General features: G+C 37.5%; 7 protein-coding genes across 15 annotated transcripts; 2 read left to right on the forward strand and 5 right to left on the reverse strand.

The window, feature by feature from the left end:
• Positions 1–1028: 1028 nt before the first annotated feature.
• On the reverse strand, positions 1029–6758 carry c21h2orf68 (chromosome 21 C2orf68 homolog). The gene is made up of 4 exons (XM_053480428.1): positions 6600–6758; positions 6247–6362; positions 4535–4680; positions 1029–1939 (listed from the first exon to the last, which is right to left on the reverse strand). Exons 1-4 carry the CDS (start codon positions 6707–6709, stop codon positions 1817–1819), a joined length of 495 nt encoding a protein of 164 aa, XP_053336403.1. The 5' UTR covers positions 6710–6758; the 3' UTR covers positions 1029–1816.
• Positions 6759–7223: 465 nt separating this feature from the next.
• Positions 7224–17617, forward strand: usp39 (ubiquitin specific peptidase 39). Its single transcript, XM_053481105.1, has 13 exons — positions 7224–7379; positions 9225–9306; positions 9418–9512; positions 10013–10149; positions 10358–10510; positions 12578–12803; positions 12906–12980; positions 13326–13393; positions 14819–15007; positions 16048–16190; positions 16353–16488; positions 16700–16786; positions 16875–17617. The coding sequence occupies exons 1-13, from the start codon at positions 7331–7333 to the stop codon at positions 16926–16928; spliced, it is 1494 nt and encodes a 497-aa protein (XP_053337080.1). The 5' UTR covers positions 7224–7330; the 3' UTR covers positions 16929–17617.
• Positions 17618–17744: 127 nt separating this feature from the next.
• Positions 17745–24405, reverse strand: sftpbb (surfactant protein Bb). Of its 3 annotated transcripts, none has more exons than XM_053481107.1 (10): positions 24250–24405; positions 22979–23037; positions 21206–21280; positions 20813–20935; positions 20571–20711; positions 19579–19659; positions 19305–19488; positions 18532–18674; positions 18338–18418; positions 17745–17995 (listed from the first exon to the last, which is right to left on the reverse strand). In XM_053481107.1, the coding sequence occupies exons 1-10, from the start codon at positions 24302–24304 to the stop codon at positions 17969–17971; spliced, it is 969 nt and encodes a 322-aa protein (XP_053337082.1). In that variant the 5' UTR covers positions 24305–24405; the 3' UTR covers positions 17745–17968. The 3 variants fall into 3 exon arrangements, with proteins under 3 accessions (XP_053337082.1, XP_053337083.1, XP_053337081.1); XM_053481108.1 differs by having other exon boundaries at positions 17745–17992; positions 20571–20714; XM_053481106.1 differs by having other exon boundaries at positions 20571–20714.
• Positions 24406–27483: 3078 nt separating this feature from the next.
• Positions 27484–30129, forward strand: spaw (southpaw). The gene is made up of 3 exons (XM_053481326.1): positions 27484–28072; positions 28784–29541; positions 29722–30129. The coding sequence occupies exons 1-3, from the start codon at positions 27802–27804 to the stop codon at positions 29872–29874; spliced, it is 1182 nt and encodes a 393-aa protein (XP_053337301.1). The 5' UTR covers positions 27484–27801; the 3' UTR covers positions 29875–30129.
• Positions 30130–37740: 7611 nt separating this feature from the next.
• On the reverse strand, positions 37741–47670 carry LOC128509162 (ankyrin-1-like). Its single transcript, XM_053480775.1, has 5 exons — positions 46917–47670; positions 43500–43583; positions 42206–42346; positions 39900–39997; positions 37741–37971 (listed from the first exon to the last, which is right to left on the reverse strand). Exons 1-4 carry the CDS (start codon positions 47133–47135, stop codon positions 39923–39925), a joined length of 519 nt encoding a protein of 172 aa, XP_053336750.1. The 5' UTR covers positions 47136–47670; the 3' UTR covers positions 37741–37971; positions 39900–39922.
• A 4925-nt stretch (positions 47671–52595) lies between these two features.
• LOC128509073 (ankyrin-1-like) lies at positions 52596–65932 on the reverse strand. Its single transcript, XM_053480644.1, has 11 exons — positions 65891–65932; positions 64304–64508; positions 63411–63507; positions 61170–61398; positions 58242–58370; positions 57997–58116; positions 57783–57867; positions 57600–57674; positions 56852–56983; positions 54752–54889; positions 52596–53991 (listed from the first exon to the last, which is right to left on the reverse strand). The coding sequence occupies exons 1-11, from the start codon at positions 65930–65932 to the stop codon at positions 53984–53986; spliced, it is 1260 nt and encodes a 419-aa protein (XP_053336619.1). The 3' UTR covers positions 52596–53983.
• On the reverse strand, positions 64878–91645 carry LOC128509160 (ankyrin-1-like). 7 transcript variants are annotated; one of them, XM_053480774.1, is made up of 29 exons: positions 91498–91645; positions 86808–86909; positions 84150–84248; positions 83898–83996; positions 83572–83670; positions 83213–83398; positions 82996–83094; positions 82812–82910; positions 81470–81568; positions 81036–81233; positions 80802–80900; positions 79676–79774; positions 79379–79477; positions 78710–78907; positions 78454–78552; positions 77750–77848; positions 74287–74484; positions 73712–73810; positions 71678–71776; positions 71494–71592; positions 71070–71162; positions 70012–70084; positions 69849–69869; positions 68457–68553; positions 68150–68228; positions 67940–68058; positions 67352–67576; positions 66911–67065; positions 64878–66418 (listed from the first exon to the last, which is right to left on the reverse strand). In XM_053480774.1, the coding sequence occupies exons 1-29, from the start codon at positions 91519–91521 to the stop codon at positions 66156–66158; spliced, it is 3417 nt and encodes a 1138-aa protein (XP_053336749.1). In that variant the 5' UTR covers positions 91522–91645; the 3' UTR covers positions 64878–66155. The 7 variants fall into 7 exon arrangements, with proteins under 7 accessions (XP_053336749.1, XP_053336748.1, XP_053336747.1 ...); XM_053480773.1 differs by having other exon boundaries at positions 67940–68055; positions 68430–68553; XM_053480772.1 differs by having other exon boundaries at positions 68430–68553.
• Positions 91646–144179: the final 52534 nt, after the last annotated feature.

Raw genomic sequence — 144179 nt, forward strand, 5'->3', positions numbered from 1 at the left:
ATTTGAATTATTTAAACAACTCTTAAATCTACACAATAACAGTAATATTTCAAACATTTTGCAGGCTGCCGTTTGGTCGAACCAAAGAATAAAGAATGAACCAGTTTTTGGGTCAAAATAACCCAACCTGGCGTTCATTTGTAAATCACTCACTACATCTCTTAGAGACTACATCAACATAGAGCAACCCAACAATGTGTTTAAAGTACCCAAAATAACCCAGATTTTTAACCCAGCATAAACAACCCAACAATGTGTTCACCAAAACAACCCATTATTTTTAGACTGCACGGAAACCTATCAATGAATGAGCTTTATTAGAGAAATCTCAACTCACCTGAACAGCTATGGGAGATTTTGGAGTGACGTGTTGGATGTTGATGTATTTCCACCACCATCAACAAAATCTTACTGAGGGAATAGCATTTGAAAGAATTTTGAAGCTTTGTCACTTCTGTTAACATGTATTTTATTATCTATAACAAGGTGTACTAAGGGTACTTAGGTGGTGTTTGAGTTGTTTTTCGTTAGTCAGGTCGAGTATTCAGGACTTGGTAATGTAATAGGCTGACAAGGTTTGATTCCTAAATGATATAGCAACTGACTTAATGAACAAACAAAAGAAAGCCATAAAGTCGTATCCAACTCTTCGTGACAAGGCCCGCCAGACCTTTCTAGATTTTGTCCACTGGAGTACCATTTCCTTCTCCAGAGGACAATCTATGGGCAATTTGGAAAAGCCAATTACTCTAATCTGCAAGTCTTTGAACAGTGGGAGAAAACCGGAGTGCCCGTAAGAAAAACCCACCAAGCACAGGGAGAACATGCAAACTCCATGTAACAGACCTAAGGTGGGAATTGAACCCAGGACCTGGAGGTGCAAGGAAACAGTGCCAACCACTAAGCCGCCGTGCCGCCGACTTCGTGATTTAATCTACATTAAAACCTAAAGTATATCCTTAAGTATAGAAACCACTAGAAGGGCAAAATCTTCAGCCTGTACACATACAACCACCCACACACTAAAATAACAACTTGATTCTTTAGCATGCTTTATATGTTTAAGCACAGAGGACATGGTTACAAAAATAAAAATCTCTTTCTATAACAAAACGATGATGAATAGTTAAAATAAAAAAAATTCACACAGTTCAATGCTATAAATCAATAAGACAATTTTTTCACAAACACAACATGATCATCATAAATAAACATTAATAAGACACATGTGTATGAAAAATGCTGAAATAACCTCTTAACACCACCTGTACAGGGACACCTCTTCCTGAAACATGATGGGATTTGTGGTCTACTCTGCAAAACTACTAAAATTGAAAAACTATAACTGTTTAGTTTCTGAAATTGTTTGTTTCTAATCCTGAGCTAAACATCATAAGACTGCATAAAAGTTTTATAATAAATCCGCAATGTGAAATGATTCATTTAATGTGAAATGATGTGCAGTCACTGCATAAGATAGAACTCCAGATGTAACAGGATGAGCTCGGATCACTCTGACCACTTAGAGCTTTAATGCTGTTCACTCTGCTTCTTGTTTTTCGGCGTGTGTACATTCCACCACCAGATATTCCTATATTGAGGAAAGTGGTGCTTATTTCAAGTGTGAAACGTCCCTCCTTCTCTTTATATCTGTGTACAGAGAACATCTGCATGAATTGCTTTCTTAGTGCTCCAGTAGTTCTTATCAGTTTGGGGCAGCCTCAGTTATGTATTACTGTGTGTATCACATGTGTATCACACATTACAAGTCGTTATTGTTGCAGAAGGCCATCCATCATCCATTTTCCTTTAAACCTCAGCGCTTGTCTCGCCGCTTATCCATTTCTCGGCTGATTCGTGCCAACAGCACCGCCCTCATAGCTGTGTCCAGAACATTCTTCTGCTCCACCCGTTCTACTACACTTTCTGGCTCATCCTCCTGAGAAAATCAGCAAAAAAAAAAAAAAAAAGTTACATAACATGATAAAGATTACTGATTTACTGGTTTAGCCATGTGGTTCTGATGCCACAAAGTTGAAAGCAAACATTTGTAGAGAATGTCTCTGTATGCTGTAGCATTACAGTTTGCTTTCACTAGAACTAAAGGGTTTTTGCAAAAAGCATGAACTATATTTCTTTCTATTCTATTAAATTATGTGGATTCAATTTAAACAAATTGGAACAAATGTTTTACTGCAAAGCATCAAAAGGTACACTTTTAAAATTTGTGATATATGCTTCAGCAGCCACCGCATTTTTCCTCTCATCTGTTCCAACCACTCAGCATTCAGCATCACCAGCATACTAATCATCAGTCTGATCATCTGTCATCATCTGCACCTGTTTCTCCTGGGATTATGCTTCAATTTAAATAGATTTTTGCTTGGGGAAATATTCATTCGGGGAATCAAAACATTTCCACAGTATTCCTTTTTACATGAAGCAGATTCAGTTGACCAATAGAAAAGGAACTCAGTTCTTTTGGGGTTTACAGTCGTGGCCAAAAGTTTTGAGAATGACACGCCTCTTGAGGATTGACCACAAGTTCTCGATCGGATTAAGATCTGGGGAGTTTCCAGGCCTGGCCCGGGCCACTTAGTTATCACTTTTTCCTTATGGCACGGTGCTCCATCGTGCTGGAAAATGCATTGTTCTTTACCAGACTGTTGTTGGATTGTTGGAAGAAGTTGCTGTTGGAGGGTGTTTTGGTACCATTCTGTTTTCATGGCTGTGTTTTTGGGCAAAATTGTGACCCCACACATGAATGGTCTCGGGATGCTTTACTGTTGGCATGACACAGGACTGATGGTGGCGCTCACCTTTTCTTCTCCGGACAAGCCTTTTTCCAGATGCCCCAAACAATCAGAAAGAGACTTCATCGGAGAATATGACTTTGCCCCAGTCCTCAGCAGTCTATTCACCATACTTTCTACAGAAGATCAATCTGTCCCTGATGTGTTTTTTGGAGAGAAGTGGCTTCTTTGCTGCCCTTCTTGAGACCAGGCCATCTTCCAAAAGTCTTCGCCTCACTGTGCGTGCAGATGCGCTCACACCTGCCTGCTACCATTCCTGAGCAAGCTCTGCACTGGTCGCACTCCGATCCCGCAGCTGAATCCTCTTTAGGGGACGATCCTGGCACTTGCTGGACTTTCTTGGACGCCCTGAAGCCTTCTTAACAAGAATTGAACCTCTTTCCTGGAAGTTTTTGATGATGCTATAAATTGTTAATTTAGGTGCAAAGTAGCCACAATATCCTTGCCTGTAAAGCCATTTTTATGCAATGCAATGATGGCTGCACGCATTTCTTTGCAGGTCACCATGGTTAACAATGGAAGAACAATGATTTTAAGCATCACCCTCCTTTTCACATGTCAAGTCTGCCATTCTAACCCAATCAGCCTGACATAATGATCTCCAGCCTTGTGTTCGTCAACATTCTTACCTGAGTTAACAAGACGATTACTGAAATGATCTCAGCAGGTCCTTTACTGACAGCAATGAAATGCAGTGGAAAGGTTTTTTTTGGGATTAAGTTAATTTTCATGGCAAAGAAGGACTATGCAATTCATCTGATCACTCTTCATGACATTCTGGAGTATATGCAAATTGCTATTATAAAAACTTAAGCAGCAACTTTTCCAATTTCCAATATTTATGTAATTCTCAAAACTTTTGGCCACGACTGTATATTTAAGTTTTTTAAAAAATTTTAAAGGATTATTAATATTGAGATGTGTCTGCTACTTAATTTTACTCATCTGTTAAGCCTTCATTACAGCTCTAATTTGAGGTGCTGGTTGTTAATCTGTGATTTCTGAGGCTGATAACTCTAAATGAACAACTTCTTTGCAGCAGAAGTAAGTTTTGGTCTTGCATCCCTGGGAAAATCTTCTTGCGAGCCAGTTTCATCATGGGGCTTGAAGACTTTTGCAAATGCACTTGACAATGCTGTTCTTGCAAGAACTATTCCAGAACAGCTGACCGTCATATCTTAAAATAAAAGCTGACTGTTGTTGTTACTTTATTACCTAATACCTAATGCACTGAAGTACTTTATACTATTTATACACTTATGTCCGATATTATAAATACTTCTCTGTATTTGTCCTATTTTAAAACATTTTATAAATATAGAAAATAGAGTGATGGCAAGCATCTCACTTTTTGTTTTGTATTTGCTGATTTTGTCTCACTTTTTAAGTCAATTATTAGTATCCAAAGAGAAGTGCTCTTATTCACGTGTGCTATCTGCATTAGTACATAACCATACTGGACAATCCTTCTGTTTAAAGTTTTTTTCTCCATCCCTCCTTCTCATAGTGCACGGTACAGATCAATTAAATGATTTTTAAATAATTAGAAAAATGTAAGGAAAAAATATAAATTATAATTATCAATTTGTCCTTGATAAGCAAATGGGGGCGAAAGTTGCAAGAAAAAACTCCCAAAGAGAACTCAAAAGGGTTCTATCCCTATCCTCGTTTGGGTGATATTGGATAGGCGGAGCATATCCTTTAATACTACAAATACTTGCCTTATAGACGAGGAAGGACGTTACGATCCCGCTGTCAGCCTGGTAGTCGAGCCAGAAGAGTTCAGTGCCAGTGTTTTCCTGCTCTGTGCTTGAGCCGCTCTCATTCCACTCCTCTACCTCACCACCAGCCCCAGCCTCTGAGCCACCTGCAGTACAGCATTCACACAGACAATTTATTGATTTTAACTTTTAACACCAATGAGCAACAATGTCTTTCTGTGATAGACATAACACGGTAAAGAACTACAACTACTCTGGAAGTAATCATTGAACATGGTCCAATCTGACCCCTATGTGGGGAAAAAAAATGTTTCTTCTACCAGGTTTGTTTGCACTGGTCAACACATCAGCACGCTTATACTAGACACTGTAAGCAGATTATATAAGTGGACTTTGTAGGTGGATCAGTCTCAGCACAGCACTGACAGCAGGTCTGTTAACCCCCAACTTTACCAGGATTTCTCAAAACAATTTAGCAACTTCAAATATTTAATCTGTAGCCATGCTTAGGTCAGAAACTGACACATTTCAGGAGTGTGAAGGTCAGTTCAGATAAAATTCCATGCTGAAGTTCAACTGACTGGTGGTAAAAGTTACCTTTTACTGCTTAACTATAAATCAGTCTATATGATAAGAGGAGAGAAAGCTTCATTATTTTATTAACTTTTGCTACTTTAGGTCCACCAATCCAATGATCGTAGCAGTCTCCTATTGTGATCGATATGCAGATTGAAAAATTTAATCAGAGGTTGTGAATGTACAGTACAAGTCAGAGGTTTGGACACACCTTTAATTCAATGATTTTTGTTTTGTTATTTATATATATATAAGAATTTTAATTTCATTTACAGCACCTCAGAGTAGAGTCATTATAAAGACTTCACAGAGCATAAGTAGCAGACACATATCAATATCAACTGTTGAAAGGAGATTCTGGCATACTTTGGACATCAACAATGTAGAAAGAAAAAAAATCAGCATGACCATGGAATTAGAGGTGTGACCAAACTTTTGACTGGTAGAGTACAGCACATGAGAAAAATGTGCTAAAAACCTTCAAAGGTTATAGTGGCATCTGTTTTTTGTGGACTGATTATTGAACTAACATACACTGCAGGGCCAAAAAAAGGCACTTTTCAGAAGGTTTCAGAAGGGTCAAATTATTCGCCTGCATTAACTAAAGAAGAAAACTGTGGAATGTGGTTAAGAACTGTTATTATTATACATGCATATGCATTATTATACGCTGGAGGTCCATTGCTGAACTATTATTTTGTATGAAAAAAAAAGAAATCAGAAAAAAAAGGCTTAAATTATATAAAAATTATATATGGACTTTGGATCTTTGGATTTTCTTCCCTGAGAGTGAAATCATTTTCACACATGAACTGCATTCATATTATATACACACACTCCATTGTGTGCTTTAATCAAAGCTAAAGGTGACTGAATGAAATCTTAGTGTGTGCAACTTTTTTTTGACCAGGCAGTGTAGATGGGTGTTTAAACATTCAGTATCAGTGTGAGGATGATCTGTAACACAGATAAATCTGGTCAGTGGTTCTACACTGCTCCATTTCCTCTGACACACAGGAGAAGGTAGAGATCCAGTCAGTAACTTTGCACCTACAAAGTGACCCACACAGCAGCAGACAGTAAAGTGAGCGCTGAAAGTCTCTCTACTATGGAGTGGTAGTAAGTGAGGCTGTTACTGCGGTGGCGGGGATGGTACACCTCCCGATCCGGTCTGCGGGGTCGCCGCGGGGCCGCTGTGTGTCTGCGCTTCTGCTGCTCTTTGGCCTGTTTCACTTCCCGGTCATAATCATCCCTTCAAACACACGCACACACTGATTAGAGAATGGTCAAAAGCACGATCACGGATTAATTACGTTGGGTAATGCTTATTGAATTAGGTTAAACGACTCCTGTCCGCACTTTGTATTTGTCTCAGGTACTGCAGTGAGAAAGTTATAAATCCAAAAGTCTGATGTACCCCATTAATAATGCTAATGTTAGCCAGATAGCTACCTTCTCGTTTAGTAAATATTACTAACTCATCAGTTACCTGGCTATCTGGTTTCTCCGGATATGGTGGAGAAAACCGTGATTCATGTCCAAACGCCCCCCTGGCTTATATTTATGAGTTTCGCCATCGGGATTCTGCAAAACTTCCATATCCTAAAACGTCAAACAAAAAGAAACAGACTGGGCAAAACACTCCAGAGCACTGGGGTTAAATGTGTTGACCAGAGAAAAACTCACTCGGAGTTTTTTTTCACAGGGGCAAAGACAAAGCAATAAGAAAATATCTCTCTTCATTAAATATGACTTCTTGGACCTTAATATATTAATATAAAGTGAATAAAAATTTTAAGCAACGATATAACTTTACTAGTCAAAACTTAACAAATATTAACAAATTGATTTACGTTATAGAATTCAGGGTAAGTGTACTATCGTCCATCTTTTTTTTTTTGTCTATCTGGGGTAACCGGGAAATTCTAGCGCATTCGAAGTGAACGCAGTACTGACGTTTAATCCACACCCGTATTAAGAAAATATCCCGCCTCCTGTGCCAGGATTGGTCAAGACGTTTCCTCTGTCCGCGTATCAATTGGACGGTGAGATTGGTTTTCTCAGCTAAGCCAATCCTGTGAAAACCGGAAACTACTGGATACTAAACCTGTGCAGCACAGAAGGCAGGCTTGTCGAAATATGGGTGGAAAAATCCGGCGGCGCTAATTCAGTGTTCTCAGTTTGTAGTGTTTATTTGGTCTTAAAAACAAACGAAACGCAATGGCGAACATTAAACGGGAGAGGGATATCGATAATGAAGAAGAGGAAGGTAATATACGCAGGTTTTTTATTCCTATGTAGGCCATTTTCATTTTTCCATGCAAGTAAATGTGGCTAGCATGCTAAGTAACCAGCATGCAGCCTATTTAGGTTATAGCTGTGGCTAGTTTATAGTATACATAAACTACATCTGATAATTATCTTTTATAAAAAAAAAAAAACAGTACTGCGTCATAAACATGCAAAAAAAATACTTGGAGTATTTTATTATTATATAATATTGTACAGTGTATGATATGGTGTTATTATTATTGTTGTTATTACTACTACAATTAGCGTGTGAGTGTGTGTATGTGTGTGTGTGTGCCCTGCGATGGATTGGCATCATGTCCAGGGTGTACCCCGCCTCGTGCCCTAAGTCTCCTGGGATAGGCTCCAGGCCCCCTGCGACCCTGAATTCAGAGATATAAATCGGTATAGGAGATGAGTGAGTGAGTGAGTGATTACTACAAGTCGTAGTAACTTGGTAATAGAAGTATTTTTGTTTTGCCAATTTAATAAAAGCATCGTCCAGGTTCACAAAACGCTGTCATGGTGTAATGTCCAGAAACAATAACACATTGATATTAAGTTAATGTAATTAATTAAATTAAAAAATCATACTCACCATATACAGTTGCGTTCAAAATTATATCAGTCCCATATCAGTACCCAAATCAATCACTGTTTTTAGTAGAAATTATGTTTCTACGTGGCAAATAATTGACTGGACTTGAATACCTGTTCACTCGATGCAACACAGATAAGAAGAAGTTCTCAGAAACAGCGGTTATACAACTAAATAATAGTTTAGATCAAACAAAAAAGCTACATTTTTAAATCATTTTTAAATTTATACAGTTAATGTTTGAGTTTGTAAAGAGAAATGCGGACACTGCTATTTTTTAAACAGCCTTTTTTCACTTTCTAGAAATTAGTAACTAAATTGATAAATTTTTCTTCATGTTTAGATTTGAAATTGAATGTTTAGGCTCAAGAGCTGAAGACTAACGTCAGACACTCAGCTGTCTCTAAAATGTGACAAATTTGATTTAGTTAATGTATGATTTTATATCTCAACATAAAATCATGCTGTAAGAAACTGATCAAAGAAGGTTTTCCTCAGCAGGACTTCCAGGAAATAAACTTGCAGATATTTGTACATCAATACTCATACACTCTCTAGTAACGTGAATGTGTTGTGTAAGTTCTTTCTGTGGAAGACAACCTCTTCACCACTTCTCAATTACTCACTAGAGATTAGGGTAAATTGACTCGCATCATAATTCTAACTTTATTTACACACATTCTAATCATAATTTTGTACTAACTCCTAAATCGTTCAATTGTAAAATTGATTTTTAATTGGTTACTTTTTTCTTCTTCTTTGTTGTTTAACGGTTGTTGGAAATCAGTAGGTTTTATTCTCCCTCAGCTTTCTGGCAGCTTAAAGCCAATTTGTCGGTTCAGCCTTCCTTAAAAGATCACTAATGCTTCCTTTCCTAATCTTGTTTTTTATTAATATCTATTAGCGTTTGAGGTGGTAAAATTGTGAAAATAACTTATAAGCCTGCAGGTGGCACACTAAACTCTTCACATATTGGCAGGCAGCACAATATCCTGTGTGGTAGAAGTGAATTATTCCTAAATTGGTTTAGAATTTTAGTAATCTGAAAACTCACACTGCTGTACCAGAACCCTCAGTCAGCTGCATTGCATTCTGGAAGTCCAAGTTCAGTGTCTAAGCTAGATTTCTCTAACAGTGTTACTCTTAAGTGTTGCTGCTTTTAAGCGATGATCAGTGCAGCACACCGTCGCTTTACTAACCGCTGTATTTGTGTGTTGTGATTGTCAGAGGTGCGAGTGAAAGTTCCCAGATCTCATGACACTGAAGACAAAAGAAGCAGACACTGTCCCTACCTTGACACGATCAACAGGTTTGAGTATAAAATGTTTAATCATTATAATCAAGTATGAATATACTTATAATACATACCTTCATACATGCAATGTTCATACAAATACCTTTTCCTATTTTCTGTTTTTAGAAGTGTCTTGGACTTTGACTTTGAGAAACTGTGCTCAATCTCTCTCTCACACATTAACGTCTATGCCTGTCTTATTTGTGGAAAATATTTTCAAGGTAAGAACTTATATGCCATTATTAAAAAAAGGCAGCGTTAAGGGTTATTCTCAGTGCAATTATTGTTTCATGATAAATGTACACCAGTAGAGAGGTTAGAAGACCAAAGCAATGCAGGTCTATCTGCAGAAGTATTCATGCACTTATTAATATTCTGCAGTGGGTCTGGACCACATAAGAAAGCTAGAACCCCAGGTGTGGGAGCTTGTGAGCTTAACTAATGAAAATATTAATGTTAATACAAACCGTATCACAAAGCAGCTTTCCTAAAACATTGTAAGTTTAGGTATTGTATGAGCAACTCCTAGGCAATGCTGACTAAAGCAATACTCACTGAGACGACATGAGGATGAAATCCTCAGGGTAGACAGACTAGACTAAGTGTCTTGAAAAAAAATGTTCACTGTGAGAATTATAGTCTCCAAAGTTTTGAGGTACAAGTTTATAATTTCCAGGGATTATCTACTAATGAAATGATGCTTTGTGCTAATGTGTTTCAGGGAGAGGGTTAAAGTCTCATGCCTACACACACAGTGTTCAATTTACACATCATGTCTTCTTGAATCTTCACACCCTTAAATTCTACTGTCTCCCGGATAACTATGAGATCATTGACTCATCTCTTGAGGACATCACTGTGAGTAATCAGGAACTTTGCAATAGACAGCTATCTTGGGACTATAAAGAACTTTACGCTGTTTTACTCTGTAAGGCACTTAATTACCGGCCCCATTTGCCTGTAATAATTCATATCTTAACCCAGTCAACTCTCCCTTCAGTGGTAGATTACTTTAAATCTTATCTGAGTGTGTTTTGAAGTCTTAACAAACCTTTTCTTTCTGCAGTATGTGCTGAAGCCAACTTTCACCAAACAGCACATTGCTAATTTAGAAAAGCAGGGGAAACTGTACAGGGCGTACGATGGCACAACCTACCTGCCTGGTATTGTGGGCCTCAACAACATCAAGGCCAATGACTATGCCAACGTAGTTCTACAGGTATGAATTTGACTTCATCAGCCTTATCTGAATAGGCTAGAGCAGTGGTTCTCAAACATTTTCTGTCATTTCCCACTTAAGGGGGTGGGCGAATTTTCAAGCCCCACTTGTTAACAAAATGATAACGAAATCGGCCAAGTCTATTTATTGAAATATCAATTTCTAAACCAATAAGATCAAATAACACCAAGTTCAAAACAGATAAAATACATGTGCAATTGTTATAACAGGCTTAGTTTGTCACTTATCTAGAGCTTACTTTCAAAGAAGTCGAGTGGCTTATTAACGTGACTGGGGTGTGTAGTCTCTAAGTGTCTTCCTACTTTGTTGGGTCTCATGCTGTCTGCTGCCAGCGGTTTAAGACACAAAACGCACACGAGTCTCTTCTCTGCCCCCACCATCCCCACCATGAATCCAAGCGCAACATACAAGTAGGCTTCATCATGTTTTCCTTTTGGCTGGCTTTTTGGTTGATTAGGCTGATGGTGCTGAATCACCTGCTTTTTTTTGTGGTCCATGTAACAAATGTATCCATTGACATTATTATGCCCACTATGTACAGTACGCTACTGACACGGTTTGTGTCCGCAGTAAAGTTAGTTTTATATTTGCATCTCCGAATTCAATAGCTGCGTAAATAAACCCGCAAATAAGATAACCACATATATTTCCTCTTTACATTGTCTTTAAGCTACATTCGCCTTAAATAATACATGTTTAAAAACATAAACACCATTATTCTCTACAGCGCAACGAATGATTTAGGGATTATCGCAAAATGCCGCACACCAACAAAAAGCGTAGAACGATATTGATCTTCCCTTCTGTTCAGCGCCTGAAGGATCAAAAAGCAATTTTTTTGCCACACTGGAAACTAGAAATGCCAGAATAGTACTGCCTAAAAAATATAAATTTTTAACAAAAATACAGAAACATCAGCGCACACACTAAAATAAATGAAATTACATATATAATACCAAATGTTTTCTTATATATTGTTCCTCTGCAATTAACATGCCGACATTAAACCGTTATTGTTGCACTATTTATTATCACTATGGTTCCACTTTTTCTCTGATGTTATTTTAATGTACTTGTATTAATGATCCATTTTTTTTTGCCTGTGATTGTTTAGTTTGAGTGTCCGATCGTTATTGTCAATAAAGTAAAGCATGAATTAGAATAGGTACTTTCCTATTATTTTCCACTAATTCCCTCCCGTTCATTTCGCCCCACCTGTCATGTCTGTATTCCCCACTAGTGGGGCGCGCCCCACACTTTGAGAACCACGGGGCTAAAGAGACGAGAGATTTCTTCCCTTAATGCGATCGCAGTATATGAAGAAAGGAGACCAGGGAAGAGGAAGGAAAACACCAAAATCCAGACTGATTTCTGAGATGGCACCTTAAAATACAGAAATGAGAATGAGACGACACCTTCAGATACAAAAATTACTCCATATTTCCATGTAATTCTCATCCTATACAAATAGGGTTTGGTTTAGCTTTTGTTTTTGAAAATTGGGGAAAAGTTTCAAAAACAAAGAAAGATGAGATTTTTTTTCCCAAGGTAAAAATAAAACCTGAGATATATCTTCTTCTTTGTCTTTCGGCTGTTCCCTTTCAGGGGTCGCCACAGCGAATCATTTGCCTCCATCTAACCCTATCCTCTGCATCCTCTTCTCTCACACCAACTAACTTCATGTCCTCTCTCACTGCATCCATAAATCTCCTCTTTGGTCTTCCTCTAGACCTCCTGCCTGGCAGTTCCAACCTCAGCATCCTTCTACCGATATATTCACAATCTCTCCTCAAAACCTGAGATATATGGACTATAATAAATGGACACTGAGGGCTACTCGGCTCTGCGTTGCATTTATACAGTTTTCATATAGATTAATGTTTTAATTATAGTTCTGACAGCATTAAGAGTAAAGCAAGCTTTTCAGTGCTTTTTGAATGTAACGTCTTCATAGTATAAGCATTTGCTCTGGTTTTGTGAACATTTACACAAATCTGTATCTATAGCAAATGCAGTAAATTTCTTTGCCTCATTAATTTCCTAAAGGCTCTGTGCAACGTGCCCCCACTTCGTAATTACTTCTTGGAAGAGGAGAACTATCGTGGGATTCGTCGGCCTCCTGGCGACATCATGTTCTTGCTGGTGCAGCGGTTTGGTGAGCTAATGCGTAAGCTCTGGAACCCGCGCAACTTTAAGGCCCATGTCTCACCACATGAAATGCTGCAGGCTGTAGTGCTTTGCAGTAAGAAGACCTTTCAGATCACCAAACAAGGTACTAAACACAGAGTGATTATAGTTTATTTCTATTCAAATGAGAAATGAGAGATAGAAAGTTAGGTTAATAGCTAGCTGTTATTCTCTTTTTGTCCTGCAGGGGATGCTGTGGACTTTCTTTCTTGGTTCCTAAATGCACTGCATGGAGCTCTGGGTGGAACCAAGAAAAAACCATGTGAGTTTCAGTATGGCTTTTTGTTTCAAAGACTTATTAATGTAATCAATAATGCTCTGTAAATCTGCCATCTCAGTATGTTACAGGATAATGTTTTTTATGTAAAAGAGATGTACAGATGTACCACTACATTAGGTTCACCATGCTATTACTGGGTTGCTATTCCCCCCCCCCCCTTTTTTTTTCTTGTTTTAAAACTTCTTCTACATGGCATATATACAACAAGGTGCGGGAAACATTCCTTTGAGATTTTGGAAGTGGAGGGGGAGCAGTGTTCTAATTTTTGCTGTGTTTAAATTTTGGTATGTTCTATTCAATATGTTGCTCCTTTTTTCAACTTTCCAGCTATTGTCACAAAAGTCTTCCAGGGGACCATGCGTATCTTCTCAAAGAAACTTCCTCATCCTGATTTGGTGAGTAACACATAAATAGTTTCTCAGTCATGCAGTAGATTGACTTTTGTCACTATTATAATTTGCTAATCACATGTATGATTGGCTTCCCAGTAAAATATAATGATGATGGAAGTAGAGTGGTGGACAAAACGGTTACAGTGTGTGGGCACTGTGGTACGAGAGAGACGTATGAAAGCATCAATACATTGAGCAGAACCACGCGTCTGAAGTGACATCACCCTGGTGTGCTGTCAGAATGCAAACCTCAACAACCACAGCAACAGCTGCTCACCACTGCATTTAAGCAGCCCTTTGCACCAGTATCAGAGCTGGCTAAATCGATTACCAAATCTATTGGGATGTTTATCTCTGGCCATACTCTGTTGTGGAAAACAAAGGATTGAAAAACATGTTGAAAGTGCTTGAGCCATGCTATGACATAACCACTTTAGCATGAAGATCGTAGCTGAACTATACAAACAGGATCAAAACAAAATTCCTGCAGACTTATCAGATGCATCGTCTATTGTGATCACCACAAACAGGTGGACATCAAGGTCTACAGAACGCTACATAACTGTGACTGCTCACTACATCATAGTGGGGTTGGGCGGTGCCGACCAATTTGGCATTGTACAATGTCTAATGTGAAACATCGCGATGGACGATGGCATGGTTGTTGTTAAATAATTAATTCATAACGAATTAATTAATTGTAGCCTACCTTTTCCACTACCTGGCCCATCTGGCCTTTGTTTTACCCATAACCAAACCATAAATAAATAAAAATAAGTTACACACGAATTACCACCTGTCAGTCACTTTTTCTGTGGGATTCTGGCATAAATAGGCACAGTGATCTGTGTCATTATAATGGCGTCGACAAACTTGGTAAAAAAGGTGCAAATTCACCTATCTGGCAATACTTTGGCTTTAGACCGAATGAAAGAGTACAGCCACGAGAAACGTCTGAAGTGGTGTGTAGGATTTGCGATAAAGTTGTCAGATGGTGTGCATGTTCATCATCCCGCAGGTTAGGTTTATGTTATTATTATTATTTTTTAACCTGCATTTACTATGTTTATGGATCCTCTCTCTTCTGATAGCAAGGGACAATGAGGAACCCTTTCCCCTTGCTCACTTGCTGTTTGCTTTCTGCACTCCCCCATCCCATTTCTTCCAGACTAGTACTAATAAACATCTTTATTTTTTATTTTTTTGCGAGTACCATTGACGGAGCGGTGCTTGATTTGCACATGGATTTTATATCGGTCAGATTGGGTATTTTCTTAGAATTTCATCACTAGAGAGAAAATGCTGTTTCCAAATTATTTTTTTTTTGCACTCATACTGTATCTAATTAATAAAACCCCTGGTGTACAAGGCAAAATTGAGACTTACAGTTTAATAAACACTACTGTTTACTGTTTCTTTCCATTACAGCCTGCCGAGGAGAAAGAGGCGCTGCTGCAGAAGGAGGATTATCAAGAGGAGATGCTGGAGTCCAGCTTTCTGTACCTTACCCTTGACCTACCCACAGCCCCACTGTACAAAGATGAGAAAGAGCAGCTGATCATCCCTCAGGTTCCGCTCTTCAACATTCTGGCAAAGTTCAATGGCATCACTGAAAAGGTACCAGCTATAAAATTCTATTAAATGCACTAGCAGGTACCTGCATGCTACCATTCCCTGCGAATGGAGTGTGCGGTCAACTCTCTGCCACTCCTCAAGCTGCTTCAATGTTTCAATAGCCCCTTTATTTCTGCCTGCCGTATGCGCTATTGCTAAATATGCTCTGCGTCCAATTCGGAGTTGAGGCCATGAGCTAGGCCTGAAGTACCGTCCGTTTTCCCTACTCTTGCATTCACACCTGTGATGCGCTCCCAGTATGTCATAAAATAGTGACATACTGTTAAAGGTAATTATGACGCTGCTTGCTGAACCATACATTTGACATAAAAGTAGCCTACTGTTACATTCAGCGAGTATATTTTGCCTGCACATTGGGGTCAATCATCCAATCTTACTGCAGCATCACAGTAAATAAAATCATGCTGATAATGTTTAATAGTTTCAGTTATTGTTCAATCATCAGAACAGAGGGGCAAAAGGTGTGTTCTCTGTGACTTTATCTGAAGCATGGTTTTTGGCACCAGATGTGCTGTTTTGAGTATTTGAATAGTATTTCTAAAGTTTACACAGTAGTGAGAAAAACAATAAACACTGAATGAGCGACGATTCTGTAAATTAAAACATTTTATATAATTTTATACATTTTATGGCTGGCAGGTTAAAACCATCTGGCCATTCTCCTGTGATCTCTTACTAATTACTCTTTACCAAGGTGGTGAGCAGAAAAGCATGTCATGTACATACTTTAAACCTTGCATCTCTTCAGGTGGATGAACTACAACAGAAAACCTATTTTAGGTTCCATGCCTGTCAGCCAAAAATGACTCAATTAAACAATATACATGAAAAGTATACCCCCAGTCACCCAATGTGTCCCATTCATGGTCTTGTTGCATAGTTCCTTTGATGTTTTGCCAAAACCATCCTTTAATTTTCTTTACAATGAGTCCATTAGAAGAGATACAGTACAGTACAATACATACAGAATACATGTTCCATATGCTATTATTTTATGGTTGTCATTTTATTCTCTTTCACAGGAGTACAAAACTTACAAAGAAAACTTCCTAAAAAGGTTCCAGTTAACCAGACTTCCTCCATACCTTATCTTCTACATCAAGCGATTCACCAAGAATAACTTTTTCGTTGAAAAGAATCCCACGATTGTCAATTTCCCCATCACGTGAGCTGTTTTCTGATGTTTATGGACATGTTTGAGGTTTTTAATTGTTTAAGATTCTGAATTTGAGGGGTGAAAACTTTTTGCCATTTATACCTCTGAGTCAAACTTTTATTATAGTTGCCTATTATTTGATTACTGTATTTTTACGTAAATGTTTGTTAGTAACGTCGACCTGCGTGAGTATCTAACAGAAGAGGCCCAGGCTACTGAGAAGAACACAACCTATGACTTGGTAGCCAACATTGTGCACGATGGGAAGCCATCAGAGGGATCATACAGGATTCACGTCTTACATCACGTGAGTGCTTAGAAACCACATCCAGTCAAGTTTGGCTCGTATGTATGTAAAAATAAATGTTGATTATTTTTTTTAATAATAATAATAATTGATTTTTAATAAATAAATGTGGATAAAAATAAATAAATATGGATTTAAAAATTTGATTTGATTATGTACTTTTTAAATATTGTTGTGGTTTGTCTAAAATTTAAACTTTGAACACTCTCAGGGCACAGGGAAGTGGTACGAGCTCCAAGACCTGCAGGTAACTGATATCCTGCCTCAGATGATCACACTATCAGAAGCCTACATACAGGTCAGTGTTATTAAAAGTATATTGGAAACAGTCGATAAAGCTTGATAAATTTAAAACTTACTGTAGTGTAAATTTTGCTGAATTTCAGATCTGGAAGAGACAGGATGTAGATGATGATGGAAAAAGCCACACAGGAGCTTGATCATAGACTTTTAAAGACACGATGGCAAACCAGAACTGGACCATGTTTTCACTTCACTCTTCAGTAACATAAATATTAATTCTTGCCCCCAATTCAATTTTATTTCTGTGTAAGTGTGGTGCAGGTTTGTTAAATTTGTTGATTAAACATTTTAATAATATACATAAAGTCTATTGCTATAATTTCCATTCTGGTCAAGAAGGCAATATGAGGAGAAAACGCTTTGTCTAAGGTGTAGCATATACATTTTAAGGTAAATCCTCCAACAAGTTCACCAGATTATGCAAATAAATACCGGCCACAAATAGTTTCTCCACACCAAAGAAAAGTCACCACCCCTAACAGCCTACTTGGGGGGTTTTGTTCCTCAATATACACAAATTAAACTACTGGTGATTCACACATAAGAGGAGAACAAGCAGTAGGACAAAATGTAGCTGCACAGGGGAGGGTCTATATTTATATTAGATATTTTTACATATAATACAATCACTTTTTTACTTTTGTCCTTTTTGGAGAAATAACACGTGTTTTTGGACCACAAAAATTTGCAGTAGATTTGTTTTAATCTAAAGAAACCGATTCTTCAAGAGCAACATACTGTGTTAATCTCAAATATGGCTTAAATTTCTGTATTTAAAATTACATTATGATGATGAAAAGCCATATGTCAGTGAATGTGGCCAAAGCTGACAACTTCGTACAGATGTGTAAGCATAAAGAAAGAAAAAGAAAATAAACCGCATTTTTTAAAGCAGTAGGATTATTCTCAAATAAAGCAAAAGATTGCCTTGTCAATTGTGTAATCAAGATTTATAAAAAAAAAAAGCAATTTATCACAATTTTTTTGTAATAAATGTTTTTCTACATGATTGTTTTCATTACATACATACATGATTGATTACATGTGTATGAAAAAAGAACTTTTATCTTGTCTGGCTAACAATTACTTTAGCCTTATTGAGTTTAATATTGTAAAAGGCAAGATAGCAAATTGAGGAACAAATGTTTACAGGTTCTTTGTTTGAAGGTCCACCATGTTATTCTTGTCCCACACAGAAGATCTTCTAATAAAGTAGAGAAGGAAATATTAAGATGAAATGAAGCCTTACCAAAAACAAATTTTTCTTTTATATTACAAAAGGCATAACTGAGGTATAAAAACAAGTTTGTGAAAAGTTATTAAATATCAATTATCTCATTTATTATGGTTCTTTAGCATGTCCCTCTCCTGGGAAACACTAAACCCGTAAATGTTTGTATCAAATATAGTTCACAGTGGAGCCCTGTACCAAGCTGAGAACCCTTAAGAATTGTTCTCCAAGTGTACGGTTTATGTACACGCTCACTGCTGTTATTAGAGAAGATATAAAACTGAAAATGCAGTTATTGCTTTTTTGGTAAATTACCTGGCATGCGTTTACAGCTTCTTCATTTTTGCTCAGAATGTTCACTAGTGCTGTGACATGACCCTGGATAAACAGCTCACACTAAGACAACACAGAGAAAAAGTTGATCATCAATATTCCCTTAATTTAACAATCATGACGTTCAACAAGATGTTCATTTTACAGAGCTGAAATGCCATTATCAGGACTGTTACCCCTGGAAGAGCATTTGGGTGAAGGTGGCATGTCCTCCAGAGCATAGACATCATCTGAGTCTCACTGCTATTGTGGCCCAGGTGAATCTGAGTCAGGATCATCAGAGTTCTGCAGGTTTTACAGTCTGATGGCAGAGAAGGCACTGAAACAAAGCAGAACAAATGCACACGCGAGTGTAACCATACAAGGCATAAATTATAAGTGTTATTATGGGACAAATATTATGAAGGACTCAAAGATATGTAATTAAATAATACATAAGTTGGTTGTCAATTAAGTAGAAATTTTATGTGCATACACTAATGGAAAAACAAAATCAAAATATTACCCCTCTTTTTTCCAGGTGAGGAACTACCTGAGGTGTTGATTTGTTTATGTTTTATTTCTTTATACAACAGCAAACTGGAAAACTGTGATCTTTTAAATGAAACCTCACACATAATTTTTATTTGTTTATAGTTAAACTTAGCACTGCAAAAAACAAGTTCTGATTTAATCAGGTCTAGACATATAACAACGAGACAGATTTTTATTGTGAATGAAGACATGCAGCTTTGTTGGTAGTGTTCTTTACAAAAAGATCACTGGGGGTTTTTGCTCTGGGGTAAATAAATAGGCTATTATAGTTATGAGGATACACTGGGAAGTAGAATAGGAATACATTTTCCTATTTGTCCCCCAGATAACACTGCATAGTAAATAATATCTTTATTCAGGGTGTGTATTAGTTTTGATCATGTAATGTTACTTCAGTATTTTTTTTAAGAATTACCCAGAGCAGGAGTGTCCTGGCCGAAGCACAAGTGCAGCAGTGTGCATATTGTGTGCGGAGTTGCAGAAGTGAGCAGGAAGTCAATGATCTGCTTGCCGTACTTTTCCAGGAAATTGTTGCACTGCTCTTTGTAGTGATCAGGCAAGTGGTCGCAGATTTTCTCCAGAAGGTTCACCACACTCTCCTAAAACAGTTCTTATATTTTAACATTTTCATTGCAATTTTTAAGGTACTAATTTAATTTGTTTTTAAAGAAGAGCTACTGAAGTCTCACTTCGGTTCTCTCTTTGGGCAAAAGGTCTTCCAGTTTTTTGATGAGGAAAAGGCAAAAAGTGCACTGGGGGCTGATTTGTAACTGTGGAGTAGAAATTTACAGGAAGAGATTTAAAAAGAGTTTGATCAAAGGACAACAAAGCACATGTATTAAATAACTGACCCAAGAATTGATCAACGGAAGCAAGGCCAGATCATAACACTGCCTCACTGGCCACACTACATGATGGGTGCATGACTTTATGCACTTCCCTTTTTATCCAATCCTTATGCTCCCTATCAAATGGAAGCCATTTTTTTTATGATGAGTCTCACTAATGCTTTTTTATGGCCACACTGCTGTTCAGTCCTATCCTGTGAGTTCTCATTGTCCATGGGGAAATGCTCTGTGATTTATAATGTCAGTTTATTTTTCTTCTGCCACTTTTCTTCAACAAAGTTGACAGTTCTGCACTATGCGGGCCAGGGGTAGCTCAGTGGACAAGGCTGAGCTTGGAAGATCCCAGGTTCAAACCCCACAACCACCAAGTTGCCACTGTTGGGCCCTTAACCCTCAACTGCTCAGATGTGTAATGAGATAAAAAAAAAAAAAAAAAAGTATGTCGCTCTGGATGAGAGCGTCTGCCAAATGCATAAATGTAATGCTTCTGGGTTATTTTCTTTATTGAATGCAGGAAAATTATTGGACCTTTCTATAGCAGCAACCTATTTTTGCCCAGGCAGTGTACTACAGTTCACTTGGGAACAAAGATCTTGGAAACACAGTGTGATATGGTCTGTATGGGATGCCAGTCTACTGCACAGCAGCATGCACACACTTCTTAAAAAGAAAAAAAAGAAAAAAACATTTACACTTCAAGGCAATTTCCCATAGTCAATCGGCCTACAGGCATGTTTTTGGGGGGGGTGGGATGAAACCATGCAGCCATTGCGAGAACATGTGAAGCCCCCACATACAGACAGACATTGTTACTCTTAAAGTCAGCTGTATACCTCATGACTGGTCCTTGTCGAAGGCTGCAACTGAATGAATTCAGCTTCCTGCAAACCAAAATTAAGCAACTCCGGAGTTTTGTGTTCTGACTGAACCGCACAGAGTCCAAGCACCATGCATATCTCTCCTTCTTTATGTGCCTGCTGGGCAAATAAGATTATTATTATTTTTTTTTTTTCCAGTACAATTTTAACATTTGGTTGCATTTGGCATTAGCATTTGGAATGGTTTATGGACTTACAGTGAATGTAATGAATCCTTGAATGAATACTGGCAGATACTTTTCCATGAAATTCATGCAGTCGTTAACAGATTCAATGGGGAGACGTTGACAAAAGTCATCAAGAGTCCCTTGGATCAGGTGCTACAAATAAGGCTAAGATTATTATTCCTGAAAGTTTGTGTAATTTTTTAATAATCTTTAAAGAACCTGAATAAATATATAATTTTCTGTGAAAAGTGAAAAGTAATTTCTATTTTTAACATAAGTCTTTACTTGCAATACTTGCACTTCCTTAAAACCTAGCAGAAATGGCAATTATGGTTTTACTTCTGCAAACATGACATTGGCTATACAAGAGTGGTTACTTACATGTACAATTACCATAAACACACATACACACACAGTACGCACCTGTGTGTCTGGATGGGACAGCATATCTGAAAACAGCTCCATGATCTTGGTACAATCAGAGCACGTGTTTTTGGTCTACAAAGAGAGCTAAATATCAGTTTGGTCCCAAATATACAATGACTTTATTATGTGCATCAATCAAGAAATTAATAAACTGTGCATTCATTTATAGTTTTCATGTGCCACCCATTTTGTTTGCCATCATTCTAGTGGATAACAATTACTAAATGTTTTTGAAGGTGTAAAATGTTGTAGTTGTTTTCCAATCCTATAGATGACGCACTCAAAACTATTCATACATGTGCAGGCAGCACAACATCTGGAGCAAATTAATTGCTTAGTTCCTTAGAATTGCAACCAAAAAAAAAACCACTTATATATATATAAATTAAATTAACTGTAAATAGTGATAATATTGTTAATATATTGATAATACCAGGGAAATGTGGTCCCTGGTAATTCCCTTTCCTGATAGTTACATAGCTCTAATAACCAGCCGACTCGGTAAGGGAGCAGCTGGCAGAGATGTGCTAAGCCCATCTTAATCCTAAGATAAAGTTTTTCATTATAATCATTTTTGGACTCTATATTGGTTTCTTTGCTGTTAAGAAATGTCTGGACATTGTTGCATCAAGCAAACCACCACCACCATCAACAACATTCATGATAAAACACAGTGTGAAAGAATCACTTTCTAGCCCAAAGCTTTAGATTAAGCATATGCCACACATTTACACAAAACCTATGGGGTATAGGTTTGAACTCCATTTGCTCTGGTATTTTTACTATGGTAACAGGTCATCTTCAATAATAAAGAAGTTGCATGTAATTTATTGTCACAAGTGTAACAAATACCAAAAAAGTGCAATATTTACTTTATCCTTATCACTGCAGTATAGTATTATAATGTAGGTAGTGTTTTACTGAGTAAATGCATCTGCAAATTGTAAAGGCTACTACCGTGTACTGTGTGTTATTAAAAACCAGAAATACACTTGTGTACCACCACACACCAGTGATAGTTAGAATAAGGTTTCACAACCTTTTTTCAGGTCCAGAAATAATGTAGAAGTGTGACAGCAATGTAAGCCAAACAAGGTTTCAGGTCTTCATTATAGTTTTATTTCTCAGAGAAAAATCTATATGTTTTGAATTCTTACACATGCATTAACAAGACAAGTAAGTCTATTTATGTATTTATAAGGTCTTTAAGTTTTGCCCTATTTGACTGACACATACGTAGATTTATCTGGAATCTGAATTAGTTGTTTTAAACAGAAACCTTTCCTGGTTATTTCTAAAAGATTAGATGTACAATGTAACACAATAATAACCAGTTCTTTTTATTGTAATAACAAAGTTACTTTATCCTTTTATACTAAATATAAAATTACATAAAAAAATACACAGATAAATCTTTTAATCCCAATTTTTACACTTATCTGGGTGTTGAAAAAGGCATTTTATCTACATTTACATATTTGGCAGACGCTTTTATCCAGAGCGACTTACATTTTTTATCTCATTACACATCTGAGCAGTTGAGGGTTAAGAGCCTTGCTCAAGGGCCCAACAGTGGCAACTTGGTGGTTGTGGGGGTTGAACCTGGGATCTTCCGAACCGTAGTCCAATGCCTTAACCACTGAGCTACCCCTGGCCTTATATACCATACCTTATTCAACACACAGTGGTTTATTTATTACTTATTTAAAGTTATATGTTTTGTCACTTCGGGTTACTAACAAGAGAGCTGAAACAACAAAAATCACTTACCACTGAAAGACTGGAGGTTTTAAAAAGTGGACTGAAAGGCCTGATGATTCTTGCATGTCCTGTAAAGAAAGAAAACTTCCGTAAGCAGTTTTGAATGGATTTTATATCAATGAAATAGTTCTCCGGGTGTCATTTAACAACAAAAAATAAAAGTAGATAGAAATGAATCGTGGAATATTGGAATGCAAAACCGCAAACTGGCTGCATTCAAATCTGTGTATAAAAAAAACACATTCGACCATATATCGAGGGTATTTATTTATGTCCACTTATCACCCAAATAAGGACAGGTTCCCTTTTAAAGTTCCTCTCAAAGTTTCTTCCTCGTGTCTTCTCAGGGACTTTGTCCTTGCCATTGTACCCTCTGGCTTGTTTAAACTGATAAAGTTATAAATCTATACATTTGAGTTTTTATTTTATTAAATTATGACATTCATTCTCTTATTATATTTACCCTAAATTTGTTTTTCTGTAAAGAACCTTTGTTCACGAAATCTGTTGTTTATTTTAATCCATTTAAATAGATAAATGTCAGGTTTACATAAAACTCACAAAACATAAATACATACATTCATAAGCATCATTTTTATGTAAAAATGACAATCTGTAAACACATACGTAACATGTAAACATGTATGTAGTTACTACATAAAATCACTTTCCACAGTGTGATCTGATTTAAACATATTTTCTCACACTTTTTAAACTAATTTCCATACATTTCTTTTGATTCTGTAAAGCTGCTGTGCAACAATCACCCTTGTTAAAAGTAATATATAATAAAAACTGAATAGAATTAAAGTAAAGTGATCTGGATTCATATGTATTTTATCTTGTATGAAATCTGATCTTGATTTTCCCCCCAGACCAGAGATGGCTCCAAAACTAAGAACAGAAGATGGATTAGAGTATAATAAAACCCTTTATTATTATTATCTATATATTTTTTATGATTATTTTCACTCATCAAACAGACTGTATATAAAAACAGTTTAAGAAATCTATAAGCTGAATGTTTAGTGCAGCAGAAGCACAGGGAGGGGTCCAGAGGAAATAAATAACAAGAGAGAAGAAGAAAAACTAAAGACGATCAGTTACGGTTGTATTTTTGTGGAATGTTTGCTGTGATTTTATTTTACGCTGATACCCACGAATGCGTTTTTTTTTTTTTTTTTGACAGATATTACTATAACTGGTTGTTTGTTTTTTAGGCGTCAGTGATCATCATAATAACAAACCATGCGCATAGAGAGAGAGATGCTCAGTCTTACCGGCTGTCAGGGCGCAGGTGAGGATGAGGAGGGAGACAGCAGATGCAGCAGACATGATGAAGGTGTCGGGTGTGAGGCTGAGAGCGACTTGAAGCGCTCATGTGAGCTCTGCAGTCTTTAAGCCGAGCTGCAGCTCTCAGTGACGGGAATAAGGCGGAAGAGGAAACAGAGCTGTTTATGTCTCATGACTTCATTCTAGCCAATCACGAGCAGCCTCTCCGCCCCTGTGCGGGTGCGCGTCCGCCATGTTGGAGAGGTCAGGAACTGCGCAGATGCAGACTCCTTTGTAAACAACTCGATTGTAATTGATTACATTCGGTGTCCACGTTAAACTCGGTTACTCTGTTATTTCTTTTATGAACACAAACACACACTTACCATAATTAAAAATCAAAGTAAATGTAAAGTTAACATTTTTTCCTAATCACATAATTTGAATGCTTTACCAATTGGGAGGGTTGTGTTGGGAAGGGCATCCAGCGTAAAACCTGTGCCAAGCTTGTGTGGACCTGATGGTCTGCTGTGGCGACCCCTTGTAGTCGAAGGCCAACAACAACCAATTTGCGGCAAGGTAGCTTAGTGGTTAGCACTGTCACCGTGCACCTCCAGGGACAAGTGGTCAATTCCCACCTTTGGTCTTTATGTGTAGAGCTTGCATGTTCTCCCTGTGCTTGGTGGGTTTCCTAGAGGTACTCTGGTTTAAGATATGCAAGTTAGGCTAATATCTATAATGATGTTAAACTGACGAAAACTATAGTGAAATTGCCTTGAGACCTTGAGAAAAGTTATTAAACAATGGCTGTTTTGAAAGGATCTTCTCTTTGTACAGCCAAACGCAGCACAGGCTTGCAGCATTTTTCTAACCCTAATTGACTGTCAACTCTTGACTTTTGACTGCCCCAATATGGTAACCAAAAAAAAACCTGCGCAAACCTAGGAACCCGGATCTACAATTCAAATATATATGAATATTCCTACAAATGACAGATAGAAATAAAGACAGACAGTTTTTATTTGCTCTGAAATGATCAAAATACTAGCACTCCTTCACAGAGAACAAATTAAACATGTGAAATTCAATTACTTTATCTGCAATTTAATCTGGTTTTGAGTTGTTTTCTTTGTTCTTTTTATTTTACAATACAAAATAACATTGCCTGTTGTTACATTTCCTGAATTCATATATATTTAGACAGTTTCCAACTTCTTTAAACTTTATTGCCATAATTAAACAAAAACCCCTTAACACATTATACACATTTAAATATTATATTATATATACTTTTTTAAAACACATGCATTACACTTTTGTCAAAACTGAATGAAATCTGTAGGCCTTATGTCCGCTATATTTGCCTGCTTCTTTCATCTGCTCCATAAACCAGTAAAATGCACTTTAAATCCATCAATTCATAATTTATTCTATGACCTGTTTCATGCATCCAGTCATGCATTTATTAAATTTTTTCTCCTTGTCACTGAGTATATTGTAATCTGATTCAACCTGAACCATGCTGTGGTAATTTACCAAAACATCTATCACTTCATAAATTATTATCATGTATATTTTTAAGATTAGACACTGAATACTCTGTTTCTTCACCTCTTTATACTGGACATCAGTGATTTTTTTTAATTGAGACAGTATAGGGAACATCTTGAGCTTTTTTTTTTAAAAGGTGTCCTAAAAAGTGTCAGGAAATGTGTGGGACAAAAATGTGTCCCACACTAGAAATGTTTGTCTTAGGCACATAATTTTAATTTCTTTTTTACCTTAACAAACTCATTGTGTTAAAAAAGAAACTTGTGGCATTTTATAATTTCACAGTTTTATAACCATATTATTTGGAATCAACTTCCTGTTTAATGCTGACCACACCCCTTATATCAGTTGTTCATAACTACTCATAATATTGAGGACTCCCTGTGCTACAGATGTCCTGTACTCCAGGCCCTTTAACACACCGACTTCAATTCACAAAATACTATTTTTAGCTGATTAGGTAAATTACATGTTCTAAAAAATTTAGAAAACACTCAAATGTGCAAGACAGGTACAGAACAGGAGGTCCTTCAGGACCTGGGTTGAAAAATACTGCCTTATATCACATTACATCACCACGAAGTCATGTTTTCCCTTCCACCAGTGTTTTTGACTTTTACCAGGCTTTACCCATTTACCATTTAGTGTTAATAATGTAACTCCCAATATTTCTGTATTTACCCTAGCTAAAGTGGTTTAACATAAACAATTTATCATTAAATCTGTACAAGCCAAAGATCATGATTTTTGGAAATTGTATAATAAAAACTAATGTCCAAGTGATAATAAATATTGTTATAAGGATTGCACTAAAATATGTTGTATTGTATTGTACCCCAGCCTCCTAACATAGCTGGAATAAATGAAGAATTAATACACTGGGGTGTCATATATACACTAGGGTGTTCTGTGATTTCAGGCGCTGGAATATTAACAGTGGATCTGTTAGGTGCTGTGAGCTGGGGTGCCCGATTGGACTGAGATTTAAATGTCAGGTCAACCTCCTTTAACTTTTTGCCTGCTGTACATGTTCTGATACCTTCCTGTAATGGCCAGCGTAGACTTTTAGTTAGATTTTTAAAATAATTTTTGGTAGATTGGCTTTTCCCTGGGATTGGGCCAGGCGAGCTAGCCCAGTGGTCACTATGAGTAAGGATAGGACTTCAAGGCAATTCATTGGTGTTAATGTTATGGCCGATAGGTGTATATGTGCAAATTATATATGCTGTGTATATATATATATATATATATGTGTGTGTGTGTGTATATATATATATATGTGTGTGTGTGTGTGTGTGTGTATATATATATATATATATATATATATATATATATATATATATATATATGTGTGTGTGTGTGTGTGTGTGTGTGTGTATACAATACAATAGGGGTATGATTTTATAGGTTATACCATGGGGAATGTAATATTTATAGATATGTTTTTTGTTTGTTTATTTGTTTCAATTTTGTTCATTTTAATTCTATTCATTTATTACATATGGTATTAAACATTTTATAAGGTTTTTTTTAATTACCTATTGTAATAAATTAATCTAAAAAATCGAAATCTATCCAGCTTTTCTGGACTTTGCACGCTAAACATGCTGCAGTTTGTCCTGTTTGTTGAACCACACTTCTGGTGAAGTTGTGTGCAGAAGTGCTCTGCTTTGTGTTTGGGTGGCCGCGTATCAAAGGAAGCGCAGTGCATGAGTGGAGCTTCGCGCCTGGCGCATATTAAAGCCTGCACGGTTTCGAGAGACAGTGAACTTGACAGCTCGTCTCTTGTTCCTCCTCAGATCTGCTTCAAGGATCAGAGGGATTCCTCGGAGGCTGCAGAATGACAGGGGTCATCAAAGGCCACCTGGACCCTTTAAAAGCTCCGTGTAAGTCCTGGACTCGCACAAAACGCGTAGTCCTGAGGAGAGCTCATCGCGACTCTGTTCAGACAGCAGCAAACTTTCGCTTGGCAAAGAATCGACTTTTATTTCGATAAGCCGATAAAAAGGATGAGACCACTTCCAGTCGCCTTGGTGCTTGCTATAGCGAGTCTGAACTGCCTGGGGATGAAACAGCACAGCCATCAAAACTCCGGGCACCACGTAGAGCACTACAGTGGAGACGAGCACAGTGCAGGAGTGTACCATACTCACAGATACCCACTGTACATGATGCAACTCTATCGCGACTACAGAGCAGTGGACACGAGGAGGACAGCTGCCAGTGTGAACGGTGATGATCTGCATCAGACTGACTCCATACTGAGTTTGGTGGCCAAAGGTAGGAGCGTTTATATATATATATATATATATATATATATATATATATATATATATATATATATATATATATATAATGTCATACCACTGTGAATAATGTGACGTCGCTGTTGATGCATTTATTGACTAGTTGCAATTCAGTGAGGGATAAATTCTTCCCATGCTGTATGAACACGATGATCGATCTCCTGTACTGTACTGTAACACCTTTGATGTTTTATATCTGCGCTTCATTTATCTTTATACGGGCTGAATTACTGGCTCTGAGCCAAACTCAGGGTTTCGTTTGTGGAAATGATGAGGGCTAAGCTAATGTCAAATTAACGTGTAGTCTCATTTAAGGCATTTATTTAAAAGCAAAAGTCCGTAGCAGATACTCCTGTCGCGTATCATGGAGCTTCTCGCTCACATCTTATCGGCTGTTGTCTGATCCTCCCCTTTTAACAACTCACTAGTGTCAGTGCTTATTCGACTTTAAAGAGCTGCTCTGTTTTATGTGCACGGGTGTGTGTGTATTAGCCCATCAGACGTTCAATACACATCCAGCTCCGGCTCGCCCTCCACCCTCCCTTGGTCACATTTGGCTGGGGTTCTTTGCTCCTGTTGAAGCTGTAGGCTGCACTTGTGTTTATTGCACTTGCATCTTGGTTTCTCTGAGTTAATGGTTTGATTGCTTTGACTTTAACGGCTACACGGTTTCCCCCACTGCCAGATTGCCATCAGGTCGGAGAGAGGTGGAAGGTCACTTTCGACATGTCCTCGCTTTCCGGCAATCAAGAAATCCGGCTTTCCGAGCTCCGCTTGCGCGTCCCTGCCTTCGCCGCATCTGTGCTGGATCTCTATCACGCACGCAACAGTGCACCCGATGCACGCGTCTTCCTCGGCAGCATCAAGGTCACGCCGAGCATCGCCTCCTCTTCCTGGAAAGTCTTCAACGTAACTGATCTCCTCACGCGCTGGCAGCGCGAAGTGGCCGAGCAGCAGTGGCCTACAAACGAGTCGGAGGATGAACAGAACGTCGTGGAAGAGGGCAGTGGGAATGAAGCGACCGAACCGCCTTCACGCCGCAAAATTCATCACCTCACCACAGACCGAGTGATGATTGTGGTGTTCTTGAAGAGCGTATCGACCCAAGGTCACCAAGGCAGCGCTACTTTAATGCAAACAGTCCAGCACTCCAAATACGTGCTCCCGGACCGACCCAGTAACGCGAGGCGACGCAAGAGGAACCGGGCGGAGTCGGGACACGTTCGGGAGGTGGCGAGTGAAAACGTCACCCTGTCTGGCGCAGGCACAGAGTCCGCGCAAAGACCGCTGTGCAGGCGAGTGGACATGTGGGTGGATTTTGACCAGATTGGATGGAATGAGTGGATTGTGCATCCAAAGCGCTACAACGCGTACAGATGTGAAGGAGACTGTCCCGTTCCGCTCGATGAGTCTCTCAAGCCTACGAATCACGCCTACATGCAGGTAAATCAGAGTCAACTAATTGTTTGTATTGTGATGCACTTGCACTAAGGCATGCGTTACCAGTTTACTGTTTGCGTGGCTAAAAGAGACTTGCTTTTGATTCATTTAGCAACTTTAATGTTTTCATTTCATTTCACTGAATGCTGATGTGTGGCTTTCCCCCTTGTTTTTGCACAACAGAGTTTGCTGAAGTTTCATCATCCCGAGCGCGTCACCTGCGCGTCGTGCGCGCCCACGCGCCTTAGTGCGCTGTCCATGCTGTATTACGAGGGAGATGACGTAGTGCTGCGTCACCACGAGGACATGATCGTGGAGGAGTGCGGCTGCCAGTGAAACTGTAGTTCTCTTGGATTATGAGGACACTTTTTTACCTACTTACTCTTCTTACCTTGCACACTTCGTCTCTGATAAGAAAATTCTATATTCTATCTAATATCTTTAAGAGCAACTGAATAGAATAAATTCAGTGGATGATGAAAAACACTAGTCCACTGGGAGAATTGAAATATTTAATATTTAAAATAATTTTTAATATGTCATTTTGAAGTGGAATCATTTCTAATAATTTTTATGTGTATAAAATGTATATATGGGCAGTCTGTGATTAAAATATATATTTTAATACAAAATATTTGTTTTGTAAATGTTACTGATCTTTTATATTTTTGTTATCAAAATCTATTATATATAGTCTACTGTCTGTACAATGCAAGATCATTTTTGTTTGTGAATAAATCAAAATATATTTGTAAAAAGGTGGCAATTCAGAAGTCAATACAGAGCTCAAAAGTGCAGGTCAATGCACAATGAAACTTGATATGAACTCAAACATTTAGAATGTCTATGAAATGACTGTATGGAACCAGTGTCACTCATAAGTAGGTTTTATATTTGGCTGTGCAGCTCAGTTATTAACTGGTTATTTACATTTTTTATGTTTCTGTCCTTTTCATGATACATTCAAGTACATGTAGGCTGTGATTCACTGTGGTTATGCCCATAAATTTAAGTTCTGCCATTTATAGCAGCAAGAGAGGTTATTATAATCATCCCATCTAATATCCTCTTAAAATAACCCAATAAAATGCACTTAAGCATCTACAACTTATTTAATAAATTTTTATTTATATAGCACTTTTAACAGTGGTCATTGTTGCAAAGCAGCTTTACAGAATAAAAAATAAATTAGGGAAAGGAGCATGAAGTTTGTGAGAAAATATGTATAATCAAAATGATCAGATTATCAGCAGACAGAGGAGGACCGTGTCAAGGAAAAACTGAGATGACAATAGGACGAAACCTTGAGAAGAACCAGACAACATACACCTATGTAGGATTTTACTTTGAGCACTTTTTAACATACATTTGTTCAACTGTATGCAAAGTATAAAAAACACTTGGGTTGCCAGGCTACAACTACATTTCAAAAGCCACACAAAAGAACTTGTGTTTATATACTTTTTTGTATACATTCCATAATCACTTTTTTTTCTCCAAGTTGTTGTTCTGCACGTCATAGACACACTGTCAGCATGTGCACTTTGTCATTTTGGGAAATTTACTTCCTATTATTTGCTATAAATTATGATCTCAGTGGTACCTTAAATGATTAAGGCTCTTGGTTACTGATTGGTTGAGATTTCAAGCCTTAGCACTGCTGCTAAACTGCCACTTCTGGGCATTTGAGCAAGGCCTCAACCCTATCTGCTTCATGGGTGCTGTATCCTGACTGACCAACCATCAGTGTTGGGAATAATACTTTTTAAAGTAAAATTTGCAAAATTACTGTCTTAAAAAATGAATCTGTTACATTACAGCGTTACTTTCTAGTAAAAGTAACAAGTTAGAGTACGTTTCCATTGCAGAAAAAAAAATCCTTTGTTTCGATCTTTCTGTGCGAAAAATTAAACGTTTACTTTTTTTGGTGGCCCTCGCGGAAGCTTGCAGATCTTACAGAACTTTGCGGAACGCCGGCGGGAAATTGCAGTGGCTTACGGTGCCTAACACCAAATCTCAAACCGCATAGGTTACATATGTGGTTTCACATGATTTATAATTCACCACAAGTTTTGGTGCTGTAATTAGGTTCCCATCTTTCCTTGCATTGGTTCTTTGCATTTTGGAGTCAATAAAAAAAATATATGGAGCTGTGGGTAAGGATTTGAATTTATTGAATGGTTGATTTTAAAATGGGAAGTTTCCCCACTTCCTCTATGAGCTAGCCACAGGTCTCACTTGCATTACTGAAATAAATGCTAAAAATTGCTTTATGTGTCCCATCTGACGCTGACCTGTATGTGGCCTTTAGAAATCACATTACAGAGAGAAGAGCTTCCCACAGTGACAGGGTGGAATAGCCTGCCGAAAGCAGGTCCCAAACTGGAGCAGATACACAAAGTCCAAGAGGCCACTGCCCCTCCCAGACAGCAGTTACAGCCACTTTATCAGTCCAACAGACAAGTTTGACCAAAAACATCTGTCTCAGACTGCATTTAAGACATATGAGAGCATAAAGATCAATCAACATCTCAAATACACAAATGAATGCCTGACTTTTCCTGTATCTTTGTTTAATATACTGTACATGTAACTGTGTTTTTACATAAAAAACTTTTTAATTACTTCACACAGCAACATTCTCCTTTCATTAAACTCAAGTTAAAATTTTATTTGTCACATAAACAACCATATATTATGATATGCTGCTTATACGACTGCTCATTACCTAATAAAGTGCAATAGGATAGAATAGAAGGATAGAAAAAATTTACTGCAACGAGAAATGTTAAATGTAAACATTTGAGCTGAATGTATAAATCTACATCATAGATGTACCTTAAACAACTGGGGTAAAAATTAGATGTTGAAATTTTGGAATCAACAAGACATGAGTGCTTGCTATGCTAGACTCTGGCTATAAATCTGTCAAGAATGCACGATTATCACATGTTGATTGACCCTTTAGATGCAGTCAGCTGTAGCCCTGTTTAACTCCAGTCATCCCTGTACTCTGAAAGATATTATAAACAGATGTGTCGTGACCAGCTTACAAAGGAAACTGAATGTCATGAAAAGTTGTCGGTCCCATTTGCACAGTTTCAGTGTTTAGGATTGCAGGGCCAAGTGCAAATCCTGACAAACTGACACGAGACAATAGAGGTGGAGACGTTTGTTTGGGGGTGGGATTGGGGGATGGGTGTTAGGAGCATTTGAAGAGTGGGTGGTATCTTGAGGTGTGCGAATTATCACATTGTAGAAAGTAGTTGCAATTTCAGTTGGGTGGTCTGAAGAAAGGTTGTTACAGAAAGTGACAAACAGGAGCTACTCTTGCAGTGATAGTCTTTGTGTGAGACAAGGGGCACTTTATCAGTTTAACTTGATACTTGCAGACTATCTGATTTCATTCACCCATGATGCCCATATTTAATCTTTTTCAACACCCTGAAAACATCTTGAATTGAGAACAGAAAAAAGAAAATTGTCTCATAACCACACTGTCTGGTGTCACCTAGCAGAGGATGGTTTTGCAAAAGTCTCGTTTCCTTCAAAGTCTCCTCATATTGTCTCAAAGAGCTTTTCATTGCCAATGTCACCTCTGCTGTGCTCATTAGGTTTGAATCTAAATCTATATCTGGAAATATGTATGCTTATGTAAAAACATGAATCTAATGATAAAGAACTGATTAGAAGAACTCTCAATTTGTAGCATTCAATGAAAAATACATTATTATGGAGCATCTGAAGTAAAACTTGAATTTTTTAAAGATATAATTTTGCTGGCATTAGAACGTTTAGAGACCACAAAAAACAATTCTCTTGTGATTCAGAATTTGGTTGTAAGAATGTCATTCTTAAAACCTGGCCTCCAATTATTTATAAATTCCTGCCCTAGAAACATTTTTCACCCCAAATTGATAAAAAAACTAGCCCAATATTTACAGAGAGAAACCTTGATGGTCTCGATAGAAACTCGATAGATGGTCATGCTTGGTTGGTCTATTTTACTTATTGCATTTATGTCAGTATTTAGTAATCTCATGCATGCATTTCAAACTTGTTCCATGTTAAAAGTAATTTGTGAAATTACTATGGTTGACATACAGTAGTATCATTTACAAAGTGATTTTTACAGAATAAACACATTTAGACATAAAACCTACCCCATGAACTCCAGGATGTTATCAGAATATGTGCTCCAAGTTTCTTTTCGAAGAGAGAGATTATAAAGAATTAGACATTATAACATTAGAGGATGATATTAAAGAATCATATAAAGGTGAACAACATGATAAGGTTGTTACACAGCTGGTGCCTGTAGCTCCAGATGTAGTTTGAGTTTCTTAACCTGCTGCTAAAATAACCCCACCAAGGAGAAGATAAGTGGAATAAAACTGTTAAGCAATAAGAAATGATATTTAAGTGAAACAAAAAAATAACAATACCAAGCAAATTTTGAGTAATAATTTCTTTATTAATCCTGTAAATATTCACTTTTTTAGCTGGTGTACAGGGTGAGTTGTCTACACATATATCTTAGGTCAGATCAGTTCTGAACCACAGACCTGTGTATAGGTATCATTTCATTATTTTCCCATCTCAACAGCAGTAAAAATAAGATAAAATAAATCAAAAGACCCACAAGGCCTCTTTATTTCCCAAGTTGCAGGCATACGTCTGAAGTCTCAGTTGCTATAAGTGCATCCATAATAGAACTGTAATCCCCAATAGTAGGTTATAAATTCCCATTAGCAATTGCAAAGCATTCTAATTAAATATAGATATACGGATATATTATTTTATATATATTTCTTTGTGTATATCAAAAAAAAAAATAATTCTGTGCATGTGTGCAGTCCGCATTCCTTTCAAGGTTAATATGCTACTGAGTGACTAATTTTAATCCGTTCCCTAAAAGTTAAGATTATATGTGTTTCTAGTTTTTGCAAAGTTTATATTTTGTATTTAATTGGTTTTTATCGCTGCAATGACATCAAACAACTGTGTCGTTTATTCGGAATCCCTCTCTCTTACACTGGAGTGGACTTTCCTAAGTCCTACTTTTTCCACATGCAACTCTGTTTTTTTTCTTTCTTTTTAAATTACAGGTAAATGAATTTCTTGTAAAGGAGAAATCCTGTATGAAAAAAAGAAGTAAATATTTCAAATCCTACACTGCCACGTCGGCTAATTTCAAACCGCAGATCAATGTCCCACAAACGTCCTCAAATTCATCAAGAAAACAAAGCAAGCACCATTTATGAGTTACTTCTGGTGATGTAAAATTCTCTAGCTCCTAATCAAAACAGCTGAACACTACCAAATTGCCATTAAAACTACATCTTGCCCTCTACAGAGGCCCATAGGCCGATACGACAAGAATAAATACCACATTACCACATTAAAAAATGACAATGTAAATAATCTCAAAAGTGGCTCATATTTTTGCACATTGCTGGTTCATGACCTATTCATCTGAGACATCAATTCATCTTTGAAAATAAAAAATGTAAATAAAATAAAACATTGTAACAATTAAATAGATTGAGTGTGTCTTGCTGCATGTGACTGTAACAATGGTATAAAAAGAATGATGAACTCCGAGCACCGTTTCACTGTTTCCCTAACATTTTGGATTTGCTGTTTGGTATTTGGATTTTCAAATGTAAAATTAATCAACTGTGTGGAGAAATTTATTTTAGGCATATATTTAAATAAATATTAGTCAACATTTTTTCTTTGCTTTTAGTGTTAGATATTATAGAAAGTAGGCCTATATTTTATTTTATATATTTTAAAATATTAAAAAGAGAACTCTGGTGTATTTTGGTTTAATAACACGTAACATTCTGCATCTTGACATCTTGCCTGTTTTCCCCATTATAGATTCATTGACACATACTGTACACTGTCTCTAACTTGTGTAGATGAAGATTAATGAATTAACACAAACATATAATAACTTGGATAAGAAACGTTGATTTTAGGACCAATGATCTAAACTACCTCTGTATCATGGGGCTTAAAAATGGGTAAACACTGTTTTGGTTACATCATAAGATCCTGGCATTATTGTTAAAATTAACAACAATGTTCAGTGTATTTGCAGTGGCATGGCAAGTGTGTAGCTACAGAACATATAGAAACAGCCATGTTCATACTGATACCTTAAATGTCCAGCCAGTGAGACGTATGGAATTGTAAAGAAAGTAAAAAAAATTGTCTGAAGTTTAGGTGTTTTAAACAAATTTAAACAAATAAATGAATGTTATATTTTAGGCTTGAACTATACAAAAAAGGACTGTGCCTAAGTGAACAGTAATGTGTGTTTGTGTGTACTTGGGAAAGTTGCTTAGACAGTGCTACAGTCTAATCACAGTGTTGTAAAGTGTCTTTGTTGAGCTCTAAAGAGGATTCCACAATATCTGCAGGTATTCTGTTGCAAAGTCACTCATCAGGCTTTAAACTTCCTAATAACGGCTAAAATTAAATGGCAAAACAAAATACAAAAAAGGAAAGGCTAATAAAACATTGTAGAAGAAAATATGAGTTTTGTCATGTGTCTATTGCTTATCAAGTGTGATAAAAGTTAATGACAATCGTTTCCCTCTAATATCAATTCAGCAACACAACATCTGGAAATTTGTCTACAAAAAAAAAAATGCAAAAATTAAACCAATTAACCAACCAACCAACAAACAAACAAACAAAAAAAAACAAACAAACATCAAATGCATTATAAGTTTGAATAATAGTGACACTGGTCTGCTTGCAAAGTCAGTTTGCATTCTTGTCACAGTTAAAGCTTTTTACACCAGCCAAGGAATTTGAAAAAAAAAAAAAAAACATTCCTTAATCCACTGATAATGTATTCTCTTACAATAATGTCCATTCCTGCAAAAGTAGTAAAAGTTAAAGAAAAAAAAAAAAACTAAAAATGTGCATAAGAAGTACACCTGCAAACAGCTGTCTATTGCTTTCAAAGTGTTGCTTATTGCAGCATTTATGTGGGATCTGGTTTCCGGACTCGATCATGATGTTTATGATGAAATGTAATAATGCTCTCGAGTCAATCCAACATTCTGGTGTTGATATGGAATATTCCCATGCATCAGATTTGAGGTGATAGATTCGCTGATAAAGTTAAAATATTTCCATTTGGTTTCATATTAAATAATAAATTGTGAAAAGATGAGTAAGGAAAGCAAAAACTAACTCCAGCCTCTTGACTATTGTAACAGCTTTTCTTTACTGTTACTGGTAATAAGCCACAGCATCTTTTACAGCAAAACTAAACCTGAGCTACTAATATTATTTGAAATGGAAGACTTGGTTGCTACATTTGCACTTAACACAAGTGTAAAATTCATGTGTGTGTGTGTGTGTGTGTGTGTGTGTGTATATGCACTCAATGTTTAATGGCTGGCATTTTGTCACATTCATTATGCCATGAGCAATTACTAGTACCTCAGTAAGTCATAAGTCACAAATCTAATAGTTAAAAGAAGCAATACTCTGTCCAAAAATAAATATCTTTTGAAGGCCAAAAGCCCTACTTCTTTTCCATGAGTTAAGAGACAACAATGTGAAAAACAGCAAAGAAAATAAATCATGCTTCAATTACAGGAAAAAGCAAACCCATCTAGCTGTAACACTGATGTTCTGAGAGTGACATCATAAGTGCTGTTGCATTAGACTAAATTAAAAGCACAGGCAAAGAAGTAAGTCAGCAGCAGTATCTTTGCATACATTACTTTTTTCCTGTTCCTGTTTTGGGCTGTAACATAAACCACAACTACAGACATAACACACACACACACCTAATATCTCAGTGCGTACACAGTATTATGCACAAAACACTAGGACGAAAAAACTGGTGTGTAGTGAAACCTTGTTTAAAATTTTGGATTAAACTGTAACATACAATATATTGGAAGACTCAAAACTTGTGAGAATTGGAGGGGAACTGTTGACTACACATGTGTCGGCTTTTGCATATATGTTATTAACCACTCTTTTCTGAAACACAGTATTTGGGGCTAAGCTATAGGTTCAATTATACCCCACATCCACAAACTCATCCCTCGGTTTATGCCCCTTATATCACCAGGAGCCCCATAATCCTTTGCTTTCTGTGGCGTATGTAAAGGCAGGCCATGCGACAGCACTCTCGCATGCTGATACAGGGATTACAGGAAGCACTTTTTGGATGCTTTTTTTTTTTTTTTTTGGAAGTTTTTTCTCCTAGGTTTCATTTTTCACTTTTATATGAAATCATGCTTTTAGCCTAGTTCTTACTGTAGGTTTCTTTAAAAAAGAAACCTAAAAGCCATCTTTAGTTACTGATGTCCTTTGCCTGGTTTTCCACTTTCTTTCAGTTCTTGATGCTCATCATGTGTCTATGAGAGAAGGTTTGGGCGCAGGGGACAAGTCCTAAAGTGAAGAGAGAAAGATTAATTTCAGACAAAGCACAAACATTAACATTACTCCTCATGATCCCTGTTAGGTATTGTATTGTTAGGCTTGCAGCTCATTTCTATTTTGCTTTTATCAGTAATCACATTCACTCATGAGCCCTGCATATTTGCATATCATTTTAACATCCATTTGAAAATGTTCTGGTTTAACTGCAAACAATCCTTGTTTTCTGGAGTTTGCATTATAAAAAAAAAAAAATCCACATGCATTGTTAGGTTAAAATTAAATACTATATATATATATACGATAGAAGACTAGAAATATGGATTGATATACATTTTGCGTGGTTCTGTATTGAAATTAAAATGTATAAATAAAAATAAAATAATAATAATAATAATACAAAACAAATAAAGTAAGTTAATATCTTGTTATTTAATATTTATATTTACATTATTTTACTGGATAAAATGTATAAGTTTGGCCATGAATACCGCAAATTTTACCGCAAATGTCAAATTTTCCTCATCCATAATCTCTCCTTTTTTCCCCTTATCCATATGATGGTGATAAGATGGCACTCTTTTTAAATTTAAAATCTAAGGGTTTTGCAGAAACTTGTGGAGCCCATACCAGCTCATGTGCACACTGTCTTTAAAGAAAATAGTGACAAATCAAATACCAATTTCTTGTAAACATTTCACAGATTCTATTTTTTACTGGTTGTTGTCAGTAATAAAGTCTGTAAACAAGATTATAACTTTAAAATCTATGGAAGTTTCTATTTGCATGTCGGAAATGTTGGGAAACATTGTAAAAATGTAAAAAAGTAAAAAAAAAAAAAAGTTTAAAAACAACTTTTTTTTGCATATTAGAACATTTTTAATAATTTTAGATAGATAAGACTGTATGCTGTTTCTATATGTGTGCTTGCTTGCTGATTCTGTGTTTCAGTTAATTCTGTAAAAGTATTCTTATTCTTGTAGTTAATCAGATTTTGTATTTAAAATAGATTATATACAGTATATGAACAGCAAACCTCCAAAAACCAACGCATTAACAGGAAGTGGTGTAGTCTTCCAGTACAATAGTGCACTCTTCGTTCCCCTTTTAATCATGCAGCCACAATGCTATCAAAACTTACCCTTCCTATTAAGCATGTTAACCTCTCCTCTTATTGTATATTGATACTGATTTACATTGGAGACTTGTTCAAAAAATACAAAAACCCATTTATTTTATTATTAGCATTAGTTTCTGTGGTTTACTGTACATGTGAATGTATTAGCATCATTTCACGTCACTGTATTTGGTCAGGCCCATAAAAAGCATAGTGCACACTACACGATTTAAGCACCAGTCACTGACTATGATATGCTTGGTGAATATCATACCTAAATGGCTATTAAAATGAGCAAATACTTAAAGGTCATAATTCCTAGTTTAAAAAAATATATACATTATCTCTGCACATCCTTTCCGATACATTTGCTTATCTTTGCAGAACTGACATTGTGCCCACAGCTACCATCACCTATACATTCCTCTTTTTTGTTTTCATACAAAATCATGTGACAACATCATATAACTGATAGCTTCTGTGTTTATTTTTATGAGATTAGAGGGAGGCATTTACCGTACTTTCGGAAGAGTGCAGATTTAATATAAGGCGATTGGGGGAAATACTTAATAGTAAACAACAATAAGGGTCATGAAAGATTGTGTAGCACATGCATTTTCGATCATTTTGTGTACACTCCCTAGATCCACCGAACACCAGATCACAAATGTTTCAAATGTTTAGTTGTTCCTCACTAACCGTTACTTTGGAGCCACTTTAAAGAAAAATTTGAAAGCTTATTTCTTAAGTTGTACTCAAAAGGCCAATTAATCCCTGTGGTTAGCAGGATTAAGTGAGCCAGGAGCATGCCGTTAACTTGTACCTGGACGGCTGAACAAGTGCCGCTCACTGCTTTACTCTCCGCAAAGTGGCACATTTCACTATCTGAGCCCCTCCCTTCTTCACATCCACAACATCCGGCTATAAAGTGCGAGGAAGAGGAGAAGGTGGGGTGACGAGCAGCGGAGTGCAGCACAGCGACAGCAGCAGATGGGACAGTCCAGAAAGTTGGAGGGTGAAAGAAAAGTGGCAAATATGCAGAAAGGATAGGTGATAGAGGAGTGTGTGAATCGGAAAGAGAAAAGAGGGAGAGGCATCAGGTGAAGCCAAAAGATAAGGATCAGTTAAGGTCAGAGGGAGAAATGCGAGAGATGGAGAGATAGTGTAGTCCATAATGAGGTGGAAAGTGTGGGGGAGAAAGACATAGAAATGGAGACAGAAAGGAGAAGCATCAGAAATGTGTACAGGTAAAAAGCAGTGCTGCACGCAGAAGGACAAACACATTTATAGTTTACAGAAAAAAAGAGTTTTAATGAAGCATACATGAAAAGGGTGAAAACAAAACCCCACAAAGAGGAACCAGAACATATTAACTGACTAAAACTATTACAATTTACCAGGAAACACAAATCAGACCACTGATACACAGCAGGTATGTTGTGTTATGTATAGGTTGTTGCTTGTCATCACCTCAGATTCATTGTCTTTTATGGAGGCATGATTTAATTATGATAAATTTCATATGATGAATTCAACTTTTATAAAGCAACTGTCTTGCCTGTAGAATTTAAATGCATGGTTGTGTAAATCCATATTCTAACATAATATCTGTGCACTGGAAAATCGGTCTTTAAACTTTCACTGTAATTGGTTCCTCCTTTTGGGACAGAATGAAAATGAGGTCATGAAAAAAAAAATAGTGTGTGCATGCAGGAAAAATATAACCATGATTCATTTAAGATGTTTAGGAAAATCAAACCATATTTTAATTCAATCATATTAACAAACCTACATTAATGCTTGTGTTATGGATCTTAGAATTTAGAGAATCCTTAATAGAACCTTAATAGTTGGTAGAATTTTATCATCTGTTAATGATGGGTAGTAATGATTTCAAGATCATTAAATCACTCCATTTGGCCTCAATCCTTTCATAGTGTTCAACTTGTTTACAAGTTGTTTATCTGGAAACAGAGTTGCTCAGTGTTGTAGGGTATTACATGCTTTGTTAATAAGTTAGCTTTAGCATCAGTCTAACAGGAAAGTCATTCTGTAACCTTTCTTTCAAATTAAATAGTTGTTATTAGCTTTAGTTCCACTGTTTGACAGAATAACATTACAACCACAGAGAAAATACAATTTCTTTCATGTCAGATTAGCTTTTATTAGGAACTGTATAAGGAACACTTGTATGTCTGCACTATCACATAGCTGTCAAATCGGCCAATGCAGAAAACCATGCGGAAACAGGCCAAGAACTTATTTTTGTTCACATCAAACACTAAAGAAAAAAATGAACTTGAAGCTAAATTGGTACAAGATCTCCATAACTGAAGGTTGATTATTCATTTATTTATTTGTCAGTCTAAAAACTTTGTTGAGTCACCCATTGTAATCTTGGAGGCTGATGTGGTCTTCTAATGTTCTGTGCATTTTGCGTCTATGCTTTACATTCTGTGCAAACAGAGCTGCTTTTCTGCTCAGCGTACTTGTACAGAGTGTTTATTTGAGATACAAAAGACTTCTTGTCAAATCAAATTATTTCCTGTTGTTTTTCATTAATAATGTGTTTCTGCCTGCAGTAATGTCACTTGGTATTTTTTACACCATTGAACAATCCTGTCAATCAGCCTGTTAGTCATTCTGTTAGAAACTTGGTGGGTTTCCTCCGGGTACTCTAGTTTCCTCCCAAAGTCCAAAGATTTGCAGGTTAAGTTAATTGGCGTTCCCAAAAAATTGCCGTAGTTTGTGAGTGTGCGTATGTGTGTGAGAGTGAGTGCTAAACTACAATCACATGTGCAGATGTACAAGTGTTCCAAATAAAGTGGACAGTGAGAGAAATATTTTAATGTTTCTATTTGCATGTTTTACAGCACAGAGCTTATTTTAATACAAATAAATAAGTAAATAAATAAAAAGCCACAACATGTTCTTGGACATTATTAATTTTATAAACTAACCTAAATATTGTGCTGTTGAAAGCAAAAGATGAATAAACAAGAAATTCATTGTGCTGCTTTTCAACATGGCCAGCTAATCGACTACACCATTTTTGTTTTTAACAAAAATGCGGCAGTACAACTTCGTCCATAATGTGAAGCCTAGTTCCAGGCCTGCTCAGAAGCCCACCTTGCTTTCACGGCCAAGGATGGCGTAGCCCATGAACTGCTCTGCATCAGCATCCAACTCATCAGCTTCCTGTTGCCCATCTATAATGAACTCCTGACCCTCACCCTCACCTTTTCCTCTCCGAACCACCTTCCTCACGACCTACATCACCCGATGAGAGTCATGGAGACGGATAGGTGGAAACAAAGGGAGCAAACAAGAGAAATAGATGAAATGACACACAATGAAAAACTAAAATAAGAAATGTGAAAAAGTACAACCATGAGAAAAGAAGTTATGTTGGATGTAAGCTTTAATGAAAAGGAATGGAAACAGGAATGATCTAAAACAACGTTTTGTGGCAATCGAGTGGATGTGAGGACTCTAATGAATCTCTTGTTCCTTTCTTGCATACTTTTAAATGATTTAAAAAATAACTTCTTTAATGCCTTTGCAACACCCCATTCCCATTCTCTACTCTACTTCTCTCTTGTTCTAATTAGATCTGCACTAAAAAAATGAAGGCCAAGATTAACCAAGTGCTGAGTTCTTGATCTTTGCAATATTTGATTAGACAAACATTTGCAAAGAGAAATAAGCAAATGTAACAAACCATTTGAAACATGAAAATAAATCAGTGTCAGTCCTACACAGGAAGGCTGTTCAATGCCTGTGCCACACTAATGAGATGACTGAGATCATTTTCATACCTCGCCCCTTATCATTTTAAGTGTAGTCTTAAAAGATGCTTCTCAGATCATTAAATCATTAAAGTTTGGGCTCAATACTTTCATAGTGTTAAGCTACAAACTGTATCATGTGGTGTGAAAAATCCTAGGTTAACATTTCTATCCTGCTGATAATCCAGTCATATAAAAACACAATCTTGGTGTTTCACATAAAAAGGAATATAAAAGTAAGTGTGTCTATTTTAATCAAATGCCACTTCTTTTTATGAGAAATTCTGCCAGATGGAATAAGTATTGCTGACCAGAACAAGCATAATATGAAAGTGGGTGGAATTTTTATTGAGGGGTTTGACAAAGAATACATGCCTTTAAATATTGTTAAAAGAAATTTAGTGTGGACCAGGCATTGGTTATGTAATTAAGCCACTCAGGACAGACATCAACATTTGGACATCATGAAATGTCACTCAATCAAGGATAAAGAGAATAGAGTAACAGTGAACAAAATGATTATTTCTGCAATTATCATTTTGTCACAGCTGTTCAATGTTGATTATTTCATTTGAGTTGATGAATGCTTAAGTGACTTTGCTGCAAGCAATAGGCGGTAGGATGGAAAAGCTGACCTTTTTGGTGACGATGTTGCCATGCTCATCTGTAAACTGCTCCTCACTCACTTGCTCTCCAGGAAGATCCACAGCTTCATCACCCTATGTAATATATGACAGCATAAAAGCAGTGAGAAAAGCCTAAAATAAATAAATAAATAAATAAATAAATAAATAAAATAAAAACCCAGGGGAAGTAGATCAAAACTGAGAGTAAAGCTACTGAAAAGTTTAATTTCCAAGCAAGCTTACTGCCAAATGCAATGCTGTCTTGCTTAAGGTAGCACAGCTGATGAGTTATGTCATTTTACGATGAATATAATATAATGAACGTGCAAAAGCCAGTACATGTCAAAGACTATAAACACGTTATAGTTAGACACAGTGTATTTTTGTCAGATGTAATTACATGTCATGCTTATTTGGTAAAGCCACTGAGCCATATTCACATCATGTTCCCCAGTCACTGGATTCATCCAGAACAGCAAACATTTGCCATGAGAGAAAATATGGCAGGTCAAACACATTAAATGGCTTTTTTCCCCAGTTTTTTTTCCAAGTGGTGAGAACTCAGTCAGAAAAGCAGTGCGACAAACAAGAACTATTGAATGTGTTTTCTTAAAGTGTCTTGCACACATTTTGGTGGAACTTTTTTTTGGTAAATTTACATTTGGTAGAATTATATCTACACTAAATTGATAGTTCCATTATGGGCCCCTAACCTTTTCCCCAAGTTAATCAATTAATTTTCTTACTAAGAGAAATCACTACAGCAGGCTAAGTTGAAAGCTTTATTTTCTTAAACATTTATATATTCAACCTTACTTAATAATAATGAGCATGTTCAATTAACACCTTTTATGAAATTCACATTTTCTTCTATTTTATTGTTAGACATAAATAAAAAAAACGTACTTATATGTTCTTAAAAAACCCTTGAAAAATCACTTGTATGTTCATTTTTCTAATTTATGATAATCACATCCCAGATTAAAAAAGAGAAAAGAATTCTTCCTAATTGCATCCTATTAATTTTCCTAAAATCTATTTTATTATAGTTTTTAGAAACACATTCCTTATTTAACTTGATATACTGTAGTGCCTATTATTCACATTGATTTAACATTAACAGTGACAATTTTGTACATAAATGTGACAAAAGAACAAACGACTCAGGACTTGAAGACTCACTGAGGAGAACCGTTCAATTCTGTTTTCTGTGTACTCCACTGCATGGGAGTCACGTGACAAAAGAACGAACGTCTCAGAGTAGAAGAGTCATTAAGAAAGAATCGCTCAATTCTGTTTCCTGTACTTGATCTATGGATGTTTTGCGATGCGCACCCAGTAAAAAATAAACTAATCACTCTCCGAGACTACTAACTCTTCTGAGTCACCTTTAAGATTCATTCAAAAAGAACGAATCGTTCATGAACGACCCATTACTAACACAAAGTAGACTTTCACTGAACATAGTGAACATAGATCAAGTGTGCTCCAGTTTAAGCAGGCCAATATAAAATAGTGATAGAGATGTGAACGTGATGACTAAGCATATAGGTTAACTAAAAAAAGAGTAAGTCCGTGATGTTTCTGAAATTTTATTAAAAACCTAAAACGTAATGTTTCAGAAGGGTCAAATTATTTGCCTGCATCAAGCAAAGAAAACAACTAATGACATTTCTGAAACTACTGGAATTGGGTTAAGAACCCTTCAACTGAAAACTGAAAGGATAGCGCTGAATCATCAGCAAGGAAAGTGGTCTGTAAAAAATCTGCCTTTGGATATCTCTTAAATGCTTGGTGAAGTTTAATATGTTGAATAGTGAAAGTAAGAGCATTTTCACACACATAATACAATGAGAACCCACTGGACTGGGACTAAAAATATGTGTGGCCATAAGAAAACCACTTTTTAGTGAGACTTGTACCACTTACTACATACTATAGCACATATAGTAATTTAAAATCTGTAAGGAACAATGTAATCGAGCCACATAATTATGTCAGGCAACAAGAGTTCTATAGACCCATGGTGGAAAACACTGTACTAATAAATTGCCCACACATGTTGGTCATTATTCCTACAGTATTCTGTAAAATGTCCCTGAATTTGTAATTGACATTTTATACAAATGAATTATGCAATATACTACAAGACATTTATACAATTAATATTAAAAGGATTAGGGTTTTATGTGAGATTTTATTTCACTGGGTTTTCAGTTTGATTACACAAGTGACAGGGTAAATCTGACTCTAGCACAATGCTATTGCAGCTGGTGCAGACCAAAATGATTTGAAACTAAATGAGGTCTTATGACATGACACCTGATACTATGATCCTGGAGAGCATACGGATGAAGTTGACACTTCTGGTAAACCACATTTCCTTTAGATGTTGACCTGTTTTTACTTCGGTTAACGTTTTCTTAAAATGTCCTTTCACTTCATTGCTTCAAAGCTCATGAATCACCTCTATTAAGAGGAATGTAGCAGAATTTTGACCTTTATGTGCGCCCAGCTCTCTCACCTTCTCATTTGCACACACTGATCAAATATTTAAGATTCTGCTTCCAGAGCTTCAACTTTCACACTAATACTAACCCAACCCAAACTAACTCTGCCAAGTGTCATAACCCTGTGAGTAGGATGAACCCTGTGATTGTCTCCACTAATCTTATACGGGATTTCTCATTATTAAAATATTGAACATAGCTGGAAAATAGAGCAGCTCTTGCTCATTTATTTTTAGGACATAATACAGTATTGTGCTACTTCACCCCCCAACCCCCCACCCACAATGTAGTGATGACAGTTGCTCCACATATTCAATATAATATTTTTGAACATTTAACATGTTACTGTTTTCTTTTAATACCACAAACCATAACCAGAACATTGGCCCACATCATGGAGATAGAATAGCAGGAGCCATATTGGTATGCTTGAAACATTGCAATCTGCCATTAACTTCAATGCTGTGAAACATGGTTGTTTTAAAATGTTCAGCAAAAGCTACAGTGTGTCTAACACCAACAATCAAATAGTATAACCAAATACATGTTGTCATTGTGCTGGTTCGTTTGCCTATGCATGCATGCCTGAAAGGAAACATATTCAGTAAACATTTTCATATTCAGTATATTGATATACACAGAGAATGTCAAACAATGAAATCTTCTGCATTATCACTTTACTAAATGTACGTATGCAACAACATTACTCCTGAAGTAATTGATTAATCCTTTTGTGATTTCTAAAGTGAAGCCTTAACAAAAGCAGACAGTAGTGGTATAGCTCCTGCTATTACACCTCCATACAGAGCTTTCATTCACTGTTAGCTCTTAGCTGATATATTTTCTTAGAATAGACAACAATCTCCCCTTGTACTCCTATTGCACCAATGTTCCCTCTACACACATTTTTGGATACCTTCAGAATAACTCTGCGGCGCACCACTCGAGTGGTGACATTCTCCTCTTGGTCTGGCATGCTCTCATCCTCACCAAGCTCCCGGTCGAGCTGTGCATGAATGTAAGTGAGCACTGATCTCACCGTGCCACTGGCAATGTGCAACACACTTTGGCAGCTGAGCACCAGAAAAGCCAGCACCACAAAGCTGAAAAGAAGCTCTGTAAACAAAGTCCACATCACGTCTTGCACAGTCAGAGCCACGTAAACTTGGAATTCCTTAAGTCCCACTCCAGGAGTTGTCACAGGGTTTGCTTAACTTTTCCGTTTCCTCATTACTGTCCTTATCTAAAGAGATATAGTGGCCATTTGTCAGAGTCCATTCCCTCTCTACCTCCTGGGGTCTAATATCGCTTTTTTCCCCTCTGATGAGCTCCCTCGCTGGGTGTGGAAAGTGTCTAACCAATCTCTCTCTCTCTCTCCCTCTCTCTCTCTCTCCCTCACTCTCTCTCTCTCTCTCTCTCTCTCTGCAGCAGAGTTATACTTTTAAAACTATGTCTAAATGGCTCAGTAAAACTCTTTGTTTTGAACATAAGGGGAAATAATATGTAAATGTAATAAAAGATTTATCCACTCTTTGTATGTTTGTATGTAACTGTATGCAATGACCTTATTGTCTATTTATTCCAATCCAAATATATCTTATATAGTCCCACCCCCAACAGCAAATGCACCAACGGTGGCCATAGTGTGGGTGAGAGAGGGGAAAAAACGACAGGTGCTATATCTGGCACTAACTGCTTGTGTCCTTCTTGGGTTGTCTGGTCTGGTGCATGTGCATGTGCGTGTGTGTGTGCATGCATGAGTGGTTTGGTGAACAATCTGCTTGAACTATTTTCCCTTTGACCCCTTAGTACAGCTTTATCTTAAAATAGAAATATTAGGCTCATTATTGAAATGTGTCCAATAATGTCCTGTATATTATTTAGAGCCTTTTATATTCCTGAACTTTCCACCAACAGATAGCATTTTAAGTTAGCATGGTGGCTTAATGGTTAGCACAGTCGCCTTGCATCTCCAGGGTCCGGGTTTGATTTCCGTCTTGGGTCTAGGTGCATGGAGTTTGAAAGTTCTCCCCGTGCTTGCTGGGTTTCCTCTGGCTACTCCGGTTTCCTCCCACATTCCAAAGACATGCAGATTAGACTTATTGCTGTTCTCAAGTTGCCTGTAGTGTGTGAATAAGAGTGTGTGTATGTGTGTGTGTGCGCTGCAAAGGATAGAAACCCTATCCAGAGTGTACCCCGCCTTGTGTAATGAGTCTCCTGGTATATGCTCCAGCCCCCCGACCCTGTATACAGAAGCAATGTAGATGATGAGTGAGTGACTGGTCATGGTTGTAATTTACATTACTGTAACAAACAACATCATGAACCTCTGGTTACATTTCATGAACCCCTGAGTATTTCTGTTTCTGCCAGCAACTTGTTGATAATGCTACTTTCTAGCGTCCACTGTTATCCATTTGCATGTCACACATGCTAACGTGGGAATGATGTTATTGCAACTGGCAAAGTACCACTTTCAAGGCACCACGAATGCAGCATTACAATTGCTTTAACTCAAATTTAAGCGGGTACTGAACAAAAGCATCAACGTTGATTCAAATAACATATCCATGCACTTTATGCTCTACCGACAGCTGGAGTTTAAAATCACTTACAGGCTCAGGTAGTGGAGCACAACATATCATTCTCTTTCTTCTTGGAAAGACTTTCTGGTCTAGCTAAACCCAAAGGGTGCAAATGAGCTACCAAATCTCTTTTTGGATGTACCATGTTTAAACAAAATTGTTGCATCACAACATAGCTCTGCAAACCCAACAAATTCCCAAGCTCTTACTTGTCCTCTAAGGCGCATATCTTCCCATCCTCGAAGGTCTGGTACTCTGTGGGGGAAGCCTAGGCCCTTTTCAAAAGGCTGGGTTCCCCAAAAATGCCCGCGTAGGATCTCTGAGTGCCCCATGTCTCGTACAGGTTGGAGCAAAGCTTCCTGAGACAGATGGGACTGACTCAAATCTCCATCTACTGCTGCCCTCACTGATGACATCATGGACTCCTTGGCCTGTCTAAAATTCCCTGGCTGCGAGGTTCCTGCCCAGTTTTGCATGGGATCTGGAATGGGATGCCACCCAGGGCCAGTCTGGTCTTGGAGGTAGGACAGGAAAGAACTACCACTTGATCTGAGAGGAAAAATAAAGAATTAATAGAAGAAATTGTCAAATATTTTTGCTTGATATTTAATTTTTTTTTTAAAGTTTTTTCTCTTTTTGTCAATTTGTAAATTTTTCCATCATGAGAGCTTTTTTAATATTAGTAGAAAGTAAATAATAATAATAATGATAAAAAACTCACCTGTCACTGTTGCAATCAGCTAATCGGCTAAGCCCAGGAGATTCACACATTCGAGCATAAACCCTCTGCTGCCCTGCAATGACAGACAAGCCTTCCACTAAGCCTGTGTCATTTCTTACTTCCAAACCTTCAGTGTCTCCTTCTGAAGCATTCCTGCCTGCACCAACCGCAACCTCCTCTGCTTTCTCATCCGACTCCAACTCTTGACCTCCGTCCAGCCCATTAATGTTGACCCCTGTTCCAGGAGTGGTGGTGGTGTATTCTGAGTCTGCCCCAATAGACTGGTCCTCTAGCAGCTCGATGGACCCACTCAGGCCAATAGGGCCACGTCCTGTACCTGGTGTCGCACTGCCTGGTCTGCCCATACTCCCGTAGGAAAGACCTTCTGAGTCCTCAGCGTTGCTACACTCCAGTGAGGAGTCCTCGACGGCCACCAGACATGGACTTTTGCCTGATGGCCACACCTGCACCTCGGACATCTCCATAAGCGTATCTTCTTCAGTGGTGGCTATGGGAGCACCCTCCATGCTAGAAACTTCCTGCCAGTAGGGCTCAAGCCCCATTGGTGAGGCCAGGCTGTGCTGCCCAGAAGCTGGTGAGACCAACGCGTCCTGAACCACCAGTCCATAACCTGGAGTGACAAAGAGAGAGGCACACTGACATGCGCCTCCCCACCCTATCCCCTCCTTAGGGCCCCAGGAGGGGTGTGCTCTGAACCAGGTAAGGGGGGGTAGGAAGGATCACAAGCGGAGAAAGATATGGATAACCTGAACTTTTGGGAGGAAAGAATGGGACGGGAAGGTTCTTGCAAGCCATACCAGCCAACAGCAGAAGTACAAGCAGCGGGGGATAGTGTCTAATATACAGGTTATTAGCTTATAAATACTGAGGCTGTTTCACTGTCTGACACTTTATTGGTTACTGCCACCAGAGAAAAGGGCAGAGAATCAATTATTGTTTATTAACAACCAGGAAGAAAAGACACCCCTACAGACCTTTTAGATCTGGGACACACCATCTGCTCATAGACATACGTGCATAATGCTGTCATGCGTTTATTCTCCAAGTCAAATTATTTTTTATTAATCACATGCTGCAGAGCATGCATGCAAGCAGTCATATACTTGGGTTTACATGTCTGTTCGTTCACATCATATGTTAAAACTGCATAAATGTGAGGTCACAATTTTAGGAAAAGGTTTTTTTCTGACGGCCAAACCCCAACAGAAAATGTAATGACAAAGAGCAACTCTTCTAGGCAAAAACTATCCACCACCATCAACAAACAAATAACCCCAAAAATACAAAAATACAACTGTCTGCTAGATTTAACCTTTAAAGTCTGTGGTTTTAATAATACATTAAATAAGCAATAGAAAATACATAAATATGAACACTAAAATGCATATATTAGACAGGTATTTATTATGACATCCATATTTTACAGGAAAAACCTTAAACTGGCTCTGCCTGCACTGAAATAAGCTATGTTATACTGTAGCAGATGACATGCAGCTTGGAACGTTTTTATACTCTAAACTGAATCTCTCTAAAAGACATCACAAAACAAAGATCCACTTTCTAGATACTGAGAGTATCTTGTGTATTGGCCGATGCCATGCTGTTATCCTGGAAAAAAAAAGCGATTGAACTGTTTGACCAGTCTGTAACCCCTGACCTGTTTTACAGCCTTGTGCTGATAAAACTGTGTTCAATACACAACACAAGGTTTCATTTACCACATGGCCCTGTAATGTGAATTCTGTGGAGGAATACACTTCCTCACGAGACCTCTGTGTCTAAGCACAGCCATTATTGTTCTGTATTATGATATACTGTGAAAGAGAAAATATACTTAACGCCAGTTATTATGCTTCCTGAGAAAATATATGGGTTGAAAGGAAGTTTGGGTCTGTGAGTGGAAACTGTTAACAGTGAGTCTACATATTTAGGTATATTTAAAAAGTTTAATTTTTATTTGTTAAAGTGAATGTGTGTGTGTGTGTGTGTGTGTGTGTGTGTGTGTGTGTGTGTGTGTGTGTGTGTGTGTGTGTGTGTGTGTGTTTTAAGGGATTTGGAAAAGAGGTCCGGGATGGTTGGGGGCTGTAGGTTGGAAGGTAAATGACTTATTTTTGTTCCTTAGTATCTGAAAGCAGAACATGAGTTAGTAGTTAGGAATATGCTGAGTGTGAGGAAGATACCAACGTCACCAGCTGGCTACATTCTCACTCCAGAGAGACTACTGTATGTGACCTACACTGCGTCTGTCAGTCCTTTAGACCTGGTCTTTGTCTAACTGCGAACATTCTGTATGCAACATTCTAATATTTTAATATATACAAATATTCTTATATGTAGGACTGTAGTGACAGAGAGGACATTTGAACTTCTTGTTCATAAACATAGATATACACATTGACACAAACATACAAACACAAAGCTACATAAAAAATAGACTGGAATCCATAAAACATAGCCACATTCAGGAAGGTTCTTTGCTGAGCACAGATATATACACATGAATATAGAACAGACACTGATGCAAACAAAACAAATTACTAATGGAGTAGCCATGATTAAAAGATAGCAGAGATTATCGTACGAAAACAGAAACAGAAAAGAACATAATTAAGGCTTTGATGATGGACAAGTAACATATAGAGGACACACAAAAACAAAGGACTTCACAGTACAGTACAGTGACCAAAAAGCTTTAATTAAATCCACAACACCACTTGGTTTTCTCTTCTGAAAGAAGAAGTGGGAAGAGATTGAGTTTCTAACACATGCTATGCTGATCAAACTGAGCTCAGACCCTCATGCAAAACATACAGCATGCCATGGTGCACATTATTTGAAGGGTAACATACAGACGACATGAGCAGTTTAGATGAGGATAGAACACTATTGGTGAATTTTTATACATGTCACAGACTACACAGCAAAACATGCTCCATTACAAATAACAGTAAGGCAGGTGACAAATTAGTGGAAAAACACCATAAATGTTAAAAGTGTTTTTTTTTTTATTATCATTAATTTTTTTTTATTATGATTCACATTTACGTTCTCAGTCACCTGAAAAAAAACTTGTTTTATTTTTCCTTACATATTACACTGATGACCACTGAATGTGCACATTCATATTTATTTTTTTCATCTTTGTCATATATCCAAATAAACATAGCACTTTAAGCACTGTTCCTATTTTTGAACATTATTTCAACACAACTTGCTATGTTGATCAAACTTCAGTGCACAAAGCATGGTGTTAAATGAATTGCTTAATTTTATCAGAACATACACTTGTGATGAAGCGTCTGCAGTCTTAATGTTTAGGCACCCAGTTATTAGGGTTACCCTTTTATTTGTCACCCATCTAAAGGCCTTAATACACTTCAGTGTTTACATAATCTGTAAGCATGTCAGTCAATCCTGCTGGGGTATAAGGATACTAAATATGTCATTAAGTCCCCAAGGAAAGCCCTTCAAAAATAATACAAAAACTCCATAGATTGGAACAAAACCTCTACATGCACAAGCAGTGATGAAGTCAAAACAGCAGTGAGCCTCAAGTGCATGCATACATGCATCAGGGAAAGAAGAGAGGAGAGCAGGGGTGTGTAGGTGAAAAGTAACAGAGAAATACAAAGAGAGAAGACAGCAGAAGACAACAGAGAGAGGGAACAGGGGACAGACAGAGAAGGTGACAGGGTCAGAAACACCTCCCTCCTGCAGGGGACACTGAGTGTACAGCTAATGAGAAGGGAATTTTGATCTCAGAAAAAAAAACAGTAAGATTGTTGGTGTGGTTTTATGAAAAAGGAAAAGGCAAAATGCAGGCCTAAGGATAAAAAGGTGAGGGCCAGAGGTCAACATGATGTCCCTATGAGGTCAAAGGTCAGAGAGTTGTGGAGGAGGAGGAGAAGGTGAAGGAGGAAGAGGCTAGGCTGCAGATGATATGTCCAGTGATCACAAAGAGAGGGGTCAAAGGGAAGAGGGACGACACATTGTTTGGACTTGCGGTATGCCTTGCATGTTTTTAATTTCACAAAGGTATCTTATCATTCAGTGTGTGTGTGTGTTTTTTGCACAAACTCTTCTCTTGCTTTTGCACTACGAGACTCCTATAAATCGAGATTTCGGGAATCAAAAGGCTTGCTTTTCCATTTTAGGTACAAATTGACTTGGTTAAGAGGTTTAATAAGGTAAGGAGCTTTGACTATGACTCAGTCGAAAGTAGTGAAGTTTGGACGTATAAGGGCATGCACTCAAAGACTATTCATAGGTGTTACTAGGTAACATGATGTTCTAAAATTTGTAACATGTAATATCTAATTTTTTCACTCCACTATTCATTATACACCAATCAGCCATACCATTAGAACGCAAAACATTATGTATTACATAGGTTTTCTTTGTGCAACCTGGGCAGATCTAGCCCCTTGAGGCATGACTCCACAGGACCTCTGGTTGTGTGCTGTGGAATCTGGCATCAGACTGTTAACAGTGGATCCTTTGGGTGTTATGGGTTGCAGAGTGGGGCCTTGATTGGACTTGTTTGTCCGAATCCCGTGGGTGCTCGATTGGATTGGGATCTAGGACGGTGGTCTTAGGCTGCTTGTCTGCTGGTCTCCATGCACAGAGAGCTATGGTACGCTGGATGTTCTGGTGCCATCATTGACCTATTGTGAACAGCATTCACTCTTTTTTAGCAATTTGTGCATTCGCCTTCTGCTTAAATGCCCATGATCCTCACATTTACTAGTATATATATTTGGTAATTAATGTGTCCATTTTTGTAGTGTTAATGGTATGGCTGACCGGTGTATGTTGTATGAATATGAGAAGCAGTAAATGAAGCATAAGAGGCCTAATTTGACCTTAAACTCTTGACCACATGATAAATCTGAGATCCTGGTTTTCTTATCTTTTTCTGATCTGATCTTTTCTGGTCATTCTATAATAAGGCAGGTTAGCTTTATGCTGCTCTAAATGCCGACCATTAACAGCAAAGAAAACAGTGCTGATCATGATTTATGCAGTCATTTCTATTTACTAGAAAAAAAAACAGAAAACAGCAATTTATGGGACAGTTGCCTATGATTTAAAACTTCTTTTACACTGTGATTCACCAGACTTACTTATTTAAGAGAACACATACTGTACATATTTAGCCATAAACACTCAATAATAGCCATGAACTTTAATGAGCACAGAAAGATGTAAGCAGGTTTGTAGGGATGTCCTTAGCCCTGGTCCTGGTGACAGCAGACATGATTACTTCAATGTTTTCAGCTACATTATTATGGATAATGTGGTTAGACACAGGGAATGGCTGAAGCTGTTAGCTGGATGTGGGGAAAAGGTTTTGGGATAAAAGGACTCATTATGGGCCAGGGGATCGGGAATTAGAGAGGGGCAAGGCAGTGAAGAATCTCTTACCATTTGATATGCCAAGAGAAAGATGGTCTCTGTCATTTTGTTGACGTCTTTCTTGTTCCTGATTACCCTGTTGACCTTCCAACATGTTCACAATGTCCATTCGGTCAATGCTCTTCAGTGCCATGAAAAGGCTCTCCACTGTAGCAAGGCAGGGTACCAGACAGAAGTTGCAGATCTTATCAATATGCTTTTATATAACAGTTCTACAAACATCATTTATTATCAACAGATTATAATTTGTTTCTTTATTTAACCAGTTTTTTTTTTCTCCACCAACATGTATCTCTCTGCGACAGCTGACATAGTGACTGCCAACAAACAGTTATAAACAAAAAAAACAAAAAAAGTAATTTTCAATTCTTATAAGTATTGGATGAGGAGAATAAATCATGCAGGTGGTGGACAGTCCTGTGAATTATGTAAATTTCTCTTTGTATTTTCAATTATTCTGATTTAGGATGTCAGCTCAGTTAATTTCCGGTTCTGGGGTTGAATCCCAGATAGGGTTAAATGGAAATCTAGGATGCGCTAGGGTATACGATCATTTGTTCAACACGCCCACTAGTTACGTTGGCCATGAATTTGAGACTGATTTGAAATTCAGTCTTGTGTTTGGAGCTAGTTAGCTTTGTAGCCATAACTAAAAGAACACGGTTCAGATTTGGAATGACTTATTACGACAAGTAAGTGTTTTTTTTTTTTTTTTAAATAACAATGTTATTAGCAGAGGTGGAAAGTGGTGAATTACATTTACTCGCGTTACAGTAATTGAGTAGTTTTTTGGTGTACTTCTACTCTAAGTAGTTTTTAAAATCTGATCATTTTACTTTTACTTAAGTTTACTTAATTATGTTTTGTTTGAAGTATTGTACTTTGCTATATTTGAAATCATATTCGCTACTGAGTAAAAAATAAATAATGAAAATGAAAAATAATAAAAATTATGAAACGGGGAAGGAAAAAATTGCACCCTGGAAACCACTGCACTGATTAATTGATGGGCGGGAAGAACAAACGCGCTAAATTCAAACGAGTGTTTGTGAGAAGGAGAGAACGGAGTAGGAGATCAGGTGTGCTGTTTCCCCCCAAAACGCTATATTCTTTTACCCTTTTCTTTACTTTTACTTTGTTTTGTATTATAACTTTGTGATGGTGAAAGAGGCCGATAAAGGTTTTGTGCTCTGAGCTCTTTTTTCCCTCGGCTATCCGGCACAAAGCGTACCACCATATTTAAGCGACCACTTTCAAGCAAAAGAAAGGCAACCGTTAAAAACAATTAGTTTGAAATTTATATCCGCTTTTATGCATTTAATCCAGTCAGATTGCTTGGTCAGAACTAACCATTGTATAATTTAACTCAGCTTGAACATGTTTTCACTTTTAAGAGGACGTTAAAAATGAGAAGTTTGGGAATTCATTCATTCATTTTGCATTTGTCCTCAAATCATTCATTAGATCTACTGTTACAGTGTTGGGGGACGTTACTTTTTGAAGTAAATAATTACATTACAAAATTACTGTCATTAAAAAGTAATCAGTTACATTACAGCGTTACTCTCTGATAAAAGTAACTAGTTCGAGGACTTTTCCATTGCAGAAAATGAAAGCTTATTTGTGATTCCTCCTGCATGTTGTTTTAGTCACGACCTTTATGATTATTCTACCATCATCACCCAGCAAAGTTTGGCCCATAATCTGTTAACTACTAATTCCCCTATCTCACCTATGCGGTTTCACGCGGTGGCCGTAAGTACGGTTCATCATGATTCACCATGAGTTTTGGCACTGTGATCAGGTTTACATCTTTCTGCGTGTCGGTCCTCGCATAGTCAAACCGCATAAGTGAGACAGGGGTATAATAACAGAGGGGGGCAAGTTATCAGGGGAGGCGGGGCTTGTAGGACGACTTTTGCACACACATTGGGATTGGGAATGACTGCTGACATAAATTGTCTGAATAATGGATTAAATTTTTTCACAAATATAACTAAATAACTAAGTACTTAAATGGTGGACCTAACGCGTTAGATTACTCGTTACATCAAAAAAGTAATCTAAGTACTCAAACGTTACACCCAACACTGTCGATGAGTCACTTACTTTTGGCTCTCTTGCCTTCACGGCTAATCCATAAATTGAGCAGTGTTGAACTCTGTTCCAGGAGTGAATTAGGGTTCTCTACCCGAATTCTATTAATTTCATCAACATTGAACTGGAGTTCTCGGGCCAGCTCTACATAGGGATTAGAGAAATAGAGAGGATATGAATAGAGAGAAATAAAGACTAAAAAAATGCACACATCAACAGCTTTAGTCTTCACTGGAAATCATTTATCTTACAATACTATTTTATTTTAAAGTGGAAATTTTTGGCCAAAACATTGTCTCAATGTTGTGGTCAGTGTTTAAAGAAACTATAAGGCTTGAGATATGTTTTGTTAAGACTAGTTAATTGCACAATTAATTGCATTAATATACAAATCGCCATGAGATGGACCAAGGCAATTATTTAATTTCTAAAGACCTCAATTTACCACACGCAATTTACACATAGTTGGTATTTTATGTAATATAAGGTTAAATTAGTTAAAGGTATTTTTTGTATAGTTTATTATGAATTATTATTTTTTTTTACATTTTTAAAATACTTTAAAGGTGATAAATTAATATAGGAAAACATCCTCTTAATGAGATTATTTGTGCCTTTATTTGCTGTAAGCCTAGATAAATATGTCTAAAAGGGTACATCGCAATCACAATGTCATTTTTTGATCAAATTGTGCAGCCATAGCTAAGACATACTTTAATCATCATTAAAAAATAAAACACTCATTCATGTACTCACTTACCAGCCCAGCTCAACCCCAATTGTTCGGCTATTAAAGCCATCTTTAACTCCATCCTTTCCATGGCGGTCATTGATGCTGCAGAAATCAGACCATCATTGGCTTAGACCATCTGCGGTCTAATGCTAGAGTGTACATGTGTGTATGAGCAGTATATGTGATAGCTGTGTGCAGGACTTTTCCTACCTACTGTTGGTTCATTAAGTGCACTATATTTTTCTCTAAGGGCCAAAGGGGTGAGTGTCCTCCTTCGGTCTTCACCCCCTCCAATCTGATATTGGCACAGAATATGTACTGCTTATACTACATGATCAGATATTTGTGTATGTCACTGTACATGCGTATATTTTATAAATTTTATACATGCATTTAAATGTGTTTTGAGGAAGAATTTGATGACCTTTATGCATGGTGGCATGGTAATATTGAGGTTGCAGAGCACTTGCTGACTGTCCTCATACTTGGTAGACTTGCGTAGGAAGGACAGGAATCCAGAGGGGTCCTTACTACTGTCTCTTACCTGAAAAAGAGGAAATTCTGTGAATTACTGAAGTGCGAGTAGAAGTAAATATAAAAGGTTTTTAGTAAACAATAAATGAGGCCAGTGTTGTGTAATTTTGTAGATGCATTTAAGGACATAAATACCTTAACAGAGACAGGAAGTCTGTTGTCTCTGAAGGCTTGAAAGCTGAAGCAACGCGGCTGTTGAGTAGCCTTCCTTATGGGGACCAAGTTCCCTGAGCACTCCAAGTGTAATGGCATGCCCTCCATTACCTGTGGGTAATGGCATGGAATCACAGTATCACAGAAGTATCACAGAAGGTTTTCAAGTAACTTCCCAAACATCTCACGGTTATGCATTTTTCAATTGTTGGCCCTGATAAGTGTTGTTTGGTGGCAAAAATGGAGCCAGGTCATTGCCAATAAGGAAAACAACAGGCTAGAGCTACTACTTCAACCACTTCAACTGCCCTTATGAAACAGTTACAACAGATTTAGGCATCCATTGAATAGTTGGGAGCAGCTGCAAGCACAATCCCAGGTACCTGATTCTACTACTGGTGTTGCTTCAGCTAATGGCTTGGCAGACAAAACTACAAACTTGTGAGTGTGTACCAATTGAACAGAAATACCCCTATAAGTTTATTGGAAAAATGTCTGTTGACCTGTTAACAGCAATGGATTGATGAGGTGCATAGATGGTTGTAGGCCTAGACTCTATATGCTAATAGCTCAACAATCCATGTATTAAATCAGCAAAAGCTGACCCCCCCCTTATATATATATATATATATATATATATATATATATATATATATATATATATATATATATAATAGATATTTCTCAAGATCCACCAGGGAAACTTTTAACCATCTTATGTCATCTTAAGTATAATAATTATGTGAATATGTACTTGTTCTTGTTTTATGTAGCAGAAAAGTTGTAGCTTTTAACTTTTGAGAGGCAGAAACTTAGTTGTGGTCGATGAAACAGAGGAAGTAGGAATTTAAATAGGTGAGTGTTGCACAGCTCTCGATCTATCCAGCCTTTCCTGGTTAAACCAAAAGTGAAAAGCACAATGACTTTCGCAGAAGCATAGCACTGGGTTTTGGCCAAGAAAATGGAGACCTGTGATATACTCAACTGGTAATGCATGAATCAGAAGCAAAATCAAATTCCGGTTTTATTTGTCATAAATGTTGACACACACAAGGAATTTGATTCTGGCTCTTTGTGGCTCTTAAAGTACAGACAAGGTAAAATACTATACATTTGTTATAGACAAGACACTATACACAGAAGGTATAAACAGGGTAAGTTGCAAATGTACATAAAATGTACATAAAGACATATGCACGATAGTAACTGTAGTGTGTATCACATATAATAAATTGTGCAGTAATATGTTGTTAAAAAGTTTGTAATAAGGCTGCTGGTACTTTCACACAGAATTTAGTAAGATGATTGAGTAGTGCGAATAACAGTACAATAAATGTACAGTAGGGGGTAAGAAGTTTGTAAAAACATGTTGATGCTTTGTGGACTTCTAACACTAAAACAAGAAGGATGCTTGTTCTTTGCCCCAAATTGAGGAGCTTTTGAATGCTTTTATACTGTGGGTGCACAATGGATTTCAACTTTAGATCTTGTCAGTAATTGCGGCCAAATCTCTGTAGCTGAGAAGGACAAACATAAAGCTTCCTTTTATACGCTGTTTAGACTTTTTAATTTAATTGCATGCCATTTTGCTTTGTAATGCCTCATGTATTGATGGAGTGCATCTTTGGAAACTAGAGATTTCAGTGTTAGATGCTTTTTTTTTTAAATGATTTAGTATTTTTTTGATCATCTTTTAAGCAGCATCTCTTAAGCATCAAACTGGAAAGTGAAGGACAGGTTTGGTTAAAGCTCTTGTTGTCCAAGTGCTTACAGAAAATAGCCTGCATGACAACCATGGTCATAGCGTTGAATGTACCACAAGCCTGGTGCGACCATTTTGGATGCCCCGTGTGTCTCTCTGGGATGCGTCTGGTGTCTGGAGATGGTTCTCTCTACCTAGAAGACAGTTCTGGCCTTGACTGGTGTTGGCAACTGTTTCTCTGGGGACTTGACAGTTCGATAGTTCATGACTGGAACTTCTTACAAGTCTACCTGGGTCTTCAATAACTACCTGGACTCCATATTAACATCAATTAACATCAGCTATTATAGCTGAACTGCCTCCCACCCTACACACTGTATAAATGCAGATCATTTACTGCTTTCTGTTTCACCCAAATGAGGATGGGTTCCCTGTTGAGTCTGGTTCCTCTCAAGGTTTCTTCCTATTACCATCTCAGGGAGTTTTTCCTTGCCACTGTCGCCCTCGGCTTGCTCACCAGGGACAAACTGACCATTTTGATTTATACAAATTCACATTTCATACAAACTTAAATAATTCTTTTCACTGTGTAAAGCTGCTTTGCGGCAATGAAAATTGCTAAAAGCGCTATACAAATAAAATTGAATTGAATTGAATTGAATTTTATTTTTATTTATTTATCCGATGGTTACTGACTCCGACCCTGTACTCAAAGTAACCTCATGTGCAATATTTGGTGTCCTGCTGTTGTATCCCAATTAAGTCAAGGTTCATGTGTTGTGCATTCTGAAATGCTTCTTATAAAGGTCTGTTACCAGAACTGATGTTTAATACATGGTTTTGTTTTTTACCATTATACATAAACCCTAGAGCATGTTGTGCTTGCATATCTCAAGGGAACTTTTAAACTTTTGACTTAAACCAGTAAATTTTCATGCCACAACCCAAATTACTAAGCCTGCAATTGTCTTCTATACTGAATATTTTATATGAGATTTAACTGAATTTGTTTATTTGTTTCTGCATGATTTTATTTTGTATTCTTTATTATTATTCTGCAGTATAATAGCAGGTAACAACTCTACAGTAGTGCTAATGATTTCTTTAGTGTTGGCTGGTGAGTTTCTCTACTCCTCTTGCTCTACCAACAAACAAAATCTCTTCATCAGTTTTAGTTCCCTGGTTAACATACTGGTAAAGCTTCTAACCTCGATGTCTCTGCTGCGGGCCACTTCGGTGAAGTTCTCATGCTGCTCTAGGGTCTTGTCCATCTTGTCATCAGTCATGCAGTAACAGCGCAATCGACCTTCTCGCGCCTCATTCATCTTTGCAAATACCACAAATTTAGCCATATATGGCACTGCTGACAGTTCACGGTACAGCAAGTTGGCAAAAGAAACAGCCTCTGCAGTCCGAGGACAGTCTGCTAGCCAAAATCTGTGAAAAGTGTAAAGAAAGCACCAAGAGCAAAAGTCATTTTTGAAAGAAAATTCCTAAATTGGACTTTTGTGAAAAATACAAGCAACACTCTCGGAGTTTGGTTAAATGTACCTGCAAGACAGAGCATGGCAAGACTAGACATAATCAAATAATAATTTTCCCATGCTCCTAGTCTTGCAGTGCTCTGTCTTGGCTTTCAATGTATTTCTAAAACAGTATAACAGAATTCAATGCATTAAAATAAAAGATTTTCATCATACTTCTGTGCTTCTATGGTTTGTTTATCATATTAGATAGCGCTTAGTCTTGCTAACTCTTGCCATTTTACATAAGCTGATGTTCACAATACATACCTTCTGATTCAGTGTTTCAAGTTTAGGTCCCTGTTACATTTGTTGAGTTCTTTGTTGCCAGTTACACTTTGTTACAGTATATTCCAACTATTATATCACTTTGTACTTTTATTTAGGTTAATGTAAAAACATTTCCCTGTGCTACTGTATGGAACAGTCACCTTACAACTACCCAAGGCTACACATGTCACTACAGAGACACTGGTGATTCTGCCCCCTCTGATCTCCAGACCTGCCTGATGCATTCTGGCTGCTGAGGGTGGTTCCACATGAAGAGACTAACCAAACACATGGAAATCATAATGATGAATTTAAACTGTAATTGTAACAAACAGTTCTGCACATTCTAAATTATAATAAATTTCCCAATTTACACTTTTGAACTCTATAGCAAATAGGTATAGAAAAGACTTGCACATAATTTTATTATCAAGTATCACCCAAACATTTAATGGGTTCCCTTGATTTTTTTTTGTTTCTTTTTATGCTAATGATACATAAGAAGGTCTGGATGCTAGATTCCTTTTGTAGTTAACAGACTTGACAGAGGAAGAAAGGGTCCAGAGGAGCCCTGTCAATTTTTCATTCTTGCAATCTAAATACCGTCCATGACATGTCCTTTGGGTATGTCAGCAGTTATAGGGAAATTATCTATCTAAATATTTTGGGGAAGTAGGTAAATCACTTGAAGAATTTTTGACCTTTTTATTTTTTAAGGTCACTGGCCGTATAAGCATTTCACTGCATATCGTATTGTGTATGACTGTGTATGGGACAAATAAAATTTGAATTTGAAAAAAAAAAAATAATTCCAGAACACAAGGTGCCATTTATCTATATGATTATAGTTTAGAACTAGCTATTCTCCACAAACATCTCTGTTTGGCGGCATGTCCTTAGGTTTATGAATGTCTGTCTAAAACCCTTATCAGGAATTTTAGTTTGCAAACTGTGACTCTAACTGCATGGTGGCAGAGTGAAATAGTGTTCACTTCTGTCTTACACTACTGTTCATACCCCAATGGTGCTGGCTTCCTATTTTATAAAGGGAATAACACGTTACTAGAGATGGCAATTTTGGTCCCTATGGCATGAAGGCTTGGTCCTCTCCTAGATCTCTCACTTTTCTAAATAATGACTCAGATTAAAGTCAACAGTTTCCACCCACCCCCCAAAATGTGGAGGACAGTTAGAGTATTTATCACTAAGCAAGTCTGATTAGGGAACTCTTGTAGGATCTCACAGTTATTGTCAAACTAGCAGGGGGCTGTAAGTCTCTCTTCTAAACAAATAAGTTTAGAATGTGTCTCGAATCTGTTCATTTGCCCTGATACCAGCTAGCTTTGTCATTGGTGGTAGATAAATGGTTCAGATGAAGTGTAAGTTTAGGGGTGTTGGCTACACAAATTTAAGCAAAAGTCATCAGAAAAAAGCTGCTAGCTGGTCACCACAGAGTGGTGTGGCTGAGTTATGGAGAAGCAGAGTGGTATGACTATTAGCTTGTGATGTCAGGATCTATTTGTGGTTATTACATCATGTTTCATGCTTATGGTTATATCTTATTCTTTTTATTCTTGTCTGATGGTCTGATTGTGTACAGGCATCCTCCAAGATTTTGTAAAAAGTATTCCTTTTTTATGCACATTGTTATCTTACCGTGCAGACACATTGGTGGTGAAATTAGCACAATCATTAGCGTATATAAGCTTGGTTGTGCCAGTAATATCCTCCCACTGTGCTGGGTCGGTTCCACCTAAGAAAAGCAGAACAGCTAATATTAACTAAAGTACTTTAGCAATAGACCATCTCAGCAATTTAAACAGGCCATCTCAGCAATAATGCTTAATGTGATGTTACCCTGCTATACTAAGTAGGCATGCACTAATAAACATGTACCATTATATATTTATTTTGCAGTTCTTATAGATTCTGTCTTTCGAGAGCAGAGAGCCCAACCTTTCAAAATGCCCTAAATGCTCACAGGATAAAGAAAAGGCAGCATAACCACAACACTTGTCACTTTCAGGCCAAATTTAAAGTGTCACCAGTTTTCATTAAAGCTAGGCCATATTCATATTAAACAAATGACAATGAAAGATAAAATATAGACACAATTATTGGCTTTCTGTCTAACAACCAGTTTTGGTGGAATTATACCCCAAATCCACTACAGCTGAGCAGAATAAAGTGAAAACAGAAGAAGCCTGAAGAATATTTATACTAATGCCTCTTAGACTTTTTCCATACTCTTTGATTAACAGTTATCATTAATATTTCATATTATAATATTTGTGGTTCAAGCTAGCAAGTTATTTTTTTTATTACTGATTATATTAAGCTGATACATTTATTATATATATAATAGCTCTAAATGTTATAATAATATATATAAATGTTTGTATAAACGTTTATACAAATATGTGCATAGGTATTTTATAGTTTATGCTAAGCATAAAACTATAAAATGATTTTCTAAAAAAAAAAAAATTATTACTATTATAGTTTATATAAACAAACCAAGTGTTTTTCTTTAAATAGCCTTATCATACCAATCACACTGCAGAGCAGGCGGAGGCTGGTAGTGTCACCCTCGCCAGAATCTCGAGGGCAATCTCTCCAGGATGGAGGCAGCGGGATGCGCAGGCCAATTGGCCGATGAAATTTACGACGCCTCGGCTCTACTGTCACCACAGGGCTGAAGGTAGCCTGGTTTCCCAGCAGCTTGGCCACTAGCTCATCGGGGATTGGCTGGGCCTGAGCGCCAGGTATAGCAGTAAAAGAAAAAGGGGTGGGAAATGATGTTCAGGGATGTGTGTGAAGGATAAAAAAATATATCCGGAGGAATGCAATGTCGTGGAAGGAAAAGAAATGTAAATGTCAGCAAGAGAAATCAAAATGTAGGGAAAGGATAAACATGCATCATTTAATTGAAAAATTTATTGCACATTGTGGAAATGCAATAAAAATTTTTATATAATTGGTGGTAAAGCCAGGATGAAAAAGAGAAATTAAATGGGATAAAATATGAGATAAAGCAGAGGGAAAAGACAGAGAAAATTTGAATATATTCTCAGGAGCAATTTCAATTAAGATAATAACTGAACTGTAAACAAGACACAAATGTACTGGTCAAATAGGAATATTTATTATAAAAAGAAATTGTTACAAAAGTTTTCATTTAAACAAATCATATTATAAAGGTTTATTAACACGGAAAGAAAGATGTTACCCTGTTATATTGAACCCTGATTATATTATAAAGAACTTGAAATATAATTATGTGTCAGCTGTGTATCAATTTTCAAAGCACAGTTTTAACTGATTTAGGAGGTACTATTTTTTTTATAGTAATGTTTACAAATAAAAGAAATAATGCAAAGTGCACAGTTCACTTGGTCATAAAAACGTATACAAACTTTGGTATGAGCATGTTGTTACAGAAGCAGGGTTGAAGAATACTAGGATTTAACCTAATCCTAACCCAGTATATAATCATGTACTAAAAGGAAATCAGAGAGTGAGGCCATGTTATATTTGATCACTTTTAAACTAGCAGAGCCTGTGTCTGTGGAGCATCAATAATTTCATTATGGCTAATTGTTATTATTAAAAAGGCACATTACAATTATTCATCATGCATGTAAAAAACACCATAGTCAATCCTTGTGCACTTACTCTTACTTTCTTTAAAAGTAATTCCAACATTCTGTTTAAATCATCCACCACTCTGTTCAGCTCAAAAAGACAATAATGTATACATTTGTTCCAGTCCAGAAGAAATGTTTGCCAAAGATTTATGAACCCTGACCATCACACACATGTGGATCTTTCCCAAAAAAAATTTCCTCAAATTTAAAAGTGCACAGGTGTACAGAATGTTCTCTGTTCCAGGAAGACATTTCCAAGGTTGAAGTGGAATGCGATGTTCAAAGAGCACATGTGGGGCTGGTGAGGAGTGCACAAACCTTTGGCGATATAATGTTAATACATTTTATAATATGTATTTGTAGTTATATAAATATTTGCAATTCCAAAATGACACCCATCATTTCAGCATTTTATTATGTGTTGCAATAAATTCAGCTGTACCATTTAAGCCTTAGCAGAGCCAAATATACATGCAGTGTCTCACATACTGTATTTAGCATTGCAAGTGCCGTATTCATGATCTCTTTCATTTTGACATTCTTATTTTAACTTAACCAATACACTGTACTTATCATAGCACACCAATTTAGAATCTCGACAAAACCACCCTGATGAAAATACCTGTAATCACATTTTAGGTTTTAAAGATTCAAAGGTTAATTTCTGATATTTCTTTTATTCAGTATAGGTTTATTTACAAGAAAGGAACGGAAGCATGTGATTAAATGACATAAAATGTCAATCAATGTTGTGTTATGGTGACATTAGTCCTAACTCTTCTTTATCCTCCTCATCCAAGCTCACCTGCAGTCCAAGGCGAACCCGCTTGGTGACGGATGTTTCAGGGAAACTGGCCTGAACCATTGGCAGAATTTTGCTGGTCAAACGACCCCCCTCAGGTCCAATCAAGTCGCTCTCCTGTTGGATGCGGGAGACCACAGCAAAGTATAGAGGGAAATCAGTGGAGATGATCCGCCTGATACGCTTCTTCCCAAGCTCCTCTTGACTTTCTAAATCTAAAAAAAACAATGAAGAAAAGAAAAATTAATTAAGTTTCATTTTGCAAATATTTAATGATCCTCCTATGGATAAAATAGAAAACTCTTAATAAAGACCAACAGATAAACAATAATATTTACTAATTCAAATTCAAATTTTATTTGTCACATACACAGTCATACACAGTACGAAATGTAGTGAAATGCTTACACGACCGCCAGTGACCTTAAAAAGAGAATTAAAACTTATAAGTAATAAATATCAATAGAAGAAATATGATAGAAAATTTAAATAAAAAATTTAACTAGAAAAAATAGAACCTGAAAATAGAAATATATTGTACACATAGAACTATAATTTTGTGCAAGTATGCATAGAAAAAGTGACTTTGTGCAATGGTTATTAAAGTGACTTTGTGTAATGGTCCAGAATGTAAACGTGAACATGTACTATAACATTAGGCTGCAAACAAATTCACATAATATATAAGAACAAAACAAAGTACCCACCTTCATCCATGCCATTGAGAATAGTCTCCAACACTTCGTCACCGTAACGATTCCGATGTTCCTTCCAGACGGAACCATTCTCACTCCTCAAGACCACCAGTTCCCTGTCTCCCCGACCAAGTGCTGCAAAATGAGGAATCTCCACAATCACTGGTCTGAAAAAAAACAAGGTTTGGTAAGTTATAAGAGTTATTACATCACAGTTACAGCACTGCACATCCATTAGAAATAGGTCAGTGTTGAGTTCATTAAAACCATTTTATCACTTTAGACTTGATAAAGAAGTGACATTAAGGAAAGTGAGAATTTAAAATGGTGATTAATCTCACTCATAATTACATCTAATGTAACTACTTACTCATAATTGCAACTAATGTTAGCAATTTAACCAAAACATTAAAGCCATCCTTTAGTGACAGTTGGTCAGGATCTTTTACTCACCCCAAAAACTGCATGCCAGCAGGACCCAGTGAGATGATTCGGCTAGCTAAACCCTCACCCTCAACCAGAGGAGATGGAGTAGAGAGCTTTTGGGGCTTCACCAGGCGGCAGGTAATGCGTGTTGGGGCTGCACATGTTCGTGGTGGTATAATAACACGAAGACCATTGTGCCTGCTTCCTCTCATGGAGCCACCTCGTGCATCCACCATGAAGCTAACCAAGAAGCTGCAAATCCACAAATAAACACTATTTACTATGAAGTTGCAACACAAACCCACCTACACAAGTGGGGATTTCAATATGTTTTTACTGGCCTGATTATTTTGAGACAACAACAGAGTGCCATTTCGTAAATAAATTAACAGCATAAATGAATGAATCAATAAATGATCAACTACATATTAAACATTACAAATTGCTAAAATCAGAGTGAAGAGACAGTTTAATAAATAAATACTTTTCTTAGCACATCCAGGTAAATAATTTTTTTTTAGACTCAAGGGGCTGAGAATAAAAATAACGTTGAGCTCAAAATTTGTTATTCTAACCAATTTACAATATATAACAGATTAAAAAGTTGCACTTTACCCAGTGTGAATGGGGCTGGCCACTGGACTGACATTGTCTGAGGTCTCTGTGGCTGGACTGCTTGGAATCAGAGAGTCATCATCATACTCTTTGGGCATTGGAATAGGAATAGTGTGCTGCTGGTTTTCAATATGAAAAATTGTTGTCAGACTATGGTCAAAGGATAATCCTGATAAACAGAAATTCTGTAAATGAATGATTAATGTGCACCTGCTCCATTTCATGTTCTTTCAGCATGACAGTTTCAGGAGAGACACAGGGGATCCTTGGAATAGCTGGGGAGTAATTTCTGTTGAGCAAAAAGTAGAAAATAATAGTAGGAATATTAGTCATACATTGCCAAATACTAGGTATCTCTACACTTTTTCCAATTGCCTATCCAGTTTCACTTTAAACCCGTCCATTAAAAAAAAAAAAAAAAATCAGGCCATTAATTCAGCATCTGTTGTTTAAATATTGCCAATTCTCTGTTTGTATTCTGCTTTCTCACATCACATTCCAGCCCTCTCTCTCATACTCTGTGACTCTCTTGGAGAAAAGGAAATCGTCATCATGGTCCCTCATGCCGTCCATCCTCAAATACCTGGCAATCTCTGTTCCCAGTAGTTCCTCGCCTGCCGCATGAAGGGAAAAAGGAAAGAAAATCCGTAATAGCAGGGTGAAAATGACAGCAAATAAACCACAGGTATTATGAATCACCACATCTTGGTTAAGAAGCTGGAGTAAGAATGGGAGAAACTGTTACAAGCAGATAGAGACATTGTAAGTTGAAGGGACACAACACAAACAGACACAAACACTGCTGGCCTCATTCATGAAATCCTCTTGAGTATGTTAACTTACTCATAGAAATTGCATTTTTGAAAAACACAAGTACGTTAATTTCATACATTACTAATAACCATGGATTTGTGGTCTCTGATCTAAACCAATCACTCAATTATGTATTTATCTGTGTTTAAATAGTTATATTTAAAAAAATTTATTTAGTGTTTTTTAATTGTATAGAGAAAATATGCCACAAGTTAAATAAGCATGCATTTACAGACATTAATATTTAACCTTTCTTCTTATATTTCATTAATGAGGCCTTACCTACCTAAACACAGGACGATGATGGAATGTTTTGTAACATTCTTGTTACAGACACAGTCCACAGAAATGAATGTGCCTCCCTAGTTAATTTAATTTATGCAATCTGTTTTGCATAAATATTAAGTTTTTTAATCTGCTATTTAAATTGAATATTATACAAACCATGTTTGTAGGCTACAGACTAACAATGCTACAATGATAATCATGGTACAATCCTTAAATCATCAGGATCATCTTAACACATATAGCCTTTTCAGCTAAATTTGCTTTTTTTGTATAAAAAAAAATCCGGATGAGTCGAGACTACATATATGCATGGGCAATTTGCAAAAATGCCAAACACTATAGCAAAGTTTTCGGGTTCTACTTTTTTTAAACACTGTAGAAAAATAAGCAAAAATATGGTGTCATGCATACTTTCATATGCAATTTTTATATGTTATTAAACTCATATTAATTTATATGTGCTACACAGGACAGGGGTTTCTTACTATGACATTTTCTGTGTCATAGTTAATTTTCTAATAAATCATTCTCAAGAAAATGACAGTATTTTATTATGCTTGAAGAATCAGTGAACACTTGTTACATTTAAAAGTGAAGACACATGAAAACTAGAGCAAGACTGAAGCAGAAGCTAGTAGTTTAGTGGTAGGTTAGTGCTACAGGTACTGACATGGTTATTGATGGACACATGCTGATGATAAACCCATCACCACTGGCACTTATGTGAGAATGTGAGTGGGAACAAGTCTCTTTTTGTAAAGATTAATGGTCATTGTACACATTACAGAGAGATGACAGACATTCATACCTAGCGTTAGCTGTGCAACTCCTACGAAAACAAAAGGAGCACAATTTAGTGTTTTTTTTTTCTGTTTTTTCTTTTTTTAATTGTACACTGGATATTTTCTGACCCCTTTAGTTTAAATAAAACTTGGATTCACAGTAAAACATATTGAAAAGCTGTATTTTACCTTCATCTTCAGACACATCCAGGATCTCATCAACTGTCTCTGGAAAACTCATTCGATGTTTTTCAGTGGTCGACTGTAAGGCAGATATTTTGATTTGAATAAACATGAGATTAAAGCTTGGATGTTTTAATGATTATTTCTTTGCAGAGGTGCATTGCAAGTTAAAATATTTTGTTTCTGCTTTTTGTTGTATCTGCATGATCAAAAGTCTGGTGATTATGAACATGCATGGGTGGCTGATGGAGTGTCCTATGACATGGTGTCTGGCTGATGATTATTCGAGTGGGAGCTTGCTTGATAGGGCACTGCAGACATGCATGTGACACATATATGTCGGACTATAGACCTTTTACAAATGATATCTGTCTGCCATGGTTTGGCCACTTCTGGACAGCAAAAGGGCCAAAACTTACCGTCGTCCTGTTTGCAACTGATGCATTGAATGAGGTAATGATATTGCTAACAAACCTCACCAAATCCAGCAGGAGGGTACACGTTTGTACAGGGTGACGTTATGATAAGGTTATGATAACAAATCAAACATCTGCATATTAATACCCTTACATCTTCATCCATTTTTACATGCTTGTTTTCTTCTTTGAATAAGGTACAAAGTCCACCACAACATACTGCATATAAAAATAATCAGCAGAATAGTAGATGTCAGATGCTAGGTGACTTTTTATCATTGTTCGTTTGACAAAGAACAGGTCATCAGATAATATTCCCGTTTTTTTTTTGTTTAGTTTTTTTGCTGTGAAATACACCTCAAATGTAATTATCAACTAATATAGGTGGTAGCCTAATGTCACTTAATGGTGATTCTGTTGTATGCTGCTTTGGCTGACGTCATGGTACAATTTGCTCTTATAAAACTCGCACTAATTTATTTTAATATCTATTAGTTAAATATTTTTAATTTTTTTTTCTAGGCATGTGTACATAAAAGATTATTATTTTTTTTTTTGAATTTCAGCAAGTGCAAACATGGTCCTGCAGTAAATATTCCTTAAGCACCCTGAATCAACTGAGTACTAAATGAGCAGCTGGTCACTCACCGTGGTCACTGTTTCATCAGTAATCAGTTTGAGGACATCAATCACAGAAATGTAGCCGAGACGTTTTGCAATTGCCAGTGCAGAAGTGCCATTCTGGTCGGGAAACAAAGTTTGTCATTTGTTCCTATCAATACCACATATTGATTATGGACATGAATTAAATAAAGCCATTTCGCTGTAAGTCTCTGTTTTGTACAAGACTAGGTATACAGTAAATAACAGATAAGAACTAAGTTAGTAAACCCTATGAATACTAATCTAAACAACTTTCAATTAATGTTCCATAAAATCTTTCAAAATACCAAATCTCTATTAGTTTCTATTGTTCTTTGCCATATATACAATATCTGACTGAACAATGTAAACCTGACTGTCCAGCGTATAAATACTAGAACATTTAAAAAAGAAAAAAAAGGGCTCTTACAGTAGTAATTTCATTTGGATGTGCACCATGTTTCAGAAGCAAGGTCACAATATCAGTGTGGCCCTGTTGGGCAGCCTGATGAAGGGGTGTATAACCCGCCTGAAACATGACACCAATTTATTACTACCTTTGAATTACAAACATTAATATGTAGAAAATTATTTTTGAAAAAAGTCCAATTTACCCGTGTCTTGCTGTTGACATTTGCCTGCTGCTGCAGGAGGAACTTAACCATTTTAATGTTGCCATAATGACAAGCAACATGGAGTGGAGTGTAGCCCATCTGAAAGGACAAAGTATTTAACCCATAATTAAAAATCAGAGAAAGCCTAATGATCAAAACCAGACAAAAATATGTACACCACATTATAAAGGGAGCAAACATTTAGTACAGCATCCACTCTAGATCCTGCATTTCGGCCCAATAGCCCAATACAGGAACTGTTTTTTGGATCTGTGGCAAAACAGATTTAAAACTTGTCCAAGTTAACAAAGAATATGTTTGGCCCAATGCTGTTGCAGGTCCAAATATTATTTTTAACATCTGGCACAAATATGGCATAGGGCCCGTTTAAAACTTCAAACACAAACCATTGACATCAAATTATTCAAACTATAGTTATTCAAAATAGCTGCTGTCACCATAGATTATTTTTATTACTTTTTAAAATCTTGTTGACATTAAAACCAACCTACTTAAGATTATTTAAAAACATTCATGAGCAATCTTTTTTAATTTTTTTTTCTTTTATAAATATTACGCTAGTTAGGTGAACAGTCATGTGCTGGATTATAAATGCTCATGAACTCACTAATGTTAAATCATTTAACAAACACCTCCTCATCTAAGGACAGTTATTTTTCATTTTGTCATTGGTAGTAAACAACAAATATTTAGAATTTAAAAAAAGTAAAAAAAATTAGAACAAGCAGGTAGGCACCCCCACTGGGTAGGTAACCTTCAACCACCTAATAGCAAAACAGTAAAAATGTATATAACAGTTTAAATCACCACATTATCAATTGTTTTATACAGTACAAAATGTTAAATTTATTTGTAATATAATTTGTCACATACAGTACATTTATGTATACTGCTCATGTATTTGCTGCACAGGCGAAGTTGGGGTTGGGGAAGGGGGGCAGGAGGGGTATTTGTCACTGCATTAAACCTAAAGTAGGTCAAATTCAAACATTTGTTATACATATATTGGGGCAGGGGAAATTAACATGTTGATTTCTGCAATAAATGGGGATTAATGTATTACAGTAAATAAGTTGATGTATGCAGAATGCTATTTTCCTTTCTTGAGATTTTTTTATGATCATCATAGTTCTTCTGTATAGTACCACTACTGACCGCTAGTGACCACTAGAGGTGCTCTCTGTACCAATCCTTATGCAGCAAGGCTGTGATTTGTTGGCTAAGCAATTGTGTCCATTTTCATGTCTAAATGTTTTTGTGTGCATGGTTGCACATACCTTAACTATGCATATATTCAAAGTTTTTGGTTTAACAAGTAATTAGTTTACATGTTCACTATATTATAAGAATACATGTAAAATAAAATAACAGTAAAAACAGTATAGAATAAAACAACTGATATTTAATTTTTAAAAGACATGCTCATGTCATGTGTGAAAGACAAATTACCTGTGTAATCCAGTTTGATACAGCACAAAGTAATCAAAAAGTAATTTGATGCACTATGTTGTTTGCCTTTGTCATTAGCTTGTCACTATTGTCTTCTGTTACCCAAGTATTTATAGTATAATATGCACAACATGCCACTCAGTAGCTGGATAGTGTACTGACGTCAGGTATAAAATGTTTGCCCTCGCCAGTGCAAATGTCAAGCTCTGCCTATGGTCTGCTGACAGTGTTAGATTTTCAGTTTTTATAAACATATGCTTAGGGCACATTTGGCACGAGTTTGCATGGACGTAAATGCCAGAACAATTTCATGACTCTCATGTTTCCCAAACATTATTGCTGGCAGAGAATGATTTATATTTACCAGAGATATGGCCACATAGAATGCTTAAATTTTGATCTGTGACTTATAAAGCTTCATACAATCAAATTTTAATCATTACTGACTAAGACATGAGTCAACCTATACTGAACTAAACTTAAGAAATGCCGCATCATAACACCAAAACAAAATCAAAAGGCCTTAACAATGCAAATGTTAATGTCAGTGGCATAACATCCTACCCGTGTAGCAGCATAGACAGATGCCCCCTGTTTGACCAAGATGTCAGCAATGCCCACATGACCCTCTTGGGCAACAAGGTGAAGTGGGGTCAGGCCACTCTGCAGAAAGATAAAGCACATATTCCCACAGATCCTCACTCAATTACATATATATTGAAAAAATGCACCATACATGTATGCACTTTACATGGCCAAACACCTATACAAGATGTAGTCCCCCCTCTGCTATTATAATAATCTCCACTGTATACTGTAAAGCATACAAAGTCAGTCTTTATAATTTGTCCTTATGTTTTATAATTTATAAATTATAAGGTACTATCTGACTTGATTAGTCAAAATTGAGCTTTTCTTTTTTTTTTGTTTACATTTTAACATAACCTGAGATTATTTTAATTTATAATTTTATTAGGATTTATGGATCCCCTCGCTAAAAAAATATAATAAAAAATTCAACCCCATTACCTATTAATTGTGGCGAAGTTCTACCATTATGTGAATTTTTTCCCACCCCCCCACCCTAATAAATAAATAAATACATAAATAAATAAAAATAAAAGATTCTAAATATTTGCCTTGTTGCCTAAGTTGACATTGGCCTGCTTGGAAATTAGCAGTGAGACCATGTCTGCTTGACCCTCCTGGGAAGCCAAGTGCAGCGGTGTAATTCCCTGTAAGGATTCCGCATTAGCAGACGCTCCATGCTGCAGTAGACTATTGGCCACCTCCAACTGGTTCTGCTTGGAGGCAATGTGGAGAGGAGTGTATCCATTCTGGGGTAAAGAAAACAGTATTTTGTTATTTTAGTGTAAGATTAATGAACAACAGGTTTATATTAATCATTCAAATAATATTCATGTGTTATAATATCTATAGTCATTTAGAATGTAACAAAAGCAGACAATTAAGATCATGAGACTAATACGCCACTCAGCCCAAAAAAGTCACCACCTGGATTTTGCTGCTGTAATTAATATGGTTCAGCTGGCAACAAGTTATTTAACTGATGTAGTTAGTAGCTTCTCATTTCTTAAAGAGCCATGTCGGATATCCTGTGGTCATGGCAAAAATGTTACTCTGTTTCAGAAGGTTAATGTTCAAGGTTCAATTGTTGGGCATTAAGCAAAGAAAACAATTAAGGAGATTGTTGAAACAACTAATATTAGGTTAAGAACTGTAAAATGCATTATTAAAACCTGGAAGAATAGTGGTGAACTATCATCTTTAAGGAGATCACTTAAACGCTTAGTGAAATCAAATCGTTTAAAACAACAGCGACAGCTATGTTTAACAGTGAAAGTAAGAGTATTTCCACACGCACAATGCAAAGAAAATTCAAGGGATTGAGACTAAACAGCTGTGTAGCCTTAGGAAAAACACAATCAATAAGGCTAATTTGAAAAAGGATTTAATTTGTTAGGGAGCATAACGAATGGATTGTGGAGTACTGGAAAAAGGTCATGTGGTCTGACGAGTCCACATATATTGTATTCTGTTACAGAATTATATGTGCATGAAGGTAAAATGAAAGCTGAATGAACTGATGCCTAGTGCCCACTGTACAAGCCTGTGGAGGCAGTGTTATGATCTGGGGTTGCTACTGTTGGTCAGGTCTAGACAAGGTTATGTGCCCAAAAATGAGGTTGGCTAACTACCCAAACATACTTAATGATGAGGATTTCCATCAATGGATTTTTCTCCATTGATTGCACGGGCATATTCCATGATGACAATTCCAGGATTCATTGGGCTTATATTGTGAAAAAGAGTGGTTCTGGGAGCATGGGATATCATTTTCACGCATGGATTGGCCTTCATACAGTATAGTCCAGGACTTAACTCCATTGAGAATCTTTGGGATGTGCTGGAGGAGACATTATGCAGCGTACCAGCTGTCCCATCATCAATTCAAGATCTTGGAGGGAAATTAATGTCACTCTGGATGGAAATAAATGTTGTGACATTACATATGCTTATCAAAATAATGGCATGTTGTTCGTATTCAAAGCAATTTTAACAATAAAATGTTAAAATGTGCGACTATTGTTTTGGCCAGGCAGTGTGAAAAAATTATAGGTATAATGTCTGAATGTATGAGGTATACATATCTGAAACCACTAGTCAAAATGCTTTTATGTTTCATTATTAATAAGTAATTTCATAATTTGTTTAATTGTTTAATCATGAGTGACCTAAGTTTAAAATATTTTCAGGAATTAATATTTCCAATAATTTACTTAAAATTGTACGCAAGCTGGCATGGACTCCACTGGTTTGTAAAACCTTTTGTCATGAAAGGGTGGTATAGGCTGTTAATGCCGTTGGTAGAAAAGGGCAGGCATATGCGCAGAGGGGTGTTTTTGAACAAACGAGTCTTTATTCAGGATATAACCAAAACAGGACTCCCAAAGAAACAAAACAAAGAAACGCACACTTAAATTATACTACCCATAACTGACCCATACCCAGGCTAGAGGACAAGACACAAGACATAAGCATTATACTGAAATACATGCTTAACTGACAAAACACAGACTCTAATACATAAAATATAAGCACTATGTTGAGACACATGCTTAAGGACAAAACACAGGCTCTAATACCAGTTTCCCCCCCGGAAAAACAAAAAAGAAAAAAACCCTCTTCCCAGTTGTGTTGGACTAATGGCACTTAGTTATTAACCTAGTTAACCCAGTGTAAGTATGTATCCAATGATGTAAACATTAAAGCACTTTTTGTAAGTCGCTCTGGATAAGAGCATCTGCCAAATGCCTAAATGTAAATGTACATAAAATATAAGCACTATTTTGAGACACTTGCTTAAGGACGAAACACAGGCTCAAGCTAAGCATGGAGCTGAAAACGGGGACAAGACGAGAGACTCAGAGACACGAGACAGGGCTAAGAGACGTCTAGTTACACTTACCAAATAGCTAAACACTAAAGGCTAGGGATACGGAAGCACAGGGGCTGGGCTAAGGGACACACAGGGGCTGGGCTAAGGGACACACAGGGGCTGGGCTAAGGGACACACAGGGGCTGGGCTAAGGGACACACAGGGGCTGGGCTAAGACACACACAGAGGCTAGGCTAAGAGACACACAGAGGCTAACTACTTACCTATTTTTTTACTCACAACACAACACGACACGACACCGAATCAGCTCCACACACACATGAACACTATAGACTCACATATGAACACAATTAGCCTGGGGACATGCTTAGTAGTTATGGGATAACATGAACTACAAAATAACAATATAAAACAAACCAACATATAAACAAAGAAAAACAATACACAAACCAAAATGCCCACTTGACAGTACGTACAAACGTTCAATGCTCGACCCAGTTTCCCAGACTAATTTATTTTACTTTATTAAAGATTTAACGACTTACCTCGGTTCAGGTGTGCTCCCGCATCACCTGACCGAGGTGCCTTCTGGGAAACTGAGTCTGCAAAACAAAAACTACAAAGGGCTAAACAGTGCCCTCTAGTGGCGATTCCTTACACCTTTTGATTAATTTAAAATCAAATCCATTGAAATGAAATCTATATAAGCATGTTCTTTAACAGAAGGGACAAAACTAAAGCAAAAGTTTTTGTGTGTATGTATAAAGCAGTTAATATATTACCAAAATGGTTATATTTATTATACAGTATATAAAATAATAAAAAAAAATGCTTACATTGAGAGCTAAAAGAGTGAAGTATCTTAAAAATGTATATATTGAAGATATTTAATATTTTTATATAATAATTTAATAATATACTTAATACATAATAATAATATAAAAATATGATGAAGCTGTTTGTAATGAGATTTTATAGAAAGAGTCTATGAAGTGTATAATCTATAATATTGTATGCACCTTAGAAATAATTATTAAATTAAAAATAAATAAAATTTAGAGAACAAATGGAAACCATGAAAACAGTATAATAAAAATAATACCGCTTGTTTTAATCGAAAGAATTTGAACAAAGATTGATTTATAAATATATTTTTATTAGACAAATAAAGATCTGCTTACTCTTGCTGCACTGTGTGGAGATCCACCCTTGCTAACCAGTAGGTTTACCACATCCAGGTTGTTGTGATGGACAGCCACATGCAATGGTGTGAGTCCATTCTAGAAGAGAAAATGATAAAGCAAACAAATAGGTTTTATATGAAAGCACATCTATAGGCAATGCCTGTAGAAACAGCTTTTATTTGTTTGTTCATAAAATCATCATTAGTAATACAACTCAGCAACTAATGGAACTCCATGCAAAATAATGACTGAGTATGACACTCCACATAAAGGTGGAACTTCCTGTTAAAGTCATAATAAAACACTATATGGCATATCATGAATGTCGAATTAACCCTGGTTAATACAAAGAAACAAAGAGCTAAACAATAACTAAAGAAAACAAAAACAGCTATGTTTGGATTGTTGTTCATTAAATTTGATATGCAATCCATTAGTGTGATTGAGACGGAAGCTCTTGATCCTCTGTTAAAGATAGCAATCTGTTATTTGATAAGAATCTTTTTATTATTATAGATCCTGCATTACAGATTTGATTAAATTTATTTTTTGTTCTTTCTAAACCACAATAGAATCACAGACAATACATGCTGTAGGTTTTTATTATAATATTTAAGCAGTTCGTTAAAATGAATGATGAGTTTCATATAAATAATATTTGCTATAAGTTACTTCAGCTGCCCACCTGAAAGTATACATACCTTGCCTGCAGCATTTGGGTTTGCCCCTCTATCAAGAAGCAACTCTGCCACATCCACCTTTCCATATTTTGCTGCCATATGTAGAGGAGTAAAGCCTTTCTACAAATATATCATATTATAAGCATAATAAGATATAATAAGATATGGATTTTAAGCTAGTTGTGCTAGCTGTTGTCACAAAAAAGGTTAATGGCACTTGATCAGATCAGGAGCCTCAAGTTATTCTCAACAGAATGAGCAGAAAGGACAAGCTTACTTTTGTCATCTTGGTCTGCTGGGCATTCATGTCAAGGAGGATCTGGGCAGTCTGTGTGTGCCCCTCCCTGGCAGCAATGTGGAGTGGGGTGTGTCCAGCCATGGTGGTAGAATTTGGATTGGCCTTGTGCTCCAGCAGGAGCTTCACTAGTTCTTTGTGGCCCATGCGGGCAGCGCAGTGCAATGGAGTCTGGTCGTCCTAAAGAAAGTATTAAGTATTAAAATCAATGCTACTAGTTTTACTACATTTTAAAGTAGCATGGAAGGGATTCATAATGTAGTGCTTTCATCTTTAAGTATTGTGGATCTTTTTGTTTTTCCAAACTAGCCAAGATCAACCTTAATTACATGTACATGTAGTGGTGCATGTGAAGAGGTACGAATAGCATTTTTAGATATGATTATACAGTAGAGGATTAGTTGGTGAATTCTGACCCATATAGATATATATAAGTGAAAATGATTGTGGAAATTTAGAAAATATAGAAATTTTTCTTTCTAAATGGGACAGAAAAGTAAATATTGCACTTATCATATTTATAACTGGGGTCTATTGGGTATAAGTGAACATTTTCAATTCACAAAAACGCATTAACAAACCTTTACAACCCAGTTTTAACATAATAAAATTATTGACATATAAGTAGGTGTGGGTGGAGCATATCTGTACCTTAGCTTTGGCATCAACTGGAGCTGCATTTTGCAGCAGAAACTCTGCAACTTCACAGTGACCTGCTCGGGATACCATGTGCAGAGGCGTTTCCACTTTCTATAGAAATAAATGGTGGTGGGGTGGGGTGGGTGTTGGGGGGGGGGGGGGGGGGTGAGTACAGGGGGTGCATGAGTACTCTAAGTTGTCTTTGTCCTGTCCCACATTTGTATTCCAGGACAAATCTGTTAAAAATTATTATTTATAACCTTCTTATAATGAATTATTCTTAATCAGGTAGGAGATTTTGTGACTCACCACATTTGATGCATTTGGAGAGGCTCCTTTTTGTAGCAGGATCTTTACAATGTTCAGATGACCCATGAAGGAAGCCACATGAAGTGGGGTTAGCCCAGACTGTTAAACACACACACACACACACACACACACACACACACACACACACACACACACACACACACACACACACACACACTTAAAGACTGATGCATACATGATTTCTCCACATGACCTATGGGTCCTGTTCTTCCTCTGAGTACCAAACATGCTGGACAGAGGGTTATAACCCTTTCATTCAAACTAAAAACACAAGATGTTGGGTTTTGTCATCTGTCCTTTGGAGCATGTTTGCTTAGTTAGTCTACCTAGTTCTTATAGAGTAAATAATCCACCTTGGTCACACCCGTGACTATTTCACACTATATTTCAGTTGCACTTTCTCAGTCATTGTTAATGATGTGTTAAAGTTGTGTCAGCAACATACAGTAGGCTAAAAATATCAAAGAGATTTGCTGTATCATAGTGTGGCAACTTATTCAAATTCAAGAAAATTCCTTAGATAAACATTTTTATTGTGATGTGTTTTTCTCCTTTAACATATTTGCCTGATGTCATTTCAAATGTCTTTTTCACATAGCTGGCAATCCATAGTGAGACAGCTGATCTTGCATGAGCTTGTGAGCTGAGTGGATAGATTTTTATTACATGTGATAGTAAATTGGTAAAATTATGATGCAATTCTTTGGCCAGCAGGCTGTTGTTTAATTTAATCAAAATGTACAATTGCAGCCTAGCTAATTATATCCTTAGCTCGACAGTGAAGATTTTTGTGACATGCTGATGGGCAGAAGTATTTACTAATAACTGACTGACAAATAACATGAGAAAGTAATTGGTAGGAAAGAAAAATTAAAAGATTCGTGGCTACGCAATTACAGATAATAAACACATTTCTCTCAAAAGCAAATATCCGAAAAAAGGTTGGAAACACTATATAACTATACATCCATTGAACAAAACCTTTCACATTATGGACACCAGAGAAGGAGCCTGGGTTTCTAAACTCATAAAAACCTAAATTTAGCCTGTGTGTTCCTGTACCTTAAATGGTTGTTACTAAGAAAAATCTTTTCCTATTTCTTACCTCTGTCACAGCTTCCAAGGATGCTGAGTGTTTCAGGAGGAGGTCCATTACACGAATGTGATTCTTCTTACAGGCTATGTGAAGAGGTGTGAAGCCATTCTGCATAGTAAGTGAAAGTAGTATTAAATATAAAAGGTAAATCATATACTGTACACCTTGGCTCAAGTCTAAAATTAATATACACATGTAAATAATGTTGGCCGTGTGAGTAAGTGTTCTGTGTAGTAATCTGACCAGTGCACGGGTGTTTGGCTTGGCTCCTTTGTCCAGCAGCACTTTGGCCATGCGGTGGTGCCCACAGTGTGCTGCCACATGTAGGGGGGTCAGGTGGTCTAGTGTTATATCATCAATCTCAGCATTATGCTGCAAGAGCTGTCTCACACAATCCATGTGGTCACCCTGAGCCGCCATATGGATTGGGGAGAGACCATTCTGTATGTATGGAAAAGAATAATTAATAACACATAAAGGTAGGCTTTGTTATTAATTTCCCTGCTTGGTTAAACTATCAGAGCTCTACCCAATGTGGTCCAGCTTGTACATATAGAGTACTTAAAAAGCTATACATATACCTTACACCTTTAGTCATGCATGGCTTTACCATGTGATTGTGTATACATGGATATTATGTGTGAATGTTAGAACCACACCACTATCTGTATGTTTACTTTGGTCTTGGCCTGTATAGGGGCTCCTTGGTCTAGGAGAATCTCAATGATTCTAACATGACCATTTCTGGCAGCACAGTGAAGCGGAGTCAGCTCATCCTGTTAAAAAAAAAAAAAACAAAGAAGAAGAAGAAGAAGAAACGATAAAATTATCATAACTGTCTAAATCCAAATTTGCCACTTAACTTACAAGTTACTAACTGACATATAACTAATAGCAACATATTCTAAAACTGTCCAATAAAAATTTGATCACATGTGTTTTAGTTTACTCAACTATTAATATTAATAGTAAATATGAATATATTATTTTTGTTTAGTCAACTATTGTAATATATTAGGATAGTTGATTAAAAAAATTATCACATAAGAGGTTTGGTGGTAGCTTATTGGTTAGTACTGTTGCCTTGAACCTTCGGGGTTTGATCCTTTCTATGGTCTGTGTGGGAGGAGTTTGTATGTTTGTTATGTATCTTGTGCAATGAGTTGGCAACCCATGACTCAACACAAGATAAGGTGAAGATGAAAGATGAAATTTGACAATTTTACACAGTCTAGTTAATTGTGTGAATAAAAAAAAATTCTTTGTTGACCTATTGGTAATAAGACAAAATTAAATGTGTCAGGTCTACTAATAAATTTCATCATAATGCATTAAAATATATGTGTGCAAGCTATTTACAAACATAGTTTTAAGTAGAGTGAGCAAATTTGAATTTGTAGTGAAGATCATTTGATGTCAGTGTTTTTAACTAGATAGTTTTCTTAGACCCTGACCTATGCCTACATAGCATTGTCGTAAGTCACTTTGAATACTGCAAATGTAATATGTAAATGCAATATATTAAAGCCATCTGCAATGTTTTGCGTTGTTTAGAAGTTTATCATTATGGGCCTCCTAAAGTGCTCGCCCTATCACCCGGGGATCGCTGGTTCGATCCTCGGGTGATGCTGTTACCTCTCACAGCCGGAGGTCTAGAGAGAGCTGATTGGCTGAGAGCTGATTGGCTGAGAGCTGATTGGCCGAGCTCTCTCAGAGGGGAGGGATGAGAGGTAGTTAGCGCTCCCACAATAATCTACAGCCAATCAGGGGTGTCTGTGAGCTCGCTCACGCGGAAGGAGCGGCTAGCTCTTTCCTCCGAGTGTGTTACTCCACCCCTAACGATGCGTGAGCAAGCAGTTCGAAAAGATGCGGTCGGCTGGCGTCACGCGGTTCGGAGGAAACACGTGATAGTCTTCGGCCCTCTCGGCCGAGTGGTAGTAGTAGCCTTAGTGACGGGGAGGAATTGGCCACGACCAAATTAGGGAGAAAATCGGGAAAAAATAAAAAGTTTATTATTACTTTAGTCTTGGCATCAATTGTTGCTCCACGGTCCAGCAGAAGCCTGACCATGACCACATTCCCTCTCCTTGAGGCAATGTGGAGAGGTGTAATCCCATTCTGCAAAAAAAGATAATTTAGGTAAGACCATTTTGTAAAGTGCAATGCAGTTGCAAGAGAGCTACAGTACATTCAAGAAAGATACCTTGGGGGTAAAGTTCACATTGGCCCCTCTGTTTATCAGCAGCTGGGCAATATTTACGTTCTCATAGTGTGCTGCAATATGGAGTGGTGTGAAGCCTGTCTGTAAGGAGTCATGGGAAATGAAAACAGACACTATAGTACAAATTGTAATACAGTCTGTAAAGATCTTGACCTTATATCAGCTGTTTCTGCATGAAAAAAAAAACAGTAACCCAAACCTTGCTTAGTACATCAGGATTGGGATCATTCTGCAAAAGTACAGCGGCAGTGCGTGTGTCATCGTTACGTGCTGCTATATGCAACGCAGGGAGGCGAACCTTTCCCTTGGTACCATGATTAATAAGCAAGGCCACCACATTTTCGTGACCCTGCTGAAGAGCCACAGCTAAAGGAGTAAAGCCATCCTAAGAGGTGTGAGACAAAATACACATAAACATGCAAAATTCCAAACATACAGTAACCTGAGCTCAGGATTAAACTGGGGACTGGGGAACTGTAAGACTACTTTGTAACACTACCCACTAAGCACTCATGGTGCCTTCCATGGATATACATCTGACACCAAATTTAAATATACCTCCGTTGGAATGCTCTGATTGGCTCCATTGTCCAAGAGGAACTTCACCACCTCTAGATGATTCTCTTGTGCTGCCATGTAGAGTGGAGTGAAGCCCTTCTGTTGTAGACATGTGCAGCCACAAATAAACAGAAATGTAATAATTAAGGAAAAAAATTAGCATTTTTCCCTGCTTTATTTCTGTGACTTGTCTGTCAATGCTGATAATAATCTGTAAATAATTTGATGACAATATAATACTGGGGTTATTATCCACCATTTCACTAATAACCCGAAATTGCAGCTCACTGGACTTCCTGCACCCAAATACTTAAAAAAAATCTAACCTGTGACTGGGCATTGACATTAGCTCCATAGTTAACCAGCTCTGTGACTACTTGCTCTTGTCCCGCCAGTGCAGCAATGTGGAGGGCAGTGTTGCCTTTCTGTGCAGGAACAGAAAAAAACGGTTCTAAAGACCAGACCATGGCATAGCTAAACTAAGGATAAAAAAGTTATATTTTAGGATCTGGTAGAGGTGTTTTCTCGAGAAATAGTCGGTAGTTTTTATAACTAAGGATTAGAAGCCAACTTGTTACCTTTGTTGTGGTCTCCAGTACAATTCCATTGTGCAATAGTTCCAGCACCATTTTAACATGGCCTTCTTTTGAGGCCAAATGTAACCCATTGAGTCCATTCTGTTGAGAAGAGAAAAACAAAGTAGACCTCACAGTGGAGGCTCCATTATGTGGTATCACACAGTCCAGAGACACAGATCCGCAAAATCCCACTGCCCTTGGTATTGTGGACACTTTAAAATAAGGACAAATGAGATATGGATAATTGGCCATGGTGATGAAGGTTGGGATGGCAGGTTGGTGGTCTCTCCGCCGGGAAGAATACAAGCCGTGTGGGATAGGTCTAACCTCACACAGCCTTCCTTCATCGACACCGGACATGTGAGGTTGGACCTTTCTCACATCGCTAATATTATCCCCCTCTGAGTCCAGAGACCACTCACCCCATCAAAAAAAAAAAAAAAGTAAATGAGGTAACAAAAAAATGAACAAGATCAAGAAAGGATGCGTAATCTCTGATAGGGACTGACATTTTTTGCACAATTACATGCCAAAGTTTGACTCCTAGCATCAACAAGGTTTAATGAAAGCAGCTGTAGTAAATGCATGCCACCAGAAGGGGTCTCTTGATACCAAGAGTTATTCCTGTAACCTCCAAGCAATATTTTATTATTTGTTAAATGTCTTGATTGTCTCTCGCATTCTGCCATAATCTTCAAGTAATCTATGCTTAAGTAATGATGTCCATGTTATTGGTATAGCTGATATTTCACTGTGGCAGTGTCATAGACAGTGCGTATTATTGTGTAAAGCTACTGATACAAGATCTTGGAATATGTTTATTCGTTGACGTGTATGAGGCACATGATGGGGATTTTACATCACTTCTGGTGATGTACTGAGCATGTGCTGGTACATATTGCGTGCTGCATAATAATGAAGTCTACTGTACCTAACTGTGTATCACTTTAAATATACATGCTGTAAGCCATGCAGGTTTTGCTTAGTTCTCCAGATGCATCATGCACAATGATTAGCATTTGTATGAATTAGTTAATTTCTAACAGAAAACAGAAAGGGAGTTTTTTTTTTTTTTGTCATAGAACTACATTCCAGTGATTGGCCTAGGCTGTGGAACCTTCTCACAAGTATGTACTTACGGAGCACTTGACTAATGAGCTCAGAGATTAATATAGCTCAGAGGTGCTGTAGGTTTTCATCCTCACAAACACTGCCTCTAACCACTCTAGGTTTTTGCTGACCTAACTCACCAGAGAGATTTATAAGGCATGGTGTGACAGGAGGCTGAATTGAAAAAACTAACACATGCACACGTATGGGAAAAAAAATCAGCACTCAATACCCACATATGAGCTCCTTTATTTGGCATAATATTCAGTATGTATCTCTCTCTCACCACAAACCACAAACATCCTCACAATCATTCTGGCACGTGTTTGTTGCTTGTGATGGCATGTGTCTGTGCAATGATGATAAGACACACTTCACAGACTCACACCCTGTGTAACTGCCATGAAAGTCAGTTCAAATTTCATGTTTATTTTATTATTTTTAAATAGTTTGTTGGGGACTTGTAAGTTAACATGCGGACCGAATGACTTTTCAAGGAGGACTTTTGCACCGCATATTGAGCGTGTATATTTCTATTGTTTACTTTAATACTTACAGGTTATGTATAGGTTCCAAAGTTAAAGATAATCTTTCAGATTGAAAGTTCAAGTTCTCCATCAGTAATAAGCAGCCAATAAAGTAAGTTTTTGCATTTATTTAACTTGCGATTAATGTTGATTGCGTTGTTGCGCATAAAGAAGATACTGTATTTATTCTGTTTGTTCTTTGTGTTTGTGTTTATGTTATGCCTTCAGTTCTCACGGCATGTTAAGATTGGCTGGTTAATCTTGCTAATAAACCTTTCAGTAAATTGCCAGTCTTCAGAGAATCTTCGTGCTCGTGAAATTACTGGGGGGAGCTACACCCTGTTTTTCGTCTTATCACACTCACGCAAGTCAGGAGGCTCTCTATGATGTATAAATAGGGAAACTCCCTATTCACCAGCTAAATACATTAACGTGAGCTGTCACCCCACTTATATCATAGCACAGCTTATTACATGGCTAGATTATTATGGCTAGAACTAACTATTACGACTCAAATGTATCATCAGGCACTGACATTGAAAACAAATAGCCAGTGAGAATCTTCCTAGGAGTTGAAGAATACATGAGACAGATGGCTAAAAGATGTTATTATAAATTAATACAAAACAATTTGAGAAGCTTTATGTATTTGCAATTACAGTTTTAACTATTCACGTTTTCATGAGCAAGCATCTGATTTTTTATACTGCACTGCTTGTTCCTTTAATCCTGCCTGGATTTCAGTATTCCTGCTCAGCGAACTCTCTCTGATGCAACATACTGAAATATTTAGCAGCAAATATGGTGAGAATGGAGTTCTGTAATGAGTTGTTTAATATTAAAACCTGTGACAAAAATGGAAGACCAAGGTCACATAAAAAACATTTCAAGCTTAACAAACTGGAATGTCAGTTTCAGAGAAATCATCAGGGTTAAACAGCAGCTATTTACCAGCTCATTTTGCTCAACTGTGTGATGGAAACTGATATGACACTTTTACAAAGGAGAAGGAGAGTCTCACCTGATTGGCTGTGTTGATATCGACACCATTCTTGATGTGGTCCAGAGCCTTTTCCAGGTTACCTGAGCGGGCAGCACGTAGGAAACTGGTAGCAGCATCAGTCTGAGACAGATATACAGAAATACAGATAGGAGGGAATAATGAGAGTGAAATTATTTGTGTAACTAAACTGGTGATTAAGGGATCGCACATCCTTTGAAATTCTCAAGACAAAAGGACTTACACGTTTAAGATCACATTCAATGTTATGACATTTAAAATGTGATGACCCAACAATTGACCACTAGAAACCGCATTCACAGAAACCACACAACACAATAAAATAATAATAATAATAATAATAATAATAATAATAAGGTACGTGATAATTTCCATTTAAGACTAAGACTAAAACACAATGTATAGGATTAAACATGGGAACGGGACACAAGCACAACACAAGGTGCTTTCAGGATGATTTTTCTGAAAGACCTTGGGATAGACACCACACAAAGAATCTGACACGAATTAAAGACAATCAATCAACAAATTATCACACGTGAAAGGTCAGGGTGCTACTTACAATTATCCAGTGCTTTCCCCTGGTAGCAACAGGGTTAAATCTGATTTATTTATTTAATTCATTGATTCATTTCATTGGCATTTGCATATACTGTAATGTTTGCAGTATAAATGATTACTCAGCAAAAGTATAATACAATATAGTTGCTTCAGTTTTGCAAGGGAACATCGCATGCTTTATGTTGTCCTGGGAGGAAGTTTGAAATTACCTGCATTTAAAATATCACCTAAAGGCACACAACCATACAATGTGTATTTGTCCATTGTTACACCAACATATCAGAGACCTGAGCAGATTTCTTCACCCATAAATGACATGTTTGGATAGTATATGACATACAGTGGCTGTACATTTGGCCCCGTCACATATACAAAACAATACTAAATATACAAAATGACAAAATTAGCCACAGGCCTGCTGCAGGGAAGAGAGGTTTTTAGAAGGCAGTCCTGTTTGTATGTGTGTGTAGGTGTGTGTACGTGTGTGTGTGTGTGTGTGTGTGTGTGTGTGTGTGTGTGTGTGTGTGTATGTGTGTGTGGGGTGGCAGAAGTCTGATGCAGCACATCTTGTAAAGAGGTTCCCTCAGACAGTGTGGAAAGATTTACTACACACCCCACACCAAGAAGACTGACACATATACATACACATGTTTGCAGTCTGTAGGTCAAAGGAGTACAGTTGTTCCTACACCACTCATTTATAAATGTCTTCTGGTCCGTCATTCCCACATGCTCAGCACTGTTCTTCATCTCTATATTCTGTATCTATATTCTGAACTGTTTGCAAATATTACTCGCAGAAAACACCCATATAAATGTTTGGATTTTGAGGTGATCTAAAAATAATTTTGGAGCAAAAGCAGTCGAAAAGATTTGAAGAGGTGTTATGTGTAGTGGTTATGGATCTGTAGATGGGTCTGCCATGGTAATTCTGAAGTGTTTGGGTAAAGTTGCTGGTCACACAACCCCAAAAAAAAAAAGAAGAAAAAGAAACACACACACACACACAGACACTCAAACACATGCATGGCCACACAGCAAGAGCTGGCATGGTAACGCCTTAGTGACCTGCTAGGGCCCCATTTGTAACAATAGTTCTCTCTCTCTCTCTCTCTCTCTCTCATACACACACATACACACACATGCACACAGAGTTAGTTTAGAGTTTCTTTAATTGACTAATATCTAGCTCCCTCTTTCTGTATTTCTTGCGTCTGATGAGTGCTTTAGCTTGCTTCTGAAATGACCTTTAAGCAGAGTGCAAACCAATTCACGAATATTGCCTCAAGCTCAGTTTTGTATTTACTAGTCAGTTATGGCAGTCTTAAGCATGGAATGTTTGTTTGAGCAACATGTTTTGCTGAAGCAAGTTTTGAGTGCTACTTATTTGTAAAAAAAAATGAGTTTGCGTGTTTGCTTACGTCAATGCATGAGTGTGTTTGGCTTTAAAAGATAAGGCACTATGGACAGTCTTGCCCACCGCACCTAATACTGCGCTTATGATTTCCATAGCTAGTTCCTTACTGTGCATCCACACACACTGTCTTTCATTTACACTGCAGCAGGAGATCTAGTTTCAACCTCTTAAATTTATAGTCAATTATGCTACATTACTGCTTCCATCATGAACTAAAGATGTTCTCACTTGAATTACTAAAACAACTGTGAACAGATATCATCTGGTCTTAAAAGCAGTTTTAACATGAATATTACGCCTATAATGCATTCGTTTTCATTTCTAAATTATTTTAAGACCTGCTTTTGCTGGTGTGCTGTCATTACTTTGTGGGCATTTATAACTGCCCAGCATACAGTGACTTTATGAATTATGAATTTTAAACATTGTGCAGTAAAAATACAGATTCTCCTCTGCTGATATTTACCAGTGCAGATAATTCTCCTACAATCTCTACCTACAGATCATATAACTCTAAACTAATCTTTCTTATTCCCATGTTCAGCCCCTTTGTTCTCTCTCTCTCTCTCTCTCTCTCTCTCTCTCTATGCGCACCAGTGCTGCAGCAGACAGGATGACATCACCACTAAGACAGCACACTGCAGTGAGTGTGTTTGTGTACAACAGGAGGAGTGCATGTGTCCGCTTGTGGGAATGTCTGAGGGTGTGTGCATGCATGCATACTCAATCTCTGTATTTGTGTATATGCACATGACATTAAATCAAAGTGGAAAAAAAAGAATTAACAGTGCCAAAAGTACAGACACAAAGAGAGGACATATTGATCATGTTAAAAATTGTCACATTTCAAATAGTGACAATGCACAATAAAAATCTTGAACAAAGGTGCTATATTTTAAATAATTTATAGATCCTAGCATTCTCAAAGATGACTGACCTTTTCTAGCATTTAATTTTTGGAGTAGGAAAACAGAACATAAAGGATCATGTAAATGTACTAAGGCAGAAAAATAGAGTTAAAAAGAAAAAAAGAAGAAAGTTTAGAAAATCCAGACCATGTCCTTTACATGTCCTTTCAAAATCTGCAACATTCAAAAATGTCTTTTCTAAATTAACCCATACTTTGCGGCATCCCCCACAAGTATAAAGTTACAGAGGCTGGCTATTGATTCAGACTGCCTCCATGGGCTTGAGTATAATGCTGACACACAACTAACGATTAGTTTACCCTGAGGAAGTGACTGCAGCAACTTGTACCATGAACCACATGAAAACGTGCATTATCAAATTTACTGTTATGGTTATATTTATATATAAATGCACCCCGGTGTTTCTGATCATATCAGATTGAACCGGAAGAAACTCGCCTGTAAAATGCTTTAAAATCATTGATGTGAGATGCATCAGTATTTTTTTCTGCTGACTCTGCTCCCTGTAAAGCTTCCTCTGCAAGCTTCTCTCTTAGCTCACATTTCCCCACTCGCGTCTTCCCTCATTCTGTGGGTGGAATGTTGCAGTAGGAGTTTTGTAATCTTTATCGTTGGTAAATTCGAGACTGCAATCTAGCCTAGAACAAGAATACTCTAACAACCCCAAATTTGTATTTGTGGTGGGGATTGGGGTAACTAAGTTTATTTAACTAATGGCTAGACATTTGTCACTTTAACCCCAACAGTGCTATGGGAAAACTTGTCGTTGTCCCAGAGGGCCTCAGGTTTGAGTCTCTACACTAAGCTCTACCACTGTGTCTTTGTTCCTATTCCTCTAAAGCTGAGACATTAAGCCTTAAAAAAAAGATATTTCTGTGAGACTCAATGAAGAAATTATGGAATATCATATTAGAATACAATTTATTTTGAAAACCTTTGATACTCTCCTGTCTAGATATGTGGGAAAAAATTACCTTACCTTAGTGTTTATACAGTTTACCGTAATTATTCCTGTTCATTTCAAGCACATAATCTTCAAAACTACCGTTTTTTTTTGCAAGAGCAAAAATCAACCTTTTCAAATAGAACTGTAACAATGCTTAATCTAATATTTTATTAAAAAACATTTATATTAATTTTAGATATATTATACATTTCTCTAATCTCTAATTATACCTATCTGCAACAATCCTTTATAAGCTCACTTAATACTCAAAACAAAACACCTTTGTGATGGATTTGCTTTTTTTGCGGATTGCAGCAAGTTGATTCCTTTGTTTCTATCTTATACTCTTGTATCCATAGTAACTCCTAAGTATACAATTCACATGTTTCCTTTTAATAAATGAAATGTGTGAAGAATCCACAAAGCCCTACTGTACACCAGTTTGTATGTACAGCAAACACCATCATTATTTAGTCATTCCTTTGTTTTTAAACTTTCATTCCAATTTATTTCTTATAAAAGGAATATATTTATGATTATAATAATAGCAAAAAAAAAAAACTACAAGTACATTTATACTTATTTATTTTTCACTAATGTTGTCATTTACTTTTTTGTATAAATTGTGGTGTATTTTACTTAATGTTGCTGCCATATCATGACTCTACATATTCTAGGGAAAGTCTGTCCTGCAAAAGTGCTGAGTTTTGATTAAAAACTTAAATAAAAGAGAAAAAACTAGTAAAGCATTAAAAAAATATTCTTCATGTGCATAAAAATTAAGAAAAGAATGAATTTAAAATTGTTTACTGTTAAATTCTAAAAGAAAGTACTCACTCCCCAAGAGATCTTGCTTGGCATGTCTATTCACCTGCTGCCTCTTTCCAGTTTTGTTTCTTCGTTTCTCTCTTTGTCCCACGGCTGTGCTGTGATGCACTGAATATTTGGGTGGAAGGGTCTGGGTACTGGGCTGTGGGTCCACCCAGGACACACACACATACACTCAACCAAGCAGTACTTCTGAGAGTTGGGTGGGGTTGGGGGATGTTATGGGGCCAAAGGGTTTATCTCTAGCAAAAACCTGTGTATATCAACACATGGTTACCAAACCACTTGCTCTCTCTCTGTCTGACTTTTTTTTTTCTATTTGTGTTGTCTATTCTCTATATATGTCTATAACATCTACTCAGACCTGCTGTATGCATTCTGACAAGCAAGGGACTTGAATGAATGGTGTGGAGAAAGTGTATGTGAGAAAAAAGGAGAAAGTAGTGGGTGTGTGCACATTTTTAGGGTTATGCCTGATTTCACTCTGCACTTGAAGTTACAGTGAGAAAGCTCACAGTAGGGGGTTTGGGGAGGCACTTCAGAAACAGCAAGCCTTGTGACAATGGAGCAGACGTGGATAGGGAGGGTGGATGTGTGTGTGTGTGTGTGGATGTGTGAGGGTGTATAAGGGGCCCAGCCTCTTTTAATAAAAGATCCGTCACTCCTTGGTTGAAAAGCCCCCCTTGCTTTCTCTCTTCTGGCCAACGCTGGGAAAAGCACATCCCTGCCAAAGGCATGCACCCAAATAAATGTGTTTTAAACAAGGAGAGATGGGAAAAAGATTAGGATTGCGGCTCAGTGATACTAGACTGTGGGAAGAGTAAAACTATATGTGTAAAGAAGGAGAGAAAAAGTTTCAGGAAAAGACAGTAAGATCATGGTGGGACAACAGCTAGTCGATAGAGAAGAGCTAGAAAGTGCCATGATGCCAAGCATTTTACTGCTTATCATACTGTGTATATGTAACAATTAAAATTGGAAATTGAATTTGAAATAAATTTGGTGATTTTAAGAATTTTTTGGCAGAAAACACAATGTTGACTAGGTAAAGTTGAACTATGTGACATTTTCTGTTTTTTAGCTAGAAAAAAACTTTTATTATAAAAGTTTTCAGAAGATTAACCACTTTAATTTTTTTATTTTACTTCAAAACTAATCTGCATTTTCAATTACACTGATGACACCTGAATGTAAAATAGTGACATCATGACTGATGACTCAAACTATTTACAGTACTGTGCAAGTTTTAGGCAGGTCTGAAGAAATGCTGTAAATTATGAATTCTTTCAAAAGTTTATATTTTAACTGTTAATTTTTATAGATGGACCAGCATCAATTTTTACAAATTGTTAAAATTTGTTGGATCAAAGTCAGGTGCAAATTGTTTAAAAAGTCAGTTAATGACTGTGTTTGAACTTACTGAATATATGAATTGATGATTACAAACATAGTCTTTAACTGAAACAGAAACAGGCAACAATTTCAAAGCAGATGGGGGTTTTAAGATGAGTTGTTCAAGTTATTTTAAAGAATCACATAGAAACAAGTTGAGGAACATGATGCAGTGGTCTAGTGGCCAAGGAAACTAATGTAGCAGATGAAAAGACACATCATGCTAAGTTCCCTTGACAGCGGAAGATTTCCTGCAGTGCCATTAGCAAGACCTGGCAGAAACTAGTGCAATCCAGATACAAGTACACCTGTCTACTGTCCAGAGAGGTCTAGCCATAGGTGGTCTTCATGAAAGAATTGTCGCCTAAAAGCCATACCTCTAACTTGGTAACAAGGCTTAGTGACTCAAAATGCACAAAAATATAGAAACGGGGGATGTAGAAAAATAGCAGCAGGTGCTCTGTACTAATGATTTAAAGTATTTTGAAAATATTCAATATTAATTTAAATATTTGCCTGTTTGCCGAAGGACTGGAGAGTGCTACAATTATGAGTCTGCAGGCAGCTCTGAAGCATGGTGAAGATTCCTTGCAGGTTTAGGTAGGAGTTGGTATTTAGTAAGGATTAATGATGTCCTCAATGCTGAGAAATACAGGCAGACAGTTATCTATCATCTAATACCATTTGGTTAGCCCCAAATTTATTCTGCAGCAGGACAACAACCCGAAACAAACAGGCAATATAATTAAAACTATATTCAACGTAGAGATAGACGTGGAAGAGATAGTTTGGCCCCCACAGAGCACTGATCTCAACATTATCAAGTCTGTCTGGAATTACATAAAGAGATAGAAAGATTTGAGGCAGCCTACATCCACAGAAGATCTATGGTTAGTTCTCCAAGATGTGTCGACAAGCCTACCTGCTGAGTTCCTTCAAAAACTATGTGCAAGTGTACCTAGAAGAATTGGTGATGGGTAGTGACACCAAATACTAATTAGATTTGCATTCTTCTCTGTTCATTTACTTTCTATTAACATGTCTATTTTTTAAGGCATTCTTATTTTAGAGCACTTATAAAATATGGATTGGGATTTTTTTGAGGGATAAAACAGAGAGAAACAGTTATGGTTAAATTGTTTCACTCATTAAAATAACTTTATATCATGTCGATTATTCTTCCTAGACAGCTTAACTTCATTATGTCTTAGGTTTATATATATATATATATATATATATATATATATATATATATATATATATATATATATATACATATATTCCACTATATAAATGAAAAATTGAAAAATGATGTGGAAATACTTTGCTTCCTGGATACATACACTGAACAAAAATATTAAACGCAACACTTTTATTTTTGCTTCTATTTTTCATGAGCTGAACTCAAAGATCTTTTGTACATATACAAAAGACCCATTACTCTCAAATATTGTTTACAAATCTGCCTAAATCAGTGTTAGTGAGCACTTCTCCTTTGCCGAGATAATCCATCCGAGATAATCCATCCCACCCCACAGGTGTGGCATATCAAGGTGCTGATTAGACAGCATGAATATTGCACAGGTGTGCCTTAGACTTCCCACAATAAATGGCCACTCTGAAATGTCCAGTGTGATCACACAGCACAATGCCACAGATGTCGCCGCCATTTGCCTTACGCAGTGCAACACATCTTCGTCGCGTAGAGTTGATCAGGTTGTTGATTGTGGGCAGTGGAATGTTGGTCCACGCCTCTTCAATTGCTGCGCGAAATTGCTGAATATAGGAACTGGAATACGCTGTTGTATACACCAATCCAGAACATCCCGAACATGCTCAATGGGTGACATGTGCGGTGAGTATGCTGGTCATGCAAGAACCGGGATGTTTTCAGCTTTCAGGAATTGTGTACAGATCCTTGCAACATGGGGCCGTGCATTATCATACTGCAACTTGAGGTAATGGTCGTGGATGAATGGCACAACAATGGGCCTCAGGATCTCGTCACGATATCTCTGTGCATTCACAATGCCATCAATAAAATGCACCTGTGTGTTCGTTGTCCATAACATATCCCTGCCCATACCAGAACCCCACTGCCACCATGGGCCACTCGATCCACAACATTAACATCAGCAAACCACTCACCCACAGGATGCCACACACACTGTCTGCCATTTGCCCTGAACAGTAAAAAACCGGGACTCATCCGTGTATCAACGAACTGCAGTCAGGTCCAACCCCGATGAGGACGACGAGCATACAGATGAGCTTCCCTGAGATGATTTCTGACAGTTTGTGCAGAAATTCTTTTAATGCAAACCGATTATTGCTGCAGCTGTCTGGGTGGCTGGTCTCAGACGATGATGGAGGTGATCATGCTGGAGGTGTGGCTCCTGGGCTGGTGTGGTTACATGTGGCCTGCGGTTGTCAGGTCGATTGGATGTACTGCCAAATTTTTTGAAACGCCCTTGGAGACGGCTTATGGTAGAGAAATGAACATTCATTTCACGGGCAACAGCTGTTGTTAGCATTCCTGCAGTCAGCATGCCAATTGCACGCTCTCTTAAAGGTTGTGACATCTGTGGCATTGTGCTGTGTGATCACACTGCACATTTCAGACTGGCCTTTTATTGTGGGCAGTCTAAGGCAGATTTGTGCAATATTCGTGCTGTCTAATCAGCACCTCGATATGCCACATCTGTGAGGTGGGATGGATTATCTCGGCAAAGGAGAAGTGCTCACTAACACAGAATTAGACTGATTTGTGAACAATATTTGAGAGTAATGGGTCTTTTGTGTGTGTAGAAAATGTTACAGATCTTTGAGTTCAGCTCAAAAAATAAAAGTGTTGCAATTATATTTTTGTTCAGTGTATGTGGTAATTTAAAATCAAGATTAGACATAATTTCACCCCTAAACTAAGCCAACATAAAGGGATGAACATGTATAATGAATGTCTGTTAATTTTGCCTAAATTGTACCAAAATTAAACATTAGAAAACAAACAAAAACATGTTCATGTAATGTGTATAACAATATTAATTAAATTAATATCTTATAGCAAAGCATTGCATTTTTCAAATTAAAATTTTAATGTAAGGATTGTGAGTTGCCTAAAAGAGTTAAATATTTAATTTATTTTTAAGTAAAATTTTATTAAAAAACACGCAATAGTGAGATGTTTTGGTTCAAATAAATTGAATATTGGCAATGTAAGTACACTCCAATGTCATGGGAATTTAATCTATACAAATATGTACAAATATGGTAATTACCAAGACGTTTTACTAGTTTGTATTAAACTGTCTGACAGAAGAAAAATAAATCACAAAATACTTAATTATTTGAAAGGTAAAACTAGCTGACAGGTAACACAGAACTGTACTAAATTTTGCATCATCAAACTTCAACAAGAGTGTATTTTGCTGTCACATCAACTTTACCATGTTATTAGTCAGTAAAAATATACAGTTTAAACTTTGTGTCATTTATTATGCATTTTGCAAAAATCATCAGTAAGATAAGTTTTAAAACATAGGCTACATATGTCATATTACACTTAATATTGTTTTATAAAGTTGCTCTTCTTTTTATTTTAATCTTTTAATCTTAATTTTAATCTTACCTGTAATTTAATCAAATTGAGTGAATTCATTTAAACAAACATGTTGAATAGACATTAACAGTGTACTTTTTATTTATATATCGGATATAGTCATAATGTGTTTAGGTACTATTATTATTATACATACAGTGCAGATAAAAATCTTCAGACCCTAACAGTGTTTTCTTCTTTTTTTGTTACACACTCATCTTAAAATGGATTCAAATCATTCCCACTCACTATTGTACGCATAATACACCACAATTACAAAGTAAAAACTTTTTACTTGTTTTGTTAATTTTGTTAAGAGTAGAATATCCAAGGCAGCACAGTAGTGTAATGGTTAGTACTGTCGCCTCGCACCTCCCATCTCTGTGTGCATTGAGTTTGCATGTTCTCCCCATGCTTGGTGGGTTTCCTTCCTAATGCAGATTAGGCTAATTGGAGTTCTCAAATGGCCCTAGTGTGTGAATAAGCATGTGTATGTGTGTGTGCCCTGTGATAGACTGAACAGGGTGTACCCCACCTCTGCCCTAAGTCTCCTAAATCTGGGATAGGCTCCAGGCCCCCTATGACCCTGAATACAGAATAAAGCAGCACAGATGATGAGTGAGAGTGAGTGAGTGTAGAATATCACATTTATATAACTATTCAGACCCTTCATATATATAAATAAAATTGATCAGATTGGGTTCGGGTCCAGATTCTGCCTGGACCACTTCAGGATTTTCAGTTGTTCTGAAGTCCTTTTTTACTTTTTTGGCAGGATGCTTCAGGCCGTTGTCTTGTTGAAATATCTGAGCCTGAGATCCTTAGTGGTCTGCAGAAGGTTTTCACTGAGGATTGCTCTGTATTTTTTGTATCCCTTTTTCCATCATTTTCAATAATCTCCAGGTCCAAGTTGCAGAAAAACATTCCCAAAGCATAATGATGCTCCAGAAAAACATCCCTACAGAATAATAAAGTTTGATTAAAGGGATGGAATTAATGAAGTAAAGCATAATGCCTGATTTACTTCACACATGGCATGGGTAACTGTATAATCAAACCACAGCATATTATTTCTCATTGTCTAAGAGTCCTTCAGGTGCTGTTTGGTAAACCCCATGCAGGCTGTAGGTGTATTGCATTTTAATGAGGAATAGCATCTGTCTGGCCACTCAACAATAGAGACACTGAGAATGATAAAGGCTACCATGTTGTTGTTCACTTTCAGAACTGTAGAAATTTTCTTATCCTTCACCAGATCTGTGTGTCTTAAGACCTACAAACAAGTTTACAATTCAGAGATGGAGAGGTGTTTGCCTTTACTAATTATGTCCACTGAATTTAGTTAGGCAAGGGCAGACTTCAAATATATACTGATAGGATGCAGACATCAACTGCAAGTTTGTCAAATGCAGTGACATAGTTCAGTCTTTATTTTAAATCAATTAACCAAACAGTCCTTTCTAATCATTCTAATTCATACATATTTTTTCCAATTCCATAATTTTCTTAAATTAAATGAGAAAGGTCCTTAAGCTTGGAATGTGAGTGGTATCAAAGTGTGAGAACTCACCAATCATCAGATACAGAAGACTCAAATTTGGTAAATCCAATGTAATGCACCTTTCTTTAACTTAAAAACCTTGGATTTTAAAGATAGCCCTAATAATACACTGCTGCCCCCTTCCCCAACATGTTGAATATTTTGTTACACCACCTTTTGCTTTGACTACGGGCTGTTTTAAAGAGTTGCTTTAATTTCTCTATAAGATCTTATATTGATCATGGGAAAGTCGACCTGCTGTGTAAAATCAGTGTAAAGTTTAAAGTGGTGGCCAATCCATGTAATAAAATTTTGACATATGCTTCCTGAATCACTCTTGCACAATTTGAGGCCAATGAATCGTGGCATTGTCTTGGATTTTTTTCCCTGTGCTATCAAAAAAGAAAAAAAGTCCATTGATAAAAAAACCTGGTCATTCAGTACATTCAGGTCATCAACTGATCTCTTTTTTTGGCCACATAACTTTAAACCTAGACCTGACCGAAAGAAGCAACACCAGATCATAACAATGCCCCCACAGGCTTGTATGGGAGGCATGAAGGATGCACCACTTCATCCGCCTTTCTTCTTACTCTGCTGCATGCCTCACCCTGAAACAGTCTGGATTCATTAAACCACATGACCTTTTTTCAATGCTTCACAATCCATTCTTTATTCCCCAGCAACTTGAAGCCTTTTTTTGATCAGCCTTACTGATAAGTTTTTTCCTAAAGTTACTTTAAACAGCTGTTTACTCCCAATTCCTTGAGATCTCACTGTACAACCACTGGGAGAAAAAATGAGAAGCTACTCACTGTATCAGTTAGGGTTAAATTACTTGTTGACAGCTGGACCATATTAATTACTGCAAGAAATTACACAGTGGAAAGATCGTAATGTACCTATTTGCTTCTTGCTATCTGCAGAAGAGTTAAAACTGTTATAGCTGCAAAGGGTGGGCCAACATTATTAAACCCTAAGGATTAAGAATTGGGTGTTACTCAAGTTTATATGCATGTGAAGACAGGCAAGCGGATACCTTTGGCAATATATATATATATATATGAAGGTGTCCAAAAAAATGCCTTATTTTTCTTTTGAACAGTTGATATTGAGATGTTTCTGCTACTTATGCTCTGTAAAGACTTCATAACGCCTCTAATCTGAGGTGCTGTTAATTGGTCATTTTTCAGGCTGATAACTCTAAATGAACTTCTCGTCTGCGGCAGAGGTTTTGGTCTCGCCCCCCTGGGACGGCCTTCATGAGAGCCAGTTTCATTACGGTGCTTGATGGATTTTACAAATGCACTTGACAATACTGTTCTTGCAAGAACTATTACAGAAAGGATGACCTCTGTGTCTTAAAATAATATTCAGTTTTGAAATCAACAGTATTGGAGAATGTAGAAAATAAATTACTAAACAAAAAAAAAAAAAAGAAATTTGCAAGTGTTCTAAAACTTTTGAACGGTAGTGTATATACAGTATATACCTGAACTAAGGCATTTATTACTAAAAAATAAGAATATTTTCTAATAGTTGCTCTAAAACAATTACCCACAGCCAATCTCTCTCTCTCTCTCTCTCACTCACAGACACACACACACACACACACACACACACACACACACACACACACACACACACACACACCCACACACACACATAAACACACACACATGCACACATGTGTAGGAGAATCAGTGAACACCTACTGTATCCCTGACCATTTCCACATTTTGCTGTAATGAGAAACATGTGGAGAGGGAGCCATCTGAGTGCATTGTAACAGGCCATTGCTCTCGTATTATATAATGTAGTAAACAAAAAAAAATTAAAACTTGTTCGTACTTTATAAGATTTTCTGATGTATTTGTGTTCATATGTTTAAATAGCTGTTGTGCTGTAAACACTTTAAGGAAATTTCCACACTTACCACAGTTGGTGACTGACAAAGTAATTTTTTTTTTTTTTTTTTTTTTTTTTTACAATTTAAGTGAAGTGACTAAATGTTAAAAATAAAACATGAAACAGACACAACACCTCAAACACATACAAAATATGGAATGACAATGTAATGAGCGAATCACTAACAATCACATGAAACTGAACCCCACTCACCACTCAGATTCAGCTTTTTCTAGGCACAAACACAGCATGAGGGAATATGGATAGTGTTTGCACAACAAATTGGTGCATGCATTGGTGTTTAGAACCACACATACTCGCACAATGTGTGAGGACTACATTTGTGTGTTAGCACAGTGTGAAAAAATGAAGAACCCACAGGAAAAATAAGTAGATGTAGTAACTTATTCTAATGATCAATAACTGATTTTATCGTATTATTTCATATAAACATGTAAACAGAAACTGTAAAAGTTTAGGATAATATTTTGCCCGTGGACTCTTTCTTTTGCTGTGTGATGATGTATATATAAAATTTTTAAACATCAGAAAAATGGCACACAGTCACATCAAAAATTAAAATTACATCTCAACAAAATCAGATAACTGAGTTTGTTCCACTTATATGACGAAGAAAAACATTGAAAATTACAAAAACGTGTCTGGCTTGAAACCACAACCACATCTAAAGTTAGTAAATCAGCCAGCCCATGAGCACGCTAGCAACACATAACTTCCAAAGAAAACTATAGCTACACACACCAACTGCACAAAAGCAACCAAAAGGCAGATGACATAAAAAAAAAAAATCATATACACATAAAAACACTAACAATGACAAAGGAGTATCTAGAGGGAGATACGTAATGGGCATAGATATATGTACATAGAAAAAAAATAAGAAGAAAGAAAAAAAGATATACGTGTTGCAGATATTTACTGTTTCATCATAGTGCCACACTCCCTGGCCATCCGGCGGCTCAGAGTTCACACTATTGTCCTGATCGATTAGCCAGCGGTGAACAGCGTGGGCCTAAAGGGACACACGACATAAAAACAGGAGGGCCATTAAATCTTAACAGGATATAGGGACAATAGAGAGGGAAAGAAGGAACAGGGCCTCAATCATGATTTTAAGCATACCAGCTTTGTTCCTTCACCTTTCATGTGTTTATTTATTTATTTATTTATTTTAGTTTTTCTCATTGATACTATTTTTAGCCATGTGAACTGTGTTAAAAACTGGAATGTTAAATTTGTTATCTCTTAAAATATAGTTAAAAAGTCTAATGAAGAATTAGCAACCACTTTAAAAAGGCGATGTTAATGTAACAAATTTCATATGAATAAAGTTAGAAGCTCATAGCAAGTAAGCAGTCTTTCTAACCCAATCCTTAAACACTCTCAGTGGTACAGTTTACTGAGTGGTCAAGGAAAAATGTAAATTACATTTCTATGCAATACAAGAGACGGCGATCATAATACCAGAAAAGAGAAAATATTAAACGCAGAGTACAGAATCAGAGCAAAGAGAAAACAGACAAGCAGAATCCCAATGTCTTTCTCCTTCTTGCTGCAACTGAGATCAAATGTTAGTTTTAGATTGCTCACAGCAACAAGGTTTGGTCATCCTTTGGCACAAACCAACAACAGTTAAGAGAAAACTTATGAGATCTCAATAACAAGCCCCAGGTTATGTCAGATTCTATTAGTTGTACCAGTCAGATGCTTGATTGCTACCTAAGAGAATATTAAGAAAAATTAATCCCCATACAAATTGACCAAATAAATATGCACATGATAGCACAGTATCTTACCTGTTCAAGGCAGGTATGATTTCAACATCATGATCTTAATTAAGAGAAAACTTTTAAACAAATCTCACTTTTTCATATAAAGTACACAAAGAAAACTACTACTTAAACATCTGAAAGTTATATACTATTACAGTACATAATAATGTTGTCATAATTTAATAATTAAAGTGACAATTTTTTTATCTTTTTACTTTTTGCTGCTAATGATAAAGCAAGCAAACAAACAAACAGACAAACAAAACTCTACGCACACTGCAATAACAACTCAGCGGCCCAACTGACTGTTTAACAATAACCACATATGCTCTGTTTAGTGCACAGTCACAATAATAATAATACTAGAAAAAGAAAACCAGAAAGAATGTGTGTGTGTGTGTGTGTGACACTGCAGTCTTTGGGCTTAACAGTAAAGCGTGTCAGATTTTAAATATAACTGGATTATAGAACAGTCTGACAGAAGCTTTGTGTTTAAAATAAGGGGGGGGGGGGGGGGGAGACTATGCAGATGTCGATCCAGTATAGAAAAAAAAGGGCAAAGCAAAAAATAATGCATGGCCTACAATAAAGCTTGATACGCATGAATGGCTTCACTACACTTCTGAATAAGCAGAAACATTTTCACTGAAAACAGGGTGAATTTTATTTAATTACTTTTGGTAACTAGATCATCAATCTTGTCAAGAAGTGTTAAGTATCACTTTCTAATACTGAGAACCTCAACAAAAGTATGTACATCTGAAATACTGTATCCTGACCACCGACTATTCTTTAGTGTCCTTTGACACTATGCATGTGGCTGCACTTCAGGCAGTAATGCTGTTTAAAGCTTTTTGTATAAAGGAATAACTGAGGAAGCTTATAGCATGGAGACAGAATTTCCACATTTATTAACATGTTCATGTCAGTTATCCATGTAAACATATTACATATAGGAAGCTACTGTAAATGTTGGTTAGTCAGATTCTAGAAATTTGCACATCATGTGAGTGAATATACAGTATGACTAAGTTTGATGGGTTTTGTTGTTCCTGCACTAAAAAGAAATAAAAGGCTCTGCTTTGCCCGTGCAATACTGGACATGTCTGGCAAATTATATATTATGATAGTTTTAGGGACGAATGTATGTTAATTAATCAATATTGTACAAGCAAGAATGGCATTGTAGTGAATATTAGTACAACTTGTGATTGTAAGTGTATCATTGCTTTTATCCAACTGTTAAAAAAAATTATTAATATCCAGTAACTTTACAGACACAACATATTTTGTTATATATCATATCTTTCTCTCTCAAAGAAAATAGTTTCCAAAGAAGCCAAAGCTGCAGAAATCCCTGCACAGACGGAATGACAGTAAATATCAACACAAAAATCAGCCCTCCTAAAGCACATCTTGTCAAAATTAGAGCTTAATTGTGACAACCTAAAAAAACTAATTTCAAGAAACTTCATAGTATCTTTATGAGGTACTTATAAGTAGGCCATGAGTATACAGATATACAGTATGATTAAGATATGATTTATCACCTTTAACTCTAAACACCTAAATCATTTGCTCTATGATTTTTCTTTTTTTGTGTTAACTTTTCATTCTTATTTCCTGAATATTAATTATTCTATATTTAATATTTAGCTAAATATAACCCATGATAGTGTAAAATTCTACAGTTTCGTATTACGATATTGCAATAAAATTTTTAATATTATTTTATTTCCTAGTAATTTACAGTAAGTAAAAATAGTAAAAATCTTCAACATTTAAATTCATACCCTTTTCTAGTAAGTTTCTAAATATTTCAGTGCATTTACCGTACTTTAAATACTGCCTATTTTTTAAAACTAAAATCCAATCTGTTTTTAAATCGAAAACATTCTGCCATGCTATGTCCTTGAAACTTCTAGAAACTGTCCTCTATCTGTACCCTTGTACCTTGTTTTTTTAGACACTGTAAAACTATTCATTTAGTATACAATTATACAATTACCATGAAACATATGTATAAATGTAATTGTTCATTGTCTAGCCTTTTATATAAAAATAATAATACAAATACTACGACTACTACCACTACTACTACTACTACTAATAATAATAATAACCTACTGTACGTACACTCTAAAACCTGCTGGGTTACAAAACAACCCACCCTTAACCCAGCCGCTGGGTCACTATTGGACAGAACACGCCCTGGGTTTAACCATTTAACCTAGAATTCTGGGTTGTTCATTTGACCCAACCAGTGAGGTAAACTGACACTCTAACTGGATTAAATGTTAAAGTGCTAAGGTATTTTATTTGACCCAACCAGTTGGTTAAATAACACTTTTGCTGGATTGACACATTCCATTAGATTTTTTGTTTATTTTTAAAAAGGACCCAAAATGTACACATCTTCACAAAAATGTAAATAGATCATCACTGTCAGGCTCTGGCCTAGAACCAGGGTCTCCAGGATAATGGCTGAGGAGTTTAGTACTCAAGGCAAAGTCCCAGGTAGAGTAGATTTATTGGACAAAAATAACAAAATATTCACAGGGAAACACATTCAACTAAGATTCGTCTCAGCTTGAGGAATTAATAAGAGAAACAAAGATACAAAGGAACCTTTGAGAAAAACAAAACCTCCATAAGGGGAGAAAACTAGTAGGATATAAAGCAGCCAGAAAAAAAACTGAGGAACTTACAAAGGGTTATGCTGAAGCACTAATGGAGGTTCAGCAGGAACCAAGGAACTTAAAACCCAAATGAATAACAGGAAAAAGAAGAACAGTGGGGGAAACAAAACACATGTGATCTCAATAACCCCAACAAGGCCACAAAAGATCTTTAGAGGCCTGGAGACGAACTACAGGAAGAACGTCTCGGGTTACCTTGCTGTAACCCTGTTTCCTGAAAAAGTGGGAACGAGATGCTGCGTAAAACGCTATGGGAACGCTCTTCACATGACCGGTTGTTGAAGCATGTGTGTCAAACACAGCAAAAATTTTGGCATACAGTATATAACCTTGGTCAGGTGACGTCATTTGATTAGGTGCACCTGGAGGTTATAAATAGGCATGAACCGGAAACGTCGTTAGGTCAATTTTTGTCTGAAAGGACGTCCAGTTATGCACACAGTGCGGCATTGGAGTGCGGCATCTCATTCCAGCTTTTTCAGGAAACAGGGTTACAGCAAAGTAACCCAAGACGTTCCCCTTCAAAAGCTACACTCCTTGCTGCCTGAAATGGGGAACGAGAATACCAATGGGAACGCGAATACCAACGCTGCTGCACTGCAAGTGTCTGGACCTCCGGGTTGTGTAGTGTGCGCACAATAGTCAAGGAGGTTTCAGGCATAACTTTGGGATGCTGGGATGCTGAGTAGCATGGACATCCAAACTATAAAATTTGACAAATGTATGCGGAGAGGACCAACCTGTCGCATCACAAACTTGCTGCAAGGGGACACCTCTTGCCAGCGCAATTGATGAGGCAATACCCCTGGTCAAATCCGCCCTTCGGCTGCAGCTCCCATATCATATAAGAACCTGCACTGATTTACGCCACTGGCTAGCGTGGTGGAGGTACTGTAAATCTGAAGAGCACAAACTGGACACAGTAAGTGAAGTCATTCCTGCTCCGGAGCTGTAAATGGTGGAGGACAGAGGCTTCGAGAACAACTGCATAGTCGAGAATGGAACCTTCGGAAGATAGTTAGGGTGAGGAAAGTTAGGGTGAGGATTGTCCTGTGCCCCAAAGCAAAATCTGGTGCGCTAGCTTTTCCCAGCAGCGCGAGCACAGTCTGCCCAGGCGATTATTTACAAGACTACCGAGTGTTGTCCACCCGCACTAGGAAATGGTAGCCTCTCAGCTGCTGGAGGTAGTATTTCAGGGCCAGAGCAGAGTCATTGTTTCGAGGCAATTGAGGTGCCACAGGAGAAGATGATCTTTCCAGATCCCTTGGGCTGGACGGCCATCTAAAACTAGACCCCAGCCCATGAGGGAAGAGTCTGTCATTAGAAGTTTGCGATGACAACACGGACCTGATTCTCAACAACTAGCCTGATTCTCTGTCTGACAGGGAAGCATGTTCTATGGCCTCTTTTGCCAGTAAAGTCTAAATCTCGACAGTGCTTTGTACCTAAAGAGACATACCTGGCAGTGGGTTCCCCGCTGCCAGCTTCTCATAAAAGGGGCACAAGTTTTGGCACTTCAGATAGATGGAGGGGGGGAGGGGATTTAGATGTTCGGCATCCTGAAACATGGCGGGAAGGAACTGAACAACTAACATTTCACTGGAGACCGCTGCTCCCCGAAACAACAGTGATGGCGGAGATTTAGCCACAGCCTCCTGAGGGTGCCAGGAAGAAGTTCATAATCCTTATTGGAATTTTTAGGCCCCCCCACTCCCGAGGGGAAGACACCGCCATGGTTCTGGGCACGTATGCCTCGGGACTCCTTTTTAGAGGAGATGATGCTCCTCAGGTCTGACCTCCTTAAGGCGTAAAAGCACAAAAGCATGCTCATAGAACTTCACCTCCCGAAAGCTAGTGGCGGTGGTGTTTACAGCATCACCAAAAAGGCCGGAAGGCAAGATTGGAGCATCAAGGAGGAAAGCGCGATCCCTATCCCTGACGCCCGTGAGGTTAAGCCACAGCTGTCTTTATGGCGACCATTGCATGTGCCGATAGCACGGGCCGTCTGCTTGGTGGCACAGGGAAATAAATTTGTGGCTCGGCGTAGCTCTGCAAAAGCTGTGTCGTCGATAGACCCGCCAGTGCTCAGATCTTTCAGTAGGTCAGCCTGGTATGTCTGCAAAGCCATGGTGTGACCCACTGCCTGAAAAAGCTTTTCCCACCAACGAAGATGTTTGTCTACACGGCTTGGTGGGGAGGTGGGGACTTTTTCAGGGAGGATGAGCTCCCAGGAGAGAGATAGCCCGCAAGCGTCTCTTCAATCTGGGGCATCTTCATATAAAACCGCGCTTTTCGCATCAATAGCACAAAACACTGGATGAATATGGCTTATTCCATGAACGAGTTAACTCTTTATGAAGTTTGCCAAAGAAGGGGAGGGGCCATCATTGAGGCTCCTCCTCCAGCCACCCGACAGAAACCTGTTGTCTAACTTTGAGCGTTTGGGGGATTTTTATTTTATTTTTACGGCGAATCAAGGTGTAAGCGTTCGACCGCGCGTGTTACCACCTCTAATAACTCCTGATACGCTCGCTCTTCGCTAGAGGAGTGCTCTGAAGTGATAGTTTTCATCTCCGTGGAAGCGAGGGAGAAAGTTTCTTCCACCCCTTTACATGAAGCGCCAGAGCGCACTTGAGAAGTGGACGGTAAAGGCTCATGATCCGGCGAGAGAGCGAGAGAAAAGGAAGATTCCGTCTCACGCGCTTCTGCCAGATCTGCACGTGAGAATTCCGTTGTGACTCGCGGTTTCATTTTTAAAAAGGCGAGCCGAGCGTGAGGGACTTTAATAGGGAGGCGATCGCAATGCTTACATGCTTCCTCGAGCTCGAGGATGGAGTGCTCTTCCCCCAAACACTGAAAACAGAAAGTGTGGAGATCGCCCTCAGCGAGATATCTTTACTCTGAGGCAGCTCTCCTGTCTAACTCTGCCATCTTTCTTTCTGTGCTTGCACACACACACACACACACACAATGCGGTCCTTGACGACAAAAAGACCTGAGGACATTTCCGGTTCATGCCTATTTATAACCTCCAAGTGCATCTAATCAAATGACGTCACCTAACCCAGGTTATATATACTAAAATTGTTGGCGTGTTTGACCCACCTGCTTTAACAACTGATCGCGCAAAGAGCATTCCCATAGCATTTTCACCCAGCATCAAGAGTAGCTTTTGAAAGGTTACAAGAAGGGCGGACAGTCAAAGAATAAGAAAATGTGAATAACTCAATTTTGACAAAAATGACAGACCGTATTGAATAATCCCAAGGTAATAATTTGCTAAATTTATAATAAATGTAACATGAACACATTTTGTAAAACAATACAAAAGGACCCTGTAAATATATTTTTTATTTAATACAATGTTCAACACTTTTTATATAGAAACATCTTAATATTTTAACTATTTAGTTTAACTATTAATTATTTAACTATTACTATTTAATTTTCTTCAAAATGACATTAGGAACAAAAACAATAAAACTTTTATCAAAAAATATTATTGATTAAATGTGGGCTGAAAAAATTGTTTTTCTCAAAAATTTAACAGATGAGGAAATATGTCCATCAATCTGATCTACAGTATGCTGAAGAAACTCCCAGGTGGGAAGACACAGCTTTGATGTAGTTAACATCAAAGACCAAAAAAAAAAACATTCACAGTCTGTCTAAAAAGCATTGCCTCCAACAATGGCAAAGGTCTGTCAGGTCCCCCTTGTCCCATTCCCATGTGGAACAATGCTCCAGTCATCTCCATATTTTGCAGATATCATTCCCATCATGTTGGTCCTTACCTGTGGATTACACACCATCACGTAGTGTTGAATGCTAGATTGATAGGATATTTAAGTGATGAAGTTATAACTTATAATCAATATTTCGTAAGGATCCAGATATAGCTCGTTTTCTAACTATGACTTAACAATGACACATTTTTAACAATAAAAATCTGAATAAGAAAGAAAACATTAACCCCACACCCCTATGTCAAAGCTTTTAATTCAAACAATAAAATATGCTTGCTTCTACCACAACCTTTTAAAAAATAAGTACAGAATCACATTAACTTAACATTAAATACTGAGTGCTCTGACTGTGATTCAGTCAGAAGTGTAGAATCCAGAAAGTTGCAAAAGAATAAACCAACTGCTGGGTCAAAATCACACAACCAGGATTTTTTTTTCTCGAAATGATCCTGGATCAGGCAAAAACAAAAGACATATTAAGACTGGCATTAAACATAACCCAGTTGCTTCTTCTGACAATTATAAAATATTATAAAACATGCCAACAGACTTTTAACACACAACTTTAGTGAAGACTACTAGTAATTCACCTAAAATTACATTTAAGATTACATTTAGTAAATTGTAAAAGGTTAATATTTGTGTTTGCTACAAACGCACTTTGAGAAGCGAATAAACATAAAAATGAGCTTGCTCCTACCATTTACATTTAGCAGACGCTCTTATCCAAAGCGACTTACATTTTTATCTCATTACACATCTGAGCAGTTGAGGGTTAAGGGCCTTGCTCAAGGGCCCAACTTGTTGGTTGTGGGGTTTGAACCTGGGATCTTCCGAACTGTTGTCCAATGCCTTAACCACTGAGCTACCCCTGGCCTACCACAACTACAACATTTGAAATTTAGGTAAAAATTCATTATAACTTACCATAAAATACTGCCAGCTTTAAGTGGAGTGCCCCTCGCTTCAGAAGTGAAAAATCCAGAAAGTTTGTAATGCTGTTTCTCAATTTCAAGAACGCAAAGAACAGACTTAACTTGAAAGTGCACTCTCAAGGGTTTGAGGACACCAAGTATATTGCAAAGGAAACACACAGTACAGAATGTGTCACACAGTCGTGATATATTACACTATATTATTCCTATTATTATATAATATATTATACTATATTATTATTCCTGTATTATACCAAAGATTGTTTGTTAGAAATACCCAAAATGAGCTAAATTCACCGTTTTAACCACTGCAGAGACAGCACAGCCAGTGGTAGGTTTTAGTAATTCCTGAAAGTTCGTAAGGCTCCGTTGGGCGGTTACATGAGCTCAGGGCACCTAGGGATTTTCTGGAGCTCAAATCTCCAAAATTGTTGTGGCAATTTTTTAAATAGACACTTTTATTGATAGGAAGTTTAGGTAGTGACTAGGTTCTTTGAATCTCGTTCATTAAAATGAACAAATCTTTTTTGAGTCATTTATTAAATTTCGTTAAGAAATAAAATAAAATGTTAAATTTTCAATAAACAGACAAAAATTTTGGCTATAGTTCCAGTAATGAAAATATTACAATGCAGCTTAGAACATATTATGATAAACAGAATGAGCCGCTCACCTCTTCTGGTCTCTCTTCTAGTCCGATTCGTTCGTTCTTTTGAATCTACTGCACTGCATAGCGTCTATGAAAGTCACGTGACAAAAGGACAAATGACTAGAATTTAAAGACTAATTGAGAAGAACCATTTAATTCTGTTTCCAGTGTACTGCACTGCATAGTGTCTTTGGGAGTCACATGACAAAATTACGAACGATTCAGACCAAAAGACTCAAAGGTAACTACTCATTTCTGTTTCCTGTACATAACCTATGGAGGTTTTGCGATGCTTCCCGCATACAAGCCCAGTAGAAAATTAACCAATCCCTCTCTGAGACTACTCGTTCTTCTGAGTCAAGTTAAAGACTTGTTCAAAAAGAACGAATCATTCATAAACGACCCATCACTAGACGATATCTTCAATAACCGATGGATGTGTACGTTCTCACTTAAACAATTCTTAAAACTACACTTGTGACACAATAACAATATTTCAAACATTTTGCAGGGTGCCATTTAAGAAACCAGTGAATAAAAAATGAAGTAGTTGTTGGGTCAAAAAAACAACAAATTAGGTGTTCATTAGTAAATGATCCACTACATCTCATTTAACCCAACATGAGCCAACCCAACAATGTGTTAAAAGTACCCGCAATAACCCAGAATTTTGACCAAGCATAAACAACCCAACAGTGTGTTTACAGAAACAACCCAGCATTTTTTAGAGTGTAATTTTCTCATTTTAGTCTGTTGTCTATGCATCATTATTAACATAATATTTGTTTAATTGTAAAATTACAACATGAAATATTAAACATGCAGTATTTCACAATATTTCAAGTATTTTAATTTCAACTATTCCCATGTTGATTTGGCTGTATGTTTGAAGTGTTGCTGAAAGTTTCAGCTTTTAGCCTTTATGGTCCTGACTGTAGCAAATCACCAGCTTTGCTGCATGGCCCAAGATCAGTAATACATCCAGGTGTTTTTCCTTGTAAGCAGGCTCCCGTTATTCCCATATAGTACATGCCCATAATGTGCACAACCTGCACAATACACAATTCCATGGGGGAACCCAAGCAAAGCCCTATGGTTGACCCTTAAATGGAAAAAACAACAATTTACTTACTCTCTAATAAAAAAATTGTTCCCTTTCAAAAGCTACACTCGATGCTGAGTGAAAACGCTATGAGAACATCTTTCTGTGTTGCCGGTAGTGAAGCATGTGTGTATCAAACACGCCAAATCTTATATAATCTCGGTCAGGTGAGGCCATCTGATGAAGCCCACCTGCAAGCTATAAATAGGAGTGGACCGGAAACATTCCTCAGGTCTTTTTGTCTTCTTGACTGCTTTGTTGTGTTTGCCTGTGTGTTAAAACAAGCAAAATTAAGAAAGTGTTTAACTCACCGATATGGCGGAGTTTCAAGCGAGATGTCCATCACCAATCTCCACACTTTCTGTTTCGAGTGTTTGGGGGAAAATCATGCTCTTCTCTGGCTTCAAGGAGAGTGTGAGCAATGTGACCTCCTACCGATTAAAGTGCTTCGCACGCAGCTCGAAGTGGAGCTGCAGCACATTCCTGGGGCTCACGTACAGATCTGAAAGAGGCGCACGAGACGGAGTCTTCTCTCCTTTCTCTAGTGCTCTCACCGGAATGGGAAGTTTCTGCGCCTGGAAAGACTCCCTCCCGTGCTTCTGCGGATATGAAAATAGCCTCCTCAGAACCCTTCTCTGTCCAAGACAAGCTCTCCCCAAGCACTCTAAACTAGACGACAGATTTCTGTCGGGTGACCGGGAGACGGAGCCTCAACGACTCTCTTTCCCTTTCTTTAATGATCTCGATAGTGAATTATCTCGCTCTTGAAGCAAGCCCTACTCATCCTGCGTTTTCGTGCCATCGATTTCAATTTATTCGAATACTTTTGATACGGAAGCGAAGGGTTATAAAATGATGCCCCAGGAGAGAGACAGCCCGCAAGCGTCTCTTCTATCTCCTTCTATCTCCTTCTACATCATCCTCCCTGAAAAAGCCAACACTTCCCTCCAAGCTGTGCAGACTCTCCTCTGCCCTGGTGGGAAAAGCTTTTCAAGCAGCAGGTCAGGCTGGTGCTTCACTGCACACCATGGCGGTCTTGCAAGCATACCAGGCTGATCTGCTAAAAGACTCAAGCACTGGCGGCACCGTGGATGATGCAGCGTTTTTGGAATTACGCCGGGCTACAGATCTGTCTCTCCGCGCAACCAAGCAGACGGCCCGTGCTATTGGCCGTTCTATGGCTTCCCTGATATCCGTGGAGAGGCAACGTGTGGATGAATTTTACGAGCATCAAAGATAAGGATTGTGCGGTCCTCCTTGATGCCCCTATCTCACCCTCTGGCCTCTTCAGCGACGTTCCCACCAGGTTTAGAAAGGCGAAATTATATAAACAGGCCTTCGGGAAATTCCACCGTGGGGGTGCCCCCCCCCTCCCGGGGAGGGGCGCCTAGAATTCCCTTCAAGGATAAAGTGCTTTTCCTGGCACCCCCAGGAGGTCAGTGTCTATGCTCCACCTCCACTGGTGTTTCAGGCAACACTGGCCTCCAACATGAGGTTAGCTCTTTGGTTATTTTCTGCCGTAGCTCAGGATGCTGAACTTCTAACCCTCAAATTGCAGATGTTGCTGGGAAAAGGGGCCATAGAAGATGTTCCCCTACCAGACACAGAGTCAGGTTACTACAGCCGGTATTTCTTGGTTCCCAAAAAAGAAGGGGGGCTGCGTCTGATTTTAGATCTTCGCGGGCTGAACCACTATCTCAAAAAGTACAGGTTCAAGATGTTGACTGTCAAAGTAGATCTGAAATTTTGCCACAACACAGGAAGTTCCTGAGGTTCGCTTTTGGGGGCGAAGCTTACCATTAAGGATCAGGCGGTCCTCTTTGATGCTCCTATCTCACCCTCTGGCCTCTTCGGCGACGCCGTTAATTCCGCCGCCACCAGGTTTAGGAAGGCGAAATTATATGAACAGGCATGAATGAATGGACGAACCAGTTGGAAAGAATGGATGAACCGGTTCTTCCATTCGGTCTAGCTCTTTCACCCTGCACATATACAAAATGCATGGATGGAGTCCTGGCTCCCTTGTGACTCCGGGGCATCCGTATTATGAACTACATAGATGACTGGCTGATTCTGGCCCAGTCTCACGAGCTAGCGCTTCGACATCGGCATGTCGTCCTAGCTCATCTCCGCACCTTAGGATTGAGACTCAACGCCGCGAAAGCCATTCTCTTTCCGGTACACTGTCCTCACGGGCTGGGGTGCGGTCTTGGATGGCCGTCCAGCCCAAGGGGGCTGGAGAGGCCATCTTCTCGCATGACACACTAATTGCCTCGCAATAGATGGCTCTATTTTTGGCCCTGAAGCACTTCCTCCAGCAGTTAAGAGGCTAACATGTCCTAGTGTGGGTGGACAACACTACGGCGGTCTCTTACATAAATCGCCAGGGCGGATTTCGCTCGCGCCACTTGAACAAGCTAGCGCACCAGGTTCTGCTTTGGGCACAGGACAAGTTTCTGTCCCTCAGGGCAATTTAAATTTCTGGGCATATGAATGTGGGAGCAGACTTGCTATCCAGATAAGCTGTGACACACGGGGAATGGAAACTCCACGGCAAAGTAGTCAGTCAAATCTGGGAAAGATTTTACGTAGCAGAGGTGGACCTCTTTGCCTCCTGAGGGACAGCACAATGTCTACTACACAATGTCTACTACTCTCTGACTTTTCCAGCTCCCCTGGGTCTGGATGCGTTGGCCCATACGTGGCCCAGATTACGCCTTTACGCGTTTCCTCGGATAGCTCTGCTCCCGGGAGTCCTGGCTAGGGTCCGTCGACAGGGACGTAAGTCAGAGCAGCTTTTCATATGCTACGGGGGCCGCAACTGGGGGGCGGCTGCCACTACACAAACTTTGTCACGTTGGGTGAAAGATGCTATTGCCCTAGCCTATGAGGCACATGGTCTCACTTCACCTCTAGGAATCAGGGCTCATTCGACCAGGGGGATTGCCTCATCTATTGCGCTGGCAAGAGGTGTTCCCCTGCAGCAAGTGTGTGATGCGGCAGGGTGGTCCTCTCTGCACACATTTGTCAGATTCTATAGTCTTGATTTTCATGCAACTCCGGGCTCATGGGTCCTCGAGTCAGGTGTAACCCTGTTCCCTGAAAAAGTGGGAACGAGATGCTGCTCTCCAATGCCATACTGCGTGACTGGATGTCCTTTCAGACAAAATTAATTTAAGGAATGTCCACTCCTATTTATAACCTGCAGGTGCGCTTCATCAGATGATGTCACCTGACCGAGGTTATATATGCCAAGATTTGACATGTTTGATACACACATGCTTCACAACCGGCAACACAGAAAAATGTTCTCATAGCGTTTTCACGCAGCATCTCGTTCCCGCTTTTTTAGGGAACAGGGTTACAGCAAAGTAACCCGAGACGTTTTCATTAAATACTGCAGTTGAAATACTTGAAACCAATCATAATATCATACAACAAAATCAAAATTAAGGTCTATACAGTATGCATTGATTAAGGAAAAGCCCAGTGGATTTGGTATCCACTGAGAGAAAGTTGGTCCAAAGGCTGAATTTAAGAACACTATACTAAACTTTCCTACAAGAAAAATCAAGCAACTTGCCATTGGACCTAAACACTAAGAGCAGCACCCTTATATCTAAACTATCACTGATTTAAATCAAAGATTTAAAATTTTGCATTACCAATCAGTGTTTGTTTTTACTCTCCTCTATTCGTCATTTAATGGAGGCCATTTTTCACTCCTTTTTTATTTTAAGGTACAAGAAGGAATGTAAGTCATGTACTAATCTGAAAGCACTGTAATTCCTGCCTTTTTTTAAATAACTGACCTGATCCTTGTGCTTTATAATCATCTTATATGAAAGCAAACAGGGCATGGTAGGGATGGGACTATAACACTAAATTTGTAAATAGATTTTAAAGACTCTGCATGTCACTACAAGGCTAATGTTCAAATGCTTATTTATAATTGCCATGCTGGTATTAGAGCTAAGGGTGAGTCCAAACCAATCTGGAATTTTTTTTTATGACTGGCCTGATGCTTGGTAAACATGAAGAGCAACATTTAGTTTGAAGCTCTTAGACTGCCATCTGATAGACAATTTTGCAACTTAATAACCGCAAAAACCAACTAAAGACATCATCCTCATTGTGTGACAGGTCAGTTGGATTTTATGAGCTTATTCTGACTATTTTTTAACTTCTCCAAACATATTTTCTGTTCCAGTCTTTGTAACTGTTGTCCTGATTGTGCTTAAAGGCATTTTTACACATTAACTGACTAGCATTGGTGACCCATGCTGGAGTGTTACAGATTTTCATCAAGGCAGACCTCAGGAGTACTTGCAGTAAACAGTATAATTTGATTAGAATGAATGAAATGAAATGAGGAATGGAATTAAATTCTGTAAAACCGAACAAATATTCCCTGCTACAATGTGAATTATTTTTCAGTTACACTGGACTTCTTGCAAGGGACAAGAAAACTGACTGGGTAAATTCTAAGCTCCAGAAAAAAAGGTAAAATCTACAGTTGTTTTAAATTATTGTCACATAGTGCTTCCATGTTTCGCTTATCAGGTTAATACTTCTAGTTCCATTGCAGTTGATGACCACAAGCCCCAAAATCCTGGGTGTCTGGAGAAGGACCTCACTTGGCCCCTTAACACCAGCTTCCTGCACAAGAAAGCCCAACTACGTCTCTTCTTCCTGAGAAGACTTAGGAAGGCCAAACTTCCACCACTGATTCTGAACACTTTTTATAGAGGAACTATTGAGAGCATCCTGAGCAGCTGCATCACTGTCTGGTTTGGGAATTGTGCCATATCAGACCGCAAGACCATACAGCAGATAGTGAGGACAGCTGAGAAGATCATCGGGGTCTCTCTCCCCTCTATTAAAGACATCTACTGTACACCACATGCTGCATCCGCAAAGCCACCAGCATTGTGGCTGATCGGACACACCTCTTTCACACACACTTCACACTCCTGCCATCTGGAAAAAGGTACAGAAGCATACGGGCACACAAATCCAGAATGTGCAACTTATCACTTACTATTGTACACACCAACCTCTAAATGTTCTTTTGCACAATATTCATTACTGGATTACTTTTGCACTAACTTATGAATTCTTGCTGCTACGTTAAGGAAAGTTTACTGTTTTTCCACCACCTCAACTCACCACCTCAACACTATTATGTTATTATTATGTATTATGTTATGTTATGTCATGTTTTTCACACTGTCACTTTGTTGCGCTATTTGAACATTTGCACATGCACTTTATGTTGTCTTTAAAAAAACGTAGATAGTCTTCCCCTCTGAGTTAGCTAGTTAGTTTTTGTTAATTTATGTTGTTAATTTATGTTGTCAGGTCAATCTGCTTGTCTCCGCTAGCCAGCTAACTAGGCCTCTTAGTTAGCTAGTATAGTTTTTCTGGTAATTTATGTTGTAAATTTATGTTGCATGTAGCACCTTTGTCCTGGAGGAACGTTGTTTCGTTTCACTGTGTACTAACTGTATATGGTTAAAGTGACAAAAAAGCCTACTTGAACTTGCCGCAGTCCCTGCTTGCACTCTGCACCAAATATACATTCACATGATACATTGTTTGACTGTGACCATACCTAACTGCCATCTCTCCTTCTCATTATGCTCTCTCCTGGTCTCTCTCTTTTCCTCTCTCTCTCCCTCTCTCTCTTTCCCTCACCCTGAGTTTTTCCTTGCCACTGTCACCGTCATCCTCGCTTGCTCATCAGGAACAGCCTTATCATTTTGAATCATACACATTTACAGTTTATACAAACTTAAATATTTTTTTTGACTGTGTAAAGCTGCTTTGCAACAATGTCAATAGTTGAAAGCGCTCTACAAATAAAATTGAATTGAATTGAGTTTTTGAATTGAGAGAAAATGAGGGACCTTCCTTATTGTGCTGCTTTAACCAAGAAGTGTCATGAGCACGGGTCTTGTGCTTGCGTGGCATAGATGCAGAGGCAAAAGTGACGGTTTTAGATGTTCTTTTTAATAATAAAGTAAAGCAAAACTGAAACAAAACACTTGATTTTTGAGCACAACAGAAGACTTTACTTGAACCATATTAACAGAACCAACACAGTAACAATAATAACAATAACAAATGCTAGACACCAGACTTAACTTAAATGGGGTATTTATACTCTAACTAATAAATCACCTCGGTTCAGGTGTGCGCTCCTATCAACAACCCAAAAAACACAAAAAGAGTCTGGGGGTTTTGGCGCCCTCTAGGGGTTAACCCTTACAAGAAGCACATTTTGTCCATATGATTGTATATTTATTTGTATACAGATTTAATCCATCATCAATATTTTCATTAAGATGGAATCCCAGTTGCACAATAAATGTAATCATTAAATGTAAAAACATTTTATCATGTTCTTTACTCTCTCTCTGTCTATCTCTCTCTCTCTCTCTCTCTCTCTCTCTATATATATATATATATATATATATATATATAGGCACACACACACACACACACACATATATATACTACCGTTTAAAAGTTTTAGAACACTTTCTAACTCCATGATGGTTCCTGATTTATTTCTACATTGTAAAGGAATGCTAAGGGCGTCCAAAAATGCATTAATCTCCTTTGAACCATTGATATTGAGATGTGTCTGCTACTTATGCTCTGTAAAGACTTCATAACGCCTCTAATCTGAGGTCCTGTTAATTGGTCATTTTTCAGGCTGATAACTCTAAATGAACTTCTGGTCTGCGGCAGAGGTAGGTTTTGGTCTCGCCCTCCTGGGATGGCCTTCATGAGAGCCAGTTTCATTATGGTGCTTGACGGATTTTACAAATGCACTTGACAATACTGATCTTGCAAGAACTATTACAGAAAGGCTGACCTCTGTGTCTTAAAATAACAACTAACTGTTGTTTTTCTTGTTGGTACATAATTACCTAATCTCATATGTGTTATTTCATAGTTTTAAAATCCCCAGTATTGTTGTACTGTGGAATGTAGAAAATAAATTACTAAACAAAATATATTAAAAAAAAAAAAAAAAATATATATATATATATATATATATATATATATATATATATATATATATATATATATATATATATATATATATATACACACTTATTGTGTATTATTTTCTAATATATTACATAATCAGATGATGCACAATAAAAAACAAAAAATATTTGGAAATTAGTGCAGTAGTGTTTTAATGCTGATTCTGTTGTCTTTGGAGTTAGTTTAATATTAGACTTAAAAATAGCGAAAAAGTTTTGTGTGGACTACAACAAGGACTCCACTTTCTATAATTATCCCAAGAGACATTTACAGAAGAAGAAACAGAGTCAGCAGCACCTGTGTCTGCAGAGGACAACAACAACAATAAAATTTTGCTCTTGCATGTGTCTTCACTGCCTTTTATTGCAACATTTGAAATGTGCTTGTGGGGAGTTTAAAACAACTTGCAAGGGCATCTTTGTTTCAGTGCACAGTATAAAACTTTCACTACACAATAACTGTCAAAAACTGTTTAACAGCCACCATACACATTTAAAAACATACACATTTTGAAAAATTCTTATGATCTTGCATGCAAACATAAATGAATAAATAAATAAAACAAGCAAAAAAAGTAATTGATACTAAAAAAAAAAGATTCCTGGGACAATTTAAATTAGCCATCCCTAAATGAGGACAAGGTATGTGAGTGTGTTAGGTAAGTACAGGAGCCATCGAGTGCTCGATGTGAATTATTTGAATTGGAATTTGGCAACTTGTAAATTTAAACAGTGAAAGATTTAGCTTGTTTTTGTTTTGCATTATAATAAGGTACTAGTTGTCAAACTCACAAGTAAGGGCTTTTGAATGATATAATAAAAAAGTGTTCATCTGCCTATTTAGAGATCCTGTCCGAATCCTGTCCAAGCTGCCTGGCTGTGCTCTCAGTGAAAGGGCTATGTTAGGATGCCTCCTCATGTGTGAGCAGAAGTTCATAAAATAAATCTTGGAAGAAGCATTTGGCCTCCTAGATTGGTATATGTTAGATTTAAAACTTTAAATTTTATGTTTAAATTAAAATTTTAATTTAAAAATATTTGATTAGGGCCTCCGAGTGTCGCAGTGGTAAAGTGCTCGCCCTATCATCCGGAGATAGTGAGTTCGATCCTCTCTCAGAGGGGAGGCATGAGAGGTACTCCCACATTAATGACTGCCAATCAAAGGTGTCTGTGAGCTCACTCAAGCGGAAGGAGCAGATAACGCTGTCCTCCGAGTGTGTTATGACGCCCCTACCAATGTGTGAGCAAACAGTTCGAAAAGATGAGGTCGGTGACGTCACGTGGGTCGGAGGAAACAGGTGATAGTCTGCGGCCCTCCCGACTGAGTGGTAGTAGAAGCTTAATGTGTGGCCCCCTAGTGACTGGGAGCAATTGGACATGACAAAAAATTGGGGAGAATTTATATATACAGTGGAACCTCGGATTACGAGCTTAATTCGTTCCGGAAGCGGGCTCGTATTCCAAAACACTCGTAAACCAAATTTAATTTACCCATAGGAAATAATGGAAACTTAAATTATTCGTTCTACAGCCCAAAAAAATAAATACATAAATATAATTAATAAAAAATATAAAGTAAAAATAAAACAAATTAACTTTTAAACTAATTACTAGTAAACAAATTACTTTACCTTAAATTTTTTTTAAAATAAATCCCGACAGATAAGGGTTTTCGTTTGTGCACGCAGGGTGTATGTGTGTAAAATGTGCACGCGCACACACACACACACACATTAACGGATAGACCGTTTTTAAAACCGTTTAAAAATTAGCAAGGAACATTCCTAGTCACACTCACGTGAGCGCATACTAACAGGATCACTGCTGTAAGTAAAACAACAACAACAACAAAAAATAAAAAAAACAGCTCCTCACCTTTGAAAACAATCGCGACAGAGAAGGGTTTATGAGTTTGTTTGGCAACCTGAGAAGAGGGGGGCTGAAGGGGGGCTCGCTGGCGTTTACGGGCTCCCTTCTCTCAGGTTGCCAAACAAACACACAAACTCTGTTTGTGCCTTACACAGACACAAACACACACGCGCAAACTCAAAAACACTGCAGGCACTAAGACCCAGCAGGGGAGACGATAGGGCTCGGCTTTACAGCTCCCCTTCCCTCAGGTTGCCAAATAAACACACAAACTTCTTTCTGTCGCGATTGTTTTCAAAGGTGAGGAGCTGTTTAATTTGTTTTTTGTTGTTGTTTTACTTACAGCAGTGATCATGTTAGTATGCGCTCACGCGAGTGTGACTAGGAATGTTCCTTGCTAATTTTTAAACCGTTTTAAAAATGGTCTCTCCGTTAATGTGTGTGCGCGCGCTCCGTTCAGTGTGTGTGTGTGTGTGTGTATTCACCCAGCAGGAGAGGCGATTACCTACAATTCTGCTGCAAGAGAGAGAAAAACCGTTGGCTTACTTGTGATGATGTAAGGCTCGTTGTTAAAAAAAAGAAGCGCATGAGAGAAACATGATACTCGGTGCTCGTAAACTAAGACAATGCTCGTTTTTCAAGTTAAAAATTGTTTAAAATTGTTGCGAAACACTCGTAAACCACGTTAATCGTAATCCGAGGTTCCACTGTATGTATATATACTATATATATATATATATATATATATATATATATACAAAATTAATTTTAAATTTAAATTTTATCTTTTCTCAAAACTATCTTTTCCCCCCTCCCCCCCCCCCCCCCCCCCCCACACACACACACACACACACTTTCATCTAGTCATAAAGCTTAAAAAATATTTACTGGCTCTAAAATAATACCTTAAAATAATTACAGAAACACTCCAAAATCTCCCAAAATGGAATGTGTTAATACTGCAAAAGGATGACCAACTCCATATTGAAGTGTATGTATTTTAATACAATGTCATTGCAAGTTTGGACAAATATTTATGTTTATATAGTGTATTTTTTATTTTTTGTTCCTTGTCAAAGCTTTGATTTATTAAATTTTTTGGTTTGTTTTTATTTATTTATTTGTTTGTTTTTTTGTGTAGTTTGGGTTTGGGAAAAATTAAACCAGTTCATCAGTTATTAGAGCACAAAGGGCCATTATAATGTTACTGTTTTGAGTACTGGTTTTGAATATTTCTTTCCAACTTTAGCACATACTAGAAGGACTATTTGAATTCTCACAATTCTATGATAAGATGTAGCCGTGTAACAGGGCCATTTTACACACAAACTTAAAAGTTATAAAATCCACTTTGCTGTTCAGCAAATGCCGTTTTTATAGTGTGTTTGTTGGTGAAAATTTTAAAAGTTAATTAACATGAAAAAAGTGATCTTTTAGCTAACAGACATTAATTTCTTATTCATCAGTACAGAGACAAACACTTAGTGCCAGCATGTCCTTGTACACAACTGGTCAAAGCTTCAGCACATTTCACATACAGACATTAGTGAAAACACTAGTTCAATTCAATTATCTGTACATACCAAATGTTGCAGATTGTGACTGCCAGTTGGTAGTCTTGTTAAAATAGCTGTTTGTTTATCTTGTGGAGCATAAAGCAGGGATTTGCTATACACAGACAAATGATCTGTACAAAAATACATAAAGGTTAAGCCCTGAGATTAAGTGGCTAGTTTCATTAACATGTTTGTTTTGACATGGAGCCCCTGAATGTATTTATATCATGCTTCTCACATTCTGTGAAGTATAGTATTAAAATGTTAAAAATGATTCTCATCCTTAATAGAGAACAGCATGTTATTCACAATAACATGTCTAATAATTGTCAATGCTATTTATGAGTGTTGTGTATTACTGTTTGGGATGGTTTATTTGTATGCTCAGTCCTAGAACTATGGTTACATATGTAACATTCATTTTTCACATTCAAGTTTATCTGTGGCTGCATTTGTTAGACACTTTTATTGACAACAGAAGAATGATGTAGCCTATTACAATACTCTTCTCCTTAATTTCAGTGCATTTTATTAAAACAAATAAAATATTACTAATTAAACATATTAAACATATTGCAAAAGAAAGACAAAGGTATCCATATGTTTGCATAGATTTGATTGTAATCCAAATATAGCAGACAAAAGAACCAGCTCTAGTGTTTGGAAAATAGACTGCATGTAAAATGATGAAGGAGGGGATAAGAGAAAGTTCCTCAGTTGGTTTATCAATGACAGACAGGGTACGCTCATTTTCATTATGACTCCCTAATCCCTTTGCTTCTTTGAAATGAGACAGCTCCGCCTCTCCCAGAGTATTTTTTCAGCAATCCATAATTAGCATAACAAAACATTGAAAAGGAAAAGGAGAACAGTTACAAAGAGCCAAATGTGCAGACTTTCTTACTCTATTTTCATGTTGTTGTTTTTTTACAACAAAAAATGTAAGAGTAGTACATCAAAATAATATTACTCAAGTAGAAGTAAAAAGTAGTCATCCAAAATATTACTCAAGTAAGGGGATAAAAGGGTAGTTGGCGAAAAGACTACTCAATGTCCGATTTATGTTTTTAGAAATTATTATAATTATATATTATTATATTATCATATTGCAACATTCAATGAAACAGCCACAAACGTACCACTAATAAAGTAACCTCGGCATGTTGCCTCAGGTTAAAGGTCGTTTTTCTATATGCTGAAATGTCTGATTTGGCAGACACACAGTATAAAGCTGTTTTTTTTTTTTGTTTTTTTTTAACAATATGATGCTTTGTATATGAGGCCAGGGGCGTTCTTCTCTTCTGTTGTAGCACTGGAGACAGACGCCTCTGCAAATTTTGTTTTGATTTGCTGTCTACCACGGCTGAAGATTTTTTCCTGCTGTGCCATCAGTTTGTATGTGGTCATGTGACTACATGTGGTTATTATTACTGCGGCTGACTGGTCAAACGGAGTCATAAAATTATTGTTGCCAAGTCTGATTGGTGAAACACAGTCATGTGGTACCACCGGCATTCACCGGCTGCATGTTTAGAATAAATGGTTAGAAAAGTAACAAGTCGAGTGTAGCCGAATGTAGCAGAGTAAGAGTAGCGTTTCTTCTTCACAAATCTACTCAAGAAAAAGTAAAAAGTAAATGTATCAGAGTAAATATAACTCGTTACTACCCACCTCTACCAACCTATCATTCAGAATTTCCTTTGAAATCTGTTCTTGTGTGTGCTTTAGAAACCTGACAGTTCCTGGGACACACAATTGCTAGACAGTTGTGTTAAATGAGAGTTTGTGCTATTTTATGCAGTGAGCGCAGACATCAAGGATGTGTGCATTCTATATGTGTTCTCATATAGTACTGGGGATTTCTTATCTAAACACAAACTTATAGAAGCACTATCAGGATGTTATCAGTGCAGTGACACACATTATCACAAACACAGCAGAATGTAAAAGTCAGTGTCATGAAATCAATAACCTGATTTTATGTTGGTGCTCAGTCAATGGTATCCAGTGTTGGGTGTAACGTGTTACAAAGGGTTAGAGTACTTGGATTACTTTTTGATGTAACGAGTAATCTAACATGTTAGGTCTGTCAAGTACAAATAGTCGGTTATTTAGTTTTTTTATTTTTTATTTAATACGTTATTCAGACAATTTATGTAAGTGGGTGTCTGTGTGTGTGTGTGTGTGTGTGTGTATGTGTTTGAAAGTCGTCCTACAAGCCCTGCCCCCGATAACCTGCTCCTTCTGTTATTCCTGCTGTTTATACCCCTATCTCACCCATGCGTTTTGACTATGCGAGAATCGACACGAAAAGATGGAGACCTAATCACAGCGCCAAAACTCGCATTGAATCATGATGAACCGTACTTACGGCCACTGCGCAAAATCTTGTAGGTACGATAGGGATATTAGTAGTTAACAGATTATGTTAAACTACAAACTTCGCTGAGGGATGATGTAGAATAATTGTCTTGACTAAAACAACATGCATGAGAAATCACAAAGGAGTTTTTATTTTCTGCAATAGAAAAGTACTCTTACTAGTTACTTTTACCAGAAAGTAACGCTGTAATGTAAGTGATTCTTTTTTAAAGACAGTAATTTTGTAATGTAATTAGTTACTTTAAAAAGTAACGTCCTCCAACCCTGATGGTACTGTATCAATTCTCTCAAATCCATGCATATACACACATGTTGATTTAACGGATAATGTTGCCAATTTTTAAACTCCTAGCATATTTCTAATGTTAAGCTGTTTATAAGACAGGTTTTGACAAACCAATTTTCTCGGGATGTGTAATTCACTGCATACATACGATAACTATGTATTTTCCATTTAAAAGAATTATCTATATCACAATTATTACCCACTACCACACAGTAACTATACAGCTTAAGTCAAGAATTTATTTTCTGTCACATGCAAAATTTAACTGTGTAGCAACATTTTCCATTTATTTATTCTTTAGTGAATTTCCAAGCATTCCAATTACCTAAAAAATTTTATTGGGCTAATTGGCATTTCAAAATTAGCTGCAGCTAAGGTTCTTGAGCACAAACACTGCAGCTCTACCATGCATCAGGCATCAGCCAAAATGAAACATGTTGGCTTAAAGGCTTTAAGGCTTTAAGTTGACAAAATACAACTGTTGGTCTTTGAACAAGCTCCTTAAACGTCATTTGCCCATGCTGAAAATAAAACATCCTAATGTACATATTTTCAATATATCTAGACAATTAATCTAATATAAAACCTTCCTTGACTGCTAAGAGAGCGGGCTACTGCATTTTTTCTTCCTAGCCAATGCCCAAAACCCAGCCACTGGGGTTTCACAAATCAGTGCACAGTTTGTGCCAGTCCCAAGCCTGGATCAAGGGAAGGTTGTGTTTGCAAGGGCATCCAGAAAAAAACCCATGCCATATCAAATATGTAAATCATAAATAAACTTCTGTGCAGTTGTTCAACACAGAGCAACTTATAATTTCTTGGTATTAATTATTACAAATTTCACTTTTTCCTATTCTATTCTTAGAAAATTATCTGATAAAAATCTTCAAACTTTAAAATTGTGTATTGTTAGTTCTTTTAAAAAAACTTTTGTGTTGGATTAAGAGAAGGTTGTAAAAGAAAGGGCACCAGTTAATCTAACAACAAGGTCATGAGCCACCAAAAGATGCACGTGGGGAGTGGAGGCTAGCCTGTATGGTCCAATTGTAGAGAAGAGATATACTGTAGCTGAAGAAGTTTACGATGGTTAAAATAGAATGTTGTCAGAACACACAGTGCAGAGCTTACCCTGTAAAGAGACCAGGATTCACTATAGGAAGAAGGCATGGCAGCAGAGACAGTGTGAAGCTTTAGGCAAATGTAATACTAGGAAAACTTGTGTCCAGACATTTATGTGAATGTTACTTTGACAAGTACCACCTACGTAAACAGGTAGGTACTATAACTGTTACAGTTATAGTAAAACCCATGCAAGCAACATTAGTCCATAACGGTCTCTTTTAGAAGGACAATGTGCCCTGTCACACTAAAAATATTGTTCAGGAAAGGTTTACGGAACATGATGAAGCGTTGAAAGTTTTGACTTGGTCTGCAAATTATCCAGATCTCAAACTGATCAAACATCTGCATGTATTTGACTAACAATTAGATTCATGGCCTGACCTCACAACTTAAGTCACTTAAAGGATTTGCTGCTAATGCCTTGGTGCACAGCAGACTGTCCATACCGTGATTATCCAAAGTTGTTTTGGCAGAAAAAGGGCTACACAATATTAGGCAGGTGATTTTAATGGCTGATCAAAGTACACTGACAGTGTACAGAGTATACATGCCTACATCAAAGTAGGCATATGTTGAAACTAATTATAGTTATTTATAGTTATTTATATATTATCTTTTTGTCAAGATAAATGGAGGGCTTAGCTAAATTTACACAAATACGTTGTTCACCCCATGTTCTTTCCGAGTTGTCTACTTTTATCCTACCTCCCAAAAATATGCTGGAAGTCGACCGACTATCCTAAAAATCTCCCCTGCTTGTGAGTGTGTGAATGTGTGCATGCAGGGTGCCCTATATGGTACTGGTACATAATTTAGAATCAGCATACCATACTCACTTTACAAAAATAAAAGCAATAAAACAATCCAGTCATGAACCGAAAGCAAAAGATCCAAGACATATCTACAGTACAAGTTCATTCATTTATCTTCTATACTACAGTACTTATCTTGTGCACAGTGTTGCTGGGACCCTGGAGCCTATCCTAGGAGATCTAGGGCACGTGGGTCCTAATCTATTGCATCTACACACAAACAATGTGCAATTTGGGGATACCAATTAATCTAATCTGCATGTCTTTGGACTGGGGGACAAAACCAGAGCACCCAGAGGAAACACACCGACCCCTGGCCAGAATCAAACCCTCAACCCTGGAAGTGCAAGGTACAGTAACAGTGCTAATCACTATGCTACCATGCCACCTACTGTATGACCCACAAGGTAGAAGTGCTTAAAAAGTAGGATGATTCATGTGTCTGTTAAAAGGTTTGGTTCATTTGAATGTTTGATACAGATACAAGTACATATGATGATAAATCAAAGTTAGCATTGGCTCAGTATACGGATTTTTTGCATTTAAGCATGAACAGGTTTCTTCTTGATATATCTCCTTATGGTGATGTAATGGTGCAAAACCTTCTGCATTGCAGTGCTTAGAGTCAAATGCATGCACACAAACGTGCTTCTAGTCTAACTTCTGTGAGTATAAAAAGATATCCAGCTACAGTTTGCAGTTACAGTCATGTATTAAAATTTCTGTGCACATTTAAAACCAGTAAAATATTTAGTATGATTTCAGTTACATCCTATGAAAAGCAGTATTCTCTGGAATACCGTCAATTATTAAAAAACCCGCAGTAAGGTACAGACATAAACACCAGCTTCCCAGCAGGCTTTTGGGGCAGCTAGTGGAATGGATCCAATCTGGCCATAATATTTGTCGTAAAATTCTTTAATTAATTATTTCTTTAAATCTCACATATCTAACTCCAAATCACCTCAGAGTTGAACGTACTGCTTTATCAAATATATTATGATAAAATATTTCTTTTACTGATTTACCCTAATACCAGTTTCTTGAACATCTGCATTACTACAATGATGACTAAATAAAAAAATATGTATCATTCTTTTGTGTTTTTAGGCTCATCACTCCTCCATGCAAGCCTGTCAAAACTGTTTCTCTCTATTGCTCTCTTGCTCCTTCTCCCCTTTCATTCTGAATGAGTGGAGAAATCCATAACTGCATGCATAATTAATAAAGCTGCACAAGACTCTAGCAGATCACTTTTTGATCACTGATCTAGCTTGGGTTATGTGTGTGTGTGAGCCTTTGTTACTTTATCATCAGCTTATTTATTAATATGCCTGACTTAATTTTACAGCAAAAATAAAAAATAGAAATGTATCTTTTTATTTAGCACCCAGTCCCAAAATCTACAAAACACATACAACACAAAGTATTTTTTAGTTCTTGATAATACTTTGCTTATTAAATTTAGCAATTTGTTAGGGGCAGTGTGGGCTCATCCAGGGTTGCTGTTAGGTAGATCCTGGGTTCGAGCGCTGCCACCTCCGGGTTGCTACTGTAAGGTCCTAAAATTTTTTAGTGGAGGGTAACTTGTTATTTGCTTTGTGATCTATGACTGATGGTATAAAACCAGAATCTACATTCTGCCAGAAAGATACATACAGTAAACAAGCAAATAAATGCATTATTTCACATCTTAACCAGCGAATAACTTATTTGAAATCATTATATTTATACATATACAGTGAATTACATGAATTTTGGCACAGAGATATATATATTTTTTACAGCTTGTTAAACTGATTAATTTTTATATTTTCTTATTTATACACACATTTTGTGGGAGGTTATAAATAAGGAACAAACATAATTACAAAAATAAGTATTGGCTTTAAAACTCGGATGAAAATCCTTTGCAGTCAAATACTGCCTGAAGACTGAAACCCACAGTTATGAACAAATACCATATTTCCTCCCTGAACTAGCTTTGCCAGGCCTTTACTGCAGCTGCATTCAACTGTGGGTTGTTTGCAGTGGTGGTTAGAGTATCTAAAAAATTTACTTAAGTAAGAGTAGCTGTACTTCAATATAATATTACTTAAGTAGAAGTAAAAAGTAGACATCCAAAATATTACTCTAGTAAGAATAAAAAAAGTATTCGGTCAAAAGACTACTCTGTCTGAGTACTGAGTAAGTACTACTGTAGGTAACTGTTTTAATCGCAATGTTATACAGTATATACACACACATACATGTAGGTGTAGGGCCTTCTTTTGCACCTAATAAAGTATCAGTTCGTCTTGGGAATGACAGATACAAGTCCTGGACAGTGGCCAGAGGGATTTTGAGCAATTTTCTTCCAGAAAAGTGGCCAGGTCCTTACATGATTCTGATGAAGGAAACATTTTCCTGACTCGCTTCTCCAAAACACCCCAAAGTGGCTCAATAATATTTAGATCTGCTGACTGTGCAGGTCATGGGAGATGTTTAACTTCACTTTCATGTTCATCAAACCACTCTGTCACCAGTTTTGCTGTTACAGTGCATTATCATTCTGATACACGGCAACATTGGGTGAACCATTGGGTGCACATGGTACTCCAGAATGTATTAGTCCTTGGCAGTGACGCACCCATCTAGTACAAGTATAGGGACTGCCATGATATTGCAGCCTAAACCATCACTGATCCACCCCATGCTGGGCATGCAACAGTCTGGGTGGTACGCTTCTTTGGGGCTTCTCCACACCATAACTTTCCCGGATGTGGGAAAGACAGTGAAGGTGGACTCATCAGAGAACAATACATGTTTCACATTGTCTACAGCAGATTTTTGTTGCTGGCACCATTAAAACCGACGTTTGGAATTGGCATGAGTGACCAAAGTTTTGGCTATAGCAGCACGGCCATATACATTAACCCTGTGGAGCTCCTGATAAACAGTTTTGGTGGAAACAGGAGAGTTGAGGTGCACATAGACCAATCAAATTCAAATTTAAATCTTATATGTCACATACACAGTCATACACAGTACGATACACAGCAAAATGCTTCTACGACTGTCCGTGACCTTAAAAATAAAAGCGTATTAATAAGAAATAAATATGAATAAAAAATAAATACAATAGAAAATAAATTCAGCTAGGTTATATATATATATATATATATATATATATATATATATATATATATATATTGTGTACAATATAGAAAAATATAGAAATTTTAGTGTAAATATAGGAAAAATGACTGAGGGTGTGCATGAATGTGTCCATAAGTGTCCATATGTCCAGTATGAGTGTGAACAGACAATGTTATAATTGTGGATGTTTAAAAAATGAAAAAAAAAAAATAAAAAAAAATAAAATATTCTGTACAATATATAGAAATATAGAAAATATAAAAAATTTTAGTGTAAATGAGAAAAATGACTGGGGGTGTGCATGAATGTGTCCATAAGTGTCCATATGTCCAGTATGAGTGTGAACAGACAATGTTATAATTGTGGATGTTTAAAAAATGGTATAAGTCTCATAAGGTGTTGTGGTTGAGAGACCTTATTGCCTGTAGGAAGAAGCTCCTCCTCAGTCTCTCAGTGTTGACCTTCAGGGAGTGGAACCGCTTTCCAGACAGAGAGAACAGTCCATTGCTGGGGTGGCTGAGGTCCTTCACGGTCTTCCTGGCCTTGGTCATGATATTTCCCATCAGGATGCTCTCTATGGTGCAAAAGTAAAAATTCCTTAGCACCCTGGAGGGCAGTCTAAAGGTTCTGCATGATGTGAACACCAAGGTCTCTGAAGCTGTCCACTCTCTCCACTGGGCTCCTGTTGATAACAGGGGTCTGGTAGTTGCTCTCCTGCTTTATGCTAAAATCTCATTTGTCTTGCTGACATTTAGGAGGAGATTGTTTCTCTGGCACCATTTCTCCAGATTTTCAATCTCCTCTAGGTCGTCGTTGTTCGTGATCAGGCCCATCACTATAGTGTCGTCAGAAAACTTGGTCTAGGTGAGTGAGGGATATATGGAGGAGATGAGAGATGGCATCATCTACAGTATAGAACGGATTGAGCGGTATGCAAACTGTAATGGGTCCAGTGTGTCAGGTAGTGAAGAAATAATGAAGTCTCTAACCAGCCGTTTAAAGCACTTCATCACTACTGAGGTCAGGGCTACAGGGCGATAGTTATTGAGGGAAGATGGGGTTTCTATGGGACAGGAACCCCTTTGGTTGTTCAGCTAGGTGCATAAACAAACTTCAGCTAGTCCAGAATGCAGCAGCGAGAGTCCTCACTAGAACCAGAAGAGGCTCCCTGTAAAATTTCGCATTGATTTTAAAATACTACTCTTGACATATAAAGCATTAAATGGTCTTGCGCCGCAGTATTAGAGTGAACTGCTAGTGTCTTACGATCCGCCACGCCTACTTCACTCAAAGGATGCAGGCTGCTTATCAGTACCGCGTATTATGAAAAATACAGCTGGGGGCAGAGCTTTTTCTTACAAAGCCCCAAAATTATGGAATAGACTTCCAAATAGTGTTCGGGACTCAAACACAGTCTCAGTGTTTAAGTCTAGGCTAAAAACCTATTTATTTAGCCAAGCATTTTCATAAATAGATTTGCCTTAGGTAAAGGAGCAGATCTGGGGGACTCATGGACGTAGAGTATTATGGTGAACTGGTATGTTTAGATGCTGTCTTCCTCACTCTTATTGATCACTTAGGTTTGTTGACGGTGAGGTGATTGTTTGCTTTACACCTCAGGAAGCCCTCATGTTTGTGTTTCCTTCTGGCTCTCCCTTTTAGTTATGCTGTTATAGTTAGTCCTCCTGGAGTCTCTGCTTGCACTTTACAGTTAATATACATTCACATTATACATTGTGTGACTGTGACCATACCTAACTGCCATCTCTCCTCTTCTTCTCTTTTTCCCCCTCTTTCTCTTTTCTCTCTCCCCCTGTCTCCCCCTTTCACTCTTTCTCTCTCTCTGTTGAGCTACACGTCGTTCCTGAGCTGCCAGTGATCCAGACTCCCTCTGCCCTTCGGACATGTCTGACCCATCCTGGTGCCCCACTTCTGGTTGGAGATCTCATCACATGGATGCACCGTGTGTCTCTTTGGGATGCGTCTGGTGTCTGGGGATGATTCTCTCTACTGTACCTAGAAGATGGTTCTGGCCTCGACTGGTGTTGGCAACGGTTTCTCTGGGGACTTCCTACAAGTCTACCTGAGTCTTCAATAACTACAGTACCTGGTATATTAACATCAATTAACAACTGTTACAAACTGTTACATCAACTGTTATAGCTGAACTGCCTACCACCTAACAAACTGTATAAATGCAGATCATTTCCTGCTTTCTGTTTCACCCAAATGAGGATGGGTTTCCTGTTGAGTCTGGTTAATCTCAAGGTTTCTTCCTATTACCATTTCAGGGAGTTTTTCCTTGCCACTGTCGCCCTCGGCTTGTTTACCAGGGACAAACTGACCATTTTGATTCATACACATTCACATTCCCTACAAACCTAAATAATTTTTTTGATTGTGTAAAGCTGCTTTGCGACAATGACAATTGCTAAAAGCGCTATAAAAATAAAATTGAATTGAAATTGAACATAATATGAATAATGAACTCCTTAAAGCACATGGGAATCACTGGCTGGGATAAGAAGAGGTTGAATATCTCTCTGAACACAGGTGCTAGCTGGTCTGCGCAGGCTCTAAGGAGTTTAACTGAGATGCTGTCTGGTCCTGCTGCTTTCCTGGTGTTCACTCTCCTTAAGGCTCTCCTCACATCATGCTCGGGGATGATGAATGCATTTCCAGTGCTAGCCATATCTTCCTGTCTGCAGCTGTTGACGCCACTAGCATTAGCATCGCTACTGTCTTTAGCTGCAGTTCGTCATACCGGATGTTGGTGCTTTGTAGTCCGTTATTGTCCTAAGTCCTTGCCACAGGCTCCTAGTGTATGTTGACTCTAGTTTTCTCCCGTAGCGTTGCTTTGCCTCTTTCACCACTTGGGCGTTGTATGATGCAGCCTTGTACGGGTCCATGTTTCCTGATGCAAGCCCCGTGTTATAAGTAGTGGTGCGAGATCTCAGAGCGTCGCCGATGGTTTTATCCATCCATGGCTTCTGATTGGGAAACCGCTTCTGTTAACATGTTGATTTCATTGGAGCTGTTTCAGAAGATGCCCCAGTCTGCGTCATTTGGTGCGTCCTGTAACGCGGGCACCGATTGGTCCATCCAGCACACAACCTCCCTCTGAACCGGAACTTCCTGCTTGAGCCTTTGTTTGTATTTTGGCATGAGGAAGATGGCAGCATGGTCAGATTTCCCAAACGGGGGACGAGATTGTGCCTTGTAGCCAACCTTGACTGGTGTGTAGCAATGATCCAGTGTCCTTTTGCCCCTGGTGGGGCAGGTGATGTGCTGATGAGTCCCGATGTTGCGTTTGGTGCTGTGTGAGTGCCTCATGCAGCTTACATAAGGCAGTGACCGTGTCCGCTTGTGGTGGAATATAAATGGTGCTGATAATAACCGATGTAAATTCCCGAGGAAGGTAAAAAGGACGACATTTAATGGACAGTTGTTTCAGATTGGGTGTGCAGGAGGGTGTGAGAGAACCAATGCTTGCGATGTTGCACCAGCTGTTGGTTACCATTAAACACACGCTGCCTCCCCTTGACCTCCCCGAGTTCCGTGTGCTGTCCATGCGGTGAACCGAGAGGGACTAGGCTGGCTGAATGGCATGGTCCGGCACTGCTGGGTTCTCTGGGTTCGTCGCGTCCTTTGTTCTCCCTCAGGATCTCACTCGGCCAGCTTGGATCCAGAGTTGAAAATGTTGAATTGTAAGTACATTGTATACCAATAGAAACAAGAGTGTCTCTATCATACCTAATGTACTAAATAGTGATGAATTTGCCGGTTTTACATCACTGAAAACTGACTTAAAGAACAAAAACAAAGAAAAAGGGGTTGGAGCAGTCGTGATGGCAGCCGACCTCACTGGCGCCATTTTGGGTCTCCCAAGATGTAAAAGTAACATTATATGTACAATTAAAGTTAACATATAATCACACAAACATGAAAAAGCATTCTATACTCACCGCAAGATTGTACACTAACTGCAAGATCCCACTAGTAGCAGCATGGATTTATGGCATTCCGCAAAATGAGAGAAAGATGCGAAGAGATCTACCAGCTGCATAATAAATAGTTAGAAAAGTAACGAGTCGAGTGTAGCCGGATGTAGCGGAGTATGAGTAATGTTTCTTTTTAAGTAAAAGTAAAAAGTATGGTGCGTTAAAACAACTTGTTACTACCTACCTCTGGTTGTTTGTGGGTCATTCTGTCTTTAGTCTTGTCTTCAGCAAGTGAAAAGCAATATATGTTGGGTTGAGGGCAGGCGACTAACTGAAGAATATCTACTTTCTTTTCCATGGGTAGCTTTCACTGTATGTTTTGGGTCATTATCTATCTAAAGTATGAAGCGGCATCCTATCTTTTATGAAGCATTTGGCCTAATCTGAGGATAGTATAGCTCTTTACAGTTTAGAATTTGTCCTGCTACTTTTATCGGCAGTCAGACCATCAAGACTCACCAGTGACCCACTTCCACTGGCATCCATGCACCAATAATACTGCCGAGTTTAACAGATGATATGGTATGCTTTGGACCATAAGTTGATACTTTATTTCTCTTTGTTTTATCTTCCCATCAACACAAGTTAATTTTGGTTTCATCAACCTAAAGAATCTAGCATAGCTTTTTAGCAAATTCCTATTTGGCCTTTCTGTATTTTCTGTATAAACAAGGCATACCTAGCCATGCAACTGCTAATCAGCCGAATTTTCCATCATTTATGATCCCCCAAAATGTGCATGTGTATGAAAATGGCTATAATTGACTGTTGTAAAATTCAGAGGCCAAATGCAAAAATCTTTGTTCCAAAATTTCCATAAGTTTTTGGACACTGGCACATTTTTTTGCCTTCATATCAACAGAATTTAAATGAATGAATCAAAAGGTTTTCATTAAATGTTTAAGAATTGCAGCCTTTTTATTTTAATCTTACATTTACAGCATTTGGCAGACACCCTTATCCACAGCGACTTACATTTTTATCTTATTATATATCTGAGCAGTTCAGTGTTAAGGGCCTTGCTTAAGGGCCCAACAGGGTTGTCCAAAGCCTTAACCACTGAGCTACCCTTGACCCCTAACACTGAGCAACCTTAAATGCAAAAACATTTGTGGTCATTGACTGTCTGGAACTCATGGACATTACCTAATGCTAAGTTTTTATTCTTAGGATGTTTTGTCAGGCCTTTACTGCAGCTGCTTTCAGTTGTCTTCAGTAAATAAAAAGTAGCTCATTTGCTTTAAGGTCAGATGACTCACCTGGGTCCTTTAACAACATTCAATTTCTTTGCCTTCTTTTTGTACATTTTGATTCGTTATCCATCTGTACTGTGAAGCAGTGTCCCAACAAATTAATTAAATTTCAGTGAATTTATACTTAAGGCATAGCACCATAAACTTCATAGTTCATCCTACTACTTCTATGAGAGGTCACATCATTAGTAAATCCCAAAAGACTACAGTAGCTCAAATAATCACTCTTTACAGCTGAGGTGAGCAGGAAACAAACATACAGAGAACCAGCTACAGGCAGAAGTCCATATTATCAAGAACAGGGACATGATGCTACAGTGGGGACAGACTTACTAAAACAGGACAGTTGATTTTTTTTCTTTTTTCTCACAAAATCCACATAAACCCCTCAACTATGGCATTAAGCGTCAAAGTACAATAAAAAAAAGTACAATTAAATTTAATATAAAATCCAAACTTACATTATCTTAACTGATATATATATATATATATATATATATATATATATATATATATATATATATATATATATATAAAATTAGTCATGATCAGTGCATCCATGTGACTTCATAACAGTCAAATGTGCAGTAATGTCTACAGGAAGGTGAAATACTGCTGCAGTGCCTCTACTGTACATTCTATGATGCAGCAAGCAAAAGTTCTTAGTTAACACATACATGTACGCAGACACACACACACACACACAATCAGTAACAGTGCTTGTTATAATCTTATAAAATATATTGTTTATACTTTAGACATTGTAAGCAAATGTTAATAATGTATTTAGTGTAGTCAGGGGGCATGCATGTAAGGATGGGGACAAAAGAGAGCTGTTGCCTCTTGAGTGGGTAAACTGACAGAGCCTTACTAGTGTGCCAGAAGCATATCATCACTGTAGTTACTAGAGCCTTCAATCCAGCAATAATACAGTGCTATAATGTTCCTCACAAAATGTTGCAATGGATAGGTGATTGTGTGAAATCAAAACAAGGATACAGAAGACTCTCTCTCTCTCTCACACACACACAGTCTTGTTTTTATTCTCTAAAGCCATTGTTCTTATTCAATAACCATTGTTCAAAGCTATATAAATAAATCTGAATAAAAAAGAATAAGAACACGCACACATTCACCACAGAGGACAAAATAAAGATTCATCAAGTTTCAGATCCTCTTCAGTTCCAACAGGATTCCCCCTGTGAGGCAGCAGTGTGTCTGACGTAACTGAGTGCCTAGCGTTGATCAAAAGCAGTGTGAGGTGCTGAGCTATCACTGGGACCATCTGGAGCCTGAATTGCTCCCACACCTATATATGGGCACAGTAAATTTATAGGAATGGAAATGGTTCATATAACCTCAGGGAGATACTGTAGGTAAGCAAATTAGAAATAATAAACGTGCCAGAGAAAAGCAAATTTAAACCAACTAGTTTTGAATGTGGGTTTTGGTGGGTTAGGTAGGTAGCTGCTCTCCTCTCTTTCTAATACTGTTTATTGCCACTGAAGTTTTTAGTGGTACGCAACCTATGAACACTGATGAATTTGATTACTTATATGTCTAATATTGTAGAGTGGAAAATGTAGATGTACTGTAGTATGTGAAATAGCTTTTACAGATAAAGCACATGATTAATTTCACAGTGTTGCTGTAACAGATGATGTGAAAATAGGAGATTTTCCCAAAGGGACTCCATTACATCGCATCATGAACAGGCTGTACAGGGGGATTGTGTAAACCGGAGAGAAAAAAGCTCATATGAGCTGATAAACTATTCTGGCTGTGACTATACAATATGTGTATTGCTACAGTGTATTAACACTAGAGGGCTCTGATGATGATATATACGCTTTGCCTAAGACAGCGTTCAAGAAAATTTTTTGATTGGATATTCACTTACAATGTAACCAATTAAAGACATTGCTGTTTGAGTTAATCTTTTGTTGAATAAAAGAACAGTGATGTTAAGTAAAATTCAATATGTGAATAACATTCTCATTCTTGAAAAATGATGGTAGTCAAGATAATTAAATAAAAATAATTTGATATTACCATAGTCTTGGTTCTGTTCTTTTTAATGTCTAAACTGCATTTGGTCATTATTAATAGAAATCCATTTTGCCCTTGATGATTAGCATGTCGGCATAAGAGAATGTGATTAATATAGGATAAAATATAATGGTTTGGAGTAAGGCATAGTGTGATATTTACTCAGAAGTGAGTACACAATCTGAGTATTTACACTGATAATATAATTACGGATTGAATAATGAGCTTAAGAAATCAGTTTAAACAAAAAAAAGGAAAACCAAATAAGTAAATTATCAATAAAAATGTTCTTAAAAAAATAACTTAATTCTATGAGACAATCTGACAGATGTTAGAATTAGAAATAAACAATACTCTTGCTTTTTCTGCACTTTTTTTTTTTGAAGAATGCCAAAGCATGTCTTTAATCCACACTCAAAATATATGTCATTTTATGGGAGTAATCATGATCATTAATTGCAATTATATAGTAAAATACTGCAATAACTATGCAATCATTTAACATGATCAGATGTATTGCACTCTATTATTTACCTTGTTATATTTCAAAACAATAATGACTTTTGCTAAAAAAAATGTAGTTTCAGGAAGATCAGGAAAAGGTCAAACCTGTTATTCTGTTATCTCTACAATTTTGTGTATATTGCAATGTTTAATACAGCAAAAAAAACAAACAAAAAAAACTCTCTTATTCAGTGATAATGAATAAATAAAGTGACAATAAAGCAACAATGTATAACATTTGTATACATTGTACACATCAACCCTACATCTAGATCATTATAAACATGCACATAATGTACCATTACTGCTGTCTTACCTTGTCTGAAAGAAGACACTAAAACATTCTACTGGTGGGCATTTACTCAGACAGTGATACTCCATGAGCTAACTGTCCTGCTGCATGCCTACTGTAAGTGCAGCACTACACAGCAAATTTCACCACACCACAGGCAAACATGACCCTTTTACGGAACAGTTTGTAAACATTAGCAAAGAAATAACTGTGGTTTTGAGAAGTGGTTTTACTCTGTTGTGTCACTTTAGCACTTATCCAGTTTTTCAATCAACTAAAGGACATATTCAAGTTTAAAAACATGTTTCAAAAGCATGCTGTCAAGTTCAGGACACATCACTATAGTAATAGAAGCAAGCAACAAACAGCAAAATAATATTACTTTAGCTGTAGCAGGTGCAAAACCAGTCACTACAAGTAGAAGTAATCCCAAGAATAGTAAAGTTAGTGGACACAAACACACTTTTAAGGGCATTGAAATAATATACTGTAACTAGACAGGTAGTAGCCTTAAAATCTGTTGATAAGGTGACAACAACTAGGAGGATTGCACAAGAACAATCAACATGAGATCCCACATGACCAATTGCAAAGAATGCTGAGGTGTCCAGGGTGATGTGTATCTCCACACCATGCATCAACAAAGGGCTGGGGGCACTCAGAAACAACAGTGACTGCACATCATTCAGCAAGGTATTTGTCAAACAGAGCTCCCAGCACAGCATGCAGTCCAGTGGCTATGTGAGCTACAACGTGTAGGGCATTGCTTGCCATCCAACTGTCCCAAATCCAAATAGATGTTGACACAAGACCTCCTGCACTGAGTTACAACAAGCAATATGTGACTTTTTTCTTTAAATTATGTCCTATTATGCTTAAAACATGCCCTTGTATCTCAGGCCTTGTTCACACGGGCGTTAAGTTTTTGGATAAACGAACGTGCTCTGAACGTCCTAGACGTTTACGTTGCGTTTTGTAGTGGCGCTTAATTGACTTCTACACCGGCGTTCGTTTGTCTCTGTCTAACGTCAGCCTGCAGCCCCAACTGTAGTTTGTGTGTTAACCTGTGGGGGCAGTGTCGGGAACTGGATATGAAAGCCCGCCGCTACCGGGTTCACTCTCTGACTGCACAACGTCGGATTAAAGGAAGGTTTTTTTGTGGTTTAAAAAACATGCGAAAATTTCCGCGTAAGTTTTTTAACAATTATTTTATTTTATTTTGCCCTTTTCCGCATTTCCCTATGTATAGCATGTAGGATCATGGGATATATCCGGTCCTCCGAAGCGTAAAATGAACGCGCAGAAAACGAACTAGAAGCGGTTTCCTTGCGTTCGTTGGGTTTTGAACGCCAAGAAAAAGCTGCATGCAACGTTTTTTTAATGCCGTATAAACGCGCAGCCGGACAAACGCACGTCACCAAAGCCCGTGTGAACACTCTCATTGACTTCTATGTGTAGAAAACACTCTGCGCTTGATCCGCGCTCATCGGACGCTACGAACAAAAAAAAAAACGCTCGATTTTAACGCCCGTGTGAACAAGGCCTCAAAGCTATGTCCTGTGCCCCAAACAATGTTCTAGGATAGCTATGTCATTTTACGTAGCCAAGAGCTAAGCCTTGGCCTAAAGACCTTGGTCAGTCCTATTAGCCCAATGCTAAACTCTGTTTTTCATGCTACCTCAGAGCAAAGCCTTGTTACCTCAGAGCTAAGCCCTGGTAGCCCAAAGTCAAGCCATATTATTTCTGTTAGCCCTGTTCGCCCAGAAATAGACACAAAGCTGGCCCATTTTTCATGAGCCCTTCTCTGCTTTTCTCCTCAGCTGAGCTCACCTTGAAAGAACACAGTTAAAAACACACAAAACTGTCCCATTTATCCCAAACCTATGTCCATATCAAGTTCTTCTCTTGACCTCATGCCAAATACCAGTATAGCAAGTCCCATCACAGTATTCATGTAAAGTCCCAGGCCATTTACTGTGTTATGGCCCGTCATAAATTCCACACCAAGCCCCATCCATCCCCTTTGTGTGGCAAGTGTAATGTTGTTACACTAGATTATTGAAATTACTGTTCATTAATGGTACCAATGCAGAAGACTTTTATTTTAAAATATATATCAGGAAAAGTTAAACGGTGATAAATGGTCATGTGATCACAGTAATATTATTATTATTTTGTTTTTTGTGTTATTGTTTTTGCTTTTTCTTTGGAATGAGATTGTTAATCCTGAATATAAAAAGGAAGCAGTGTTCATTTAAGTCACCTGGTGTGTGAGAGCAAGGGTGGAGCTAATGTAATTTCCGGGCGCCTTCTTCAGTTCGCGGTCAGTGTGATGAGAGGTACGTTTTTATCAGCTTCCCAAAGACAATAAAAAGTGTTAAAAATATGCTCAATTATTTACTGTTTATGAATTTTCTGCACCAAGTGTATTTGTTTATTAACATTTTTATATTAAGAGATTAGGAATCCAAGTTATGAATGTTGTAAAAATGTGCTTAATTGAAGCATTACGTCATGCAGTGGCTACACATGCTAAACCCGTCTAACTTTAATGATTCATGCGTGGCTTGAATGTATTTTTTTGTTATAAGAATGTGAAATGTAACAGTATGCAATGGTTGACAGGCACAGCTAGACTAGACATTTGCCTGTTGCTGTCTGATGGTGTCTGTTATATTTTGATGCAGGTACGTAAATGGAACATTGTGGTATTTATTTTATGGTTTATTTTTCTATGTTTTTTTATATTACCATTGTTCTTGATTTTATGATTGTTGATATGTTATAGCCTTCTCTAGTTCGCGGAATGTCTGTGTGATAAGAGGCACGGCTGAACTAGATATTTACCAGTTGCTGTCTGATGGTGTCTGTTATATTTTGATGCAGATTGTGAAGCTGAAAATAAACCACGTGACAACCGCATCATAGTGTGGGATTTTTTTTTTTTTTTTTAACAAACACACAACGCAGAAGGACATCCACTACACTTGCCTGATATCACACCCAGATAGCACACACATCGTCGATGTGGCGATGTCGTCTTTTTTTATCTGGCAGGGCGTTTGCTCATCTGGCAGACGTCGCTGAGACGTCCGTGCCCGATGTTAAAACGACGTTTAGCCTACGTATTTAAGACGTAAGTGAATTAAAACGACCCTGATCTGCTCCATGGCAGAGGGGGAGTCCATGGCAGGGGGGGGCATATACTTTTCTTTTCCCACGTGAGTTAGTCCATGTCAGTCGTGCTCTTTAACCAATCAGATGTGACCTCGCCATTTCAACCAATCATAACCCGCCAGGAGCGCAGGCTAAATCCTGTTTACATGAAATAAACCTGCTTCCGAGTAGGTTCAAGCTTACGGATATGTTGCTATGACAACAAATGCGAGAAGCGCATCGAAGAAAGAAACAATCCAATATCGAGACAAATCCACAACAATCAATTCCAGCTAACTAAGTTAGCGACGTACGAAGAACGGACCCCTGCTGATGTTTTACACACGCCCGCCAAACGTTTGGCTTCTCAACAAACTGTTGTTTTTCCTCTTCTTCTTCTTTGGAGTTTAACGGCGGCTTGCATCCGTAAGTGTTGCACTACCGCCACCTTCTGGTTGATTCTCCTTTGGTGTTTCTTCACTCTATTTCCAGATTATTTATATATAAATATCACGTCCACAAACCAGCAAATTTCGGATAATAAAGATACGTCGTATAGATGTAAAGACGATGTATCATTTAACAGCTCAAACAGGCGATCTACAGACGATCAAAATACGACTATAAAAAAACGAACGCAATGTTTACCAGGTGATACGCTCTTTAGCAGACGTCTCCGCAGACGTATCTGGGCAGCCTCTGTGTCAGAGCAGTCGACAATATATTTGAAACTTCTTTTCCCCTCTATTTTTTGGCATTCTATCTCAGCTAATACTGAAAAAGGAGCTTATTAGCCATTAGCTTATTGGAAGTAAGTCAGTAAGCCTCATGAAAGCATTACATTTACTGTATTATTTTGATCATTGCTTCTGTTTGTGTGGGTGCATACTAGAAAGAAAACAAGAATGAATGTGTCCCTATATACATTTAGTTCAGGTATATAATATATAAAATCAAAGAATGTACTTCTAAGAACATGTATACATCATATTTTGCTAATGTAAATAAACGTAAATGTAAGGTCTGATAGGAGACCTTTAAGCCTCTAAAACTTTTTTTTTTGGCAATTTTTTTTTAAAGGCAATTAACTGCAAAGAGTTAGTTGAGAGAAAATAGTTTATGGTAGTTGATGATAACCACAAATCAAACTGCAATGCAAAGCTTAACCCAAGCAGAAAATGTAATCTTCACCTACACATGGCTGTGCAGGTTTAGGTTAGGCAAACTCTTGAGTAGCTTCGGATAACCACAACAAAATATATACTCTAACACTAACCCTAGTCCTTTCAAAAGACCCAGCTCATTTTTTTTTCATGTTAAAACACTAACAAAATATATCTTAGCTGAATTACTGAATCAGTAATGCTTTAATAATTAAGTCTTATTAATCTATGAAGAAAAAAGAGCCATGTAAGAAAAAAGAAATGGTTTTAAGATGTTTTATTAGCCATTATTATAACAGACTTTTTTTTTTTTTGGAGTGTGGGAAGGGGCAGGATCCATGAAGTGGTTTAATTTAATGAAAAGGTTTGTTTGCTATTGAAAATACACTCAATACAAGAATGCTACAGTATATGACTATATACAGTAGAGATCACCTCATTGCTAATCAATACATAGATTGGAACAGGTAAAGGTAAATAAATCATTGTAGCTCTAAGAATATATTGAACATTTCCTACTCTTATTTAACTATTAAGAAGTAATTATCATTCTTAGTAGTCATTCTTTATTAATGTTAAAATTATGTATAAAAGAAGACAAATGAAACACTTGAACCATGGTTGCTAAAATGTCATAATCCTTGTTTATAAATTTTAATAGAAATATTTGATATCTTTGAAAGTGTAATCTACTTTATGGGTAAAAACCACTATTTTTAAGTGTAAACACTTACTGGACAAATATCCATTTGACTGTTGGTTTGTAAAATATAATAGGTACTAGGCATTGTGAGTCAAAGAATTGTTAATTTCTCCCCCCAAAAAAGAGTGAGTGTTTGCAAGTGTGTTAGTGTAAAGGAGATAGTAAGGCTGTAATTACATAAACTGCTATTTCCTTGAGCAGAAAAGAGTTTTAATACCTTAGTTTAACCCAAGCAAACACTGAACACACACACACACACAAACACACACAGGTGCACAAATACCTACATCCCTTAAATTGCAGAGTTGGCAAGGCCCTACAACTTGCTATAAATATGGGTGAATCTTATGGGACTGTGTTGTGCTGAGTCATGCACAGGGCTCCCTCAAGGCTGAGCACAGAATGACAATCACAAGAAATACAATATCAGATGAATGCAGCTGGAAAATAAAAGTGGAAACAACAGTCAACTGGACAAGACCAATTAGTTAGCTTAGTAAAACGAGAAAAGGAGTAATAATGCAATTAACTGAGGGTAGCTGCTTGGGTCATCACATTATTTTTCTCATGTTTTTTGAGGTAATAATTAATTATTTTAAAACTGTTTGAGATCTAAATAAATAAATTCACTTTTTTTTTTAATTATTTGTTTTGGATTTTTTCCCGATTTTCTCCCTAATTTAGTCGTAGCCAATTCCTCCCCGTCACTAGGGGGCTCCCACATTAAGGCTACTACTACCATTCAACCGGGAGGGCTGAAGACTATCACGTGTTTCCTCCGAACCGTGTGATGCCAGCCAACCGCATCTTTTTAAACTGCTGGCTCACACACCGTCAGAGGCGGAGTAACACACTCGGAGGAAAGCGCTAGCTGCTCCTTCCGCGTGCGTGAGCTCACAGACGCCCCTGATTGGCTGTAGAACCGTGATTAATGTGGGAGCACAAAGTACCACTTATCCCTTCCCTCTGAGAGAGCTCGGCCAATCAGCTTTCTCTAGGCCTTCGGCTGTGGTAACAGCATCACCCGAGAATCGAACCAGCGATCCCCGGATGATAGAGCGAGCGCTTTACCACTGCACCACTCGGAGGCCCCATAAATAAATTTACTTCTAAATAAAAATGTATGTTTTGGTTCAAATGTGCCATCTAGTAAGCATTACTTTAAAAAATGTTTGGATGTGCATATGCTGCACAGATGAACAATTGGCACTCACACTGAACAATTGGCACTCACACTGTTGTTAATTAGGCATGTACACACAGTGTTGTGTATAAACCCTCAGTTTCACATTTAATCATATTATACCACCCCAGCATGTATAATGTTTCTATAAGCATACTAGACTCATAAGTCAGTTCAACATATACAGTATCAGTCTCCACCTATGTCTCTATCCACTCCTGGATTACAAGCTGACAGTATCAAACTGTTAAGGTTAAATATTGGTGCCAGAAAGTAGGTTCCTCCTTAGGGTTGTTGGACATATTCTTTCTGAGAATAGAAGGGGATCAACAATTCAGGATTAGATCAACTGCTCCTCTGAATCAAGGAGGTTCGGTCTGTCTAGTGGGCTGTACCAAGCAAACTCCACTGGACAAAGACCTGGGGCCTCATGTATCAACGCTGCGTACGCACAAAAACTTTGCTTACGCCAGTTTTCACGCTCACGGTCGGATTTACCAACAGTGAAATTAACGTGAAAATGTGCGTTCTTCCACGCCAACTTTATGTCTGCCGTACGTGTATTTCTTGTGTGCGTTTGTTTTATTTCCGTTGGCGACTCCTAGAGGCAATTATGTTAAATTGCACACTACAAAGTATCACACCAACACATGAAAAACATTGCTATTAGTTTATAATTGATAAAATGGGTTAATTGACACAATATTTTTCTACCAATTATGTGATTTAGAACATATAAAAGCATTTGCAAATGTATACAACCCTTAGTCTATGGCAATAGCAGTGTTGGCCTTATTAG

This window comes from Clarias gariepinus, chromosome 21 (genome assembly GCF_024256425.1).
Source record: "Clarias gariepinus isolate MV-2021 ecotype Netherlands chromosome 21, CGAR_prim_01v2, whole genome shotgun sequence".
NCBI lineage: Eukaryota > Metazoa > Chordata > Actinopteri > Siluriformes > Clariidae > Clarias > Clarias gariepinus.

What these genes read in the sequence shown, in the direction of transcription:
- c21h2orf68 (XM_053480428.1), bottom strand. Translation starts at nt 6,709, where the DNA reads ATGGAAGTTTTGCAGAATCCCGATGGCGAAACTCATAAATATAAGCCA. An exon ending in CGGAGAAACCAGATAGCCAG is followed by an intron (nt 6,363 to 6,599) that starts GTAACTGATGAG and finishes GTGTGTTTGAAG; the next exon opens with GGATGATTATGACCGGGAAG. An exon ending in GTACCATCCCCGCCACCGCA is followed by an intron (nt 4,681 to 6,246) that starts GTAACAGCCTCA and finishes GCTGTACTGCAG; the next exon opens with GTGGCTCAGAGGCTGGGGCT.
- usp39 (XM_053481105.1), top strand. Translation starts at nt 7,331, where the DNA reads ATGGCGAACATTAAACGGGAGAGGGATATCGATAATGAAGAAGAGGAA. An exon ending in CATCTCTTGAGGACATCACT is followed by an intron (nt 10,150 to 10,357) that starts GTGAGTAATCAG and finishes TTCTTTCTGCAG; the next exon opens with TATGTGCTGAAGCCAACTTT. An exon ending in AACTTCCTCATCCTGATTTG is followed by an intron (nt 13,394 to 14,818) that starts GTGAGTAACACA and finishes TTTCCATTACAG; the next exon opens with CCTGCCGAGGAGAAAGAGGC.
- sftpbb (XM_053481106.1), bottom strand. Translation starts at nt 24,304, where the DNA reads ATGTCTGCTGCATCTGCTGTCTCCCTCCTCATCCTCACCTGCGCCCTG. An exon ending in AAACCTCCAGTCTTTCAGTG is followed by an intron (nt 21,281 to 22,978) that starts GTAAGTGATTTT and finishes CTCTCTTTGTAG; the next exon opens with ACCAAAAACACGTGCTCTGA. An exon ending in CCAGGACACTCCTGCTCTGG is followed by an intron (nt 18,675 to 19,304) that starts GTAATTCTTAAA and finishes GCTTTGTTTCAG; the next exon opens with TGCCTTCTCTGCCATCAGAC.
- spaw (XM_053481326.1), top strand. Translation starts at nt 27,802, where the DNA reads ATGAGACCACTTCCAGTCGCCTTGGTGCTTGCTATAGCGAGTCTGAAC. An exon ending in ACTGAGTTTGGTGGCCAAAG is followed by an intron (nt 28,073 to 28,783) that starts GTAGGAGCGTTT and finishes CCCCACTGCCAG; the next exon opens with ATTGCCATCAGGTCGGAGAG. An exon ending in CGAATCACGCCTACATGCAG is followed by an intron (nt 29,542 to 29,721) that starts GTAAATCAGAGT and finishes TTTGCACAACAG; the next exon opens with AGTTTGCTGAAGTTTCATCA.
- LOC128509162 (XM_053480775.1), bottom strand. Translation starts at nt 47,135, where the DNA reads ATGTGGACTTTGTTTACAGAGCTTCTTTTCAGCTTTGTGGTGCTGGCT. An exon ending in GCCGCAGAGTTATTCTGAAG is followed by an intron (nt 43,584 to 46,916) that starts GTATCCAAAAAT and finishes TATATTACATAG; the next exon opens with GGTGATGAAGCTGTGGATCT. An exon ending in TCCTTGGCCGTGAAAGCAAG is followed by an intron (nt 39,998 to 42,205) that starts GTGGGCTTCTGA and finishes CGCACTTTATAG; the next exon opens with CCGGATGTTGTGGATGTGAA.
- LOC128509073 (XM_053480644.1), bottom strand. Translation starts at nt 65,932, where the DNA reads ATGAAAGAGATCATGAATACGGCACTTGCAATGCTAAATACA. An exon ending in ACCACCAATGTGTCTGCACG is followed by an intron (nt 61,399 to 63,410) that starts GTAAGATAACAA and finishes CACTTTTCACAG; the next exon opens with ATTTTGGCTAGCAGACTGTC. An exon ending in TGAAGGCAAGAGAGCCAAAA is followed by an intron (nt 54,890 to 56,851) that starts GTAAGTGACTCA and finishes GCCTTGCTACAG; the next exon opens with TGGAGAGCCTTTTCATGGCA.
- LOC128509160 (XM_053480768.1), bottom strand. Translation starts at nt 84,401, where the DNA reads ATGGCCAATTATCCATATCTCATTTGTCCTTATTTTAAAGTGTCCACA. An exon ending in ACCCAAATGCTGCAGGCAAG is followed by an intron (nt 77,849 to 78,453) that starts GTATGTATACTT and finishes TTTCTCTTCTAG; the next exon opens with AATGGACTCACACCATTGCA. An exon ending in CTGTCTATGCTGCTACACGG is followed by an intron (nt 71,777 to 73,711) that starts GTAGGATGTTAT and finishes TTGTCCTTTCAG; the next exon opens with ATGGGCTACACTCCACTCCA.